At 37.3% G+C, this 112,653-nt stretch overlaps 5 protein-coding genes and 2 long non-coding RNA genes across 25 annotated transcripts; 3 read left to right on the top strand and 4 right to left on the bottom strand.

The window, feature by feature from the left end:
- Positions 1–1,050: 1,050 nt before the first annotated feature.
- LOC148779611 (uncharacterized) lies at positions 1,051–1,813 on the bottom strand. Of its 3 annotated transcripts, none has more exons than XR_016045172.1 (2): positions 1,625–1,813; positions 1,051–1,436 (listed from the first exon to the last, which is right to left on the bottom strand). It is a non-coding gene; the product is annotated as an uncharacterized LOC148779611 (long non-coding RNA). The 3 variants fall into 3 exon arrangements; XR_016045174.1 differs by having other exon boundaries at positions 1,051–1,355; XR_016045173.1 differs by having other exon boundaries at positions 1,630–1,813.
- A 10,065-nt stretch (positions 1,814–11,878) lies between these two features.
- Positions 11,879–19,081, top strand: LOC18435321 (uncharacterized). Of its 14 annotated transcripts, none has more exons than XR_016045917.1 (16): positions 11,879–12,040; positions 12,673–12,986; positions 13,122–13,198; positions 13,777–13,877; positions 14,203–14,325; positions 15,854–15,923; positions 16,059–16,145; positions 16,286–16,351; positions 16,523–16,615; positions 16,761–16,817; positions 16,964–17,092; positions 17,200–17,290; positions 17,431–17,519; positions 17,674–17,841; positions 18,176–18,369; positions 18,666–19,081. XR_016045917.1 is itself a non-coding variant. In XM_011625481.3 (15 exons), the coding sequence occupies exons 2-15, from the start codon at positions 12,743–12,745 to the stop codon at positions 18,796–18,798; spliced, it is 1,554 nt and encodes a 517-aa protein (XP_011623783.1). In that variant the 5' UTR covers positions 11,879–12,040; positions 12,673–12,742; the 3' UTR covers positions 18,799–19,081. The 14 variants fall into 14 exon arrangements, 8 of the variants coding, with proteins under 8 accessions (XP_011623783.1, XP_011623782.1, XP_088709970.1 ...); XR_002281149.2 differs by having other exon boundaries at positions 17,924–18,369; XR_016045916.1 differs by having other exon boundaries at positions 17,659–17,841.
- A 2,450-nt stretch (positions 19,082–21,531) lies between these two features.
- LOC18435320 (Pollen Ole e 1 allergen and extensin family protein) lies at positions 21,532–24,688 on the top strand. The gene is made up of 2 exons (XM_006845366.3): positions 21,532–21,770; positions 24,083–24,688. The coding sequence occupies exons 1-2, from the start codon at positions 21,605–21,607 to the stop codon at positions 24,427–24,429; spliced, it is 513 nt and encodes a 170-aa protein (XP_006845429.1). The 5' UTR covers positions 21,532–21,604; the 3' UTR covers positions 24,430–24,688.
- On the bottom strand, positions 23,885–27,182 carry LOC148779610 (uncharacterized). The gene is made up of 3 exons (XR_016045915.1): positions 26,012–27,182; positions 25,408–25,579; positions 23,885–24,388 (listed from the first exon to the last, which is right to left on the bottom strand). It is a non-coding gene; the product is annotated as an uncharacterized LOC148779610 (long non-coding RNA).
- A 1,862-nt stretch (positions 27,183–29,044) lies between these two features.
- VPS41 (vacuolar protein sorting 41) lies at positions 29,045–67,752 on the bottom strand. 4 transcript variants are annotated; one of them, XM_006845365.4, is made up of 19 exons: positions 66,978–67,752; positions 52,656–52,925; positions 52,400–52,579; positions 52,060–52,323; positions 50,018–50,150; positions 49,792–49,882; positions 44,785–44,887; positions 43,826–43,929; positions 43,651–43,744; positions 43,374–43,529; positions 43,213–43,275; positions 42,984–43,049; positions 39,839–40,036; positions 32,546–32,623; positions 32,341–32,460; positions 32,133–32,213; positions 31,961–32,046; positions 30,013–30,094; positions 29,045–29,895 (listed from the first exon to the last, which is right to left on the bottom strand). In XM_006845365.4, the coding sequence occupies exons 1-19, from the start codon at positions 67,245–67,247 to the stop codon at positions 29,479–29,481; spliced, it is 2,856 nt and encodes a 951-aa protein (XP_006845428.1). In that variant the 5' UTR covers positions 67,248–67,752; the 3' UTR covers positions 29,045–29,478. The 4 variants fall into 4 exon arrangements, with proteins under 4 accessions (XP_006845428.1, XP_020523646.1, XP_088709967.1 ...); XM_020667987.2 differs by having other exon boundaries at positions 52,087–52,323; XM_088853841.1 differs by lacking the exons at positions 52,656–52,925; positions 66,978–67,752 and having other exon boundaries at positions 52,060–52,121; positions 52,205–52,323; positions 52,400–52,542.
- Positions 67,753–82,217: 14,465 nt separating this feature from the next.
- LOC18435318 (ENTH/ANTH/VHS superfamily protein) lies at positions 82,218–101,284 on the top strand. The gene is made up of 16 exons (XM_006845364.4): positions 82,218–82,282; positions 86,659–86,780; positions 86,871–86,940; positions 87,468–87,565; positions 92,799–92,940; positions 93,051–93,151; positions 94,086–94,169; positions 94,250–94,300; positions 94,394–94,459; positions 94,545–94,610; positions 95,029–95,109; positions 95,301–95,378; positions 99,874–100,032; positions 100,155–100,230; positions 100,326–100,441; positions 100,538–101,284. The coding sequence occupies exons 2-16, from the start codon at positions 86,679–86,681 to the stop codon at positions 100,874–100,876; spliced, it is 1,629 nt and encodes a 542-aa protein (XP_006845427.1). The 5' UTR covers positions 82,218–82,282; positions 86,659–86,678; the 3' UTR covers positions 100,877–101,284.
- Positions 101,285–104,356: 3,072 nt separating this feature from the next.
- LOC18435317 (pentatricopeptide repeat-containing protein At2g22410, mitochondrial) lies at positions 104,357–106,605 on the bottom strand. Its single transcript, XM_011625608.3, has one exon. It carries the CDS (start codon positions 106,440–106,442, stop codon positions 104,604–104,606), a length of 1,839 nt encoding a protein of 612 aa, XP_011623910.2. The 5' UTR covers positions 106,443–106,605; the 3' UTR covers positions 104,357–104,603.
- Positions 106,606–112,653: the final 6,048 nt, after the last annotated feature.

Genomic DNA, 112,653 nt, shown 5'->3' with positions numbered 1-112,653 from the left:
GACACCATTATAATTGACTTTAGCTCAGCTCAACTGGCTAAATATTGTTGACAAGGCCTGAGAAAGACAACAAGGTATCATTGTTTCCATCTCTTACTAAACCACCAATACTCACCTTCTCTCTGTTCCTTCTAGAACTTCCATCAAAATTTAGCTTAACTCAACCTTGGAGTAGAGGTTGCCATCGGCTTAGGTTTTGGATCTTCATGACCAACGATTGATCTACTAATTAGAAATTAATAATGATATCTTCTTTTAAATTCTTTGCTGTCCATTGCCCAAAGGGCAATATTAGCTAACAAAGGAGTCAATTACACCCTCAAATGCTATTGTATTTTGCTAAATGTTTTATGTGAACCTTTACCGAGTGGAGAAAATTTTGGGGCCCCTACATTACCATGTAGTCTTTTTCTAAACCACGGATTTTGGATGTGAAATTTTATAAATAATTTCGACCACCACGATCATGAATTTGAAAAAAAAAAAGAAAAAGCATAATTATAAAAGAATCAAATAAATAGTCTGAAAATTATATAAAAACAAAGTTTATAAGTATCTATTTTAAGATTTAGTATTTATATATTTTTCAGGTTTACGATGATGGTGTTCAAGCTTATTGACACATTAAATTTTAAGTCAAAAAATATATCTCCTCGATAGATTTGTGAAGAAGCATGGAATAGTGTCAACTGATGTCCATAATTCCGTGCTAACTAAATATCAATCTTTGTTGTAAAAAGATTGAAATGTACTATCGATAATTTAGGGCATGTTTGTTTGTTGAAGTGGTGGCCTGCCAAAGCCCCATCTTCTACAAAATATGGAAGCCGGCCATCCATGCTTTTTAGTATGGAAGGGGTGGCTTCCATAACACACCATCAAAAAAAAAAAAAAAAAAAACTTTTTTACATGCTCATAAAAGTTGTGGATTTTGTCTTGCAACTTCCACGAGGGTTGCAACTAATATGAGTCTAACACATTAGATACTTGGCCACTTGCATACAATTGGCTTTCTAAATTAACCACAATGCATGAGAGTACACGATTGCCTTTTGTGATGAACCCGAGCTCCACTAAGAAATATGTACACAACATAGGTGGTTAGGACCATAATGTGTTACAATATGATATCTCGAGTTTTATTGCTACAACATTCCAAGATATCACATTAATAATAATAACAACAACAACAACAATGCTCTGCTCTCCTCATTGAGCTCCAACTCCCCAACACTCCTCCCATTCGCATTTTGGCCTCTCCTCTCTCATGTTACAGCTCCCCACAAACCCTCTTGGTTGCATGTTGCCCTCTCCTCTCTCAGCTCGCAGCTCCCAAAAACCCTAGCAGATGAAACCTAGCAAATTAAACCCTCTTAGTCGCATGTTGCCCTCTCCTCTCTCAGCTCGCAGCTCCCAAAAACCCTAGCAGATGAAACCTAGCAAATTAAAGAGCAGATCAGATTTCATGTAGCCTCTTTCAAGATCATATTTCTCTACCTAGTTTTACTATCTATTAGCATAACAGTGGATTAGCATAACATTAGTTCTCTCTTAAGTAGTCACGCTGATCAAATAATCTACCCAATAAAAAGCTCTATGGAGATAAAACAGATGGCAAGCGAACCTGACTTTTAGGGTTTGTATGAGACCTTCCCGATGGTGTTTTTCACCTCCTAGGGTTTTTTGAGGTGATTGTTGCCGATGCGTTTTTGGAGGTGATTGGCGCCCAAGAGTTGCATTTGGCATTTCGTAATAGAGCATCATTGGATAGGTGGTTTGCTTTCGTAATAGAGCATCATTGGATAGGTGGTTTGCTTGCTGATGCTAGTACTGAGAGGCCAGGCCTACCAGAGTTTGATGCAGAGGTCTCCTTGAAAAGAGGGACGACTAGAGGCCTCGCCTTCTTTGTTTGTAAAGTTCCAAGTCATGAAATCAAGCATATTGGGATCGGAACTTTTGGGATTTTAATGAAAAATTACACAACATAATCATAATAAAAAAATTTACATTACATAATCCTCATAAGAGATTACTAAAAGCTCAATTGAAATAAGATACATCTTTAGTCTCCTCCAATACCTCAAAATTTTCTACTCCAATATTACCAAACTTTCTAGCTGGCTAATCATATTTCTTTCCATTTTTTAACTTGTACCATAAAATATTATAAATTAATTTATTGTTTATTTGAAATTATATAGATAAACATACTTCTATAAAAAAATAAATAAAAATAAGGCTTACCACAATAAAAACGTGCTATTCCAATGACTTATCATGTTGAAACCAAAATCTAATCATGTTAATATACATGTAATCCCATATAAGTGCCAAAGGCATGCAAAATAAGTAGGAAATTGGGTGATGATGACTTTATAATGATACAAATTATTATTAGAAAATATTTTTGGAGTGGTGATGATGTTATTATTAGAAAATATTTTTGAAATGATGTGATGATGGCTTTAATTCCGCATTTCAGTAGAACTTTATGACAAAAAAGAAATAAATAATAGTTTATATGTAAATGGTAGTAAAATGTTGGTAATACATTTCCCATATTTCTTCCAGACATAGCCAAACAGTAGCAATGTATTTCCCATGTTGCATCTAAATACTACCCAAACAGTAACAATCCATTTGCAGATAATGTATTACGTCAGTAATATATTTCACAGACAATATATTTTCAGGTATCCAAACAACCCCTTAATGTATTTGCTTCTTATTAAACCAAAAACTAAATCTAGATAAAACATACACATCAAAATTACAATGATATAACAAAAACTCGAAAAAGCATATCACACATGTAATTATTTAATAAGCATGAAGAAAATATTAATCTAATAAAATAATTATATTTTATGAATAATTGACAAAATACATTACACATACAATTATTTAATAAGAAATTAAGAAATAAGTAATTGTTAAACTAACCAATAAAATAATAATCCAAATAGAAAATAAAATATCAAATATAGATTACAAAACATAAAAAAAAATACAAATAGTAAAAAATAACATTTTTAGACAATAGACATTAAGGGAAAAAAATACAAAATCTAATGAAAGCTATTGAAATATCTAACGGTTCTTGAAGTAGACTCGATTTTAGGTCAAACCGAAATATTTGGGATTCCAAATCTCCTCTTTTACAATCCCTATAAGCCTAAAAAAATTGGGGTTGAATATCATTTAATATCGTAATCATTTGAGAATTTTGAAAAAAAAATTAGATCTCAATGAAAATCTTCAAATCTAGTTTTTTTCAAGTTACTCATCACTCCAAAGTTTACTAAAATTATTTTTGGGGCAACAATGACCCCCAAAATCCTTATCCTCTTTTAATGGGGTAAAATGACTTTATCACTTTTTCGACTGCTTAATCGGCCGCCCGACTGCCTAGGCGGGTGCCTGGCGCCTAACAGTAACCTCCTTAAGAACGCCTAAGTATTTTCTCCATAAAGCTGCATTATCCATATGTGTGATTTGAAGAGGGAGCTCGAGATCACAGTGGCGAAATATCAGGAGAAACTAAAGGAAGAAATAAATAAATTTATTCACAACAAATTAAGAAATGCATAAGATCAACAACATACAGGCAGTTGAATTAAAATTGTGGATTTTCAATACATCCAAGACTGTTACTTCAGCCAAAGACCCTTGATACCAAGACTCTTGTATGCCAATGTTGACTCTCCTTGTTTGGTTCATGTTATATTTCAAAAACATACAGATCTTGTGTTTCTCTTTGCAGCTCCAACAAAATTCAGCTTGAGCAATTTGTTATTTTCATCATAGTTGGGGTGAATTCAATCTCTCTTGAGGATTGTGTCTCACACGGTGGGAGCCTGAAGATCAATTGTAATACATCAATTTTTGTCTTAGCTTGTTTGCTGACCTCAGTTAGGCATTATGAGGACTTTGATATTCTTTTTTCTGTGACATGTAACTAAGGGTACACAAAAATCGGTTAGTGAGTCTCTATGCGCCTTTACGGATTTAGACATTTGTCATTGTTCAACAAAATTGAGCTTGAGAAATTCATTATTTTCATCATGGTTGGGGGTGAACCCAATCTCTCTTGAGGCTTGTGTCTCACACTGTGGAAGCCTTGAGGATCTACAACGGTAATACATCAATTTTATCTTAGCTTGTTTCCTAACCCCAATTAGGCGTTGTGAGGCATTCAATATTCTTTTTTATATGACATGTTTTATAGAAAGAAAACACAAAAGCAATGGAAGGCAAGGTGTACAATGTTGAGGACGAGGAAGATGAGAGTTTGGCGGAAGTGAAAGTTGTGGGTAATGAGGCATGGGAGCCAAGGGTTTACCGAGTGGAGCCGCCATCTCTGGTCGCTCGGCCGAATGAAGAGGTTGTGGGAATAGAAGATCAAGAGTTTCTTTCTGTTTTGACTATCTCTATTAGGCATCTGCACAAGGCCGTTGAGGGAGGACAAGATGAAGGGGAAGATGTTGGGGTGCAGGAATGGCCTTTGATCATTCATCCAAAAGAGGTTGGCCAAGTACTTGATGCTATGAACATCAACTATGGTGAGTTGCTGGATGTCATTACTGAGGAATTACAAACAGCTCATGCAAAAGAGGTGGTGGCTCAGGTAGGTTGCAGTAGATCAAAGAAAGCCAAGAGAAAGGGTCAGGTTCAGCGGGAGTTTCACAATTTGGTAAGCAATCACCATCAACTATGATGAGAATGATAAGGGTAGCATAACTCATAGGGGGCTATTTCTGAGCATGTGTCTGGTGGTTCCTTCGAAACCACCAAACACAATAGGGGTTATCCTTTTTAATGAAAATTATGCACTGGAATGTTAGAAGGCCTCAATAGCATTTGGCGTAAGAATGATGTCTTCTTTTCTGCAAAAATGAGAGACCTGATGTCCTAATTTTGCAAGAAACTAAAATAGAGGGCCCAACATTAAACACAATTTAGCCTATTTGGGGTAGGAGGATGATGCAGTTTGTGGGTTATGATGCAAATGGTTTCTCTGGGTATTTATGGACTATCTAGGACCCTACTCATCGAAATGGTCAGGATTTTTTTATAAACCAAAGACATGTCTCTGTACATTTTTTTGGTCTTATGGATAACTTTCATTGGTGTCTTACTAATGTGTACGACCCAAATAGAGCATATGAGAGGGGTCTTTTCTTTGATTATTTGTGTGTTATTTCTTGTTATTATATTATGCCTTAGATTATTGGGGGTGACTTCAATGTCACTAGGTGTCCGGATGAATCATCCAATGCTATTTGATAGTTTCATTCAACAATTTGAGCTATGGATGGTCAGACTATGGGGGCTAAGTATACTTGGTCAAATAATTCTCTTGATTCTCTAGTGTTAACTCGGCTCTATAGATTCCTTGTCTCCTATTGTTTCTAGACCGTTTTCCAAACCTATCTCTTAAAGCTCTGCCCAGGATCTCTTTCGATTATGTTCCTTTGTTATTTCTATCCGAGGGGGTCCCTACTAGGCCTATTCCTTTTCGGTTTAAATTGGCGTGGTTTATCTAATATAGGTTTCATGAATTTGGTTAAGAATGTGTAGAAAAATTCTGAAGTCGAGAGCTGGGAAGGATATCAATTAACTACCAAGTTGAAAATGTTGAAAGAGAAGATTATCCAGTGGAAGCATAAATCTTGGGGAAGTTTGAATGTGAAAATTATGGAAAATAAATGAAGAATTGAGGAGATCGACAAACACATACTGGGGAAGTTTGAATGTGAAAATTATGGAAAATAAATGAAGAATTGAGGAGATCAACAAACACATACGTAAGGCAGATAAAGTCAAGGAAATTCACAAACACATACGTAAGGCAGATAAAGTCACAAACTAACATGCTAACTTCTTTTTTGTTCTTCTTTGTGGATTAAAAAATCCACCAGTTTTGGGCTAGAATTGTCTTCACCGAAAACCCAAAAATGACAGACTTGCTTTCAAATAAAAAAGCAAATAATTTTTTTGATTAAAAAAATTGAGGATTTAAGTCAGTTTGGATTCTTGATATTTTTTTTTTTTTTCTTTATTTATTATATTTTTAAACTTATTATCATTTTTCTTGTTTTATTGTCTTTATGCTTTCTTACTCTTTTTTTCTGCCTGAGTCCAGCGGAGCCCACTCGTAAACCTGATTAGTTGGCTCGGATTGGTGCGGACCAATTCGACTCAGTAGTTTGGTAGTTAAAACCCTGGTTAATATGGAAAGAAGAAAAAAGTTACATAATTTATCAAGGAAAAGCTTGATGTGATGTGAGTCAGTGGAAGCATGAGCCCACCGACTCACGAACATCAACCTTTAAGATGGATATTGGATAAAGTGCACCTAACGAAACGAAAATATCAAACAGATGGTGCAAAAGAAATACCCCAGAAAAAGCACATTTAAATATTTTAAAATTTTGTTTTTGTTCATATTCATGATTACCTAGGCCTAGTTCATAAATCCTTAAAATTTTGGATAGAAAAATCCATCTTTAAAATGTGTTTTAGAGGGGAAATGCACGTGTATATGTGACTCAAGTGACCCATATAAACCTCATGCTTTTATCAAACATCTAAACATCCACAAAAAAAAATAAATATTGACATCAAGTCAAGAATAATAGAAAATTGAAATCCTTCCAAATAATAGAATCAAAATAATCAATAATAATAAATTCTATGTGAAAGTATTAACTAAAAACACAATGCAACATAAAAAAAAATTTAAATTTATCTGAAATCTATGTTCTTAGGCATGATCATGGTAATCAACATATTATTGATATTTAAATTTTTTAGTCCCAGGTAAAACTCCCAATAAATTTTTGAAAGAAGGTGCATTTGATTATGTGCAAACAAAACCCTGACCAATAAATACTTAATAAATTTGTGCCAGTCATGTTAAACAAAAGTTAGTGCCATCTCTGAAAGGTAGGTAGGAATGATCAAGGCTGTGAATTATTGAATATTTAGTACCTGATCACAATCCATATGATGGAAGGAAAAGAAAACAACCATTATTTAGGTTAAAATAATCTGTGGAAGCATAATACATGGAAATCGAGGCTCCAAGTTACATTGGGGGAGACCACTAAAAACTCAAAAGTGGGAAAAAGATACAAGAAATGCATGTTCATATTTAAAGGCTAATAGAGTTCATTGAGACAAGTGCAAAGTTTTTAATAAATATAAGACTCAACTTAGAGTTGTAATCATAGTCACGCACATGGGATGTCTTTCAAAAAACCCTAGCTACTTTTCTAGGACACAAGTACTTTCTTTGCTTGATTTAAGTTGATGCGCGTGTACAGTGTACAGCCGCGGTTCTACACCATATTCTTCCTCCCTTGGGCTAGATACCTACTCGGGGGAAATTTTTTATCCTAAATTGTTGGATTCATTTAGGATAGCGGGATGAGTATTTTGAAAACAATGAACAAACACTTAAAATTTATGGGATTATATATTGTGAAATCATTTACCTATGATAAATTGTTTCATGCAGGCTAGATTGTTAGCCTGCATGAAACCTCCACCATCCAATTTGGTTGGAGATTGTAGGGATACGTTGGAATCTCCATCGTCCAACCCTGTCGGACGGTGGAGATTTTATACGGGCTATTGGGGTAGCCTGTAAAAAAATGGTATGCATACCTATAGTTTATAAGGAGGCCATTATCAATTCTAACTATTAAATATGAAATTTGATAACTTGTGATAAGTCACATGTCTCAAAAATCTTTCTTGTGGACTTTGGACCCTGTCGATGGTGGGCTCTGAGCCATAAATTCGATATTAAGTGGTCATTGTGAGCCCCTTGTACCAAAAATGAGTGGTCTTATTTCTATATTTCCAAAATTTTATTCAAAAAATTGAACAATCTCGGTACGACAATAGGATAACCATAGGATATGGGACACTTTTTAAGTGCATGATCTATGATTCCTTTTCTTTGAGGTTGGTCCCTAGGTTGAGTGGGTTAATCCCAAATTAGGGTCTTAAAGCCACTTTTGATTATGTCATAAGAACACCATTGGTAACACTGATTTATTACTTGATTAGACCACTAATAAAGTAGGGCAGATCATTTAAAAGGTCATTGGCTAATATGCTCTCTAAGTTTATATGTTAACAAATATTGAGAATGTTACTTGTTTTATAGTTCACATCGAATATGAAAAAGTTGTGCTTGTTTTTAGTGTGGGGTAAGGTTTGTATGCGTTTTTCTTCCCCATATCATCCCCTTTCTCTTTTGACTTTAGACCCCAATTTCATAGGTACCTTATCTCGAATTTCATTATCATGAATTATAAAAAGCATAAAAGTGACTTTAAAAGTCGTTATCAAAATTTTCGTCAGCTATCATTTAATTTTTTTACCAAAATCTGCATTATTTTTTAAGCTACAAATAGACGAGGATTTAAAATCAGAAATTTATTCCCGTTTTACCTAAATTCATGGAAATCCAGAATGGACTAGACTTAACCATTTGCGTGGTGCACGAATGGATCTGCGTTTAAACTAAACCATGTATTTGTTTCTAAAGAAAAATTTATCAAAAAATATATCTCGCTTTTCAACTGTTTAACATTTTACCTTTTTTCTACTGTTTTAAGTTTTTAACTCAAAATCATGCGCATTTTGATGAGCATTTTAAAACTAAATCAAAACATATGGTTAAAATGTTACATAGTAAATATCTTAGATCTATTTTGACAAATTTCCCATTTCGAAACAGAGCACTAAAACTTTCGATTAAATGGGCCAGATCTTTTTTAGTAAATCAAAGGGAAAATAATAGATATCCCCCCAATTTATACGATTTAGGCATCCTCCCTCCTCCCAACACTTTAGATACTACACTATTAACCACCTTCCAAGTAAATAAAGGTAAATTTTTTGGGCCACATTTTAATTCATGTTTGCAAACAAAAATGTGTTGGACACAAAAATATGCCAGAACAGCATAAGTTGAATATAGAGCCGGTCCGACACAAAAAATGCGCCAGTCCAACTTAGAGAGAAAGTAGGGAACATAGCCAAAGAATGATATTTTAGTTTAAAAAAAAAAAAAAATGTCAACTTTTGTACTTGGGGCTGATTTCCAAAAAAACTGCAATATTGAGGTTAATAGTGTGGACGCATGCCCAAAAAGTAAAGAATGAGGGTATCTATAATTTTCCTTAAAATGAACGAGTCATAATTTCCCGGAGTTCCCTTTAGAAATTTATTTTAAACATGAAAATACTTGACAAAAATAATTTTTCATAAATAAGATCTTTGCATTTATCAAAGAAAGAAAGAAAAAAATTCACAAGTTCCAAATTATGATGTAAAGCCTTGTGATCGATTCCGCAAAAGGTTCAGGCCTTTGTGTGGCCGGCAGCCAAGATAAGGTTCTGACTATATATAATCTTATCAAGAGAGGTAAAGTACTTCCAAATGTATGTCTAATGTGCAAAGGTGATAATGAAACTGCCTCTCTTCTATTTTTTCATTGCTCTTTCGTATGGAGGATTTGGTATTGGTTATCTTGAAAATGACGATAAGGATGGCTTTACCAGAATCAGTCAAAGGCTTAGTGCTGAACCTGTCTATGTCGCACTTGCCTCAAATTGGGAAAATAATCTGGGAGAATGTTAGAGGGGTGATTATTTGGGAAGTGTGGAAAGAGAGAAATAGAAAAACCTTCAAAAGGAATGTCCTACTTTTTGAGAGGATTTTTTATAAAATCATTCATACGATATGATTCTGGGTGTCGGGATCTAAAGAAGGTATGGTTATAACAGAAGTGGAAGTGGAGCTCAATCTTCCTAAAAATAGGCTTCATAAAGTGTAGGCCCAAAAATCATTGGATGCAGCCAATATAAGGTGCCTTAAAATTAAAATTTGATGGTAGCTTGATTGAGAATCCAGGATTAGCATGGTTTGGAGAAATAATTAGGAATTGAAATGGAAAGGCCGCTAGGTGAGACCACATCTAATTTCGCATAATTTTATGCCTTCCTTTACGGATTAAAACCTTTTTTTTTCTAAAAATCTTGGCTCCTATCCTTGTCTCTTGGAGGGGGGTTCCTTGAATATATTAAATGGTGCAAGAGGGAGTAGAAGGTGTCATGGGAGTTAAGATGGATGCTTCTTCATGGGCTGGATTTGGTAATTTCTCTCTCTTTCTCTTTTTTGCATGTTTTTATTTGAGACTTTCGTCTCATGTAATTTATTTCCAGTAATTCTTAATAAAGGTTGATAACTTCCATAAAAAAAAGATATCCAAAAAAAGGCCAACCCCGATAGTGCTTATTAAAAAGTCAGATGTTACACATGGCTAGTTAATCCTAACCGTACATTTATATTCTTAAAAAAGAAAACCTTTTATAAACCCAAAAAAGTTTATATAAAACAGGCGCTCTAAATAATCAAATTAGAGGCTACTTCAAAAACTTCAGTAAAAGAGGTTGTTTTGGGGCCCAAATGTCCTCAAATTGATCTCATCGACCTTTCAAGTTTTGGAAATACTACTTCTTATAATGTATTTTTTGACCGTCAATTTTCAAAAGGTCCAAGTTTTCATAGATCTATTCAATCTACACTAGTTTTTAAGCTTTAAATTTTATAATTAAATATGAAAAGATATTTTAAAAATACCAAAAAAAATTTCAATATTGAAACCACATTTTCGATACTATTTGAAGTTATGCTCTACTTTGATGGTTTAGAGCATCGGCTCTATACAACGGCACCCTTGCAAACGGCCCAAAAATTCTTTCATTTCACCTTTTTTTTCTTTAAAATAATATAATAATGATAATACAACTTTTTCCGGAAAATAGACGCGCCTATGCGTTGCTCAGGTGAGCCCACAAGTTTCTCACTTTGAAAGTCCAAATTTACCGACCACTATAATAGTCCCGCGGTGCCAAAGTGTGCATGAGAATTTTGCTTTACTAAGAGTTTAGAAACCCAATTCACCCATAGAAGAGTTTAGAAACCCTTCCGTTGGATCGGGAATTAGGGATGTGGATCCAAAATTGCTAATCCACATTAGGAATCAGTTTTAAATGGACCGGTTCTCAATTGGAAGTCAAGTCTGCTTCGGGCGGGCCACATCAAATTTTATTAGGGAATCAAGCAATCCAATAAGAGAAATAAGCAATTTGTCCAATTCGCCTGGTTCCTTAACATTGAATTTTATTTATTTATTTTATTGATTGATTCTCACATTGGAGAATTATTACTTGTGGGGTCCAGATTTTAAAACACTGGTTCCACATAGATCATGGCTAATTCAAATTTGTATATGTATCAAATAATTCTCGAGAAGGGAAATATTTTGAAACCTTTGGTTTAATCTTCCACCAAATGGATAGGCAAGAACCAATGTAGTTGGGAGGTTGATTTAAGCCATTTTTTAAGTTTTCTAGTCGATTTGGTCAGCTAAAATTTTAAACGAGAGGATTAAAAGTCATCTAGCCAACACAAAATCTCCCAAGCCAACGGGGTGGAGATTCCTGTCAAAGGAACCCGAGTTTACCCGATTCAGCTAGTTTTTTTTTCTCTATCGACACAGAAATCGCCTCATTCAACTTTAACTTTGCTCCTAGGCTACTAACAGCATGGTCCGATACCGGAATTGGAATAATCGGTTACACAGCCTCATAGTCCTCTGGATGTACGATTAAATAAACATTTTAGTACACCGGTACCACAAAGTCCTCTGCTGGTTTTTATTCCAGTTTTACCCTGGGCCCACCAATTCTTTTATTATTTGGTTAAAATAAAAAATCGCCGATTTTCACACATGGATCTTAACGGGACGCCTGGGTTCTTGGATTGTATGTGTTCGTACTTCTTATCGCTCTCTAATACGGAAAGAGAGTGAGACAGACGGGTCAAACCCTTTTGCTCTTTTTTATGTAATAATATTTCCTCCATTTAGTTTTACAGAGAGGACCAGGAACCCTGGCGATAATTTTCCCCACATTTTTACTTTGAATTCTGGGTATCCGGTTCCATTGATTCGAAGGTTAGATTTTCTTTCCAGGCTGATTGATTGTTGGATTTTTGGCCTTCTTCATTTAATTCTTGGTACGAAATTCTGCAGTTTTTTCCAATCAATATTGAGTTTTTCATTTTTTTTTGGATGAAAGCTTATAATTTATGTTTTTGGATTATTTATTTGCTTGTTTAGCCTGTAACTTTATAATTGAGAGACCCAACACACATAAAACCAGCAAATTTTGGATCTTGTGCTCTGTTTTTTTTTTTGCGAATATTAGAGTCTTCATGGTTCTGAAACATATTTTCTTGCTTAATTATGCCGCTGGATAAGAATTTTTGAAGTTTATTAAATAATTGACTTCTTTGTCTTTCAATTATTACATTTGTGGATTTCTTTTATTTTTGGGCTATTTTTCAATTACCGGGGTTACTGTGAAGGCATCAATCTCTTTTCAATTCTAAGAATATTTTGAGACAATTATGGAGTTCTACAGTTTAGTTTTTTTTCTCTTTTTTTTTTTCATATACTGGTGTCTCTGTCGAGCCAAGCTATGAATTATTCTTTCAGAATGAACCTTGTTGCGATTGAATTATGTGATTCTTCCTTTTCTTTGTGTTGATTTGATGCATAACACAATGATTTTGTATATTATGCAGCATTTTTTGCAGAAACCATACTGTTTGAATTGATTTTGAAGTTTTGTATTTGAGGAGAGCTAAGCCTGAGATGAGGGGTATTTTACGAGTAATTAGCCAGTCTAGGCATTCATCTAGGGCTCTACAAGGTGATGCTTTGGGGAATTCACTTAGGAGAAGTCATCATAGATGGACACTAGTTAGAGGGATAAGTGGTTCTGGTTTCATGTTGCCCTCTAATAATCTCCATCTTGATATGGATAATGGATTTTGCATGAAGTATTTGATGAATTCGAGGACATTGTTCTCATCTGTTGCCAAAGATACATCTGGGGGTACAATTTGCAATCTCTCTCTCTCTCTCTCTCTCTCTCTCTCTCTCTCTCTCTCTCACCCCAAACAAAAGAAAAACATAAATGCATAATATTGATTCTGATGGGTGAACTTCATAAAATCTTTTATGATTCCAGATGTGAGAATGGGGCCTCTTATGGAGTATGAGAGAAGAATCGCTTCTGGGGATCTCGTGGATGGTGATGCCTTCCAGGTTCATACACTGTTAAATGTTTTTGACTTTGCAACGATGTTTTCAGACTTAGCTGAGTTACTCGGACTCGCCCCCTTGGCAAGCTGAGTTACTCCGAGGCCCCTGTACAACTTACGGTAGATAAGAAAAATAGGAAAACATTGTTAAAGATATATAAATATATGAAATTGATGTATAAATTTTTTATTTTAAATTTTGATTTTTTTTTCTAAAGATTAGGGAGTTTTTCTTGTTATATCCCCTTTTTTTGTATTTCCCTCTTACTTGGGATTTTTTTAAATGTCCCCAACTATAAATCATTTTTTAAAATGCATATTTTAGGTACTTTCTTAAGCTTGTATGGACTTTTTGGGTTGTTTTAGGTTTCGTTTGAACTTTTTACTATTTTATTTTATTTTTCAATATTTCTTATTATCATTTGTTTTAATTTTTCAGAGGCTTTTGGGCCCTGTACCTGGCCTGAGGCGTGTCTGAAAACACTGATTTCCACTTATAAATGCAATCTTCCACCATGAGTTTAATGTATCTTTTTTCTTTCTTTACTTAAATCTAATTTGCTTTTGCTAATTGGGTGTCAGATTAATACTATCAAAGTTCTTCAGAGACTCTATGACGAGCTTGTACAACACGCTGATACATGTGGGCTCAGTCGAGTTACATCTTCTGAGAAACCTGGAAGGTGATTTTTGCCTTTCTCCTTTTCATATTTATTTTTTGAAAGAACGTATCTTCAACAGGGGGCATTCTTTTCTATTTGGTCTTAGAATTTTGTTTTAGCAAAACCAAAAATGAAGCCAGAATGAGTGGATTTTTCTGAGGGAGAGAATTGATGAAGGAAACTGAAATGTGGTCATTATTGTATAGAAAGTTTTGGAAACAAAGCCAAACATGAAAGCCAATGAGGGGATTTTTGGTGGTAGGGTGATATGTAGCGAAGACTGATGTCAGAGCTTTATACATATTCAGGATTGTATATCAATTTTGTTGGGTTCTTTAAGTTGCAGGGGAGGGTGGTTTTGGTCTCGTTTCATGCCACAATCTTCAGTTTCCCCTGTTAAAGGGTTATATTTATACGGTGGAGTGGGTACAGGCAAAACAATGCTGATGGACTTGTTTTACGATCAAGTGTGAGTCTGCTGCACAACATTTTTATATATTTCAAAGTATGGTTACCTTACAAAATGTTTTGATGCTTTCCTTATTTAATCATTTTCTGTTATAGATTCTTATATTGGGCAAAGATGGCTGAATACCTAGAAGAGCTTATATTCATTTCAATAACATTCTGCACTACCATTGTTTCCTTTTTTATGCTTAGCCATTACCATGGTGAAGAGGACTGTGCAATATCATGATGTGGTTTTAGCTGAATGACCAACAGATTCATCATTTTTTATACTGAGCTCATCTCACTTAATATACACGTGGCATAACATGAAATAGGGGAATTTAATTTCTGACTGTTGTTGCTGGTAATATTGAGAGGCAAGCGTCTTAAGAGACTACTTCAGATGAGAAAGACTTAGAAAGTTATCGGTGCATTTTAAATTGAAAGTGTGGGGTTCCTTTCACGCTTTAGTTCTAGAGTAGTGGGCAATATGTGATGTATGTGAGTTTCTATCTTGTTTGGATACTTTCTGTGGATCAGGTAAGCCGTTGGATTTACTTTTGTAATCTACGAAAGCAACCAAATAAGTTGCTCAAGACTTTGTTAGTGAGTCATTCAACCTCAAACCTTCCTGAGTTAAATTCTGTGCATTTACTAATCAGTGCAGTTTATCTAAGGCTACAATCTTACTTGTGGAAGTAAGGTTGCAGCGTCCATTTTAATTGGACAGTGTAGATTTGACTCATCGTTTAAGATGGTGTCAAAATCTGGCATGTCTCTTAAGATAGTGCCTAATCTACACCATCCATCTAAAATGGACAGTGTAGATTACTGCAACCTTACTCCTACAAGTAAGGTTACTGCCTTATATAAGCTTTTTTGTTTACTAATATATTTGTTTTCTCCCTTTTGTTTCTTCCTCAAGTACTATCTTCACCGGTATAGTTTACTTGTTTTGGTATTGGAAACATGTGCATTGTGACTAATTTTGGAGAATCAGAAAGTATCATATGTTTGCTGTCCTTTGGATCTTTGTGTTGGAAAGCTAGTTTTATGCCTAGTCATGATCATTTTCCTTGACACGATTTCTTATAAATATGGCTACAATTAGAACATAAAGTACTGCCAAAGGTTTGGTGCTGTTTTTTTCTTTGCTATTAGGGGTAGTAGTTGTCCAGATGATTTGGTTGGCTTTTTAATTTTACTGAGTGGAATGTGATTGGTGACATCTTGTGGACTATGATATTGCGAGGATGATTCTTTTTTTTACTGGTAAAATTCTCTGACATTTATATAGTGTGTAGATGCATCAGATATCTTCAATTTGAATGTTTTGGGACTGTAGTTTTACTTTTCCTCTCCTTATGTGGGCATTCGTTGTCCGATATGTATTAATAGGCCATGTTTTCCTAATTTGCATTCGGATGTGAAGTTTGTGTTTGTTCATTACTCAAACTCCAGGGAATCAAGTTCATTTGTTTATTCATCAGTTTCCCCATTTTCTATAGGTTTCTTTCTCAAACTTCCTTTCTTCTTTTCATTTGCAGTCCTGAATACTGGAAGAAACAGAGAATACATTTTCATGACTTCATGCTCAATGTTCACAGTCGCCTACAAGTAAGATCATTCACATATCTGCATCATTTTAAAGTGAAATGAATGAAATCCAAATATGTCTTACCTTTGTGAAAATGAATGCTTCCTGAAAGAGTACTTACTAGTCTGGGATTATCTTGGGTATTATGGATGCAGAAGCATAAAGGTGTTGAGGATCCACTTGATGTTGTTGCTGGTGAGATATCAGATGAGTCGGTTTTATTATGTCTTGATGAGTTCATGGTATGTTAAAAATTAGAAAAATTCGGATTTCTTTTGATGTGAATATGTGATGCCTATATAATGACTTTCTCCAGTGTAGTTTAAGCGCGTTCCCAGTGTATTTGCAAAGATCTATTGAAATTTAATGTGGATTTGAATAGGTGACTGATGTGGCTGATGCTTTGATTTTGAATCGTCTTTTCGGGCACCTTTTCAGGAAAGGCGTTGTGAGTATTTTGTCTTTTTCTATTCTCTCTTTTTAATTCTCTATATTCTACTTGCAATTACATTTGACAATACCATACAGACTTCCAATTATGTTGGTCTTGATTTGCATGATGTCGAGTTTTTACTTGCTTCTTTTGATAAGTAAAACTTGGAATGGACTTCGGATGCAGATGCTTGTTGCCACTTCAAATCGTGCTCCTGATAACCTTTATGAAGGTGGCTTACAGAGAGACCTTTTTCTACCCTTTATCTTCACTTTAAAGGTAATTCAAAGTTGTGAAACCATGTTTATGAGGTTTACTTGTGGAATATGTGGGGTACACAAGTATGCATGTTAAACGTAACCATTTTCATGAAATGATATGCCTACCTTGCTTGCATGATGCTTACTTGGTTTTCTTGGTGCAGGAAAGATGTGTTGTTCATGAAATTGGTTCTTCAACAGACTACCGGAAAATGACTTCAGTAAGATGTTTAAATTTGTGAAGTTACATATTGCCTATGAGAGATTTATAAGTTCACTTTTTAGCAAGTTCATATGTTCTTCTATCTTTTGTTTTTTTTCTTTCTGTAGTTCTCATGTTCATACTTAATTGTGATATCTTCTGTAGGCTAGGGAAGGATTCTGCTTTGTCGGTTTTGAGAAATCTGGACTTCTTAAGGAAAAATTTGAAGAATTGATAGGAGATCATGTGCCAGGTCCAAAAGAAGTGGAAGTCGTTATGGGACGCAAATTACAGGTTACTACTGATTTCTATAATTTGTGCTGCTATGTCATTGAATTTCTGTCATATTTTTACTACAAAACTTATGCCTCTAAAATGTATGTTTTCCTTCTCTTGCTCAGGTCCCTTTAGGAGCTAATGGGTGTGCATATTTTGCTTTTGAAGACCTTTGTGATAGGCCTTTGGGCGCTGCAGACTACTTTGGATTGTTCAGTTAGTAACATCTGTCGTTTTAAAACATTGCGACTTTCTAGATTATGATGAGCATTGGAGAAGACAGGATTTATGTGCTCGGTCTATGACTACCTGTGTTTTGTTCTCAACTGCGCTGAAAATGAATTTTTTTCTTGCAGAGCATTTCCACACGTTGGCTCTGGAAGGTGTACCTGTATTTGGACTCCACAATAGGACAGCTGCTTATCGCTTTGTTACCTTGGTTGATGTATGCCTCTTTCCTTCTTAATAGATCTTCCTGTGTGACTTGTCAAGTTATTATTTTTTAATGTCAACATATAGTTCTATACTTCTAATTTGAACTTATCCCATAAAAACTTAGTTTGAAATTTATCTATGCTGATTAGGATTGCATTCTTCAGAGAAAACCAAATGCTCACCTTTGATATCCCTCTATAGACACTAGTCACCAATGACAAAATAGCAAGGATTAGAATTCAGTTATTGTGGTGCTTTTTGGGAATGAAAGAGACTCATGGCATGTTGATCATCCAAGCCTTAGCCCTGTTAATTGGGATCAGCTACTCATGGTATGTTGATGATTGAAAATGATTTCACCAATGGGATGGGGTCATAAGTGATATCTAATCTATTTAGTTTTATGGATTTCAGGTTCCAGACAACTCTGTAGATATATGAAGAAAAACTGTATCTATAATAGAAGAAAACGATATTCACAATTCTTGAGAACTATCAATAGTGATACAAACAAGTGGCACAAAGTTCCCTGTTAAATTTGTACATCTTGTGAATAAATTTAGTTGATCTGTAAAGGAAATTTATTTGGAGAGAGAGAGAGAGAGAGAGAGAGTGAGTGAGAGACAGAGAGAGAGAGGAGTATGATACTTAATTTGTATTTTGCAGGTGATGTATGATAATAAGGCGCGACTATTATATACAGCCGAAGGTTCTCCAATGGATCTTTTTGAGAGAATTGTTACAGTGCCTGATGCCCAGAAGATGGCACCTAGAACATCTTCAAGATCACGGAAAAATGACGATCTTGACCTTTGTGTGGATAATGAACTAGGGTTTGCAAAGGACCGTACTATCAGCAGGTATATTGATATGATTAAATTGTTACTTTGATCCTTAAAACAAAACAAAAAACAGCTCAAGATGATCCTGAAAAGATATGTCCAGAGAAATAGTATAGCAGTTGACTATGGTTAGTTGGATGCCACAATGCACATGAACATCCTATTGGTGGATCCTACTCTCCATCACCTTCCATCATTAGATTGAATAGTTTTATCCCAATTTACTAATGGTTCTCGTATGCATTGGAGCACGATATGCTTTTCCTGCTGAAATGTTGCCCTCAATGACATGGACAGACTGTTATTTCTTGCAGGTTAACGGAGATAAATAGTAGGGAGTATTTGGAACAACATGCTGAGCTTTTGCAAGAGAAGTCGGAAAAAGAAGACCCTTCTAATCAACTTGGTGACTCCCTAAAGGAGAATTTCGACATTGTGCAGGCTTGAGAGAGAGAGAGAACATGCAAGCCAAATGGAGGGGAAGCTGAAGTAGCTGATTATTTCTAACATTAGGCTTAATCCACGATAATGTAGATTTGTGGTGCTAATAATGTTTGTGCATGGGTTAGGATGAGCCAAGATGTGCATGAGCGATAAGAACTTTTGTAAAGTTCTAAGTTCCCCCTGCCTTTGGCTTAGATGTGAGCTCTCCTGTGAAAATAATATTCATGAAAATAATATTCATAAAATATGATTAATTAATTTAAATAAAAAAATGTTTTGCAAGCAAGATTTATGATTACTGTGTTTTGAGTGTGGATGTTGGGGATGTTGCAATGGTAGAAAAATGTGAAGTATGATAAATGCTGCACAAATTTTGAGTTTGATCATAATAAATATATTTTATTGACCTACCCAAAAATATTTTTGATTGACTAGTGGCTTATAAAAGAAGAATGATAAATGATTCATGAAATGACGCACTAAATGAAACACCCAAAGGTACCAAACATTAACATGAAATTTTGTATGGTCTTGCATTGAGGGGAGCTTGCATGTACTTTTAGGGCGTGTATGGATGAGTGTGTATAATATGCTCCGGTGGGAGCATATACTATCCCAGGAGCATATACTATCTATATACTATCCATCTACTCCCTCTGGCGAACAACATATTTAAGAGAAATTTTGAGTCTAAAATTTTGGAAGGCACCTAAGAATCATTAGACAATTATTTTTGAAATGGAATGTGAATTTTAAGTTGGAAAATGTTTTGATAGTGCTGCAGCCCTATCAAAATAAGTAAACCATGTCTGAAAACTTATCGAAAATTACAATTCTGGTGTCAAAAAACCTTCAAATTGATCATCTCGGTCTTAATCATTATGACAGTGAAAAAAGATTAGGATTTCAAGCCTTAAAAGTAGTGCATATTGTAACGTATATATTTACACCGTTTATTTTGCCTTAAAATAAGTGTTTAAGGATTTACAAGATTTATTTTATTTTTTTCAAAGATGATATTGGAAATTGATTTTAGAGTCATTATGGAGATTTTTGATACCTAAAGTACTTTCGAGACGAGGACTCGACGTGAGGCTTTTACTTTGTTTCCATGAAGCCAAGGCATAATAGAAATTGCATCCTTTTATGTTTTCTAACTCTAAGATCTCACACTCAAAAGATTGGATGCTCTCAGATCAATCTTGACAATGTTAGACTATGGGTAGACAATGTTGCATCCTCAAAATTTAGCATCCTGAAATTACTTTAGATTTTACCTGAGAGAATAGAGGGACAGTATGCTCCCATGGGAGCTTGAAATATTTTAGCTTAATTTTATCTAAAATAGTATACTCTCGATAACATATGTTAATGGTTTAGTAGTATTTGTATTATATATAATGTCATTTACTTAATTAACTTTTTTTTTGTGATTTTTAGGCCAAAACATGTAATTAGTGACAAATTATTTTGAATGAAGTATAAACAGCTTTTTAAAAAGATAAATTTATATCTAAAACTGCATGTAAATTTATTTATTGTCAAACAATATATAATTCATTGTTACATGATTAATTTTATTGAAATAGTAAATTATCAGTTACAATGAGTGCATCTAAACATACGCCCTTAGCAATTTTATTTGGAGAGAGAGAGAGAGAGTGAGAGAGAGAGAGAGAGATATTGGATGTCAAATTTGGAACAAAGATGCGAGAAATAACAAAAATTTCTTTGGTAAAACCGCTTGAATAAATTTTGAAGAATATTCGGCTTCTAAATTCCAATAAAAGATTCGGAGAACATGATCACCTGTTGGGAAACATGGTGGTTTGTTTATATGGAAAGGTTTGCTTGTTAGCCATTTAATATTAGGTTTATGGGAAAAAAAATTAATTGGGTTTAAGTAATCCCAGCACTCTCACCAACTTTATGCTTTCCATGTTTTTTAGGAGAATGGTTTAAACTCTTTACAATATCAATAGGGGGGTCAAAAGATTACATATTACAATTGAGGGTGTTTTATATCAATCAGGTACATCCGTGATAAAAATCCGGATAATTAGAGGTACTTTGATAATTTTACTCTCAAAGAAGTCTTAACCGAATGATAAGATAATTGAGAGTAAAGTTATCAAAATAACCTTAATTAATGTGCCTTCCCAATACCAGGAGCAATTTGAAAAAATTTCAACAATTCTTTCTTTTTTTTTCTTTGAGGTTGTACCTGATTAATAAATAAATTTAAAAGTATATTCTCAAATGTAATTTATAGTCTTTTTTTTTTGCCCCCTTTTTTTATTACTATAAGACATCAGTTTTGAAAAAGGCTGATAATTCATGAGTAAAAAAGCCCAACCTTGGACACTGATCGGTTGTCTTCATTTGATTTGCATGCTTTCTCCCAACCCATAACCAATAAGGAATCATACAGTGTTTAAAGTTAATTTGCTTATTTTATAGATTCAGTTTAAGGATAGTATCTGACATATAAGTTGTGAGGATTTCAAATTCTATGGGTTGCTCAATGCACATGTAATGTAGGGACAATGTTTCTATGTGGGTATTGCCCTTATGAAACTATTAACCTTGAAGAAATGAGATTCTTGTAAATATTATTTTATCAGAGAAAAAATGGGACACCACGTTGCGACAACATTAATACACATGACTTTTTATAATTGGTGATCCCCTCTCAAGAGTGGGGTGCACGTCTAATATAACTCTTCCTCACGTACTCCCCATTGCATGTATATATATATATATGTATATAATTCCCTCTGCAAACTCCAAATTGAGAGAGAATTGAAGAATGGAGAGATTAGCAGTTGGTTGTATTGCGTTTGCAGTGTTGGTAATGGTGGTTGGTGGGTTGGGAGAAGAAGAGTGGGGAGTGGTGAGAGTTGGAGGGAAGGTTCTATGTCAGGACTGCACCCAAGGTTGGAACGAGTGGGTGCATGGAGCCAAACCTATCAAAGGTAACATTTCCATTTCTCACCACTTATTCATCCCTTTCATTTAAGGGTGCAGTTGACATACCAACGTTGCTGTAGAGGTAAGGTGCACCATCAAATTTTATCACGGTATATAATTTCGATGTAAAATGTTCTTAGGATTATCTCAATATCTATTTTTATATCTAATTATAAAATTTTAAATTTTAAAAAATGATTAAAATCAAGTAGATCTATAAACATATGAAAATATTGAAAATGGACGGTGTAGATAATATGTTGTAAAATGCACTATTTTTGAGACTTAAAATCTTTGTATTTTTCATGGTCATACATCTCGATGTCGAGATGATCAATCAAAAGGGTTTTTCAACATTAAAATTATCTTTCCCGATAGATTTTTGAGGTGCATCCGTAGCTATATAGGTAAGGTTGCAACCTTATATAAACTTTTCCCTTCGTTTAAAAGTCCTTTAATTAGTCCACAAGGGATTGGGCCGTTGGCCGAGGCATGTTATTTTGCCAATCGACCAAAATCCATTAGGTACATTAAAAAATAGGAAAATTTTGGAAAATAAAAAAGTAGTAAAGGTAAATAAATTCAAATTTAACTTTAAAAAGTTAAAATAAACTTAAAAAAATAGGAAAAAATGGATTAAAAAAGAAAATTGATTTACAGGACATCTTAAAAGCTCAAAAAATTTATAAAAATATGAGTTACAGAAAAAAACACTCCTCAAGATATCCAACTTATATATATTTCTTACAATTTTTATTTTTAAAAATTTATTTTATATACCCGACTTGTAAACACAATCGGGGTACACTAGCTCGCCCGAGACCGAGTGGACATGGGCGAGTCTCGTTATGCCGCTTTTTAATATTAACTTGGGACCTTATTATGGAGCATTAAATTGGTCATGAGGAAAACTGTAGTTTTGGGGCTGTTGGATTGATAGAGATAAGAGAGATTACAATTCGGTAACATGGCTATTGACCGAGCGATTATACCAATTGAAATGTTATAACCTACTTGTACTCGTTTTTGGCAAAACAAAACGATTCCATACTACCAACTTCAAGAAGGATAATGGGTGTGGTTTCTATAAGGTTGCAACTTTAAACAATCCAATTAAGACGAACCTCCAAATTTTACCATCATATGTAAGTTTTGGTATAAAAAATTCTTAGGATTATCTAAAAATCTATTTTCATATTTAATTATAAAATTTTAAACTCCAAAAATAGTTAAAATCAAGTAGATCTATAAACATATGAAAGTCTTGAAAATGGATGGTCTAGATAGTGTGTTGCAAGATACACTATTTCTGAGACTCAAAATCTCTTCTTCTTTTTCATATTCATACATCTTGATATCGAGATGATCAATTAGAGGGTTTTTCAACATTAAAACAACATTTTTTGATGGATTTTTGAGGTGCATCCTTATTTCTATATTTTAAAGTTGCAACCTTATATAAACTTTTTCCAAAATTGGTAACACATGCGTGAAATACACATCTTTACTTAGAGTCTATATCAATGTTCAAAATACAGGTTTTAGGAGGACTCGGCAGGGTGCCGAGTCGAAGTAGTTTATACAAACTCGGCCGAGTCCAGTATGTACTATAATACTAATTTTGTTGGAAGGAACCGGCCAAGTTTGGCCAATTCCTATTTGGCATTGGCACCTTGCCGATTCTGAGTAACTCGGGCCAGTGATTTTGCCAGAGTTTTAGAGCACTGGTCTATATACTATGGTACTTTTCATGACAAAAACTTCTTTCCAAACTGTCTGATGTCATCAATAGATCATTTGAGAGTATAACTCTCAGCTGCAATCAAACTTCCTAAAAATCTGTAAACTTGCAAACTTTCTCTGCAACATTGGATTGTTGCCGGAGCTACTTATATGCAAACAGGATAAAAAATTTATAATTTCCATCTGAAAAAACTAAATGCTCTAGTCCATCAATTCCACTTGAGTTATGAATTTGCCTGAACGGTATCGCAACAGTATAGTAGTATGAGATCCCTTGAATGTATATAATTCGTCAATTCCACTTAGGCTCGACTGGTTAAGGCCTTGATGATTGCAACAGTACAACCCCATTTCAAAACACACTAGCTTCTAGTTATTTGATAAATACGGTACCAAAATAAGAGATTTTATATCATGATTTGAACTTGGGACATTGTGTTTCATGACCTCCACCCATAGAATTTCAACCAAAACTTACATCTCTTGGGTGTGTGTGATACACTTTTTACGACAAGTATCGTACGTTTGGATGCATATGTTAAGCAGATTCACAATCAGTGAGCTGCTAATGCAGGCAGCAAGGTGGCAGTAACATGCATGGATGAACAAAAGAGAACAGTTTATTATGCAAGCGATGAGACTGATGAACAGGGAGAGTTTGAGATCCCATTGAAGAAAGAGTATGTGAAAGGGAAGAGCTTGAGCACCGTCGGGTGTCTTGTTCGGCTGGTTTCATCCCCCGACCCACTCTGCAACGTTCCAACGGACTTCGGCAGAGGCCACTCTGGGGTGACCCTCGAGTGGCCATCCATTGTTTACAAGGACCTTATCAAGCACATTGTTGGCCCTTTCTACTTCACCTCTTCCATGTGTGAGGAGCCTGATACCCAAGAGGAACATGATCAAGGAACTAACTATTAAGGACTCTGCAATAGTTTGGCATGTCAAAGAAACATTTGTAACTTTCGTGTATCTTTTGTTTTCCTTTCCCTTGTTCATTTATTTGTGCTACTTCATTTTGTGGCCTTCCTTGATTGATAATTGCTTGTATCCTCTTACTATAACTAATAAGACTACCATAAGAGTATGAAGAAGCACCTTTTACAAAAGGGTGCAGTTTGTATAAGGCCGAGGCTCTAAACAATCAAAGTAAAGCGCACTTTCAAATAGTGTTGAGAAATGTGGTTTCAATACTAGAAATCTTTGTGATAGCTTTAAAATATATTTTCATTTCTAATTACAAAATTTAAAACTTCAAAATAGCATAACAAAATCTTGAAAATTGACGGTTCAAAAATGCATCATAAGATGCATTATTTCCAAAACTTGAAATCTATTTTTTTCTCATGTCCATTCATCTTGAGGTCGAGATGATCAATTTCAGGATATTTGGGCATCAAAACAACCTCTTCTTCTAGTGAAATTTTCGAGATGCACCCTAATTTGATTGTTTAGAGCCTCACACTTATATAAACTTTTTCCTTTACGAATTCATAACAACTCAACATTTGGAAACTACCAAGGAATCTTTGGTTGAAGTTGATATCAGAGATATATGAGAATCCTTAGTAATGATCGCAAATAAAAATGCCTTGAATTATCAAGTAACCGGGTAATTTACACATTAAAAATGAAAACAAACACAGGTTTCTAATTTAAATCCATAGGCATATTTGAGTTAAAATAGTAGTGTGGCATAAATTAATTATTCAAGGGAAATCTATCAAACATTCCCAAGAGATACACTGTTTACCATTCACCTTCATTTCTTTTTGTTCCAATTCTGAAAAGCCTCAAAGGATGTGCCATAGTTTAACATTGTTGCAGAGAAAGTTTCAAGTTTTTTGCTTTTATCAATCAAATTTTTCGCCTTCATCAACCTAGGACCCTAATATGTACCTCGATGGGCTCTTTGACAGTAGGATAACAGGAATGGAGATATGTTCCGTAGTGGATCTTTTAGATGTGGTCTTATAAATCTCCCATAGTTTAGAATCAACATTGTTGCTTTTGCTGGTCGTGGTGGTCGCACCCCCCATACCTTTGTCGCACATCGTTCTCTTTAATCCGACTAACAGTTTCAAAAATATAAGCACAGTGTATCATTCACTCCAAAATTATTAGATGGAAAAAAAAATTAATTAGAACATCAGTCCCATCGAAACTGACATCCACCCTCATGTTCATTTTTCAATAGGATGAAGCATGATATAATGGCTTGTAAATAAAATGCTTGCGATGACACAAGGTGTCCAAGATGGTGACCCGGGGTAGAGCATCACCACCTTGGACACAAACATGGAGAAGAGATGTGGTGCCTATGATGCTCATAAGTCTTGTAGATGACCTCAAGGATTTAACTGGCTCCTTCTAGCCAGGTTTTTTGGTCCTACAAGGATTTATGCAATCCCACCTGTAGTCTAGACTCTCAAAGCATGAGAATTCAGGAGCCCAAGGTGTTGGAAGGCGTAAGGGAATCAAAGGTGTTTGAGGTTGCACATACCCATGAGGCAGATTATGTTGGCATATGTTCCATGCACTACATAGATACCAAATTTTGGTAATGGATGTGAGTTGAGGACATTTCAAGGCCCAAGTTGAGTGCTTGGGGGGCCTTAAAACAACAGCCAAAGGATGAGTTGTTACTCGGCAATGTGACTTGGGTGTCTCGCGAAGCATTCAGTAGAAGTCTGCATCACTCTCATGTTGGATATTAAGATAAAGATCGAGGACCGGTCTATTCATTTTTGTCCGCAAGCCGCAAGGTTGGGCTCAATCCAAGTTAAGGAGGCAAGGTGTATGAGACTTGCCTACAACTCTGGTGATGGTATAGCCCTCATGATAGATGGAGCTGAGAGGTGAGGATGGGCCTTGAATGTCTAACATTGAGAGTATGGGGTTAGATTTGAGAAGCAGGTGGCCAAGAGAAGAAGATGCCTGGAAGTTCTTAAGCTGCTTGAAATGCAAAGGTGAACATGTATGTGTGAGGGACCAGAACAACCCCTCAATGTGATTCATATATAATTTAAAGAGAGAAGGAATCCTAAATGCGCCAGAACAACCCCTCAATGTGATTCATATATAATTTAAAGAGAGAAGGAATCCTAAATGCGATCATACTCCTTGCAGCTATTAAACACACTACAACTGGTGAGGTTGGAGTTCAACCATCCTCTCAAGTGTTACATGAGGTGGCATGGGGCACGGTAGCAGCTGCGGAGGAAACCTCGCAACCGATGGGCACATGATGCCAGCAAAGGACCTGACCATGTGCATAAGAGATGTTACTTGGTGGCAATTACAGACCCGAGGACTATCGGAGGAGGCTTCATCCGAGCATACATAAACCTTGGGCTAAACCTTGACTTATGAGGACCTTGGGCCAGGACAAGTATCTGACAAGAGTCTCAGACTTAAGGTGGTAAGGCTTGGCAAACCCCCTTCTCAGCATCATATTGCAAGATATGAAAGAAATGCAGAACCTCCCATGACCAAATAATAAATCGGAAATACCTGCTAGTCCTAAATGGACTTGTGTTGGTTTGGGCTAACAATCTACCAGTCAGAAGTGTTTTGAGCCGAGAACTTATATGAGGGGGCTTGCCTAGTTTCAAGATATCACATCTTTGTGTTGCTGGGCCACAACAACCAAGCACACATGACCTGAACAGGATAGCAGCAAAGACCCTTGGTACGAGACCTTTGGCAATACAGTACAAAAAGATGGCCCCATGGTACAAATCGGATTAGGCCATTGAGGCCCTGGACTGCAAGCAACAAAGCCAAACAACCATGTACAAATCGGATGGACCACTAACAATCAATTGGGTTCAGACTGTATAACTGCCCAAAATAGGCCTATAAATTGTCCTAAGCTATGTGCCCTTCAGAAAAAATGGTCATAAACTATGTGAGTGTAAGTTGACCAAACTAATAAAACCCTAGTGGGCAGCAATAATTGGCGCAATTAATGGCCATGTAATCATGAGTTTTTTGGAGCATACTTTGGACTAAGTAATGATTGTGCAACTAATGGCCATGTAACCGCCAGTGTTTGAAAACACGGTTTCGATCAGAATCGGCCGGTCTAAATCAATTATCGATGGGAATCAATCCAGTTTGAGTCAGAAACCGGAATAAGAATGAACAGATTACCACCTTCTATACTCTGCCTTGTGCATTTGTCTCGCCAAACTTCTCTATGTACTTGTGAAAAGCTGTGTGTATAGGGTATCACTAGTACCCCACAAAGTCGGCCAATTTTGATAAGCAACTGGGTGATCCAACCCAGCCAAATTGCGCAGTTCTCACATTATTATTATTATCATTATTATTATTATTATTATAATTATTTATTTTTTTATTTTTATTTTCAATTTTTTCCATGTACAATGAACTAAGAACAAGCTAAGCTGATGACCACTTTCTATACTCTGCCTTGTCTCGCTACACTCCTTGTGTATGTACATCTGAAAATTTTACCTTACCCTAAACAGGTTTCCACTCCGACCAGGCGTTGGAGAATTTGAGTATGGTAAAAATCAGATCCATGACGACAACCATCTCGAACTTTGATCGAGAAAACACACCTTATACCAATCAGTTTGGAGCTTTGTAAGAGCTTCAAATTTCATTTTTATTTTAATGGAGTTGATAGTTAAATGTTTTATGATGCTTATTTATGATAGTTTGCAATTTTCTTTTTCTCAAAGAAAATGCATCTTTCCTAATTGCCCAACTTCTTTAACAACCAGTTTTTATAAGAACGGATAGAAGGGGTGGATCATCCATCCCTGATCCCAATCCGAATCGGCTTAGAACGACAATCCAAACCATTTTTATGATCATTGAACCAACAAATGAAATAAAATAAAATAAAATAGAAAGATAAGAAGTTTCTGACGTGGGGATTTTGATTTTTGGTGGGGGAAGGGGGGGGCAGTACGTTGGCGTTTTAAGTGGAATCTGAGCCGGATCCATACTAATCCAGAACTGATTTTGTCCCAACCGATTCTGTATCCAAATCGGCAATCCGAATTGGAAATCCCCAGGTTTTAAAGAACCAATCCCATATTTGTCTTGCCAACATGGCGAAAAATCACCCATTTGTAACTGTACAACCAATTGAGACATTATACGGTACAAATAACAATCATAGTTATTAGATTTATTAGATGCCAAATTGGACAGCTATACGTACAGTATGTGGCAACCTGATTTAACATCTAATATCTCAAACTCCTTGTTTGAAAGGTAAATGTATACGTACAGTATCTGTGGCAACCTGATTTAACATCTAATATCTCAAACTCCTTGTTTGAAAGGTAAATGGTTTCATGGTGTTTTTCCATTGATTAATAATTATCCAAATTCACCTATGTCCAATGCCCTGCAGCCTTAACACCCCATCATACGAGCAAAGTGCCCACACCCCACACAAGCGCCAAAACAATTTTCCACAATTTCAGCTCCTGTGAAATTCAATAGTTTCTGAAAATTCACTATTTCGGAAAATTCAATATTTCTGACAAAATAGTTTGTTGAAGTCTACCTACTCAAGCAATTTCCTTTGAATAAATATTACATGATCCACCTTTTCAAACTTCCCCTCAAGGATAATGAATAGGCTACATCTTCCATTGTCAGTAATTTACAAAGATATTGTAAGGAGCACCTTATTATCCCATAGCCACGATCATACAATCAACACTAAGATATATTAAGCTTATCTCCCTCATCTCAAATCAAATCCCCCTAATCCCGCATGATTAAAATGCAAAAAAGCCATCGAAGAAATAAATTGGGGCAGGTGACTTGGAAGGAGAGGGAGAGACTATCAAACACAAAGGGATATGCTACATGCCAAAACCAGAAAATGGCGTCAAAGAATGAAAAAAGGCGCACACAACGCAGAAAACTGAAAAAACCAAAGACAGCCACCGAAGCCCACAAAATACAATGCCACTGTACCTATAAAGAAGCTGTTGCTGCTGTAGTACAAAGGATACAACGCACGCCAGACTCGAAATCATCACCACCCTCTGAATCCGAATCTTGAAGCGAAACCAAAACAGCTCTTCCGGTCCCCGCAGTTAGAGAATCAGGCGAGCCAGTGAGGCAGGTAATGTGATAAGCATGGGAACAAAAGAAAACAACGATTGATACATTCTGAATGGAGAAAGGATCGAAACACATGCAACACCTTCCACCACCTCTTGTTTTAGATTTCGTTTCTGTTGTCCTGTTGCTAGTCTCTGTCTTCCCAATAATCAAATGTGTGTCCCTCTCCCTCTCTGAATTATGAAAAACATGGTCTTCTCTGGTGCCAATATAGACAGCATGCCGAGCTTCGTTGTAGTATTTAATCAAAAGATTAACGCAGTCGGCCTACCATTCATTTCACAGAACAATGAAGCCAAGAAAGAAACAGAATTACAACCATTTCTCACTCATGAGAGCAGATCATGAAATAAGAATGGAGAGAAGTGCCATAGGATACTGCACCTTGAGGATATCATTGCATCCATGCCTCAGAGAAGTTTCTGTCCGGTAATCAGTGATGATTTTGACAAGACGGTCTCTGAGCCTGAATGAAATGCATGAAAATGTCAAGAAACAAGAAGCAATCTAAATTCAACAGCATGGCACATTTATGCATGCAAAAGTGAATGGAACTGTCAGGACACAAAAGTCACAGGTGAAGGTGAGTGAGGCAATCGTTAAATGAGAAGCACAAAGGATGATCTTGTGTGTGCAGAGAGAGAGAGAGAGAGAGCTAGATGACTATGGGTTACACGTCTACGTGTTCAGAACATGGGATGGGTATGTGAGCACACATATAAGTGGATGCTATAAACACACACAGTACAAGTTGAGAGAGAGAACTGTGCATGTTCCTTTTTAGTGCATGAAACAACAAAAAGCTGTCTAACTTTAATGACTTGGAACATTTGTGCATTCAAAAGTGAAACGGGTTTTGTCAGGATATGAAGAGAAAATGACCCAACCATTATATGAGCAGCACAAAAATTGAAGCTTACTTGTGCGCATTCATTCGCACGCATGCGTACACTCACATACAGAGACTTGACAACTAGGGTTTACATTACATTTTCAGAGCATGACATAGTCATATGCATGCACATGCATTTACAGAGAGGTCATCCTGCATGTTCCTTGTCGTCACATGGACCATCATCAACTACATGTCTTAGGTGTTCACCAGTTGCAGAAGTATTTCTCAAGGAAAAAGATTATATAAGCGAACGGGTTTATATTGTAGTATAAGCCACCTTGAAAAGCAGGGGTTGGTTGGAAAAATTCACATGCTTAGATATCATCTATGTGAAAAAAGCGAGAAAGAAAAAAGAAAGAATCTGCACAAACATAATGGGGAGTGAGTTCGCCTTTTCTGCGAAAGATGGCCAACCATTTGGTGGATGGTGGATCTAAACCCTCAAGGACTCAAAATCAATTTCTTTTGAAATTGTTTGTTTTTCCGAATTAAAGATGTGTTTTCAGCCTAAACAAATCCCTCGAGCTATGTGTTTAGAGGCACAGCATATACAGTAGGTACAAGCCAGTTAGCTTATAGAAGAAGATTTTTGTGGATCAAAAGGTTTTTTATTTTTTCTTGAATGCTTTCTCCAAGGTTTATTTTTTACCAAAAAAAAAAAGGAAAAAAAATAAATTTGTAGATTTTTGTATTAAATAAGGCCAGTAACTCATGGAGAAACTTCACTAAGAGGCGTTCCTGCCACATGCAAGGCATGCAGTCCAGGTAAATAAAAATGAAATACAGATGAGGCACATGCTTCAAGGGGAACCTCAAAATAAATATCACTACCATTGCCAAAACAGACTTCATTTACTTAAAAAGATTCCGTCAAATACCATGTCAAAACAAAAAAGTATTATTTTACAGCACGCAGTGCGTTGTACTTCGGAAACCAGTTGCATCCAAAGCAAAGTTCCATAAAATATCCAAAAGAGCAAAAAGAGTAAAACCATCTCATAGATATCAGGGTAAAAGGCATTATAATGTAGGAACCTGTCATTGAAGAGCTCACAGGGGCAACAAAGAGTTTTCCCATTATGCATATTTGACACTCATGGGGCACTGAAACATGTTCACTAATTAAGCAATCCTTTTTTTTCTGTAAATGTAGTTAACACCGTACTAATAGAATGAGGTGTATATCACTAGCTAAGCAACCTAACATTTTATTCTCAACAGTCCCACAATGTTATTAAAGCACCTTCTCTACATCAAACTTGGAAAATTCATAACAAAATTGGATTTCCCTCCAAGCTCAAACTATGGAAATTCCAATAAATTATCAAATGACATCATAAAATAAGACAGTGAGGAAAAGGGAACTGTGGCACTAAAGAGACAAAAACAGTTCCATTAAAAACACAGTACCCATAGATAAGAAACATGATTACTGACCTCGGTATTGGCAAACCCTTTGGTACTAAATTTACAATATATAGCGGATCCAGATTACCAACGGTGTGCTCCAACAGTACTCCAACCTGTATCCCATCAAAAGAAATACTAAAAAATTAGATTGCTAAATTCATGAATATAATTAGAAATATTTGCACGCTATCTTTCATACCATTTGAGGCTTGCGAAGACTTTGTTGAATCAGCTCTTCCCAAAGTTCCTCATCATGTTGCAAGGCAACAAATTCTATAGCCTATGCAATTGCAGAAGACAGTTTAGCAAAGTTCATAGCTCACATACATCAAGCATGAATGATTGCTAAGTGCATAACAGAAGTAGAGCATGAAGAAAGGCAAACAGAATGGCTGCAGTGAGCTTACTTCCTCTATATCCTCTAACTCATTAATGATTACAGCCAGGGCTTGTCTTGTGTTTCCCATCCTACCAAGGATGAAGACTTGCTCCCTCACTAGGCCTCTGCTTACACAGATTTCCAATGCCTGGTCAAAACATTCAGCAGATTGATGAAACGATACACCATCATTTATAGAACTTCACTTAAGAAGTATTTAGTATCTTACAAACCTTGTCAAGTAAATAGTGCTGACTACTGCGAAGAAAAGGAAGCAACAATCGTGGCTCGTACTTTGCATATAGTTCAACCTGTACCACACACATAAACAAACCAAAGCAGTAACATATGAGAATGTTGGACATGCTTAAAATGTAACAAGCATGAATCTGAGTACCAAGATTGTTTACATATTCCTCATAGACTAAGATGCATGCTGGATACAATCACAAGCAATACTTTTCTACTTTCAAGTCATTAGGTCGTGACAGAAACATTTACAAAAATTTATGAATTTTGATTGTAAGTTTATTTCAATTTTCAAATTGAAGTTCAAAGACTTGACTCCAATATGTATCCTATGTACCAAATTATCAGGACATATACCAACCATACCACACTTGGGAACATACTCTAAATTTAATGAACATCTAAACACAGCCATTTGCTATATTGGATGCAAGCTCGATAAGTTCACTGGAATAGTTGCAACTATCAAAGTTGTCAAAGATTAATGCTTACAGCCGATATCAGTGTTGTCCAAAGTGCAAGGAGGATATGCCTCAAAACACATTTCAAACTTGAGAGGCAGAGTCAAAGTTTCAAAAGCAAACACAGTAGCATCTCTCGAAAGAAGGATCTGAAATCACAAGCCTCAGCTTCAAGCCTCTGAGGGGAAAAGACTTGTCTCTTGAATGTGTGCTGGACCTCCCATCTAGTCACAATTTTTATTTTGTTATTCCACTGTTATAGCTGGAAATAACTGTCCCTTAGGCTTTGGTCACTGGAAAGACTGACACAATGTTTGTACGATGCCAAGTGTGGATTGACCCTTAATTTTTCCCACCCATGTTGTTTTTCTTAAAAGATTTCAAATCATATACACCAAACCCTGAGAAAATACTCCAAAGACTTTATAATTACACAGGGCACATGGTTCCCAAACTAGTGCCCAAATATGAAAAGGACAAGTCCACTACTAAAACGTGATGGTGCTGACACTCTATAAGGTTTCATTTTCATCTCATGTTTGTCGTGGTAGGTAACTCTTTAATCATTCGTAGGGTTCAAGACCACCATCCTATCCTTAGCATCAATAGACCATGTGGGTAAGATTCTTGTATTGTGGGACTCCAGTTAGCATACTTCTAAGTGATGTTTATAGATGAGGAAATGATTTCCTAGATGCCCTGGCCAAAGAGGGAATACATCTTTACATATACATGATGGACCCGAAGCTAGGCCCACGACCCCTCTACACTTTCTTTTTATTCCCAATGGATCTCGTTGCCCTTTCCAAGTTTTCTCTTGTTCTTTCCCTTTCCTGTGATGTATACATCTCTATTCTTATACTTCCACAATCTATAAAATGGTTGCTAATTAAAAAACAATTACCAAAACCCCATTTTCTAGGAAATTTTGTTGATTTGCTTTGTTTATACATTCTGGGAGCTATTTTTTATTGGATATGTTTATCCAGAGCTGGTCTTACAAGCACTGATAATTAATTTTCAAGAAGATGAGGGCAACTGCCCAGGAGGTCGGGGTCCCAACCACCTGGGCAGTCACTGTGTAAAAGAAGAGAGAGAGAGAGAGAGAGAAGGACAGGGGACATATTAAAAATTTTCAATTTTACAATAAAAATTAGAAACATAGCTCAACATAAAGTAATATTTTCAAATTTGCATTACAAATTAGAAACAAAGACAAACATAGTCAAAAATATTTTATGAATTGTCAAATTTGCACTATAAATTAGAAACATAGCCAAAAATACATTGATTATAAAAAAAGAGCAAATGCTTAAAAAAAACTACTCATGAAGCCCAAACTTCAAAAATAAAAACAAGAAAATGAAAAAAAAATCATAACATAACACAATACTCACAAAAATAATAAACCCTAAACATAAACAATTAAACTTACTAACCTCTCGAAAAATAATCAAAGTAGGCTTTAATCGGTCACTTTCGGTTGTCAAAAGCTACCTTTTGCAACCACTTTAATTCCCAAAAAATCCCGGGTCGAATGCCTTTTGATTTTGCAAGAAATGGAAAACTTCAAATTCAAGTTCAAACTCATGCTTTAAAAAAAAAAAAATTTGATTTTGAGCTAAAAAGTAGTTTTTGGGGAACAAAGAGTTCCCCCTTTTTCTTTTTCTTTTTTCACAGGGGTGGAGGGAGGAGAAAGAATGCCACCCACATTCCATTTCAACCTTTTAAAGGGGGAAAATACATTTTTTGCTCTTTTACAAGGGCGATTTTCACCCTCACCATAAGGGGCTCTGGGCAGGCACCTGCCCAAATAGTGCCCTAGGCGAATAGTCGGCCATAGGGTCACCGCCCCGCTCTAAGTCACATGGGCCAAGTGCGAGGCGGTGAGGCCTCCCAACCCCCACCCAGGCAGGTGTGCGGCCGACTTTTTGGACTATGCTCATAATTCATTCAACCATCACATATAGAAGTAAAATGAGCATGAGCGTATTCCCACTGGTTCAGTTTCCAAATAGCATAGGATCCCTTGTGGTAATAACTATGCCTATACATTAAAAAAAAAGGACTCAAATGGTAAGTATACAATTTCAAAAAATATTAAAGGTTGCAAGCTGAGTCTTAAAACTGGACCCGGCTTGGCAGTTGGAGTCACTAAACTTTGATGGACTAGAAGCAGACTTATAGTTCTGCCAAAAGCTTAAGACATTGAAAAACAGGATAGTAAAATTAAAGAGACAAAAAAATTTAAAAAATATAAAACATAAATAACATGAAAATATCATAGAGTTGAGTTTTAGCCAGTATTGGAGATAATCCAGTCCATTGGTTATTAAAAAAAAATTCAAAAATAATTATAAATATTAATGGATATATGAGCAGTTATTCTTAAAATTAGTCAAATTTTAAAATTATTTAGATCAGGTACAGATGCAAGTTAGGTTCAATTAGGGGTAAGTTAAAAAGGTAATACTTAATTGGATAACAAAATTGTAAAAATCTGCAACATATGAAAGGTCCAACAATCCAAACAAGACACTTAAGTGTATAGAATCATACAGTTTGTAAGGACTAAAGGATGCCAAAAAACCAAAGGAAATTGCATATTGCAGCATTAGAAGTTAGTGAAATTATGTGCGAAAAGAGAACAAAAGTTTTCACAAAATATGTGATCGACAGCAACTGAAAAAATGTAGGTAAACATCATGGTGGAGACACTACAACATATAGATCTTGCCTATCTTCATGATTAAAACCCTAACATGTTTCCAAATTGTATAATAATTTCTCAAATCTTTCCCCCAAAAAAAGTAATTTTCTATACTTGAAGAGTCACGAGTTGTCAAGACTCAACAAGTCTTAATCAAAAACTAGCCGAGTTTTATTATAATTGGGGAAACATATATAAACTCTCACAAGTCTTTATTTTTCTTTTCTTTTCTTTTTTGGGTTTTTTGTTTATTTTGAGAATGTTAACTGTTGTATTGCTAAAAAGAAGAGGTGCATCGGTAAAAAAATAAAAGGATCCATAGAAAGGGCTCCAAGTATAAAAACCCCGAGGGTGCAAGAAACAGTGTCAATCCCCTGAAGGGATTCAAGAGATGCTATACACTTGAAACTTTGGAGCTTATAAGTAGAATGGCAATCTCTAAGGTGGCAAAAAAATTCCCCTAGGATGCACCCGACCAAGAAGTACCCTCCCTAGCAAGGGAGTAAGCAGCCGCATTTGCCTCCCTCCAGATGTGCCTCCAGAACATGGTAAGACCCTGGATATGTGGAAGATTTCATCAAGAATGTGCTCCAATCTCCATGGGCAAGGTGAGGCTGGAGGCCCAGGAGATGACATTCCTAGAATCACCCTCGATCACTAGGTTGGAGTTCCACAGGGGGCTGAAACGTCTGAGGCCTTTGAGTGGGGTTTGTGCCTCTGCTGTGTTAAAGTTGGCTTGACCAATAGAACGTGAGAAGGAGAAGAGGGTGGTGCCGGCTGGATCATGGTAAAGGTCACCAATTCCCACAAAGCCAGGGTTACCGAAAGAGCAACCATCAAAATTAAGCTTGATTTGGCCTTCTTGTGGTGGCCTCTAAAGGGACGATTGAGGAATATGGTGGCTATTGAGGTGAAGAAGGGCAGCCCAATCTTGGTAGAAATCAGAGAAAGAGCACTGTGAAAAAAATTTGTTTTTTTTTTTGCCTAAGTGATGATGAAAGACGAGGATTTGTCAATTAGTGTCTTGATCGAGTCCTGGGGGTTTCTTTCTGTCCACAAAACCCAGAGAATTGCGCCCACTGTTGACCCCCCAGAGAAGTATCCCTGATTTGTGCCACGGTTGTGAATGGAATGTGCGAAATAGATGGGGTATGGATTGGGGCGTATCCCAAGGCCAGTGGAATAATTTTAGGAAGTGGCCCTAAAGTGAAGAGGCAATCTCACAGTGCAAAAATAGATGCGCATTGGACTCTTCTGCTGAGGAGCACATGGCACATCGATTAATGACCTGTAGGCCTCTTTTTTGTAGCTGATCGATTGTGAGGGTCCTTTCGGATATAGCAATCCAGCTGAAAAATTGGATTTTGCTTGCCACGCTTTAGCAGCAGTAGATGTGGTATGTTGGAGCGAGTTGCCGGCGTTTTGAATGACCTTGTAGTAAAATGAGAGTGAAAAGGTCCCTGAGGGAGAGGGCGACCAGATTATCTTGTCTAGGCCGGAGAGCGGGAGAAAAATATGATCAGTAAGGGCTGCAAGGGATAGGAAACCAGGAACGGTTTTCTGTGGATCAGCCCCTGCCACGTGGCTCAGCAGGGCCCTGAGGTGAGCTGACTGGATGAGCCCCTAGTTGACTCACCAAGTTTTTGATCTCTGGTTGCAAGAGTAGAGTGTATTAACTAGTAGAGATGTGGCAAGAGATGATTCTCGAAAATGAATGGGCTGTTATCCAAGTAACAGTCAGGCCCAGATAATTGTAAACAACTGTATACAATCCCTCTCCCATGTGACAGAAGGTAATCATGGAACCATGGTAGTTTTTGTTTTTGGGTAGCTTAGCATCGGCATGTGATCCAAATAGAAAATAACACAACAAAAGGGGCCAAACCACAGAGGATCCCCTCATTGGTAGGGACAAGTAACGAATTTGTGAGATTAATCATTTATGTGCATCAACTGCAATAAGCTTGGACAAGTCTTTACCAAGGGCGTGAAAATCATGTAAACAGTGCATCGTCTTAAAACCCCCAGCACCCATGCAAACTTAAGAGGGAATACTGAAAATCATATAAACAGTATAATCTACAAAAGGTGACTTTCAAAAGAACTTGGAAATTGCAGCCACATTTTTTGCGTCAAACCCTCATTAAAACGATTATTCGGTCAAATTTAACAGGGTATATAGACAATAATTCTAAAAAAAAAGAAATAAGATATCTTGACAATAACTTTTTTTATTTCTCTTTTGGAATTTTTATCCTTGTCCTTTCAGAGAAGTTCTTTCTATTTATCCTATTCCTCAAGTGTTGCTCAACTGATTAACAAATCCATCATTTCGTCTTGGCATATAAATATCAAAGGTTAACTGAGAGCCATCTATTTTAGCTTGAAAATTCTTATTTTTTAGACTTCCTTCGGGTTAGAGCTGTGGAAGTGCCCTAAATATTCAAAAATTGATCTGGTTATCTGAACAAGGTTTAAAACATGGACTTGGGCTGGGACTCAGTAGTGTCCCGATCTGAGTCTACCTGAAGAGACACAGGAGAGTCCCCAAAAGGCACAGCCGAGTCATTTCAAAAATGAAATCTCAAACAATTGACTAGGGCAAGGGTGGGGGGATATCACGGTAAGTATAAACGTCAAGGCAGATGGCAGATTGCCTTGATTCCTGAATCCCTTCTTTTTGTTATTAACTCTAACATTACCAAAAATATAGCTCAATACAGTTCAGCAAAATTTGCTTTTGAACAAAATTTGTGAAATAAGATTGTGTTCTCTTTCCTCGGACAATTCACGAAAAGAGACAACTCTCTAGATGTTGCAGTTTCCACTGAAAATCAACGACCAATGAGAAAGAGAGGCAAGGTCTTATAGACACTTCATTGCCCTGTACAACACTTTGCAGTGAGTTGCATTGGTGCTTGCAGTTATTTTCTTTTGAGAAAGTGCTTACTGTTATTAATGACAAAATCCTGAATAATTCTGGACCCCACTGGAACTTACCAATTCAATGAGGTCATGCATTGTCAAATACAAAGAGTGCATATTTCATGAAATCTAATATTCCTGATGCATATCAGAGTTTTAGCTGCAAACATACAGACCTCAGAGAAAAAGATCAAAAAAATCTCGACAAACCAAATTGTATCAAGTTCACAAAATTCGTCCAATGAATCCAATAATCAAGAATTTGTATTTAGATAAACTCAATAAGCAGAACTATGTAATCACTCTATTCAAACGACACCTAAATTGAAACAAATAAATCTGAGCATAAGGTGGACATATGGTGCAACTATGGCACTGAAAAATTATAAAGCGGACGCCTCTGAATACTCACATGACACAATGAAAACAAGCCCAGAGGGTTCCACCCATTAGAGAAACTTTGAGCATACTTACTTGATCATTAGTTTATGAAGATGGTATATATATATATATATATATATATAGTTATCTCCAAGTGACAAAAAAAATAGCAAGATGAATGTTTTTGGGTGAAAAATAAGAAAGTGAAAAAACAAAAAAAAAAGATTTCTTGAAAGTCTGGATCTCCATTCACCAAATGGATAGCTTGCATTCACCAAAATTGGTAAGACTCATTTTCCCACATTGTTTTGTGCTTCTCTCTTTTTGATCGCCAAGATTAGATATACATGTTTGCATATTTTGAAGTCCAACAACCCATATTTTTCAAAGTGGCTAATACCACAGTATAAATCCATTGACTAAACTAGCAAGAGGATTTTTTTTTTTTTTTTTTTGGAAGATGTATAGCAAGAGGATCTTTATGGGCTAGAACTTTGCAAATATTTGATTCATAAAAAAACAATTTAAAAAAAAAGTCAATTTTGAATCCTTGAAGGCTTAGATCCAGCATCAATCAAATGGAACCAAAATTATGGACTCATTTCCCCCGTCTTTGTGTGAAATCATTAATTTTTTTGCTTTAATCTTTTATTTTGAGAGCCTCAATGAGACTAGCATGTGTCAAAAATTTGGTGCCTACACGAAAACACACACGCATTGAAAACTTTTGGCTTGCTGAAAAATTTTAGCATGCTATAGAACAGAATATCAAACTAAAAAGACGGTGAAAAATAGAGCACCTGAAGATCATGGAATTCTTTCCCTGCATTGGGATCCACTTCAAAAAGTGAATGTAGATATAAATGCAAGAAATATTTATGGTCACTCTCGCCCCCAGACATTAGTTGTGAAACTACTTCAGAGGGGGAAATTGTGACCTGGTTCTGAATCAATAAGCCAACTGCTCTTTTACAGTCCAGTTCCATTAGGTGTAAAACCTGTACCAAAAAAGACCAAAATAAGAGCATGATGGTGAAAGAAGAAAATGCATCTCACAAGGGAATAAATAATCGGGGCAAAAATATGATAGAAAGTACACTATTGAAGAAATGGACAACAGCCATAAACAAGAAGCCAGTGAAACTGGGAAATTGTGAGCACTATTCAATAGCAAGAGTTCATAAAATATTAGTAGAACCATTGTAAATAAATGAACTGGTAACAGATTAAATCAAGTTGGTTATGCTAAATTAAGAAACGGTAGTTGGTCTACACAAAACGACATTGCAATAACAGGAGTAACAAAGAGCAATCACAGCAATGTACCAACATGGAGATCCTCTATTAACCTTTATGCACCATTTTCCATGAGAAATTATGCCCAAGGAGATTATAAAGCAAAAATATATTTCACATTATGAGATGATACCATAATAATATTTCAATGTAGGAAAGGTGAGAGTTTTGTAGTAACCTAAATTTCTGAGAATTATATTTTGCAATCACATAATCACGAGAACTCGCCTCAAGGTTGGACAGAACAAGTTAAGGATTCAGGTGTTTCGACCTAGCCAAATAAACATTAACCTTCACATATCCTTCAAATAAAATATTTGCTAAGGGGAAGACAACGACGACCACCAGGCATTAATTTTGGATAAATTATCAGCTAAGTTTGTAATGGAAGGGTCGTATTTTGTATATAATAAGTATGTAATCATATGTTCTAAATGCATGGGGGCACTTCTATAGTTAGGTCAAAGTCATCCTCTTAGTCCTTTCCACATAGGAAAGGCATTTCAGGCCAATTTTTTAAAATCAAACTTAGCTTGGGACTTTGCCTGGCCCCAAACGGAGCCAAAACAGAGTCAACTTTGCCAAATTAGCAAAGATCCATCCAAATCTGTCCGAAATGTCCAGCATACTGGTGAGACTTGGCTGAGTTTTGTGAAACTCGCTGAAACTAATCAGGCTTCCGAGTCGAGTCATCTTAGGAGACCGAAGTAGACTCAACGAGTTTTAAAACACTTCCTGTCATTTTCCCATTATACAATAATTGTAGATAAGCCCTAGAGATTCACTATTTTGTTAATAGTTATTGTTTCCAAAAATTACCCGTTTAGTTTGAATTCTTCACTGCATTCTAAAAACATCATGGCATTCTCAAAGGTTTCAGCCAATAGCTTCTATGTTAAGCTGTTTTAGCCAAATTCAACTGATATTTTTTTAATCTGCTAACTATTGATAAGGGGATAAGAAATGTACAAGAAGCAAAAGACACTCCAAAAATTCAACTAATATTATATCATCATCATCATCATCATCCAAGCCTTATCCCAATTATTTGGGTAAGCTACATGAATCCTATTCCTCCAATAGGTTCAGGATTCATAATAAAATGTGGCAAAGTCTTACGTCGGGTGCCTACCTAACAGAACCCACCTCTTTTACCCGGGCTTAGAATAGGTTAGGGGAAAATTTAAGGTCCTCACCCTTATTAGACCAAAATTCAACTAATATTATAAACAATACTTAATTTGATTTATGCTTCCAAAGCAAAGGAAAAAGTTTTAGACATAGGATAAATGACCTTATATAAATCCAAAAAACCTAGTAAACCTAATAACCTTACCCCTATCCCAATACTCTCGAGTACGTGGAGTTCTTCTTCGTCTACCAAATTCATGCAAAACCATTTTACCTACCCTGTTTTTCTTTCTGGTAATTTCCATTTAGCCATCATATTACCAAGGCATTGGTTCCAAATAAACTTCCTTAACTCTTCCCTCCCACAAAAACAAAGTTTACAGGATCTTCTATCTAAGGTGAACTGCGTTCCAAGAGTGATATCCCATTCCCAACACATTCCCATTCCATTGAGAACACATTCCCGATCTTTTGGAAACTCGTTTCACTAATTTGTTAAGGCAGAGGTCCCTCACCTATGGCAAGAGCCCATTATTTTGAGTAGATCATTGGGAATACAGGCCCCTACCCATTTTTAGAAATAATTAGCGGCTTTCAAATGCATCGGTGGGAATGGAGACCTAGACCGGTAGCTGATGCTCAAGTGGTGTTACCACCACGACCTCAACCCCATCCCCAGGCAGGAGCCCATTATGGCAACTACAAACTGCATAACAAGGTAAACTTTGGCCTTTAAAGAGGAGGAACATTCTCATTACTAGGCCAAATTTGGTAGAGAACTTAAGCATCAAAATCCTTTCCCAGCCCAAATCCATTTTTAAACCCCATTGAAGTACAGCCTCAGATACATCATGGCAGTTTTCGGATAACCATTGCAGATTCTAACACATCATCTTAAGGATTCTTCTGATTGAGAGGCATATCAGAATCAGACACACAGATAACCATACAGACAAATTTTCTCTAATTTTCTAGAATTTTCATCTTGATTAAAGCACTGTTTATGTCTGGGTGTAAACTTAATATTGATCTTGTTTCTAGCAGGCATATTTTGAATGTTGTAAACCCATATCAATTCATACTTTGATGGTAAATAAGTCATATTTGTTTGTTTTCTGGAAATAAATGAGATTCATGTTTTCCTATTTGCATAAACAGTCCCATCTTTTCTTTTCTTTTTTCAATATTTTGACGTTAAACAGTCCCACCTTTCATATACACTCCATACAAACAGCCTTTAAACAGTTTGGCCACAAATAAGGAAAGGAGAATTGTGGCTGATTAAAAACTAAAAAAAAATGCAGTGTATAACAAATGTGACCTGGAAACTGAAACATGTCTCATTGATATATTCTTGAGAAAAAGATCATTAACATATATAATATTTTCCATGAATATATGGTTACAGGCAAGTAAATTGATCAGTCACAAGATTGGGAATGACGCACAATTAAAACACAGTCCATGTCCACATGTTATATTTTGATCAGATCAAAGAATGAACATAAACTTAAATACCTTATCATGGATGGCATCATGTAAGTTATGATCTTCAATAAAGTCAAACAATTCAGGCTTCCTCAACTGAAAAAGATGAGAAAAAACCATGTTAAATATAAGGACACAAAAATCTTTTTCACGATTTAAAAAAGCTTTGCACCCAATCAAATAATGGACCAGCATCATAAAAGAATAACATATATTTTGTTCCCTTTCGGTTAGGCACAAAAAAGATAGAGATCCTTACAACAGCATATAATGCAAGGGCTTTTTCATATTGCCCATCAATGACATACAACTCAGCTAATGCCTGTGATGGAAAGTGCTCCTCGTCAGATCCAAAATCAAATACCACATCAAAATGAAATGCAATAACTAAATGAATCAAATGTTGAAATTTCTTCCAACCTCCTTCAGTGTGTCAGTAGCTAAGGTAGAATTGAGCTGGGGTTCTATAGCAGAAATAACTGGCAATGCAGAATATATAGCTGGTGGCCAAGATTTAACTGTAGATAAAAGTTCTTTGTGGTAAGATGGATTTGTAGCTAAAGCGACAAGAGCAACCTGGAAAAAGATTAAAAAAAAATTATTCCAATAAAAAGCCATAAAAAATGGCATATCATAAAGCATTTCATAGTGTGTAAGGCACAACAATAGATGCTGTGCAGCCAAAAAATCCACAAACCTCATAGACAGTATCCCGCAGTCGTGGATTTTCAGTCGGCATGTATGGCACCAACACAGGAAGCTGGCGAAGATGTGCAAAGTGAAAAACCCATCTGAGAACAGATTTCAAGTTAGTCTAAGTAGTAGTAAACATAATATATGACACAACAAACATATGGACTAAAATTTTCTACCTCTCCCATGCTGAAGCAGATCCACGCAACAGCTTGGGACACAGAGATGCTGCTTCAGCATATTTCCTTTCCAGAATTAAGTGGTCAAGGTACCTTGATCCCACCTGTTACAATGTGAGCATAGATTCATAATCATTTTAAAAATAAAGCACACAAATTACGTTGGCTCTTCTTCGCTTAACTAATTGCCAAAATACTTATTATCATTCATAACTATAAGCATTAAAGATATTCTCAAAAAAAAACCTATAAGCATTAAAGATCCATCACCTTTTCCTCATAAAAAGCTATAGACGTTGGAGATAATCACAGTAAAATATGCAAAATAAAAACACAAGAAGGATGTGCAAAAAGGGGAGCAGAAACAAATCTTAATGTGATTAAAGAAATATAAGATACAGTCAAGAGATGAGGATGATGATAGGATACATTAAAAATTATACTCAAATTGAAAAGGATTCAATGTTCAGAAATTGTCGGTGAGGAATACATTGTGGGTGTTATAATGTTTCTTTTTAAAAGTGTTGTGGGTGGTATAATATTTAGTAATTGTCGAGCAAAATCCTTCCTTTGTAAGGTCATAGGCAAGGAAAGTATCATAGGGGCTTTCAGGAGGAGTGAAGCCAAGGTTAAACTGAAAGGCAAATGCTAGGAGGGGCACATTCTTGGATGGACTGGTACAAGTAGCACACATGTCACATGTCAGGAAGCAATTAGGCCCTAGGCCCAGTAGAGAAGGTTTTACTCTGGTGGGTTTTGCTCTTCTAAAGTACTTAACATTATACTTTCTTTTAAGAAAAGAAATTCAAATTCATGAATTGCAATCCAAAAAATCAAAGACAATGAAAAAGTGCAAATAAACAATTTTGGAATAACTACAGAGATTATACCCTACATATGAAGACTCACATTAAAATCATAAACAGTAATAAGGAAAAGGCAAGAGGAGCTCCAGTTACCTCATCAAGAAGTTCAGTTCGACCTTGGCCCGCCTCAACAGCAGCTAAAGCTTTTTCATGCCATCCATGCTGGAGAAGCCAAGAAATATGATCCTCAGCATCCCTATCAATTCAAAAATAAATAAACTTGAAAACATACCTATAAAAAAAAAAAAAAAAGAGGATGGCTACTAAACTGAAAAGAGAAAACGATAATTTGACTTCATTACAATTCTCATACATAAGAAAAGAAGACTAGAACAAAGTCATTGGAGAATATAGAGTATCACTAATACATAGCGAAATTTTAATAACTTCACTATCCATTACTTTGAAACATTTAGTAAGTGTCATGGCCATTGGACCCATACTCAAACCCAGGAAGGGAGCAAGAAAAGAAATGAATAATGCCATAATAAAATCAAAACAATAAACATCTCAAAATAGTTACCTAGAGGAGAGAAACCAAAGAGCAATCTTTCAGTAATTAACCAAAGATGCAACTCACATAGACACAATGTGCAAGACAACCTAATACGTGGAACTCAATGAACTAGCTTCTAACACATCCAAGTGGCCCATGATAGATCAGATGATGTAAACCACCCTAAAACCTCAAGAGGATCCATAAAGCCAGATTAACATGTGCATAGGGAGAAACTTTTGAGTGGGATTTTTTCGAACTTTAAACAAATAATATCGACATGATCACATCAACCTTGGTTAGCAAAACCTCACAATGATTTGCTCTCTGCTCTGGAGTAACTGACCTTTGTGTATCATCAAAAAGCTAAAGGGACAGAATGGGCTGGGGATAGGAACAATCCCCCTCTTCCCAATCAGTAGCATAGGAGAACCCTGGTCTGAAGATGCCACTCCCAAGCCAATTCCCCCAAATTTCACTTGTTACCTCAATAGGCATTAATGGGGTGGCTCCATGAAAGGTCAGCATAGATATAGGTGAAACACCATTGTACCTAAGCCTCTCAATCTTGTTATCCTAAAGAAGGAGCCTTCTCGACACATCTGCTGGATATTTGTATTTTGAACAAAGCTTTAAATATGGCTCCTATGTCTGCCTCACCACTTGAGATGCCTGGAATGGGGAAAATGTGTCTTAAGGATTCTAGCATCAACTACAATTAGAATCAGAAGCAATTATTCAGTTTCCCCTTCGAGAAGGAGCCCTTCTAGTACCAGAAATTGGAGTGGCCATGTTGGAGAAGGATGGTCAACAATATCCCCATAGGAAAACTTAGTCATCACTGAAATAGAACTGCCCAGAGGGACAATCTGGTCATCCCATAGATGACCGCTGAGGATAGCTATTCTCCATTTGATGTATGCCATCCTCACGAGGTGGCAGGCAACATAAGGCACACGTTAGATGCTTCTGGCTGGCTAGCCACTGTAGGTATTGTCTAAGCTTTTGTTTTGCTTTCTCAACCAACCAATCCACTCTCGTCATGGAATCTTCCACATTTTGCCATGTGTTTGTACTGGAACTGTGGCATGACTCTCTCAGTGCCCCATCTGGCATCCTGAAAGTTGAGCTTGAACTTGTAACAAGGATTAGGGTGTCATCCTCCTTTCGAGGTAATCCCATCGATCGGATATTCCTGATAACTGGTAATAGATCTAGAGCTGTTGGATTGGCCCCATTTAGCTTATCTATAATCCCACCCCCCCTCTCATCTGCTGAAGTATAAGATCCTCATGTGGCTACTAATACCTTCAGCCTCTCCCTGTACACGTGTTGACCTTTGCAAATTCAAATTTGAATTTGAATTTGAATTTGTATTTAATTTTACACCCTGCAGACCTGGAGCCAGTTATATTTATTTTTATCCCTTTTCAATTCTGCAACCCCTGATTTTCTGTGTCCACCGTGTTAATCCTTCCTCATCCAGATCCATTACCTTTTGCTGCATACCTATTCGATGATAAGTCAGCTGCCAGCTCATAACTTCTTCCCCAAGCTGTTGCAGAGGAGCTGCTCAACCCCTCCACCCACCCCCCTCCTGTTTGGTCGTGTGCCAGGCTCTAGCCACCTATCATCGTGTCCATTGGCCTGTGGTGTTCACTAGAGTGCACCTCAGGTTTTCTGGCAGTGCTCCTTTCCTTCTTCAATCTCTCCTCCCAAGCATATAAATAGGTACTCCCTGGCCTCAGCCACCATAATGATTCATTTGGGAAGTGTCCTTTTTCTTTAACCACAACCAGAAACCACATTGTCTGCCTACCCCCTCCTGCTATTGTTTCTCAGTCGAGTTGGATGAGCTGCCACAGGTCTTTGCAAGTTTGCAGAATACCTCATATGTTCATGCGTAATGGGAATGCTTCCAACTTGAACCCAGGTTTCTTAAGCTTCACCATTGAAGGACATAGCTCTGGGTGCCACCTTGACAATGTTAAGAGGGACACTTGAAACCTCCACTAGCCCCACCTTGACAATGTTAAGAGGGACACTTGAAACCTCGACTAGCTCTGGGCGACTCTCAGAGAGATGTTGCATACCACTTGTCATGCATCCCTGACCACAAACAACCCTTAAAACTCGAAGAAATATCTCATTCTTCTTTTTAGTTGCTTCAAGTGCAGCATCATTCCTCATCCTAGTATAAGAACATGGTTTACAAGTGCAGCATCATTCCTCATCCTAGTATAAGAACATGGTTTACAAGTGCAGCATCATTCCTCATCCTAGTATAAGAACATGGTTTATGGAGAAGGGGAGGCCAGCCATCAAACAATCTTTGTAAAGGAGCCTGTCTTCTGAAAGGGCCATGCCTCTTTTAACCTCTGCCTCCTCATTTGGCCATTTTTTTCAAGTTTAGGAAAGTTTGTCTCACCATCTATCCTAGCATGGGGCTGTGAGTTTCAGCAAACCACCTTTCCATTAGTCGCTCTATCAACTACTTCCCTTGCTTCTTCTATGACCGCCCAGTGCTTCATTCTCTGTCACATGGGGAACTGCTACCGAATCTCATCTGGTCTTATTGTAATGAACAACTTGTAGAAGCGTAAGCCCATAATTTTTGGTCATAGCATGTAAAGAGCTCAAAATGAAAACTACAGTTTGGAGTTTTACCCAACACCTAAAACCGAGAAAGAGAACATCGCAACATAATAACAATGAAATTTGACTATTCACTCAACGATTATAGCCCAAAATTGCGGGAAACAAAGTTTCATCCAAATCATTCAAGTGGATTCAGTATAGGAGCTTTAGGGACCAAAAACTGCCCAACAAAATGGTCTCATGTAAAGTGGACCACGTCAACTAAGGTAACATGCACAACACATCACCATTATTTGCCTCTTAAAGAAATCACAGCTCAAAGCTGCACCTTGAGATTCTCTTCCATAGCAGGTCAAAGGCTTGCAACTTAGCCTCATATACATCTCATCTCACCCCCATATTTGTCAACATGATATATAACCAGGGAGTCGCACCTTGGGCAGCTTACAACAAGAGGTGCACTCTTACAAGATTCTGACTATGAGAAAATACATTTTCTCCCACAATTACTGCCTCAAAAGTGAAAGCTGTAACAAATTAATGCACATTTAGCAGTGAAGATATATACATCCACACATGATTTTACGATTGAGTTGCATCTTCAAGTATGCATTAGACTACCTACAATCTGTGCCTCTCATCCTTAGCAAATAACAATAGCATGTAAGCACGTGTACCTACAAACATAATCATGTATGCATCTAGGTGTCTTCCTGCAATCCAGGTTCTTTTTTTTTTTTTTTTTTTTGGTTGGGGGGATGGGGGTGCATGTTATACAACCCGGGAACTCATGTAATTTTAAAAAGGATCACTCCCCCCAACACACACACACACACACACCCCCCTGGTTTTTAACTTTCTTGGGGGGGTTTTTCTCTCTTTTTTCTTCCTTTTTTTTTTTTTTGCTTTTCTTAAGGCCATTTTCGAGCTCACGCAAGACTCGCGTGAGTCCACTTGGACTCGACCGAGTAATTTAGCTAAGGCAAGAACCCAATCCCAAGCCCGAGACAAGTTCCTAAACATTAGTAATGATCGTTCTTGCCCAATTGAATGACATGGTTTTAAATGACCAATACAAAACTAGGTTAACAACCAGCACCTTTTAGCCCCTTGCAGGTCCATTTGGTTCCTCCGCCGTCATGGGAAGCACTTACCAAAATAAACTAAAATAATATCATTATCATCCGAGCCTTAACCCAACTATTTGGGGTCGGCCCACTTCTGCTCTATCAAGGGCCATACCCTTAGTCGGGCCATTAGTCAACATACCTCTTCTCACTGCTTCAATCCATGTCCTTTTGGGCATTCCTCTTGCCCTTTTAAAGCCTTCCAGTTAAGCCAAATCGCCCCTCCTAACCCGTGTAGTTCTAGGTCGACGCTGCACATGGCCAGACCACCTAAGTCTACTTTCCCGCACCTTATCGCCAGTGGAGCCACCCCTAAGTTCCCTTGGATGTATTCATTCAGAATTCTATCCTTCTGACACTCATTCATCTCAACATCCTCGTCTCAACTATACTTCTATAAATATGTTGTTTCTTGACCGCCCAACTTTCCTTCAGTTTCATTGGTATACGACAATCACTTAAGACTCAAAAAAATAGAATAACATAATATAATGAATGTAAAACTTCTCAAAAAATAGAATAAAATAATATAATGAAGTGGAACTTATGCAGGACCGAACAAAGCAAGAGTTAACAATACAGTACGGGATCAATCACGCTAGCCTGGTATATGGAGTGTTTCATCTCCACTACGAAGATTACTGTTCAAGTCATAAGCTCCACAAAGAAATAAATAAATTAGTCTACCTAAAGGCCATAACATGTGAATTAGCTAACAATAAACTCACTTGAATAAAGGAATGAAGGCGTGACCATACTTGTAAAGAAAAATATCAGAGAGAGAAATCAAGACCCCTCTACAGTTCATTTGAAACGCAACCAAAAGGCACAAATCATGATATCAGCAGCATTATCTTTATGTTTCTTTTAGTCATATACCTGGTCTTCGCAATAACAACATCCTTTGGGGATACTATGTAGTACAAAGGTTCATCCCCAGCAGCCCACTGGCCCCCGGCATAACTGCTTCCTACAATCACCCAAAATGTAAACAAACTACCACTACATCATAATAATTATTAGAGAACTATCAACAAAAGAGTAACAGAAAGCTTGTATGTCCACAAAATGACATTAGTAATTCAAATTTTTAAAGATCCATTACCTGTGAAAGGAGCATGGGCAAGGGCATAATCATTTGCTTTATAATGCTCAAAACCATGAATAGAAAGAGCATCAGTTGCAAGTTCGTCATTCTTCCATGTGACTATCCTTACTTCAGGCCGTTGTGCAGTACCCTAATCAGAAATATACAGATTTAATTTACAGTCAAACCACAAACTTGTATGGCGAACATACTCTCAGCAATAGAACCTCCTCAAAGCTCTCATTTTTAAATATTAATGAGTGGATGGCAGTCCCAGTGGACCTGGGTGTCCCAGGATGCAGATGACATCCAATCACAATGCATCAACATCATCATCATCATCCAAGACTCATCCCAATGATTTGGGGTTGGCTACATGAATCCAACCACAATGCATATAAGAGCCAAATAACCATTTCAGGTCCATAAAAGCTATTAAAAACACCAAATAACAATCAAGGGACTAAGATTCTTTGAGAAAATATAATATTGTGCTTTCAAGGCAAAACAAACCAAGAGTAATAAAGATGACCATAACTTTAATGCTAGTTTACCACGTGCACTAACCTAGTGAAGATCTCCATGGAACACTAAAAGAGGATGAAAAGAAAATCTTCAGGTATTCAGTTTGGCATAGGAGAACAACAGAGAAGAAGTTCATTAGGGAAGGAAGTAAAGAAAAAAATCACGTGGTGGAAGAGAACTGAAAGAAAGTAAATAGAGGTTTTTGAACCATCTCAGAGCTTTTTGTGTTTATGTTGTCTTTCAGGCATTTTATATTGGGAATCATTTACCATCGTCAACAGATTTGTATGTTCTTTTCAATCATAATCTCTCCCGTTTTTTCTTTTTTTTTCACTGTTGAGATCACCATGGGATCACTCTGAACACAAAATTTAATGGTTAATAATTTAGAAATAAACATCAGATTCTACGTTACTGGGAAGCAATGTTACTCCATCCTCAAAATGTTAATGAAATATACATCTTCCTGTTAACAATCACTAAAATCCATTTTGTTTTTTTTTTTTTTTTTGGAATAACAATCACACAATCATTTTCATATTCTTCCAAATCTTTAATTTCTAATTTTTTTTGCTTTTGATGATTAACAAAGAAGTAATAAATGAACATTTGTTGAATGACATGCTCAAGCAAAATCCTTAAACCAGTATAAGTACACCATCAATAACCAAGCTTACACTGTGCAGATAAGACAACATCAACAACAAAATTGGTACCTTGATAACAACTGGCCACCAATTTTTCTAATTTTCACTTGTGCAGGATTTCTAAACAAGTCCTTGACATTCGTCTCAAATATTTAAAATTAATTAATATTTTGTGTTCATTCATAATAGGGATCAACCAACTTTGAAACCGTCAAATAAGTTAAATTAAACACTAGTCAATTGTATAATTCCCAATACTGTAATACCAGTGACTGAACTATAATTACACATAGCCTCTGAAAGAGCCAAAAGAAATTTGGTATAAATAACTTGTGTCACAGCTGTCAACAGTCATTGTGAAGTATAACTGTCTTAATAGTAATAGTAAATGACTTCAAACATTAAGGCTGTATCTAGGAAGAGTATAAGTGCAATAGCCCTGTGATTTAAAGAAGTGTTGGGGATCAACACAGCACCATTTGCCAGCAATCTCTAAATAGGCTGGAATTTGAAAATGCTGCCCCCAGCCCATATTTTTACAATGCAAAAGAAAAGACCTCGACTTTGAGGTCTTTTCTTTTGTAATTTACTTTTTTCACAAACAAGGGCTGCTCCAGCAGTGTATGGATGGGGAATGGACTCTGCAAGCAAACAAAGCCTAGTCATGCCATCAAAATCCATTGATATGAAGAAAATCAAAGCTCCTTTCCTGCTCATCTACAAGTCAAAGCGTGATATGTTTCACATCCCCAGCAACCTATTGACTCTTTATGGAGAGAAGTGACAAAGGAGAAAATTCTTACTGAGTTCCGACAAAATGAAAATAAAATTGTTGCGCCCACTAATAAATTGACCAATAACATGTCTATCAAAAGAACATGAAGTTACCTGGCGAGAAGGTACAGTACTGCTAACCTCTTTCTCCGAACCCTCTTCTGCGGGAATATAAGCTAGAATAACCAAGGCATCACCATAAGGTGCAATTCCTGAAATAAAATAGCTGGTCTGGAAAGAAGCAACAATATCCACATGCCTTGAACATGGCAAATGTAAATCTTGCTTTGGCATTCCATTAGGCGCTCCATATGCCTTCGTTCTGATAGCAGCAATTTTTACACATGTTCCCCAGCCAATAACCAAGAGGGTGTCATCCTGATTTATTAGATGAAGAAGAGGATCAGCATGCAGTAGAAAGTCCAAAGTATAATACGTATCTTTACTCACTGACCTGCCACACCAAATGAGGAAGTAAGAGCTCAGGGCGTGGGCTGCCTTGTGGCCTCTCTATAAAAGTAATTCGTTGATCATTTTCCATGTCAAAAACCTTCACACCCGCATCATTAGCCCAAGCGATAAGAGTTGTCCTCCACTTCACTGTATGTATAGGACCCTCACCAGAGTGTAAAACCTGTAAGAGACGTGTGTTTAAGAAGGTCATCTGATTGTCATGATTCACCGATAACTAAGTCAACTGGGAGACAAACCTGGTCACGATAGCCCAGCCATTTCTTCGAGTTGAGAATTAGCTGACCTGCTAAGCCACCTGCTACAAATCTCCGTGAAGATTTTCTCGTGTAGTCAGGATCAAGAGCAATGGCCTTAACAGGTCGATGATACTCAAACTTCAGTCTTTCATCAGTGAAAAGGCTGCTTACAACAACATAGCCATCATCTGAACAGCTTCCAACATATTCACCTTCCATATCAAAGCTTAGGTCATTTACTGTAGCTGTGTGAGCAGAGAATTCCTTAACCTGTACAAAAGGACAGCAAATATAACACTTCAGCAGAAGACTGTCAAGTGACACCAAAAAATAAAGAATTCATTGGTTCGCTCCAATTAATGTTTCAAGTGTCCAAATTCACAGAAGTGACAAGAGTAAAAAACTGAGCTCAGATCTTCAACCCCCCAAACCCCAGGGCAAACAGTATATCTAATTTTATGTTAACTTAAATGGAGATTCTACAGTAGAGGTATTTATGTATTCTATTTTTCTTTATTATTGCTAAATATTATGATTCCCTTTGTTCCAGATTTGATACTGAAACTTTGATTTCTAGGTTCATGATTACTCCAGAAAGAACAATGGAACCTAAACATAAACCCCATGTAAATTCCCTTCTACATTTTTTGTTTGACATTGTAACACTAACTCCTCAGCCGTTATATCTTTTTTGGAACTGTTAACTGTTGAATTCTATTAAAGGTAAAGATACTAACAAGAATCCAAAAAAAAGGCTTTCTCACAAGTAGGGAGCTCTTTACAAAAAACCGGCTACCCACAGAGCAGGAGCTGTACAAAAAGTATAAAGGTTACCCACAACTCGGTGTCCCTGTACCAAAAAGGCCAAGGAGATTAAGGTGACACAAGATGCAAAAAAATCCCTTGTGCTAGGAGTCAAAATAAACCGCTAGAAGCTCCTTCTTTAGCAAGGATGTCAGCCTATGAGTTGGCCTCATACCAGATATGCCTCCATGAGACAACCATATCCCTGCAAATATGCGCAATTTCGTCAAAAATATTGATAAGCGACCTGGGACAGGGCGATGCAGCCGAGGCCTAACGGGTCACGTTCTTGGAATCACCCTCAATAAATTAAGGATGAACCCCACTGTGTATTGAACAACCTGAGACCCTCGAGCACAGCTAGGGCCTCCGCTCTTTGAAAAAGAGAGGAGGGAGTGACCTCCATGGTCTCTAAAAATTCCCCCAATGCCTGCAGTACCAGGATTGCCAAGGGAGCAACCGACAAAATTTAATTTGCTTTGTCCCAGGTTTGGGGTTCTCCATAAGCAAGGACGAGGGACCCGGGGTGGTGTGGAATAGAGCATTGCCTGCCAGTCTTGGAGAAAAGTCGATTAGGAGTATCCCTTGGACCTTTTGTGATTGACTGGCCAAAAATTCACCAAAGATTTAATCATGTCAAATAGATATCTCAGCGATAGTCTTTCCCCTTGGAAGATTCTATTGTTGATAGTCTTTCCCCTTGGAAGATTCTATTGTTTCTCTAAGTCCAAATGACCAAGAGAGTCGACGCACCCATGGCCTTCCATAAGATGATCCCAGATTTGGGCCAAGGGAAGGGATAAAGGGATTGAAATAGAGAGGCAATTGACTGGGGCATAACCCACTGCCAATTGAATAGCCAAAGGATAGCAACCGACAGATTCTTGGGCTAAAGGGCAAAGGATAAAGAGGTGGGCACTGCTTTCTTCATCCGACAGGCATATCACACATCTGTGAGGATGGCCAGTCCCCTTCTTTGCAGCTGGTCCACCGTGAGCACTCGTTCCAATAGAGTAGTCCAGTTGAACAATTGGAATCTCAAGGGAACAATGGATGACCAGGCCAAGGTAGCAATTGAAGAGGGGTTAAGTGGAAATGTAACAATCCTAAACTTTCAAATATATATATATATATATATATATATATATATATATATATATATATATATAATTCTTTATAGTGTGATGGTCTATATAAGTATTATGGTCCTTAGTGACCATCACCACTTTTGTTAACTTTTTCCTTTCCTTTACCACGTCCTTTAGTTGACGTGGGCCTTAAAGGCTTCACGTATAACATTATCCTCACACCTCATGTATGAGGTGGAGCTTAATAAAATAATATAATAATGTCTTAAGAATTTAAATTCGGAGAGGTTAGGACTCCCACCCTAGAAAACTTTTGTGATCTCTCTCTCTAGTCGAAACGCAGTGAGCTCTTTCTCTCTCTAGCCGAATTTTTATCGAAAGCTCCCTCTCAAATATTTTAGGTAAGTGACTTCATTATCATGAAAAATAATCCGTTCTTTTTAAAAATAAAATGAAATAATTACTTCTGCTTATTTTCATGAATTTTAGGCGCAATAAATTTTATGCGCAAGCGACCTCATTATTTTGAAAAATAATCTTTTTAATAAAATTGTGATATTTTATCTACGTTAGAAATTTTAAATGCTGTAAATTCTTAGAAATAAATTTACTTATTTTCTTGTCTATTGTTAGAAAATTTTAGATACTATAAAATTATAAGAAATAAATGTGATATTTCTGCTTTTTGTAAAATTGTGATATTTCTTTCTACTGTTTTTTAATATTTAGACATTGTAAATTTCATGTGCAAATGACTGCCTTATTATATGACAACTGATATTTTTGCAATTGCCTATAGCATTGTCTGTGAAATGTTTATTTGCGAATTGACATCCCATAAAATGTGATAATTCCGTATTCGTGAATTTCTATAAGAGTTTTTCTATACATATTAGATTGGCAATTATGCTAGAATGTCTTTACGAACTGCTACCTTTCTAAATTTGAGCCCAAAATATTTGACTGGTTATTTTTGAAATGTTATTGAAAGTGACTCTTATTAATGGTTTCAGTGAAATTCCTATTTTTAATTTCAATGATATGTTGAGTACATGATATTGCTGCTTTCGAATGTTTAAAGAGATTTAGAAATACTTTAAGTATGCAAGTGGACTCATCTGGTTCGCCGGTGAGGTATAAGTGGACCTATCCAGTATGCCGGTAGGGATTAAGTGGACTCATCTGGTACGCCGGTGAGGTATAAGTGGACCTGCAAGGATTAAGTGGACCTATTTGGGACGCAGATAGGGATTAAGTGGACCCATCAGGATGCTGATGGGGTATATAAGTGACCTACTTAGGACGCCAGTAGGGTAATTTATGAAATCCTTTGAATTATGCACTGCCGTTAAAATGTTATATGCATTTCAATTATTCGGATTATACTTAATTATGCATTTTGAAAGTGAAACTGTTAATGCATTTCTGTTAATAGATCTCCTTATTTAAAATATTGATATCTTTCAACATTATTATTTTTAGGATTATGAAGATCACTTACTGAGTAGCCAAACTCATCAAATTATGGTAAGCATTTTTTTTCAGGATAACAACTGTTTCACTTTGAGTGCTCGTCAGGATCAACTCTGGAAGATATTGTAGTTGTGCTTAAACTTTCTTTTGCTACTTTGTAAGAATTCGCCATTGTAATTTGTCCTAAAAAGAGATGTATATATGTTTTGACTGTCCCATCTCAGGAATATCAGTATTGTAAATTCTTGGGGCGTGACAATTATGGTATCAGAGCAATAGGTTTAAAATTCTTAGGAAATTTAAAAAGAATGTACTTAAAATCACATTTATTGCGTGTACTGGGACGAAGTCAAGATCCAGAATAGTTGAAGCTAATATGGAAGGAATTCACAAAGCCTTGGAAAATATGGTTGCACTCAAAAGAAATGGAATTTCTAGAATTAATCCAAAAAAACCGAACAGTAGCACAGTACGAGGCCAAGTTTACTGAATTGGCCAGGTTTGCACCACATATGATTAACAATGACGGCAATAAATGTGAAAAAATTTTAAAGGGGTCTCAGATCAGCTATTAGAACCAGAATATCAGTCTTAAAATTGAGAACTAATGCTGAAATAGTGGATCAAGCCCAAATTGTCGAAAAATATTTCGAAAATTACCAAAAGATGAAAAATCAGAAAAGTCAGGTTAAACCCACACTATCTAATCGACAACAGTTTGAAAGGGCAAACAAGAAGCCAAGGCCCTTGCCACTTCCAAGCCCAATAGAACCATGTAAAAAATATGGGAAAAAACATGGATGGAGCCCTTATTATTGGAATACTGGAACCTGTTTTAAATGTGAAAAATTGGGGCACCAGATTAGAGAATGTCCTAGCTTACAGATGCAACAGCTTCCAAAACAGGGAGAGATAGCTCAAAAGCCTCAGATGAAAGGAAGAGTATTTGCGATCACCAAACAAGACGCTCAGGCTTCAAAATCAGTGATCCAAGGTATTCTTATTATCTTCCAAAAAGTAGCTCATGTCTTGATTGATCCTGGATCTACTCATTCATTTGTGTCACCCCACTTTGCATGCCACTTAAAGGTAGAACCAGAACAATTAGAATACATTCTAGAGGTAGCCACACCGATGGGAAATTTAAGTGACACCAATATAGTGTACAAATCCTGTGTAATGAAGATAGAAGAAGAGGAATTGTTGGTTGATTTAATACTCCTAGAAATTCAAGATTTTGATGTAATCTTAGGCATGGATTGGCTTTCTGCATACCATGCAAGTATTGATTGTTACAAGAAAGTGGTTACCTTTAGTATTCCGAATCAACCAGTATTTTACTTATATGGTATTAAAGAAGACTCCCCATCATATTTAATCTCCTGTATTCGAGCTAATCGCCTCCTTCGAAAAGGGTGTCAAGGCTTTCTTGCCTATATCAAAGAAGATAGGAAAGAAGAGATAAATTTGGATACCACTCTGGTTATATGAGAATTTCCTGACGTTTTCCCTGAAGAATTGTCAGGATTATCGCCTGATAGGGAAATTGAATTCTCTATTGAATTATTGCCAAGGGTAGCCCCAATTTCTAATGCACCTTACAAAATGGCAACTGCAGAACTTAAGGAACTTAAACAACAATTGAAAGAATTATTAGATAAAGGTTTTATCAGACCCAGTGTGTCACCTTGGGGTGCTCTGGTATTGTTTGTTAAAAAGAAAGATGGAACCATGAGATTGTGTATCGATTATAGACAGTTGAACCAAGTGACAATGAAAAATAAGTATCCATTACCTAGAATTGATGATTTATTTGATCAATTACAAGGATCACAAGTGTTTTCAAAAATTGATCTTAGATCTGGATACCATCAGCTTAAGATTAAAAGTGAAGATGTTCCCAAGACAGCTTTCAGAAAAAGGTATGACCATTATGAATTTTTAATCATGCCTTTTGGATCAACCAATACACCAGTTGCATTTATGGATTTGATGAATCGGGTCTTTAAGCCCTTTTTGGATAAATTTATTGTGGTATTCATCGATGATATTCTAATTTATTCCAAGAATCAGAAGGAACATGAGCAGCATGTAAGAATGGTATTGCAAATATTAAGAGAAAAGAAATTGTATGCCAAACTTAGTAAATGTGAATTTTGGCTTGAACAAGTGACATTTTTAGGACATGTCATATCAAAGGAAGATCTATCAGTTGATCCTTCAAAGGTTAAAGCCGTTGTTAATTGGAAACAACCAAGTAATGTGACTGAAGTTCGAAGTTTTTTAGGATTGACAGGATATTACAAAAAATTTGTAGAAGGATTTTCTTGAATCGCAACCCCATTGACACGATTGATACAGAAAAATGTCAAAATTTGAAGGGACAAGTGAATGTGAGGAGAGTTTTTAAGAACTAAAAGTTCGATTAACTTCAGCACCTATTTTAACTATTCTTGAGGGGAGTGGGGGATTTGTGATTTATAGTGATGCTTCAAATAAAAGCTTGGGTTGTGTATTAATGCAATATGGGAAGGTAGTGGCATATGCATCCAGACAGTTGAAATAATATGAGAAAAAATATCCAATTCATGACTTGGAGCTGGCTGCAATAGTATTCGCTTTGAAAATGTGGAGGCATTATCTATATGGTGAGCAATTCGAAATACACAGATTATAAGAGCTTGAAATACCTCTTCTCTCAGAAGGATTTAAATATGCGACAGATAAGATGGATGGATTTCTTAAAAGATTATGATTGTACAATCCATTATCATTCAAGAAAAGCTAATGTTGTGGCCGACGCTCTAAGTAGAAAATCTACGGAGTCTTAGCTCATCTAATGATCCAAGAAATGAAATTGTTAGAGAAAATAGTGGATTGGAATCCAACTCCGTCCATTAATGGAGTGGTAAGTATGATTGTCAGCATTAAGGCAAAACCCCAATTAATCCAACAGATTCGATCGGCACAAAAGAAAGACCCTCAACTTATAACAATTGTAAAAGAGATGAAGCTGGGAAAGAGAGAAGAATTCTCTATATGTAGTGAGGATTTGCTAAGATTCAAAGGTCGGGTTTGTGTCCCAAATGATGAGAGTGTGAAGAAAGCTATCTTGGAAGAAGCACATCATTCTCGTTATACGATACATCCCGAAAATATTAAAATATATCAGGACCTGAAGAAAACCTTTTGGTGAAATAATATGAAGAAAAGAGGTAGCACTATTTGTGTCTAAGTGCCTAACATGCCAGCAAGTAAAAGCTAAGCATCAAAGGCCCGTTGGATTGTTACAGCCTTTACCCGTGCCAGAGTGGAAGTGGGAGCACATCTCTATGGATTTTGTCTCTGGCTTGCCTAGAACAAATTCAGGACATGATAGCATTTGGGTCATTGTGCACCGGCGACCAAAGCATTTTCTGCTGATTCGCACGACGTACACTTTGAATCGACTGGCCCAGTTGTACATTAAGGAAATAGTGCGGTTGCATAGAGTTCCGGTCAATATTGTATTGGACAGGGATACTCGGTTTACTTCTAAATTTTGGGCTAGGCTACAGTCAGTCATGGGGACGAGACTCACCTTTAGCACTGCCTTTCACCCCCAAACTGATGGACAATCGGAGAGGACCATCCAAACCTTGGAAGTTAAGCTGAGAGCCTGTGTCATTGACTTTACAGAAAGCTGGGATGCCCATTTACCCCTGATTGAGTTTGCTTATAATAATAGCTTTCAAGCCAGTATTCAGATGGCACCATATGAAGCCCTGTATAGAAGGAAATGCAGGTCACCCATTTGTTGGAACAAGGTTGGTGAAAGAAAGCTTTTGGGGTCAAAAATTGTCCAGGTAACCACAGATAAGATAAGCATTAATTCGAGAAAGGCTCAGGACAGCTCAGAATCGACAAAAGAGTTATGCCGATAACAGACAGAGAGATCTTGAATTTGAGGAACGTGATCGAGTTTTCCTAAAGATCTCACCAATAAAAGGCATTATGAGATTTGGTAAAAAAGGAAAGCTGAGCCCACGTTACATCAAACCATTTGAAATCCTGAAAAGAATCGAAGGTGTCGCTTATAGACTTGCCTTACCACCCGAATTGGCAAACGTCCATAATGTCTTCCATGTATCATCACTACGAAAATATCAGCCCGACCCATCCCATATCTTGAAATATGAACCTTCACCGATCAGGAAGGACCTATCCTTCATTGAGCAGCCAATTTTGATACTGGATAGCAGGGTATAAGTGTTGCGCAATAAGGAGATTCCTTTGGTCCGTATATTATGGCAGTACTATTCAAGAGAGGAGTCGACTTGAGAACGAAAAGACGATATCAGAGAAAAATATCCCTATCTTTTTCAGTAATCAGGTACACAAATTTAGAGGACTAAATTTCTTTAAGGGGGAAGAATGTAACAATCCTAAACTTTCAAAAAACAAAAAAAATAATATATATATATATATATAAATAATTCTTTATAGTGTGATGATCCATTTAAGTATTATGGTCCTTAGGGACCATCACCACTTTTGTTAACTTTTTCCTTTCCTTTACCACGTCCTTTAGTTGACGTGGGCCTTAAAGGCTTCATGTATAACATTATCGCCACACCTCATGTATGATGTGGAGCTTAATAAAATAGTATAATAATGTCTTAAAAATTTAAATTCGGAGAGGTGAGGACTCCCACTCTAGAAAACTTTTGAGATCTTTCTCTCTCTAGTCGAAACGCAGTGAGCTTTTTCTCTCTCTAACCGAATTTTATCGGAAGCTCCCTCTCAAATATTTTAGGTAAGTGACTTCACTATCTTGAAAAATAATCCGTTCTTTTTAAAAATGAAATGAAATAATTACTTCTGCTTATTTTCATGAATTTTAGGCGCAATAAATTTTATGCGCAAGCGACCTCATTATTTTGAAAAATAATCTTTTTAATAAACTTGTGACATTTTATCTATGTTAGAAATTTTAAATGCTGTAAATTCTTAGAAATAAATTTACTTATTTTTCTTGTCTATTGTTAGAAAATTTTAGATACTGTAAAATTATTAGAAATAAATGTGATATTCTGCTTTTCGTAAAATTGTGATATTTCTTTCTACTGTTTTTTAATATTTAGACATTGTAAATTTCATGTGCAAATGACTGCCTTATTATTTGAAAACTGATATTTTTGCAATTGACTATAGCATTGTCTGTGAAATGTTTATTTGCGAATTGACATCCCATAAATTGTGATAATTCCGTATTCTTGAATTTCTATAAGAATTTTTCTATACATATTAGATTGGCAATTATGCTAGAATGTCTTTACGAACTGCTACCTTTCTAAATTTGAGCCCAAAATATTTGACTAGTTACTTTTGAAATGTTATTGAAAGTGACTCTTATTAATGGTTTCAGTGAAAGTTATATTAATAATTTCAGTGATATGTTGAGTACATGATATTGCTGCTTTCGAATGTTTAAAGAGATTTAGAAATACTTTAAGTATGCAAGTGGACTCATCCGCTTCGCCGGTGAGGTATAAGTGGACTTATCCGGTACGCCGCTAGGGATTAAGTGGACTCATCCAGTACGCCGGTGAGGTATAAGTGGACCTACAGGGATTAAGTGGACCTATCTGGGACACCGATAGGGATTAAGTGGACCCATCAGGATGCTGATGGGGTATATAGGTGACCTATTTGGGACGTCAGTAGGGTAATTTGTGAAATCTTTTGAATTATGCACTGCCGTTAAAATGGTATATGCATTTCAATTATTCGGATTATACTTAATTATGCATTTTGAAAGTGAAACTGTTACTGCATTTCTGTTAATAGATTTTCTTTTTTAAAGTATTGATATCTTTCAACCATGATTATTTTTAAGATTATGAAGATCACTTACTGAGCAGCCAAACTCATCAAATTATGGTAAACACTTTTTTTCAGGATAACTGCGTTTCATTTTGAGTGCTCGTCAGGATCAACTCTGGAAGATATTGTAGTTGTGCTTAAACTTTCTTTTGTTACTTTGTAAGAATTCACCATTGTAAATTTGTCCTAAAAAGAGATGTATATATGTTTTGACAGTCACATCTCAGGAATATCAGTATTGTAAATTCTAGGGGCGTGACAGGAAAGGTGGGTGGTTGAAGAAGTTTATGGAAAACGAATGAGACCAAGAAGGTCCCTTTGGGTGAAAGGCACCAAAGGATGTAGTCAGGTTCCTGGATAGCAATGAAAGTAGAATGGAGAATGGAGGACAGATGGATGAAATCCATCATTTCCAGGTCTGTAAGAGACCTACAAAATGAGGGATTCCAGTTTCGAGAGGATCCAGAAACTACCATTTCATCGACCACACTAGCTGACTGATTTAGGGTGAGGCTAAAAAGGGATGGGAAGAAGTCTTTTAAGGGGGTGTGCTCGATCCGAACATCCGACCAGAATTTAACTCATCGCCCTTCCCTGGGGTGGAATCAAAAAACGTTTTTTGAACAAAGACCAGGAGGAGAGATGGATTTCCAAGCCCCTGAGGCCCTACTATTTGCTCTACAGTGCGGCACCCAGTCGGACTGGTTGAGGCGATATTTTTGGCCTATGACCTAGATCCATAACTGGTTCTCAAGGGTAGTAAGGTGCCACCAACACTTTCCAAGTAGGGCTATGTTATGCTTGCTCAAATCCCGTACACTGAGGCCACCAAGTCTTTTAGGCTCGCACACGTTCACCCAAGAGATAATGTGGAACTTTCGGCTGGTAACATCTTTGGACCATAGGAAATGCTTCATGAGTTGCTCGAGACTTTGCTTCACAGCTGCTGGCATACAAAATAATGACATTTGGTACACTGGGATGTTGGATAGTGTAGCCTTTATGAGGGTGGTCCTTCCTACCTGTTAGAGGTATCTTCCCTTCCACCCTACCAGTCTCCGATCTACTTTGTCTATAATATGGGACCATTGTCTCTCCTTCGGTTTGCCCACACTGAGGGGCAGGCCCAAATATGTGGAAGGGAGGGTTTCTACTTGGCATCCCCAGGAATTCGCAAACTGTTGAGTAGTTTGGAGGTCTAAGGCCACCCCAATCATCTTAGATTTGGATAGGTTGACCTTGAACTCCATGGCCAATTCAAAACACATGAGGAAAAGGAGGAGGACATCAATTCCTGATGGGAGGCTCCACAGAAGACAAGAGTGTCATCTACATATTGCAAGTGGGTGACCTCAGGGGACTGAGGTCCACACTTGAATCCTTTCAACCAACCCATCTGGAACAAGCAGGAAATGGACCTCCTAAATACCTTAGCGACGATGGCAAACAGAAAGGGGGACAGGGAGTCTCCATGTCTGAGACCCCTAGAGGAAGGAAAGAATCCTTTCAGGGATCTATTTATAAGGATGAAGAAATGGGGGTTGGAATAGCAGCCTCTCATCCAAGATCTCCAACGCTCCCCGAACCCCAGTCGACATGGTCATAAGCTTTCTCCCAATCGGGCTTGATGATAATATCAGGGGATTTGGAGAGGTGTCTTGAATGTATGCATTCATGAGCAATGAGCAACTAGGACCCGTCCAAAATCTGGTGGTCCTTGACAAAGGGCCCTTGTGACGAGGAGATCACCCAAGACAAGACCTCACTGAGGCGGGTGGCCAGGGCCTTGGATAAAATCTTATAAGAAGAGTTAATAAGACTAATAGGGTCGTAGTCCTTCAGCTCCTCATCCCTTTCTACTCTGGGTGCAAGGGTGATGAAGTGGCATTCATAGTTTTGTAGATACTGCCCCTCAAATAGAATTCTTCAAAGAGAGAAAAAAAGTTATGTCTAAAAGTCGGCCAGAAGGCCTTGAATGGGGCCACCAGGAAACCATCAGGCCCAGTGCATGATCAGAGCTGAGGTTATTGATAGTGGAGATGATTTCTTCTTCCGGGAAGGGTCACTCCAGCCATTGAGGGGACAGTAAGAAAGGAAAGGTCCGCCATCCTCAGTCTAGGGCCAGAGGTAGCAAAAAGAGTTGTCTGAAATACGAAAGAATAGCGTCCTCTACTTCGGCTGGCTGGTTGTAAAATCTCTCTCTGATCTTAATGCATGAAATCCTGATATCCCGACACCTGCAGACTGCAGTTGGCTATCTCATGAAAATATGTCATGTTTAGGTCCCCAAGTTGAAGCCACTTCATCCTAGACTTTAGGTGCCAAAAAATGTCTTTTTTTTTAGGTGCTTGGTACTGAAGTTTCAATTGTGAGCTCTGAAGTTTCTCAGTGTCCAACAAGGGTCTTACTTCCTTGGCATCATCTATACTTTTGATAGAGAGGAGAGTGGATGACTTTAGGGTGTTGAAGTTTCCTGGTAGCTGGCGATTCCAATCTTTAAGAGAGAGTTTAAGGAGTTGTAGTTTGCATTGTAGCCTGTAACCAGCCCTATCAAAGACTATAGGGGAGAAGGAATTCCACCAGGACAAGATTAAGGAATTCAGGATCGATTCCTCCATCCAAGACATTTCGAAGCAAATAGGTTTGGGACCTCTAGAGGCAATGTGGGTATCCAAGAGGAGGGGGCAGTGATCCGAGGTAGGTTTAGGAAGGGCAAACGCATGGGACCCCGGAAAAACAGAGTCCCAATCAAGGCCAAGAAGGAAGCGGTCAAGTTTGGAAAGAGAGGGGTTGGTTGAGTGATTGGACTAAGTAAAGTGAGCACCTTGCAAAGGAATATCTAAAAGATTATTCCTGGCTATGAAATTGGAGAATCTAGCATCCCTTGGGAAATGGTGCAATAGGAATTGCGTTCAATGGACCAACGGGTGACAAAGTCACCACCTAAGCACCAAGCAAGGTGTGGGAGGGAGGCCACATGGTCCACTTTTTCCCATAATTGAGGTCTTGAAGATTCAGAATTAGGGCCTTAAATCACAGACAACTTCCATTGGAGACCATCTGAGACCCTAGCAAGGGCCACCTTGACGGAGAAGACTTTTGTATAGGCAAAGATGAGAGAGTGGCCAATTGGGTCCCACATGACCCAAATCGCTCCTGAAGCCCCCACTGCCGGGAAAGCTTCCCATTGGCAGGGCTTGCGCCCCCAAATTTGGTGCACTTGTTGAAGAGAAGAGAAGGGAAGGGAAGTTTAGTTTCAGTAAGCGCCAAGATAGTTGGGCGCAACGTAAGGCAGAGATCTCGTACTGCATTATGTTTGTTGGGGTGACCCAAACTCCTAATATTCCAAGACAAGATTGACATGGAGTAGGGTGGGGTGGAGACGTGTCTGGTAGAGCGTCTAAGAGTGGTGCCATTATTCGGGAAATAAACCACAGTGGGGTCAGCTGCAACTAAAGCCAAATTCAAGATTTCTCTCTTGCCTCTCTGTCTTTTACTCATCTCACCTAGGCATCGGCCTGTTAAAAAGCATGGAAGAGTCCCTCTGGTCCATCCTAGACCTCAGCCATTATATTTTGGTATCAATTTTTCTCATAAGCCATGATTACCTTAAAGTATCAAAAATAACTAAAAAGGTTTCTCTCAACCAGATGACAAAACAAGAAAGAGTGGTCCAAAAAGCTGAACTACAAATTATAGCATATTTGTTCAAGTCAATATGGGAAAACTCTGTGAGTCCTACTTGAAGGTGTCCAATATATTGAGTCTGGACTTGGACAAACAAATCCAGAAGCAAACCATGTGAAGCAGCCTGAGTCTGGCTAGCCCCAATATTTTTTTATTGGACACAGCCACGTCTCCAGCAGACTCTGACCTACTCACGTTCAGAACCCTAGCAAGTCCAACCTAAGTCCTTGTTTTAAAACACTGATTCAATTAGCTGATTTCGTGTTCATCAAGGTGAGCCCCTCTCCCTCTTCCTGCTCATCCTAGTATAAGAATAACCAGGCAGAAGCTTTATTTTTTTCATAGGTAATGTTGCCATTAGGCTGATGCATATTGTTTGAATGCCAAATTCTTACGATAGGATGAGCATCACTTAATGGATTGCAAGATATTGAAGACAGAGGAACACCACAAGCATATCAGCTACACACAATACAGAATAGACAAAGTTATGCCAACTAGAGAAGAAGTTTAGCACCAGAATGTTCAACTCGGTGCGTCAAAAATCGCTGAGCTGACTTGGGACTTGCCCGAGTCAGCTGTGCCAGAGACTTAGGCGAGTCCTAAGCACAAAACCAGAGACTCATATCAATTTCTCCTTGTTTTGAATCTTTTTGCCAGTCTTGGTCCGGCATGACACGATGACTTAGGCTCTGGACCCTAGTGAGTCCGAGCCTTAGTCCTTGTTTTAAACCACCAGTTAAATTAGATACAATTCGTTTCATCATCAATAGACACTGGAGGGCATGCCACTAAAATAAATAGCAGGATGGTTCAAAATAGGTGAACCCAAACATACCATGATTCGGCCAATACCAACAATATCCACCACTTCTATATCCACATAAAAAAATGGAACTGCTGACATTAAGGACCTCGCAGTCCTGCGTTCTCTTTTTTTCCTTTTTCTTTAAACAAAGGGACACTAGATATATTGGGAGGTTATCAGTTATCTACAACACTTTCAGGAGTTCAGGAGTTCAGTGATGGAATTGAGTACAGAGCCCCAAGCCATGTAACAAGTCGAACAAATAAGATAGGGAAAATCAACCACAGCTAAACAGCCGCATTATTGCCTTCTCTCAAACCAATCGCTCGATTTATGCACACAAAAACTAGAGATTTTTACAAAATCATCATCCAACCCCAACAAAAGCAGGCAGCTACACACCATTCAAGAAATTGGCAAGCCTCTTCAATGATGATGCAGATATCAAGAGATAATCGTGCTGATAATTACAAAGGCAGAGATAGAAAGACGACCCCAGTTGCTCTGGAATCACTTATTTCTTTCAATTGACAGATATAAAGGATTGAAAATACAAAGAAATCAATGGGAGAGGAGAGGAGAGGAATTGAAGAAAACCTGGTTGCCCTGATAGTCAAGTATATGCACCGTCCCATCGTGTGTGCCGAGGGCGATCATACGCTCAGAGATGGCAATGGAGGATGCCGCATCACTCGATAACAGAGATGGGATACTCCCCCCCAACCTCTGGTATTTAAGCCTCGGCTCATCTTCTTCCTCCTCCTCCTCTTCCTCCTCCTCTTCTTCTTCTTCATCTCTCTCGTCATCTCCATCAGCGCCGTTAGCATTAGGTATGGAAAGGAGATGCACGCCACCATTCTCCGCCATTACAGTAGCCGGTGCTCCTCTCCTAACCAGAAATAACGGAACGGAACCCCTTTTCCCTTGAATTTTCTTATATCCAAAACAATCATAGATTGGTTTCCTTTGATTTTCTTCTCGCCTCTGAAACTTGCAGAGATGGATTTTCCCTTGACTCGCTCTCCGTACCTTCAAAACTCGGACGGATTACGAGAATGGATCCCTTCTCTTTGCTTCTATTCGCAAGCTCTCTGATTTTGCTCACTTTGCAGTTTACGTTATTCTTAACCTTTTTCATTTGGAATTTCTCGATGAGCTTCATGCTCCCGCGGGAGTTTGTCCTTCATTTGCTACTCCCCCACCATGATTGTTTTTTAAGAGTACAGAATCGTTCCCAGTCTTGCTCAATACAAAAGTTGAACATTCTCAAATTTTAGGAGGTGAGTTTTTCAAACTCTACCAAAAAAAATTTGCGAGACTGTGAATGGAGACTATCTACTTTAAGACAATTTAAGCGTTCATCATCATCATCAAATGGTTTTCTTAGACAATTTGAACAATAAAAACTTAAAATGTAAAGCTTTTTAAATATGATTGTATATTGTAAGACCATTCACTTTTGATGTAGAACTCATAATTACACTTAAATAAATACTTCAATCGATTTTATTTCGAGCTTTATACCAACTCAAGAGATACCCACTTCTACCTGATTTCACATAAAATGGTTGATAATAATTATGATTTTTTTATATCAAAAATAGATCATTTTTTATTTCATTATATACTTTATTTTCAAATAATCATATGTAGAAGTCAAGTGGAGGATTGTAAGTTCCACCCAAAACGGTATTATACAATGTACTCTCGCGGGAACATGCTATAAACGTCCCTTTCTTTGCTTTACCTGTGAAGTGCCCTGCACCTATTGATTAACGCCGCGACAAAGGAATGAAAGCAATTTATGAAATGACACCCCGCGTTGGCACCTGCTACACGGCCAAAACTCAGATCAAAGCTTTTTCGCATAGACATTGAGACCACTAAAACCTTTTGTAAACATTTTGTAAAATATTTACAAAATGTTCTTATTTTTGTGATCGATGGCCCACTTTTAAAAAGTAAGCTGTGTTTTAAATTGGTGGATGAAAAAGTTTATATATGGTGCACATTAAAAATCTTCCAAAAGAGAGTTTTTTTATCTTGGAGAACCTTTCAATTGATGCATTTTTTTTTTTAAAAAAAAAATCTATGTAGAAAAAAAGAAATTTCAGGTCTTCAAAATCATGCATATTGTAACAAGTTATTTGTACGGTTTATTTCAAGATTTTCAAGTATATATAGATATGCTTATATGTTGTTATTTTAAAAATTTTAAATTCCATAACTAATGATAAAAATAAATTATCAAGCTATCATAAGATTTCCGACACCAAAACTGCATCTCCAAGCAAATTTTGGAGGTACACCCTACTTTTATGGTATAAGGGGGGCTCCTCATACAAATCTCACTATAATTTTGTCAAAAAAAAAAAAAAAAATGGGACTGCTTTATATGTGACCCCACCCACATATAAATACATGTGAACCCACTTCTTAGTTGAATGGACGACTCGGATTGCTTATGTTACACCAAATACTGTTTGATTTTTTATTTCTTTTAATAAAACATTGTCGAGTGAAATTTGGGGTGTCTCATCTTCATATGAGACACACCTAGCAAAAATAAAATAAAATAAAATATTTATCATAAAAATAGCCAACAAAAATATCCCTAGAAGTTTTGGGGGTATTCTTGTATTTTTTATTATTTCTATCAAGTGCACCCCGATGCATGCATAGCCCAAATTTCACAGCAAAATGATTTATAGAATAAAAATTAAAAATATAACATTATGAGCTATCGAATCAAGATTTAAAGCTCAAGTGCCAACTTGTGTCATTGTGATTGAAGCCATCTCATATATACAGTCAAATATGATGATTAAGAGCAAAGTTTATATATATATATATGTGGGTGAGGTCACATGTAAAGCTTTTCCTTAATAAATACCCCATCCACTTATTATAAAAAAGTAAATCAGGGTTCAACTTACACTCAGATCGAATCACTGCCTTCTAAAACCTCCAATTTCTAAGGCCCCCTAACTTGCTAGAGGGCCTACTGTAACATGAATGGTTGGCTTTGAGGGTCCCACAATCTAAATAAAGTCTCATAAGGCTCTTTGACTCCAACAAAAAAAAAAATGGGGCAAAAATCTAACCCCTTTTTCCACTTCCCTACAAGTGAAAGCTTCATAGATCATGATATTTTGCATTTAGGGCAAGTTTGTTTTGCATGAAAATGTTTCTCGATAAATATTTTTATGTGAAAAAATTCTCTCATATGGCTAAATGTGGGAATATTTTCACATCAATTAACTGCCAATTAATGTGAAAAATGCCATGGGATTAATTGGTGTTTCACACCTAACCACATGAGATAATTCTTTCACGTAAAAATATTTCTCATGAGAAACAAGTGTGCCCTTAAAAGTCTGAAAATTTGTGTCATGTAATTACGTTGTCAAAATACAACATAACCCTCATATTGGGCATTTGGGTTTAAAAAAAATAAAAACTTGTGATTTAAATCATAGTCCATTTGTAGTATATTAACAACATTGATGGTTTGTATCACCCATATATAGTTTGAAATTGGTATCATATATCATGTTTCAATTAATTGTATTATTTATTGGTGAATTGGTTCTCTAATGAAATACTTTCTCAAATGCTCACTTAATATAAAGACAATAGTATGCATTTTTCTTATAAATTCAAAATCATACACCTTGCTAATACAAGTTTCTCATTTTATTTCAATCATACGACTTGGTAATACAATTTATTCACTTCAATTCGTACAATTTGGTAGAATTTATCTAATAGATGTGATCTTAATTCAAATAAGGTTGCGGTTTGTATAAGGCCGGGGCCCTAAAGAATCAAACTAAGGCACATATTCAAATAGTGTTCAAAGATGTTTGAATACCAAAAATTTCTATGATAGCTTGGAAATTTATTTTCATCTCTAATTATAAAATCGGATTGTATACAATGAGACCATTTATCTTTGATGCAAGGTAGTCACAATTCCTTACAACCATTTAGTGTGAAATTTGATAGCTTGGATGTGTCATAAAGTTCGAGAAAATTTATTTTGATGTTTGAGATTGTTCAATAGAATAATTACATCCACCCAATTTTACATCCAATGGTCAAGATTAATGTAACTACCTTGTATCAAAAGAAAATGGTCTCATTCTATACTTTCCTTTATAAAATTTAAAGCTTAAAAAATAGTGTAGATCAATTAGATTAATGAACACTTTAAAATCTTGAAAATTGATCTAAATAATGTATTACAAGATGCACTATTTTCCGAACTTGAAATTCAAATAATAGTTTTTCATGGTTACACGAATTAGGATTGGAGACCCCAATTCATATAATGGGCATAGCTGATGGAATCGACACCAACTAGCATAAATGTGATCAATGTAATCCCAACTCACATAATGAATGGCCCGGCGCAACTTATGGGCACATTCCACATCATATATGTTATAGGTAATATATGAGTTCTTCACAATTCAACCGCATACGATCTTAAGTACGGGGTCTAGGCATGAGTGATTAGCTGCTTACATGGACCAAAGCTACATCTCAAGTTTGATTCCTACTGCTGAACTCCCAAAAAAAACCACTTGTAATCCCACCGCTTCATTGTACAGTGGACTTGCAAAGAAAGTATGATTAATTAGGGTGAAGAAAGAGAATGACCAATTAGGGACACCAAGTAACGGTGTTCCTTGATGCGCCAGGAATCTGTTACAGTAGTAGATCCTTTCTTTTGTCCAAACTCAATTTCTTTCTCACACTTCATAAAGCAAAACATATGAATTTTGTATGTGTAATTGAAAACAAGCCTAAGGTGCCAAACTGACATGATCCCACATGTCATAAAAGGACCCAACCAAATATTTTATTAAATATACATACAATTTATTATATCATCAGCAATGATCTAAAGCAATTGTTGTATCATAGTATAATGCAACGACATTTTTAAAAAATCATGTTTGTGGTATTTGTATGATCTCAAATTTTGCACACACACTCTCTTCATCTCAATAATCAATCTCCCCAAAAAAAAAGTTCAATTTGGACCCTAGATATAGTCAAAATGAGTCCCCTCCAAAATGAATCTAGACCATTCATTTTGTGAATTTCAAGATCTTTGCCTTTAGAAACTCAAAATCATTTTTTTATTCTATAATATTGTTTGTCTAATGATAATAAAGCCATCCAAAAAAAATAGAAATGAAAAACTCCTTATAGGCCTAGATCTAAGCATCTCACCAATTTTTTATTTTTTTGTGATTATTCATTAGACTGAAAAGAATGTATATTTCAAATTTTGGATCAAACAAATAGCCATAAGATGGTTTTTAAAGGTTGTTGCATCATATTACTATACAACAGTTGCATGAAATCATTTCCCATCATTAGCAATACATACGATCTATTTTTAGTCGACCCCAAATAGTTGGGAAACAAGCTCAGATAACGATGATGATACATACAATCTATTTTAACTATATAAATAATCACAATTTAGTAATCCTAGTAATTAAGTAGGTTTTTTTATGTGAGAGAGAGGCCAAGTTCCATACACAAAACATAAAACGTATCCCGTGGAAAGAACAATGACTAAGAAAGATAACAACAAATAAATAAATAAAAATATTTTTATTTGGTAAATGTTTTTTTGGCAACTAAATTATTTTTAATTGGAAAAGACAAACCAAAATATGCATTTCAATGTGTAAAATTCCCCTTAACATAAAAATTGCAGAGTTACGTAAGAACAAATATAATTTTACTTTGTTAATCTCTGTAAAATATAGAGACATAAAATACTTCATAAATCTATTCTAGGAATCACAAAAATTAATATAAAAAAAATGCTCAATATTCGGCAACAATGAATTTTCTTAAGTGGGTTCTGATGAGATCTCTGAAACATTAGACCCAACTTATTTAAATGCAGAAATTCAACCAAAATCTGAAAATTGATGGCTCATTGACTCAATGCCATTGCTATAATATGACCTTTACAGTTTTTTTCACTACCCCAATAGGCAAGATAGAGTGATGTGGGAGATGGAGGTAGGAGGCAATTTCACTGTTAAATCCCTATATTAATGCCTCATAAAGGGTCGGTTTCTCCCTCAAAAACCTTTGTCTTGGAAGTGGATGACACCGCAAAGGGTAAAGACCTTCCTATGGCTATTAAGTCAAGACAGAGTTATTACTGTCAAACAGTTGAGTAAAAGATGAGTCATCATAACAAGTGTATGCATCTTTTGCAAAAGAGATGTTCAAACTAATTCCCACCTATTTTTGCCGTGTCTAATAGTTGCAAGCCTTTGGCAATGGATTTTAGAGAAGAGTCATGGGTACTGGGTAATGCTAGGAGACATTATAAATCTTTTTAATTAAGGGTAGTCCCCTCTCCCAAAAATTGTGGAGAATGATAATTGCAGCAGTCCTTTGGAATATATAAAAGGAAAGGAACTATAGGACCTTTGAGGGTAAGGTAAGAGAAACTGAACAATTATGCATGGCCATACTTGCATCGATAACCTTTTGGCACAAAGCTCCACCGGCTTTCATGACTGTGCCAAAGGCGTTTTTATTCGGAACAACCTAAGGGAGCTCCTAACTTTTCAGAAGAATAAGCTTTTAAGGTCAGGCTGTTTGGTTCCTTCTTATGAATGATGGGTTCAGTTGAATTTTGATGGCAGTGGTCAAGAAATGGATGGCTAGCAGGTTATGGAGGGCTCCTACAAGATAGTGATGGATCAGTGTTATGGACATGTCAAGGATGTCTCCACACCTTTTCGGTCAATGAGGCAGTGCTATGAGCTCTTCACTTAGGGGTTGGCAGATTGAATCCGGTACATGCTCTAGTGGTGATTGAAGGAGATTCGTCCAATGTCATCCAATTATGTAAATCCCCATGAACGGTTCTTTGGCAATAGACCCAAATCATGGATTAAGTTATCTATAAGCTCCAAGGCCTAGAAGTTTTTTTCACCCACATCACCTTAGGATCAGTTCCTTGGCAATGGACCCATATCAAGGATTAAATTATCTATAAGCTCCGAGGCCGAAAAGTTATTTTCAACCACATCAATAGGGAAGGGAATTCTGATGCAGATTTCTTGGCCAAATTAGCTACGGCTTCAATGATATCAAGTCCTTCAACATCTCTGTTTCTCGTTTCCTTTTCGCGGTCCTTCCCCTCTCTCCCTCTTATTCTCTTGTTCTTTTTCTTTTCTTTTCCTTTTTGCTTTTTCTTCCTTTCTCCACCTTGTACATTTCATTCACTCAATGAAAACTCGTTAACATTATAAATATAAATAAAAATTTGAAGCTCCCCATATTTTAGGGTGATAGCTTTTTCTCTTTTTTTTTTTTTTTCTTTTTAAATAACATAACAACCAACGTTTTTTAACTTTTTAAAACGAAATCAAGAACCCCAACTGTCTAGCATGACCCATACAAAACAATTAATGGGTAATATAGATCATTAGATCCCTTGACATAATAAACAATTTGATTGACTTATTGATGTTATGTTTTTCTAGTAGTGGATTAACATGACCACTTACTAGAAATATTATGGTCATATATGAGTTTTTTTTTATGTTAGTCCTCTAAGAATTGGGTTTACGGCTCAAATAAATAATTATTAATGTACAACAGACTGGGTTTTAACTGATGTTAAGCCTTGTGCTTTGAAATTCTTTGTCATTTTATATTGCAGGGTTATAAGATCTCACCATGACTAATTATTCGTGAATAATAAGCCCAACCTTGAATATTGACTGGTTCTTTTCATTGGACTAGGGTGGGTTACAAGGTCTCACTATGACTAATTATTCGAGAATAAATGAGCCCAACCTTGAATATTGATTGGTTCTTTTCATTGGACTAGGGTATGTAAGTTTCTTACGAACCCCTATCCAATAAAGAGTCATATATAGTGTTTACAAATATTTTGACTTTTAATAGGATTAAATTTGTAAATTGTAATGGATTTTCGATTTTATGAATAGTTGTATTAATAAGTCACAATTTTTTTTTCTTTTTTTTTCTATTTCTTTAATTATATATCGTACGAATATAAATTCTAGTCAACTTTGACATTCTCTTTTGAAAATGTGACTCTTGGCTCCATTCTCTCTTTGATAATGTGACTCTTGGTCCCTCCTGACAAAATTTCCAATATTGGCACAAATGGCAAGCTTGAACCACGCCCCTAGGAATTTTTATTCATTCTCTTTTTTTTTTTTTTTTTGGGTAATTGGGGAAGATGGGCCCCGACTCATTTTTTCAAATCGTTTAGGAGTTACTTTTTTTAAGGGGCTAGTGTGGTGGTGTTGAAAGAAGGAGTTGTGTGATCCAACCGGAGTATATATTCTTTTCTTTTTTTTCCTTATTTTTCTATTTTCTTATTTTAATCAATTTCATATAAAATAAAAGAAATAAATCGAGGATCTTAAAACTTGATGCCACTCAAAATCTTTATTTAAAAATTAAAAAAAGACACAACTATTCTTAGGAATAATAAAAGACACAATAAGTAAATATGACAATAAGCAATAAAGAAAATATCGAAGATTATCTCAACAAGGCTTCTTACACCCCACACAAAGTCATCACCTTCCGATGACACGGGATTTTCAACCTTCAATCTCAATCATGGGAAAGCAATTTAGGCCAAAACCCTACAAATGGAACAATAACTCATTTTTTAATAAAAAATCAAGCTTAGGTATAACCCATTGATGACCTAATTCGGAGAGATAACATCTCATCTATTGCACCCTAAACTCTTAGCTTCATATCACAAGATGGGAACTCATTTTTCAATCAAAACTCAAGCTTAGATAGAACCCATTGATAACCTAGTTGAAAGAGATCATATCTCATTTAGCACACCCTAAACTTTTAGCTTCATATCACAAGATGGGAGAGAGAGATCCCAGAGACTAAGAGTGGTGTGTGCCCCTTTGTTTAGTAAAGGGAGAGAGTGAAAGTTTCCAAGAGAGAGATAGAGGTTTTCTAAAGAGAGGCATCCCCCTATGTGAGCTTATGAGAGAGAGTTTTTCATAAGAGAGAGAAGATATATGATGTAGAGAATATTGGGTAGGGTACATTTATTTTTTATAGTGCTTAAGGGGTTTTAGGGTTCTTAGGATTTTCCATGGGTTGTCACTTCTTGTGAAATTGAATATGCAACATTGATCTTTGGTTACTTGTGGGGTTAGAGATATAAAACCTTCATTCCATAGATACAACTTCGATCTTTGATGACTTGTGGGGTTAGAGCATCCATTCCATAGATAGGGCATCAAGATGGTGACTTGTGGGGTTAGAGATATAAGCCTTCAATTACATAAATAGACCATCAAGATCATATAGAAGGTATTATAATAATTATTTTCCATTTCTTATACCATTTTTTCATCAATTACTTTAAATAAAAAATAAGATATGACAATATTGTGCTTTCTTATTTTATACATAAGCCTTCTCACATATACCAAAAAAATTGATTCAAAGTTTCTGTACTAGCTTTCTAAAACACAATATATATTTCCATCAAGTCATGCGTTTGAGCTTATAAAATTATAAAGCTCATCAAGGTAGGGTGTGCCACCCGAGGTGGCACTCTATGGCCCCACCCAATTGGCAAGTTGGGCCCATTTATCTTATTGGGCCTCCCATGCAATATAAATTTATTAAAAATAATATTATAATTTTTTAAAATTTATAAAATTATATTTGAATAATTAAATCAATGTAAAATCAATATCGTTGTTTTACAAATCCAAATTTGATAAATAAAATATCCAAATATTTAGAAAAATCCAAATGACAATTCTAAAAAATCATATAATATCAAAACAAACATAATTAAATAATTAGATGGGAAAATGATCCATATGATATAGTAATAAATATACACTGAGGCATTCCACCTTCTATTGTGGACTATAGTCAACACATACTTTCTCAAATCAACTCAATGTTGCCCATGATCCATAGTCCATACAAGAGCGGATTAGTGGGTCACCAAAGTCTAGCTAATGAGTAGTGGGTCGTAGTCACAGTTTATGGATTTTAGGTTCTCCCCTAAAGACAAAATCAATGTCACATAGACCTGATGCAATCCATTACTCTATGATGCATAGGGGTTATCTCTCACACATGCACAAGCTTTACTTTAAGAGGTGGTTCACTTTCCAAAAAACGGCTATCATTGTGTATGTCGTGTGATGGTATGCGGATGAGGTTTTGGCGCCGTCTCTAAAAGCATCCATCGCACACAAAAGTCTCACAGTCCCTCGGCTCACTCTTCCAAGCATACTCCAACATCATCAAGGGATGACCCAACCTAACTCTAATCGACTTATTCTCTATGTCCAGATAAAATGGGTTTTACCCAACCAGATTGACCTAGCTTGTAAAGCTTAGTCCGATTTCAGCAAACATCGTTTGCTTAGTATGTCCCACACAGGACCACACTACCATTGAGTTCATGTTCCATTATATCAATAAATTTATGTACAAACATTCATAAGACATTTAATGGCCACACACACCCAATAGGTGTTAGTGGAAATAAAAATCGCAACATAGTAACTACAGTGTAGGGGTGCTACCACCACGACCCCAATCCCCTTTCCCATTATAACAAAATATTCATTTCACGTCGACCAAACATGAGGCTATTTAAACCAATGTAACAAAATAGGAATTCGTGGTAGGGGTTGGCTCCAAGTTTGGACCCAAACATTGGACCTGATAGATTGGATTCGCATCTATTTGACCTGGACTGGCCTGGGTTCATTCAATACCATATTGGGGTTGGATTGGGTATGGGTCGAGACGACCTAGTATTTATGAACATAATACACTGACAACAAGAGTTCTATGTTATAAAATCTATTATAAAATTTATATGCATATTTATTGAGACCTGGACCAACCTGGCGGGTTGGGCCAAATCAAATGACTTAGAACTGACTAGGATCTATGTCGAGACAAGGTCAAACTAGGGCCCGATCAGGTATGCGCCGACTTAAACCTTACCTAACCCGACCCAACCCTTTTACGCTCTTAATATTTGGTGAATAGATTGTTATTTCCATAAAAATAGACAAACATTAATGGCACGTATAGTTCAACTTTGCTTTGACTCAAATGCCTTTAAGCCGCTTACTTGCCGGGGGAAGGTTGAAACTAGAGAAACTTACATTCATGTGTCCTAAGGCTGCGATGTTACATAATTCCAATTATATTTTGTATTTTAAATTTATACCTATTTTTTACTTATTTTATTTTTCAATAAATACCCTTTGTTTAGACCTTGAATATCCTTAATGCTCTCTAGGACCAAAGAGCAATTTGAACATTCAAGGTTTAAAATTTATTCACTTCATAACTTGAAAGTCCAAATTCTATTCACTTTAAGCATTAAAGGTTGAAAGTTACGAGATTCCGACCTTAAAAGTCCAAAGTCACAAAATTCTAGATTTTAATCTAAAGCCATGGTGCTTATTGTAAAAATCCAAAGTCCGGATATTTAAAAAAAATAAAAAAAATAAAAATAATGTAAAGACAAATATTGGAAGGGATTTTTTATAATAACTGTAATTCAATGGGACATGAGTGTAAAATTTTCGTGAATATAAGTGAACCACTCCCCACATTGAATTGAATACTTTTGGTAAGAGTTTGAGTTAATTACATAAGGACCTTAAATTAGTTACGAAAATACAATTTGTTCCTCTTATACTCCGGAATTACAACCAAGGTCGGTAAGCACATTTTAATTTTTTTATTTTTTATTTTCCATTGGTAAGGCTGCGTCTGAAGGTTTGAGGCACTTCCCAAGCGGTCCAAGGTTTAAATCCTTAAACCGTTTTTCTTTCTTTAAAAAAATGTACTGCTAGGGCGGTCCAAGGTCCCCATCCTCGGACAACTGTTTCTTTTAGCATTTTGGCCGGAAGATGGGGCACCTCAGACCGCTCTCTAGATTTTTTTTTAAAATTAACTACCAGGGAAGTCTGAGGTCCGTATCCTCAAGCCGCTATTTCTTTTAAAAATTCGGTTGGAGGATGGAGACCTCGTGTCGCTCTTAGGATTAAAAAAAATGAACTGTCAGGGCTGTTCGAGGTCCCCATCCTCAGTTTGCTATTTCTTTTGAAATTTCAGTCTAAGGATGGGGACCTCGGACAACCTGGGAAGTGCCCCAAACCTTTAGCCCCCCCCCCCCCCTACCAATGATTTTGTTTTTTCTTGGACCGAGGGGTAATTTTGTTAAAAAGAAAAAAAAGTCAAGTTGATCAACTTTGATTGTAATATTCGCATATAATAGGAGCATACCATATTTTTCCTACTTATATAGAGCGTATACGTAATTAACTCTAAAAATTTCAAAACCACCTCCAACAAATTCATTATGTAACAAAAGTACCCCTTTGATAATACAAAATAAAGAAACATCTTCATGTTGCATTCGAAATTATATAATACATATAATTTAGGATGTGGTTGCTATGTAGGCATGCCCACATACACCCCAAGAGCTACCTACATCCAAGTTAGTTTCTGACATAAGTTGGATGGCAAGTAGCTTAAGTTCATATACAGGCTCCCCCCTAACTCATCCGATATATATATATATATATATATATATATATATATAAAGGTTTATATGCAAACTTTTTTTTATAATTTATACTATAAGTTTAAAAAATAATTCTATATACAATTTGGTTTATATATTTTGATTGTACATTTAAAGATGAACTAATGGATATCAGCAAATCTACCAAATAGCCAAAGCAATGTTTTCAGCCAAAACACATAATCTTCTAAAGCAAATGTGATAATATTGGTACCCTTGGGTTGATTGGGAACTGGTAATATGAAAAATCGGGCTAGATCAGTGAATTGTTTATCCGGATCAACAAATTGGGTTAATTATGCCGTGTGAATCAAAAGGAACCAGACAATTCATGGTTCCAATGAGGAACTTGGTCTCTGGACCATTTTCTGATCTAGATCAATGATTCCCAATCAAAACAACCGATTTTTAAAATTCTGATTCCTACATTTGAACAAATCCCTTTACCAGAACGCCCAAACAGGCTCTCCGGTGTTAAAAGATTGGTCAGCATCTGTCCCATAAAATGTAGCATGAATAATGTTTATTGAGGAACACGCCTCTCTATCTCTCTCTCTCTCTCATTCAAACAAACCTTCTATTTTTGGATCTGGGGTTCCTAGATTGGGAACTTAATTCCAGTAATTGTCCTTGTGGTACGGATGTAAAAAGCAATAATCTAGACCCTATTTTAGAAGCAAATGGCATCTCGAGGACAGAATAATAATTTTCAAATAATAACATAAAAACATCTTATAAAGTTGCAATTATTCCCATTAAAAAAATGGAACAACATGCTCTACAGTATGAACAACAGAATAGTTGTCATCTAATAAAAAATTAGTACTTACCCAAAAAAATAATAAAAATTTAGAAATGAAAACATAATTTCTCAATGCCCGATATTATTGAGAGTGTATACTGTGCTCTAATGGGAATATATTGTACACTTACTGCGACGTATATAAGACTTACTTGGGAAGATTTTTGTGATATGCAACTATAGAAACCACCTAAAATCACTAGATTATTTTCAAAAGAAAAAATGGATTTTGACTTTTCGAATACTTGCATAAAAAATCAACTGTCTCTAATCAATGCGGAGACATCTTTATTCCAAGCCCATATATAGTGTGATTCATAATTTTTGTATTTTTTTTATCAAGCTAGTGCATCCCAAAAATTTGAGGTCCAATAAATACTAAGTTGGGTTTTACTTGAAAGAGTAAATAGACAGTATACTCCTAAACGAGCATGAAATCTTTTGGCATAGTTGTTAGTTAATTTTCCCTCTAATTAATTCAATAAATTCCTTCCCAGCACTAAATGATTTTCACAAAAAGTAGATTGTTGTACGGGCAACTTGCATGATGCAAGGACCCTACACATGAATATAGACCCACTTTTATTTATCCACATACATGTGCTCTGTTTGCATGCATGGAGTGTAGCTTGGCCATGAAAAAATAAATGGCAACACCATATTTTATTTTTATTTCTTGAATTAATAAGCTGGGAAATGCTGGCACAAACCATCAAGAAATGTCTTCATTTAAAGAATTAAAATGCTCTTAGATTATTCTCCTATTAGTTTAGAGGCAAAATTATTTATGGAGTTGTATCATTGATGTTGGTATGTCCTTAAAATACTAAACAATGATGCATTGAAATTAAAAGGTGTGAGATTCAATTAACATTAAAAAATAAAATTAAAGAGAAGAGTTGAGATAGAGAAGTAAAGAGGGCATAGAGGGACATGGGGAAATAATTATTTGTGCCTATGTATAATATTTCTGGTAGATCTTTGTGAAATGAAAAAGCATTACATTTGCAGCTAGATAGGAGATATATTAACAGGCGAGAATAAATGGGGGTGTGGGATTTGAATTATTTATGTAATTTATCTTACTTTTCATTTTTTAAGTTAATTTTTATAAAATAATAATTCTTAAAATATTTATCCTTCTATTATGATTTATACAAAAAGAACTACTTGAAATATGATATCAATTGCTCCATTCAACTTAAAAAATAAAGGATGAAGTTTTTATAAGAGCTAGGCTTTATGAAAACAAAATAAAGCCTCACCTGAAATCCATGTCTTGAAAGCATTTTCGGCAACCGAGATCTCCATGAGGGCTCTAAAATTAGTTTTTAACACTGACAATAAATTTTGAAACTCAAAAAATGGTACAAATATTGTAAATATGTGAACACTTATTTTTAGGGCATAATGGACAATCTAGATAATTTATTACAATATATATTATTTTTAGAGCTTGAAATCCTTTTTTTTTTTTTTACAACCATAATATTCCAAGCCGAGATGATCAATGTAAAGGTTATTCAATACTTGAATTGCAAATTTCAATTAGGTACAAGATAAGGCTTACCTATTTTAATTGAGCTGCAGTCCTATCAAACCATTTTCAAAACATAAATTGTTGTCCTAATAAGAATTTGAATTCAAACAAATAGAAATATATCTCAATAAGGAATGGGATCAAGACTAGACAGTAAGGATGGTGGAGCACTACAATACGATGTTTTGAGTTCAATCGTAAGTAGGGGACCCCTTCCTCACTGAACTAGGCAAAAAAAATAAAAAAAATAAGAAGAAAAAGGTATGGACAAATGATATGAAAATTGTCCACTACAAGTAATAAAACTAAAAAATAACAAACTCAATATCACTAACAAAAAAAGTAACAAGCCTAAACATTAGCTAGAAATATATAAAAAATGATAGTAATATTTCATCTTTCGTTGCAATTAATTTTTTCTAAAATTGGTTTTTCATTTAATTTCTCTGGAGGAGTATGCACATGAGACATTAGCTTATTTCCACTATTTTCCAATTAAAAAGGATTGATTATAAAAAGCTGAAGAGAGAAGGCCTTCCAAAACCAAATTAAAAAAAAAAGAAAAAGAAAACCGCAATTCAAGCTGAAATGTCCAATTTAATTGGCACCGACACTCACCCATAAAACAATGCCTCAAGGACAATACAGTAATTAATCTCAAATATAGGGGCAATTCCAGTCATTCGTTAAGGGTATTTTGGCGATTCTTCTAAGTCGTTGTCCAGCCGGGTTGTCACGCTAATCACCTAGGGTTAGCTTAACTGAGCTCCAGTCAAATCGCGGTTACCGGCGCCACGATATATAGTAAAGACCAGTTATTTTCCATTTTCCCTTTATTTTTCGGAGCCATTTTTTCAGGGAAGAGAGATCCTTCTTCTCTAACTGGATTTCTAAGGATCTCTGCAAAGGTACTTAACACTTAAAATCAGGGTTTTTACTCTGCTTTTGAGGTGTATAATCCCTGTTTTGATGTTTTGATCTTGAGGTGCTCCCACTCTAGTGATTTTCTATGTTTTATGGTCCATTTTTGGGGCGATTACGTTGTGAAATGCTGGTTGTTGGGGATGGAATGTGTTGATTTCGAAATTGATTTTTGAAGTTCGAAATTTATTTCTTGAATTATGACTGGTCTGGAAAGATTGTTGTTTTGTTTGAATGAGATTGTGGAATTGGGGTTTTGAATGTGATTTTGGGGTGGACTGTATTGAATTGTGGTTCATCCAAGAGTGATTTTAATTTTGTGTGGTTGTGATTACGATTGATTAATTGTTTGTGGGTTTGTTTTTTAAAAATCGAATTGAAGTTTGAATTGGGTTCGAATATCTGTTAAATTGTATTTGCCAGAAGCGATTCAGATGTTATCTTGTTCCAATTAGGGTTGATTTTTTTGGGTTTTCTTATGAAAAATGGGATTTAAGTTGAAATTCAGTTCAGAGGCACTTAAAATTCTTCATAATAATTGTAATTTAGAAGAAGAATCCACATGCTTATTTATTGGGTTTGGGCTGATACTGGAAGGCATCATGATCTGGTGTATCTTACATGCCATAAGGCGGGGTGCTTCTTTTTTAAATGATTTGTTGAAAATTTGTATTCTTCTCTTTTTATATTATTTATTGAAAAATTTTTATACTTGGCAATTGAAATTGTAACTTGGTATTGAAATATTGATTATGAAGTTGAACTTCCATGTAGAACAGTTGTACTCTTGGAGATAATGCTTTGGGCTTGTTTGTTCAAGATTAAATTAATGGACTTTGGCTGATGGGTTCTAATAGGGTTGGATTCAAGCAGATGGTGCCCGTCCTGACTAGTATATTGAAATAGATAACTAATTATTTACCATAGTGTATTCTAGTTTGGTTTACTATTGTTCCTTTCAAAGAAAAAATAGTCCCATTATTTGATGGGTTCAGGTGCATGATGGAGATCAGTGAATATAAACTAGTTTTTCTTTGGAAAAACCTGCCTGAGTCACATTGACTCTGTCACTGTGCAAGTTCTATAAATAAACTCTTGGGATGTGGCTGAGTTTTCTGATGGGTGTGTGTGTGCTCTCGCATACGTGTGCATGTGACTTTTTTTTTCTTTTTTTGCCTCTAGATGGGCATTTTCAATGCGGTAGAATTTGTAATATGACTTAGGTGATGACGTGGAATCAATTCCCATTACAGGAACTTTACTTTTAAAGTTCTTCACAGGAAATCTTGAAAAAATCACTGAGTTTTTTCAAGTTAACTATTATATTTATCCTTTTCTGCCTTGATCAGACAATGAGTTTGAGTTAATGAATGCTAATGGAGATAATGGTTGGGGTGGAATTGGCTTGCTAGAAGGTTCCCCTTAATTTTATACTCTTGCTTTCATGTACATATGATCATTCTCAGTGTTTCCTAAGGTACTTTGCGAATACAGAAATTCAAGCCTTGTTTATTCTAGCATTGGTAGCATGCATATTCATTAGTGACGAATTGTTTAGTTCTCCTACGTGTTCTTTCCCTTTCACTGAGACGTATGGATTGATAGACAGCAAATTGTTTAGGTTCTACTACAACTCTTGACTTGAATAAGTCCATGTATCTCGAGGTAATTAAGCTTGCCCAGTGTTCCAAGACCCACATTCGTTGATTGGCCTGTTTATTGAAAAACTGACTTTACTCGCTGAGTTAATCAATCAACTTTAAATATTTGATAAATTTTTCAAACTCCTTTCCCTAAAAACTTAAAAGAAAAAAGGAAAAAGTGTAGTATGTATAACGGCATTGAATCCAGTTTGTAGCACACTGGGAATACCTTTTATATGCCGAAAAAATGCAGAATATTATATATAAGCAATATCAAGCAAGTTATTGGACTTGCAGTGAGTCCTTAATGAATGCTTTCCCATTTTCAATAATGCTTCATGACCTCATATAGTGCAAAAGGTATTTACATCCTACCGCCTACCTGTTTTTCTCTATGAGATGTTCTGTAGGTTTTTATTGGAAATTTATAGGAGTTATATTTGGTGATCATAAAGACTTGTTTAGTAATTTGAAGCTTTAAACCTTCACATGGAATTGTCTGCTATGATTTGCATATACTTCTGAATGGATGTGGTGTCCATGTTGGATACTTTAGAAATACATTTCAAGTTACACAACTGATGCTAGAGTTGAGTCCACAGCCTTATACATGCATCATACATTGTCCTGAATGCAGGTCTATGCATGCCTTGAAAACCTTTGCCACATCTCTATCATAAATTTTGATCCAATAATTGGTGGAACAGGATTCGTGTAGCCGACCCTAAATAGTTGGAATAAGGATGGGATGATAATCTTCATCAACTTTAGTGTCGATTATGTGGACTATTATTCTTCCAAATATTGATGCAATTATGTTTTGAAGTTTGTTGATAAAAATTGTTGATGCCATGAATTCTTCAAGGAACGCATCCGCTTCTTCCCCAGGGACGGGTCCAGCATTCGCTTATGGGCTGGATCCTTGGCTTGTTCCCTTTCCCCTTTCGGCTCGTTTCCCATCCCTCTTCCGTCTAACCCGGGATCCGTCCGCTTCTATTCTTTCTCTCTCTCTTCCCCATCGACGACAATCCTAGGACTTGAAATCTTGACTTTTGTCGGTCTTTGCGTGATACTGAACTCCCAGAATTTCAGGAGCTCTCTCTTCGCATCGCCTGATCTCCTTTGCTTAGGAGGGGAGAGGACCACATTATTTGGTCAGCCTCCCATTCTGGGAGGTTCTCGGTGGCCTCCCTCTATTGCTCCATCTCCTACCTAGTTCTGGGTACCCTACCGTGTCATCCGGCCACTCCCAAAGCATGAATTATCGTCATCCCCTCCAGAATCCAGTTCTTCATTTGGTTGGCTCTGTGGGAAAGGGTGCTCACGGTAGATCTCCTTCCAGCGAGAGGCCTACCCATACCCAATCGATACGCAATGTGCTTGGAGGCAGAGGAAAGCAACGCCCATCTTTTCCTCCACTGTCCAATTGCTGCAGCAATTTGGCAATCCAACCTCTCTCTTTTCGGCTGGTCCTGGGTCACTCCTGTGAACGTTCCCAACCTCGCCTCCACCTTGTCTTTCCTGCCCTGGCCGAAAGCTAGGGCTCTACTTTGGAAAGCCACAATAGGGGCCACCCTGTGGATTATATGGATTATGGAAGGAACGCAATAATCGCATTTTCCAAGGGGAGATTGCAACTCTATTCAAACTGATTGACTCCATTAGGGGTTCGGTAATTTTCTGGGCTACAACCACAAACATTTCAAAGGCATCCCTGGGTCTAACTTTCTGTCCAACTGGACTCATATCCTCAACCACAGGCCCACCTCGGTGCCTCGGTCCGCGCTCTGGAGACCCCTGGAGAGTGGTGGGGTCAAACTCAATTTCGATGGCTCATCTTTGGGCAATCCTGGGCCGGCAGGCATTGGAGGAGTCTTTAGGGACGACCAGGGGGTTACCCTTCTCTCCTACTCCTTCTCTATTTGGGTAGTAGACTCCACTGAGGCGAAGGCTAGGGCTCTCCTCGAAGGCCTTCAAGGCTTCGCTCCTGGGGCCTCCCCCTTTGGGTGGAAGGGGACTCCCAAAATATCATCTCATGGGCATCTGGCGAAGCCCAACCCCTGTGGAGGCTTAGGAACATCTTTGACACTATCCTTGATCTTTGCAAGGCTACGCCGGTCTTCTGGACTCATATCTGGTGGGAGGCCGACCAGATCGCAGATGGTCTAGCAAAACAGGGAGCTGCCTCCATTCTACTTCCGGGCTAAACACATCTTTTGCCCATTACGTGGGCCTATCCTATTTTTGGTTTTCTGCCTCCACTTTGCTGGGTGACTTTTGTTTTCTTGGTCAGTTGTAATGATGGGGCTCTGACCCCTTTTTCTGGTTCTCTTTTGTCACTCCCCTTGGTGACATTTTGTGTTGTATCTCTTTCATCATCAATGCAATGTTAACATTTTCAAAAACACAAAGGGTTATTTGTCCTCAAGGAAAATGACTTTTCATGTTTTGATACTAGATGAACTGGCAGGCTATCTTTCTTCCTTTTTCTTTAATGGTTTAATAGAATGGAACTTTTCTGCAATAGGCATGCAAGGCATTTTGTCCCCATATAAGGTTATGCTTAATAATTGGATTTCATGGAGACATCCTATCCATGTTTCTTTTTTTGAAAATGCCATCCTATTCATGTTGAGATGACAATATTGAATGGTGCCCAATTATTTTGTTTTGCTTTATTGTTGAATTATGTCTGACTGCATGCCAATAACCTTTTTCAGGTTGCCACACAGATAGCATCATGGCTGGCGTTGGAGGTACTCAACAGAGCTTGAGAAGATATCTAGGAGCTCTAAAGGACTCAACAACTGTTGGATTGGCAATGGTTAACAGTGACTACAAGGTCATTAAAGTTGTGAAACTTCGATCTTCATGTGTTCTTTGGTGATACTTTCTTGGACTCGCTAGTGAGTTTTGCTTTACGGTTTTCCAGGATCTAGATGTTGCGATTGTCAAGGCGACAAACCATGTGGAGCAATTGGCGAAGGAAAAACACATCCAAAGTAAGGCCCAGCCTATTCAAACAATGTCTTAGAGACTGTTAAAAGAGACTTTTAGAATCTATTTGTTTAATAGTCACTGTTTAAAAAATCAGCGACTTGAGCCCAGACTCGCCCGAGTCACTTGGACCTTGCAGGGTGCCAGGTCTGGATGAAGAAGACTAACACGAGTTGCTTAGACCTTGCAGGGTGTGGTTGGGATGAGGAACCCTAAGATTTGGGTCGAGTCTGACCTGATTGATGAATTTTTTTTTATACCCTTTTATAGAAACTTGGTTGAGTCAGCCCTGGCTTGAGCTTGGGACCATGGTGAGTCCAGGCACGAGTCTGGGTAATCACTGTTCAATACTACAGTATGTTTTAATCCCTTTTTTCACAATCACTGATGCTGTCTTTTGAAAATTTGGTGATGCGAGCTTCTAGAGGGAAAATTAACAGTATTTTCTCCTCCTAATTTTCAACTGATGCAAACTTTAGAAAGGTTGGTGGCTTTGAAATCATATGCCTTATGATTGTAATTATTCTGGCAGTTATATTTTCTGCAACTTCAGTTGCGAGACCTCGGGCTGATGTGGCATATTGCATACATGCTCTTGCCAGGCGTCTTGTGAAGACACACAACTGGGCGGTATGTACCGTATATGTCTCTTTGCTGTGCTCATCATATATTCATTATGCATATTGTTCCTTGCTTCATTTGTAACAGGATCTGTGATTCTGTGTGATGCCTTTGAATGTTATGTGCCTATCATCATGGAAGGATATACAAATATGTCCCTTTGAGTTCATTAGAAAATAGAAATACTGCCCTGATGTGCTTGCAAATGTTGTTAGTATTACAGTTACCTCTCCAGAAACATTTTAATAATTGTTTTTGGCCTTAGTTTGAATTTGATGCCCAAATACTATTGATTGTATATGACCTAGATGCTTTCTTGAGTTTTATTTAATCGGTTCTTATTGAAATGAAGAGCATTATTTTCCTGAAGCATTTGGCTAAGTATATAGGAACCAAATCTCATGCTTAGTGAAATGGTCCTTAAATTATTTGAGATGAAGTGATCCTTTTCAAATCATCATGTATTGTTTAATATAGAAATGTTGTGTTTCCTTTAGTTTCTTAACTTAGTTTTTAAATTTGGTGACTGAGGAAAGATATTTCAATGTTTTGGCTTGTTCAGAAAGCTTTGGAAGTGGACATTTGAAAAATAATAACAGAATACTGCTAGTACTTTCAACCTCTACTGAACTGTGGAGTTTGTTGAGCATTGTTTAGAATATTGTAGTACTGTAACAGGAGATAAAGCATTGGGAACTCCCACCCTTATCCTATCACGACCATCCAACATTGTCCATCCAATGTTGGATGGTGGATGTGGTCTAGTGGGCATTCTTCAATATGCCATAGGAGCGTGCAATATTCTCACAAAATAAGCACATGTATTTTTTTCAAAAAGTTGTTGACGTTAGTTTTAACAGTGAGAAAAGGTACAAAATGAAGGTAAGGCATTCCTCAGTCTGGGTGCTAAGTACAAAAGATGAGATTGGGGGCAAAAAAGGCAGCCATAGATGCAGCAAGAAAGATAAGAAAGCTTGCAGGACTGAGGGCTCAAAAAGGTGAAAGGGTCTCCATGGCGCTGTTAGAGATTGCTCCTTCTTTAGTGAGGCTGTCATCTACTGAGTTGTTCTTATGCCACGTAGATCGCCATAAGATGCGCATAGGCCTGCATACGTCGAAAATTTCGTCGTAAATGTTGTCCAGTTTCCATGGGCACGGTGAGGCTCTTTTGGAGTCCCCCTTGAGGACCAAAATGGAGTTCCAATCTGGGTTGAAGCATTTAAGGCCCTCAAAGGGCCTCCGCTGTTGTGGAATCCATGTGACCGATGTATTTGGAGAAGGAAGAAAGAGTGCAGTTGTCCTTTTCTCTGAAGATACCCCCTATGCCAGCTGCACCGGGGTCGCCGAGGGGGCAACTATCGAAAGTGAGTTTGGTTTGTCCTCGCTCTGGTGTTTTCCAAAGGGAGGTGGGTTGGAATATGAGAGGGCCTTGTTAAGCATGGCTTGCAAAGAGTTTAAGGTGCATTGCCCAAAAAAATTACCATAGTTCTAATGTGGTCCTTTAGTGTGCAGATGGTGGACTTCCCTCCATGGAAGATCCTATGGTTTCTTTAGGTCCATATCACTGAGAGGGTGGCTGCAATGGAGGACCTGCAAGAAAAATATCCGACTTCGACCGAAGGGTGGGGGGAGATTGAGGGAGCTAAAAAGTTGGGGGACAGATTTGGGAGTCGCCCATGTCGAGTGGAAGAGTTGCATCAGATTCCTCCACATGGCCTGTGCCAGGTCGCAGTGGATGAAGAGATGTGCATTTGTTTCTTCTGCTGATTTGCACATGGCTCATCTGCTAGGGGGATCGGCAACCCACTTTTTTTAGCTGGTCCATCATCAAAGCCCTCTCGGATATAGCATTCCAGCTGAATAGCTGGATCTTTGGTTGGAATGGAGGGGAGCCAGGCTCTTGCGGCAAGTGAAGGGGGAGGAAGAGGGAAAATTGAGGGCTGTTGCAGTTTCCGCTAGAAAGAGGATACTGAAAAAGTGCCCAAGGTGGCCGGTTTCCATATGATCTTGTCGACACCACTAGAGGAGAGGAAGGTCGAGTACAAGAGAGAAGAAAGGAACTCGAAGTCAGCAAATTCGTGGTGCGATCGGGGCCATCTGAATTTAGGATTTCAAATCCTTGAGTTCCCGAAAGTATTGTATTGGTTGGCCATAGTAGCCAGTTGATCCAGAGCCAAGCGAAACTGATTGTGGAACCGCTCCTGTAGGGTGGGATTCCTTATCCAAAGGTGTCTCCAGAACTTGATTCTATTGTGTACCCTCGGCTGAAAGCAGTTGCTGTCTTTGAAAAGGTGGTAGATAATTAGTAAACAACGCCAAAACCCTGAAGACACTGTTAGCCATGCCTCTGGGTAGTCAAACAGAATTCTTGCAGTGGTATTTGTTGTGAATAACCTCTTGCCATAAGTTTTTTTCCTGTTCAAAGTGCCACCACCACTTGTTGAGGAGGGCCAAATTGTTTCCTCTAAGGCTGCTGATGCCTAGGTCACCCTGCTATCTCGGCAAACAGATCTTGTCCCTTGCAATAAGATGAAATTTCTTCTTCCCCTCTCCAGACCACTGAAAATTTTCCTCATCAACTGTTTGAGACGAGCCACCACTGAAGCTAGCATGTGGAACAGTGACATCTGGTAGATAGGGAGATTTGAGAGGGTGGCGTTTATTAGGGTGATTCTACCTGCTGAAGAGAGGAACCTTCCTTTCAAACCCTCAAGCTTGTGGTCAAATTTTCCTATGATGTTTCCCCATTGTTGCGATTTCGGTTTGCCAACGCAAAGGGGCAGGCCCAGGTAAGTGGAAGTCAATTTTTCAGCTCCACATTCCCATTGACTAGTGAGGTCCTGAATCACATGGGATGTTATATATTTACTATTGTTTTCATTTTATATATTTTGACTAAAAAATTGTTCTATGCCTGTATATGTATTATTGTTAATTCAGTTCAAGCTTGATGCCTTAGCATTGTGAATTTAGCTTCCAGTTTGGACTTTTATGTTTAGTTGGGGGCAATGTTAAAAAAAACGGATTCGGGCGCCTAGGCAGTTTGGGTGCCTGGCCCCCTAGGCAGGCACCCAAGGACAGGGTGCCCCCACCCCCACCCCCACCCCCACCCCCACCCCCACCCCTCACCCCTCACCCCTCACCCCAAACATAAAAAACAAGGGAGTACTTAAATGAATATGTAAGACATTTTAAGACTTTCGTTTCACTTTCACATAAGACTTAACCCATTAAGATTTCACATAATCAATTATTTATCAAATAAACTAAAGCAAAAAAAAAATAGAATATCAAAATAAGACACATTGTACAAAAAAGGAATCAATTATTCATAAAAGAATATGATATCGTCCAAGTGAGAAAGAAATCAATAAATCACCAAATAAACTAAAGCAAAAAAAAAATAGAATATCAAAATAAGACACATTGTACAAAAAAGGAATCAATTATTCATGAAAGAATATGATATCGTCCAAGAGAGAAAGAAATCAATAAATCACCAAAAAAATCAACCTTTTAACTACAAACATGTAAATATACCTCAAAAGAAAAAAAAAGTAAAAGAAAAAACACATGAGTCTTAGCATAATAGGTTGTAGCAAAATAAAATCAAACCCTCTTTCAAATATGATAATACTTTAAAAATATCAAAATCAAATTGATGTTGGTGCAAACCTCGTTTATTGGGTTGTCAAAAGTTCCCAAAATCAACTACTAGAAGCTCCAAATCCACCCACAAACTATTGCCGTCATTTTGGGAAGAAATCGAAAAAATAAAAAATTTATCGATCTTTCGATAAATCACAAAAGAGTGGTTTTTCTCACCCTAAAGGCCACGGATTTTCTATTGGGGGTTTAGAATACCCCCTAAAACCTCTTTCCCCCCTTTTTAGGTGGAAAAAATTACAATTTTTACGCTCACTGAGGGCTTTTTTTCAGCCCGCCCGCAAGTTGTCATGGGGCGGCGCTTAGGTGGGCGCCCAGACAATAGCACTTAAGAGGCGCCTTGATCGCCGAGGCGGGCGCCCAGAATCAAAACACCCCCGCCCAGACTGCGCCTAGGCGGTCGGGCGGCTGAATTTTCGAACATTGGTTGGGGGTTACTTGGAAAAGAGTGTCGACTGAATTGGGGGTCATTAGGTTTCTGTTTCTTACTGAAGTGAAGCTCTTGGGTAGTCTAGAGTGAAGTTTAAAAGCTTGTACCTATCTCGGAGATCTGTTGGGTCTTGAGCTGCCGACTCGCTAAGTCCTGAGTGGACTTGCAGAGTTTTAGTTTGTAAGGATCAGATATTTGTTCAAAGTATTTCGTTGATTTATAAAGGAGATGGATAAGAATGACTCCCTGGAGTCCTATAAAAGGCTTGGTGTATCTTTATTAAAATCTCCTGTTTTTGACAATCTGCACTCTTCCCATTTTCTAGCATTCTCTCCTCACTATCATCGCCAAGGGATATGCATAAATGCGAAGTCATTTTAAACTTGTTGCATTATGAGCGCTTTTAGCTATTGATTGTGGAATGTGAACATGTCGTAATTTCTATGGGTATCTGAGCAGTTGATCACTAAGCTCTTGTAGCATTATTAAGTGTTTAGGGCCTGGAAGCTACCTTGAAGCATTCGACAGTTGTAGTTATGGTCCCACAAGCTGTCAATGCTTTCCAAGAAATGATCTTGGGATGCCACTCAATAGGTATGTTTTGAACCAGCTGATTTGTACAAAAGCAGTCCTTTTTGCTAGTGGTATGAAAACAGAAAATACGTGTTTTCATCCCACATGCAAAGTTGCTTTTTGCAAGTTAGCACACCGGTGATGGGGTCACAAACATTCTGCTTTCTAACTGGTCCTTAACTTTGCTGTATAAAGTGGATTCACCTATGTATTGTGTTTTTCCCTGCATTAGTATGCTCTAGTTCACTGAAATTATACTTAACTGTCTCTCTCTCACAAAAAAAATAAAATAAAATTACAATGCCCCTTTTAAATATGACACTCTTACCCATGATCCCTTTCAAATCGCGATGGTTTACTGGGCTTTATGGGATGTATTTGCTTTTGATTTTCTGTAGTTCACAAGTTTCATGCAATTCATTGCTTTGATACGTTTTAGATTACTTGAAAGGATTTAGCATCATATTTAGTTAAAAATTTTATTTGTATCGACTGCTTATGTCTGTTTCTTTTTAAGGCCCTTGTTGGTTGCTGTATTTGAGCTTATGCAGATCTTTTTAATTTAATCTGTAGGTTGCGCTGAAAACACTGATTGTCATACATCGTGCTTTGAGGGAGGTTGATCCTACTTTCCGGGAAGAGCTAATCAATTATGGTAGGAGCAGAGGACATATGCTGAACTTGTCACACTTCAAGGATGACTCAAGTCCAAATGGTACTCATGGTTTCCATTATCTTTTCTCTTTTATTACATTATTTCAATTTCTTTTATTAATGCTGCAATGCGCTACGAGAAGGTAATTTTTTTGCTATATTGGTGTTAAGCATGGGATTATTCTGCTTGGGTGCGTATGTATGCCCTGTATCTTGAGGAGCGGCTGGAATGTTTCCGTGTACTGAAGTATGATGTTGAGACGGAGCGCTCAGTAAGTAGTATATTACACTGAAGTATTCCTGTGCATTATTCTGTTTAAATGTCTTTCCTTGTTTTGCATCACTTGAATTTTGGACTGCCTTTGATACAATGTTTTGGAGGCTGCCAGATGCAGAGATGGAATTGTTTGCTTGATCTGGTTGGACTAGATAACATGAAAAGAAATTGAAGAATTTAAACAAAAATTAGTTAAAGGTTTTCTTGGTCTGTTTGGTCCTGCAGCTCATGCTTACATTGATAATATGTGGGTTTTTGTAGTCATAGTTGAATGTTTCATGACCACGTCATCTGTTTCTATACTGTAGCATATAATGCAAAGAGCAAGTATACTATGCTCCTTGGGGAGCATACTGTACACTTACTCCCTTGGGCAGAAGACTAACTTGGGAAGATTGTTATGATCTGAAAATGTGGGAACCACCTAAAAGCCTTTATATGAATATATTCAAAAGAAAAAGTTCAGATTTTGAGTTCTGTAGCACGTAGGTCTCACCCTTCAAAAATTGGATGGTTTTGAGTCAATCTTGAGGCATTTTATTTTTCAGCCTATATAAAATGCAGTTTGGAAATTTTTTTCTTTTAATATAGCATATGGGTTGAAGAGATTACGTCCCCAACATTTTGGGTCCTAAAAATACTCCTAGATTGGTTTTTGCCTGAGGGAGTAAATGGATAGTATGCTCCCTAGGGAGCATATAATCTTTGGGTAATGGAAATTTAGCCTTCATCCTATCAAATTGGCACCAGAAATTTTTGGTCCTATTGAATGGAAACATACTTTACTGACCAATGGAGAAATAAAAATCTATCTAGTTTTAACTCATTAAGGAGCTATATCAATTTGTATTTATGTTAGAGAGAGGTTTTAGATTTTCTACTTAAAGACTACCAAATTATAATGTTTGCTGATGAAACATGCTTTTCAGAGAACCAGGGAATTGGACACACCAGACTTGCTTGAGCAGTTGCCAGCTTTGCAACAACTTCTCCACCGACTTCTTGCTTGCCAGGTTTTGGAATGATACATATTGCGTTTTTTCATTAATTCATGGTCTTTGTCAATTTTTTTAACAGTATACTACTTTTGCAGCCAGAGGGAGCAGCTGTGTATAACTATGTGATCCAATATGCACTTTCAATGGTAAGATGCCTGCTGAATATGTTCAGTCAGGCTGGTTCAATAAAAGTTAGCATTTGAAGTTTGAACTTGCTTCTTATAATCTTCCATGTACAGGTTGCAGGAGAAAGCATTAAACTCTATAATGCCATCAATGATGGAACTCTCAATTTGGTTGACAAGGTGCATTTCTAGATATTTTTATTTCTTTTCCTTTTTTCTTTTGGATTAACTGTGGATGGATTGTGATTATCTGCTGTAATGACAGTTCTTTGAGATGCAACGGCATGATGCTCTTAGGGCTCTTGAGATTTACCGAAAGGCAGGAATCCAGGTATATATCTGTTTAGGGGTTGCATATTGTGAGACCATTTATCCATGGTACAAGGAGGTCACAACTACCTAGAACAATCTGCTGTGAAATCTGACAGCTTGAGTGTGTTGCAAAGTTCGAAAAAATTTCTTTGGAACTTTGCGACTGGTCAATGGAACAAATGCAGCTACCCCATCTCGTATCCAATGGTCAAGATTAATTTTGACCTCTATGTACCCAAATATAAATGGTCTCATTCTCCATTTATTTAAATGTTGTGATCATTAACCTTATTGTTGTAAAAGGAAGTGGTAGTTGTGGAATATAGTACTTTTAGTCGTTAAAGTGTAAATTGTCTTAGAAGTTACATGCTAGAAATTTGTTTCACTCTTCAATTTTGCATTTACACATATTCTGGTATTCCTTCTGTGTCCCTCAGGCAGAGAGATTATCTGAGCTTTATGAAGTTTGTAAGGGCCTTGATCTTGGGAGGGGGCAGAAGTTCTCCAAAATCGAACAGGTATGGAAACTTTTGATTTATGTGTTTGTTGCCCACTTGCTTTACTCACAATATCAAATTTGATTGTTCCTGATTTTGACTTCTTTTAATTTTGAAGCACTATAAGAGCAAAATAGAGAAAGGAATCTTTATTTATAATTGTTCATCTTCGCGCCTAGATTTCTCATAGACTATTTTTAACTTGATTGCAGCCCCCTGCATCATTTATCACTGCCATGGAAGAGTATGTGAAGGAGGCTCCGCGAATGTCATCAGTTAACCATGACATGGTATGAAATTCTCTCACTCATTACATGTGAATAATTTTCTGCTAGATTTGCCTTACTGCCATGGATTTCATTTCTATGTATTGGGTTAGAAGTTCAACTTGGTTATTAGCAAGGTGATCTGTTTTTTCATCAGATTGAGAGGGAACAAGGCCAGTGGTTCTTCTAGTTAGTTCTTGATATTCTCTGATGAAAAGGGGGATTTGAGACATACTATGACCAAAAAAGGGATTAGAGCCAAGTTAATAAGCCAAAACAGGCTAATGGGTGCATTTCATACATTCAACCCCTCACTGGCCTGTCTAGGAGTAATTTTAGGAGTCAAAATTTTGGGGATCTAACCTCCCGAACCTTGAGGCCAACGTCAATAATAATAGTAATAATTAAAAATTAAAATCATACGCACTCTATATGCCTGAAAAATAATATCCTAAGATTAATTAGAGACTGTCTAATTTTTGGAAGGCGGATCCAATTGTTTAGAAAGTCATAATCCTTTTTATTGCCCCGAAAGTACTCATCTAGTGGTTCTAAAGTAGATCCCAAATTTTCAACTAGAAAAACTCCTCTTAAGTAGGCCTTATGCCTGAGGAATAAGTCAGTCGTTTGCTTTTGCTGGAGTATGCCATACAGCCGCAACTATCAAAGCCCAAGCTACTTTCTCGCCCATGGAAGAGTTTGCTCTGCACTAAAAATGGCAAGCCTTGCATATATTGTCCACTAGTTGCTGAACATATTGGTAGATTCTCTATATTGTCACATTTCACTTCCTTTAGTAAGGCATCCTCAATGGTCGGCTACTCCTACCGTGTCATTATTATGTCAGGAATGTCTCCATATTCGTAGTCATAGAAGAATATCCCTGTCTCCGCCTCTTCTCTTTCCCATTGCTTCCCTCTCCCATCTCTCCTCCCCTTTAGACTCTGCCCTCTTTCTTCCCTTACCCACCCCCCCAACAAACAATACTCATGGCCTTCCTCCTCTAGTTGACCTCTCCTCGCAGAGCATATCCCCTCGTCTTCGGACAACGGCCGTTTGTCGGTGCTTGACCCACACACACCACCCTCCCCCCCAGCTGGCCCTTCACCTGGCAGAGTCTCCCCCCTCGCCTAGCTTTCCTGCCACCTCTAACCAGATGGATTACTGAAATACACACCCTCCAGTCAGCCACCCACCCCAACCCCCCCAGATGGCCCCTCGCCTGGCAGAGTCTCCCCCCTCGCCTAGCTCTCTTGCCACCTCTAACCAGATGGATTACTGGAATACACCCTCCAGTCAGCCCCCCTTCCCTCCCTCTGCTTGGCCTACCTCAATCGATGCAAGCTGAAGATTTGGCACCTCTAACCAGATGGATTACTGGAATACACCCAGTCAGCCCCCCTTCCCTCCCTCTGCTCGCCCTACCTCAATTGATGCAAGCTGAAGATTTGGCACTCCTACTGCTCAACACTCACTCCCTTATAGGTTTTGTCTCCCCCCTTCCAACCTCATCACCCCCCAGATTCCTGAGGGTATTCCTCCTATAACCTTCCCAGGTCATTTCCCCTTCCCAAGGGGATTTCGTCAAAGACTTAGGAATTCTTGATCGGGTGCTAGTGGCTCTTGAGTGCATTCACCCTAGGCACCTGTCCAAAATACCAAACTTGGTCATCGAACTTGATTGGGAGAAAGCCTACGACCACGTAGACTGGGGTATTCTAGATGAGACCTTATCTAGGATGGGATTTGGTGTTCGTTGGAGATCGTTATTCCAACCCCTACTTCTCCATCCTAATCAATGGATGCCCTAAGGGATACTTTCCCGCCTCTAGGGGTCTCAAGCAGGGAGACCCTTTCTCCCCTTTCCTGTTTGTTGCCGAGGTCTCTAGTCAATCCATTTTCCGAATGTTATCCTCAGGGAGGATACATGGTTTCAAGGGTGGACCTCGGTGCCCAGTTACGACCCACTTACGATATGCTAATGACATGCTTATTTTTTGTGGAGCGTCTCAGCAGGAAGTTGTCTCCCTCCTCTTCCTTAATGGCGTGTTTGATAAGTGGAAGTTTCTGGAAGTGGGAGTCAAGTGTCCCACTTTCATGTTTGATAGTACTGTATGGAAGCTGTAAAGTGGAAGGGCGACCTTCCATGCAGCTTTTTTTTAGTGTTAAAATGGGTTCAATTTTGGAAGACCTCCCTTCCATCAAAAATGATGGAAGAGCAGTCTTCCATAATCTGTGGGAGAGTCCTTTCCACTTTCAAAAACTCCATGTGTCAAACACACCCTAAATGCTTCAAATTTGCCACGGGGTTTAGGGTCAACTGGACCAAATCTAAGATGATTGGCCTTGCATTGGATCTCCAAGCTACACAGGCCTTTGCAGCCAGTTGGGGTTTCCAGGCGGAATCCCTACCGTCCAAGTACTTGGGATTACCCCTCTGTATTGGCAAACCAAAGAAAAGGCTGTGGTCCCACACTAGCAGGATGGAAGGGTCGCTTCCTCTCACCGGCTGTAAGAATCATGCCATTCTCGCCAATATACTGGTATACCAAATGTCACTCTTTCACTTGCCCGCAGCAGTAACCAATCGCCTCGAGCAACTTGTGAGAAGATTTCTTTGGTCGGGTGAAGCATCTGCACATAAGTTACACCTCATTTCATGGGAGAAACTGTACCAGCCTAAGTGGCTCGGGGGCCTTGGTATCTGGAATTTGAGGAAGCACAACACAACTTCACTGGGCAAATGGTGGTGGCATCTCGCTACCAAGGTGAACAATTCTGGACACAAGTTCTCCGGCATAAATACCGACTGCCCCTTCTGTTTGGGTGCCAGAATGCAGGCCTAATAGTAGATCATCTGGGGCTTGGAAATCCATGCTCTCCTCCTTCAACATTTTTAAAAACTTCATCCACATCCACCCTAGAGAGGGGTGCCGCATTAGTTTCTGGTCTGACCTCTGGATAGGGCACACCCCCCTCAAAGATCTCTACCCCTCCCTCTTTAACCTGGTTCATAACCAATTTCCTTGGCACTCTCTCGAACCTGGATCCCGACCTTCAGGCAACCTCTCACTGACTTAGAGATAGCCGACTTCTGTTCTCTTTCCGCCACCCTCCGCAATACTTTCCTCACTCCCATGGGTAACAACCTTCTCATCTGGTGCTCATCTCCCTTCGGGGTATTCACAACTGCCAACATATCCCCTCGCCCCCACTTCTATCACAGCCCAAGCTTGGTCTTCCATTGCCCCCCCCAAAAATACAAGTCTTCAATTGGATAGTCTTGTCCGAAAGGGCGTTAACAGTTGGATCAACTCCAAAAGAGAGGTCTACTGCCTGGCTCATGAAGAGAGTAGTGCTCACCGGTTCGTTCTCTGCCCTCTGGCCCAGGAAATTTGGGGGCTCTCCTTCAACCATTTAAATGGCAATGGGTCACCCCCATGTCAATACCCTCTCTTTATGGAAGGCTTTTCCATGGCCCAAAGCTGGAATAATTCTATGGAAGGCTTCGGTGACTGCAGCCCTCTGGATCATTTGGACTGAGAGAAACAATAGGATCTCCCGTGGAGATAGGTCCATGCTGGCCTCAATGTTTGAGAAGATCAAGTCCATGATTATTTTCTGGACAACAAACCACAAACACTTTAAATGCCTCCCCCATTGCGCATTCTTTCAAGATTGGGAAGCCATTTGCTCCTGACAGGTTTGCATTCCTCGGACCTCCCATTGGAAACCAACAATCCCAGGGCAGACCAACCTAAACTTTGACCATGGTTGCTTCCTAGTAACCCGGATCCCTTAGGGATCGGCGGTTTATTCAGGGACCATGAAGGTTACATACTGGCCTCCTCCAAAAGTATTGGACATTCCGATTCACATGTGGCAGAGGCCCTCGCTCTTCTTGAGGGCATCAGATTGTTCAACTCCCAGTGGAGCCTTTTGTTAGTGAGGGGGATTCCAAGAATGTAATACGGTGGGTTTCTGGCTCTTCTCCTTGCCCTTGGTCTTTGGTTCACATTTTTGATGAAACCTCACACATTTGAAGGGATATTTTATGTCTCTTGGTAGCATATTTGGCGCGAGACCAACCAAGAAGCTGATTCTTTCGCTAAGGAAGCAGCCTTGATAGCTCAGCAAAGCCATCCCCTATGTCCTTAGGCCTTACCATTGAGAATTGTTTGTACTTGGATTGATTTATCTCACTCGAGTAGTGGCTTTCTGTACAGGGCTCCTCCTCTAGGGGTAGCCTTTATGCTTTTGCATAGTGCTTCTGTCCTGTGGGAATTTTTTGTATAGAGCTCCTGGTATGTGGGAGGCCTAGTTTTTGGAAGATATGTATCAGTCTATACTCAATTGAATATAAGTGTTAACATTTTCAAAAAAAAGAAAAAAGACAAGGTATTTGGATATTGGTAAACTATACTCTGTACTGTTATACTGTAAGTCACTCGTCTAGTAATTCTAGCTTCCAGTTTCTGCTCCTTTTACCCATTGATTCTCATTTTGACCACTTCATCAGGCTAATGGTGCTCCCAAGGTGGTCCTGGCAATCGAGTACAAAAAAACAGTTGAAGAGAAACCAGAGCCACCTCCACAAGAGAAACCGGAGCTCCCTCCAGTTCCACCTGAACCAGTCAAAACCAAGGCTCCAGTACCAGAGCCAGTTGGTGATCTTTTGGTATGATGGTTATCGTCTGGGGATTCTTTGTGTGTATAATGTGATTTTTTGATACTGTTTCGAATGATAATTGTGTTTTGAAAGTCTTTCATCGGTAATTATGTATTTTATATGTTTAACAGGGCTTGGATGAAATTAGCCAAAGTGCGTCAGAATTAGATGAGAAAAATGCTATGGCACTAGCCATTGTCCCAGTTGGTAAATTTCTTATGGGGAAATTTATTAAGAAATCTTCGGTTAGTTGCATATTTATTGTCTCATCTGGTGATGATATATTTTTTGTGACTGTATAGATACTCCGTCAACTACTGCCAGTGGTTTGGATCTTTCGAGTGGCACAACTGGCTGGGAGCTGGCGCTGGTGACTGCGCCAAGTTCTAATGAAAGTGCTGCAGCAGAGAGCAAACTGGTACTAATATCTCAACTCTTCCCCCCAGTTGAATAGTCCATTATTTTGAATCTCTCTCTCTCTCTCTCTCTCTGACATCTTGCCAATCTGGCTCAGGCTGGGGGGCTCGACAAGCTCACACTTGACGGCTTGTATGATGATGCAATCTCACGGCAAGCAAACCCGAACGGAAGCTACCACATGGGGCAGGTGGTCCCTAACCACTTCGAGTCTTCCCAAATGATGCATGATCCCTTCTTTGCTTCCAATACTGTCCCCCCCCCTGCAGCTGTTCAAATGGCCGCCATGGCTCAGCATCAACAAGCTTTCATGGCTCAGCAACAGCAACAGATGATGATGATGGGGCAACAACCTCCAAACCCCTTTGGAAACCCCTATGGAGCTATGGGTATGCACCCCTATCAACCCCATAATCCTTATAGTGGATATAGTTAGAGGGAGGAGAGAGATAGTAGAGAAGGAAAATGGATGAGTTGATTGCAGTTCAGGTGCTATACCACTGTAGATATAGTCGGGGTGTTCGGAGAGACGGAGAATGTGTGTCTGGGCCTTTGGTGACTTCAAGTGCTTAGAGAGGTTTGAGGGTCCTGATGCTGTGAGTTGTTGTAGAAATGTGTATCATATGTGATTGTTGTCACTGTAGTTGCATTGGTTTGTTGAGGGGTTGATGTCGGAGTGAGGAGGAAATCATGGGTAGGTGTTTGTTATATTTTCTTTGTTTTTTTGTTCTTTTCAATTGGTTTTGTTCTACCCAATTGAAGATTGTTTGATTGAAAAGAGAGATGATTAGTGAGATGGAAACCGCATAATTTTGAGTTGTACGAGGCATGTGGAGTTCACCAATGGGCATCTGTTTTTTCTTTCTCTCTCTCTCACTCATTAGGCATCTGTTCTCTCTCTCTCTCTCTGTGACACGCTCGCACACAGCCTGCGGCTGCCAAGGAATTTTTTTTGTAATTTAAGGAACAGTTGTGACAAAATCCAATAAGAAGGGTGCGGTTTGTATAAACAACAGTGTCGCGGTAAGATGTATCACGTCCAAATTGTGTTGAAAGATGCACTTCCGATGTAAAAAAGTTCTTGTGGTGACTTGAAAATCTGTTTGCACTCCTAATTATTAATTTAAAGCTCCAAACATAGTGCATGTCAACTATCGAGTAGATTTAGACACTTGCGAATTTTTTAAAATGGAGAATGTGCCATAAGATCAATTATTTTTAGGACTAGAGATTCCTTTTTCTAATATTTAAAAACCTTGCGGTCGAGATGATCAATTAGGTGATTTTTATTTGGAAGATGTTAACCTTAAATTAATCGGAAAGATGGGCAATCCACACCTCAGATGCTCCACAGAAAGGGTGTAGCCAAAGAAACCACAAAAGTGTTTACACAAAAAAGGTTTCAGGCAAAGACAGAAACAAGCCTTCTAAGCGAAGGGTTACACGTAAAAGGCCTTTCAGCGTTCTAGTTCTGCGAGATTGGAAGAGGCACCAAGGTTGCCTTCCTTCCATGTGTGCTTCCAGGTCACAATCATCTCCCTGCAAATGTAGTTGATCTCATCAAACAGATGAGCCAACTGCCATGGGGGAGGAGAAGGGGTTGAAGCCCAACCGATGATATTCCTTGAGTCTCCCCCTAATAATGAGTGATTCGACACCCAAAGGAACGGCAAGCTTGAGACCTGCCAGCAACGTGATGGCTTCTGCTTCCATGGAGTCACAGTGGCCTATGAACTTGGAAAGGGTGGCTATAGGAGTGCCCACCACCTGAGAAGAGCGCCAGCACTCGAGGCCCCTGGGTTGCCCAGGGAGCACCCATCAAAGTTGAGCTTAAAAGACCCCTACCGGGGGAATCTCCAAATTGCAGCCATGGATGTACGCTTACTATTGTGATTGAGGGTAGCTTCCCAATTCTGTTCGAAGGCCGTGGGGGGCAGACCCTTGAAGTACTTATGGTTGGTTGCCCATAAAATCAGCGTAGACTTGAGTTTGCTAAAGGTTTTGTATCAAGAGGAGTGCTCTCCCCGGAAGATGCGATTGTTCCGTTCAATCCAAATGGCCCAGATGGTGCCTGCCATCACTGATTTCCATAACCAAATACCGGCCTTGGCTCAGGGGTAAGGCTGAATGGCAGAAATGAGATTGGGAACCTATTGCCGGTAGTACCCATTGAACATTGAAGAGATTGAGGATTTCTCCCCACATATTAAAGGCGAAAGGGCAATGGATGAGCAAATGAGCGTTAGTCTCCTCATCGTTCGTGCACAGGGCACAACGATTGGGGATGGGAATACCCCCTTCTTTGCAATTGGTCCACCGTGAGTGCTCTCATAGAGTGAGCAATCCACATTAAAATCTTCAATTTGTGGGTTTTTAAGGTTCACTTCTATAATATAAAAGTTGACATTGTACACTTTAAAAAAAAAAAAAGAATGATCAAACAAGCTAGCATCATGTAGTCCAAGAATGCGAGTATATACCAGGATCACAAAGAATACTGCATATGGATACCACTTATCTCATTGTTGCGGACCACTTATCCGATTGTTGCTTAGCAGTTTTTGGATATCAAACGAACCACCCCAGATTTTCCTTCAATTGGACATGAGTTAAAAAAATATTGGGACATTTTGAGTAGAGTGGGACCTAAATGTTGGCTAGATAAGCGTTTTGTAGTAATAGTAGTAGTTATGAATCCGATAGATCATCCCTATAGGGATGGTGAAGGGAGGGCTTCAATTGGTAGAAAAAAACCCAGGACCCCTAAGGGTTATCCCATGCTCAAAAGAAGTAGGACAAGTCAGGCAAAGTCTTTCACCTCAAATTATTAAAAAAAAAGGTAAAAAAAAAAAGAGAAAAAAAAAACAAAAGAGTTATTAGCAGTGGCGCGTTCACTTTAAAAAAAAATAGAAGGAAATTTATTCCTCCAAATGAGAGCCGGCGGTAGCAACAGACGAGATATTCAAGGAGAGAGTTGTAGGAGATAGGGATCAGCTTTTAGTGAGGATCCAGGAAACACTTAAATAATGGTGCAAGTACTCATAATGAATTAATTAACAACAAATGGAAAAAGATATTATGCTCCTGAGGAAGCATATTGTCCATTTACTCCCTCCAGTAATCTAGGTATATTTTGAGGACCCTAAATTTTAGGGATGTGACCTCTTCAACGACAATGCTATACTCAATAAAATCTATGGGCTTGAAAAAAATAATCTTTTAAAATTTTTTAATGGTGAGATCAAGGGGTTAAAAAACTCGAAGTTCAATATATTTATTTTGAATATAATTATCTAGTGAGTCTTAGGTGGTTCCAAAATTTAAGATAAAAAAACTCTTCCCAAGTTAGTCTTCTACCCGAGGGCTATAAAATATGCTCTTGCGGGAGCATAGCATATTTGCTAATGACTGAAAAACCAATCACAAGTGGAGCAACTAATGAATTTTTAATCCGATAGAGGTGGCAGTTGGGAATGTGTTGGAGAGATTCATGTAAGACTTCGATGATAGTCTTGTAAAGTTGTAATCAATTCCACGGAAATCTTTTTAGGGACCTTTTTTTTAGGGGTGGTACACAATGAAATCCTATGTTTGTTACAAAGGAGTTCATGGCACATTTTAAGTCTGATGAAAAATAAGGATTTCTAGAGGTGTGCCATTGACCAAGCTTAACGTTCAATAAAAATTTTATAATTATAAAATAATCTTTTGAAACATTGTAACATACTTCAAAAAATTGATTTTACATTTGATGACTAAAAGTTATTGTTGCTAACTATGAAGTCATACATTGCACAATCCCTTTTCTTGATACTTAAAAAGGCAGAAGCAACTAAATCAAGGGTATACTGAACGAGCCTGTATACACGTCTTAAATCTTGGGAATCGCACGTTCTATGAGCCACTTCTTCCATCATTTCCACAAATTATAGAAGATCGCCTTCCATTATTTCTTTTATTGATGATCAGTGTTCCAAAAAAGGATCACCATTTATGTTAAAAAAGTGCTGCATAGAAAGCCGCACTTCCAGCAGCAGTTGCTACAAAGCGAAATCAAACATGGAAGTGGAACTATGAACTCCCACTTCTAAAACCTCCTTGAAATCAAACACGCCCTTAACGACCCGTAAACACCGATAAATAATGTATTTACACAATTTCTCTTAAACCCTAAAACTACAACCAGGGGTCTTCCCAGTTCTTCTCTCATCAATTAAGTTCCTCACCCTCTCAGCATCAGCCCACCTCCCCTTGCTGGCATACAAATTTGCCATAACCACATAATCTCCACCATATCCAGGTCCAATCTTTGATATTTCCATAATGACACTCTCGGCCATCTCTACATCACCATGCATGACACATGCACCAAGAAGTGTGCGCCATATACACGCATCGCCCTTTAATGGCATGGCCTTAACAAGCCCATGGGCTTTCTCAAGAAGCCCAGCTCGACCCAATAGGTCCACCATGCACCCATAATGCTTAACCGTGGGGCTTATACCATAGACCTGGTTCATGAGCTCATAGCACTCCAGGCCCTCGCTAACGAGCCCAGTGTGGCTACAAGCCGAGAGGACCCCAATAAAGGTGGGTCCATTGGGTTTAACATGGGCCTGACGCATTTTTGAGAACAAGTCCAAAGCCTCTTGGCCCAAACCATTATTTGCATAACCTGAAATCATTGAATTCCATGAAATAACATTCTTTTGAGCCATTTTATCAAAGACTGTGAGAGCTTCACTCACGCACCCGCACTTCGAGTACATGTCAATTAGTGCATTGCCTAAGGGGACTATATTTTTATACCTGTTTTCGCTACCAATCCTATCGACCCAAGTGTGTATAAACCTGCCAAACTCGAATGATCCAGTATTAGCACACGATGATAAAATGGTCAAGAGGGCAATTTCATCGGGCTTTTGGCCAGATGCGAGCATATGTTCAAATAGCTTTGATGCCTCGTCAGAGTTTCCCATTCGAATGTAACCAGAGATTATTGAGGTCCAAGATATTATATCTCTGTCAGGCATTCTTTCGAAAAGGTGACGAGCCATTTCAATCATCCCACTGTTTATATAACCATCAATGAGGATATTCCATGATACTAGATTTCTAGCTGGCATTTCATCAAAGAGGCGCCTTGCATGCCCTAAATCACCACATTTTACATAGAGATCAATGAGAGAATTCATCAAACTAATGCTCAATTCAGGTTGGTTTTGCCTGAATCTAGTTTCAATCTTCCTTCCAATGCTAACTTCACCCAAAACCGAACACACAGAGAGAACTATCAGAGCAGTCGTCTCGTTGGGTTCTAATGGCATTATCAGAAATAGATCTAAAGCTTGTCTTTGCAAATGATTCCTGGCATAGCCAGCTAACACTGAATTCCATGAAACAACATCTCTCTGACCCATTTCATCAAACACCTGGCGCGCACGCTCCATACTATCACAACAAGAATAACCATGAATCAGAGAATTCATGGTTGATAGGTCATGAAACCCCATTTTCACCACATGGGTATGCACCATTTTAGCAGAAACCAAATGGTTATTCAGCATTTCAACAGACAAGACTGAATTCATAAAATGGGCATCTCCCATTTTCTTTTCCGATTGAAAACTGGAGCAAGCTTTGAGAAGAAAGGGGAATGTAAATGTATCAGGCTTGCAACCAGAGTACAGCATTCTCCTATACAAGGAGATGGCATGGCAGGGATGAACGGCTCTGATCGCAAATCCACGGATGACCGTATTGAAGAGGAAGGTCGTGGGCCATTTGATTCGATCAAAAAGTATGAGAGCATAGTCCAAGCATCCATGGTGCGATAATGCACAAAATTCTATCAATTTGGTTATGGAGAACAGGGAACTTTGCAAGCCAATGGTGGTGGTGATTGAGGCTTGGATTTGCTTGAGTTGCTTTATACTGTTACATCGTTGGAGCTTGAGAATAAGTTTTTTAATTATATTCTCGTGCATTAGTGATCCAGCCATGGTACTTAAAACCCATTGGAAATGGCTCAAATATTACAAGAGGGGTGTGGGGTTTCAAAAAGATTGCAACCTTAATCGTTTAGATACTTCGAAATATATTGTGTGTGAAATATGGTACTTGGTTAATGCATTACTGCATAATACATTATCCGTAAATGGATTGTTACTGGGGTAGTATTTAGATACAACTTGAAAAATATATTGTTGTTGTTTGACTATCTCTGGAAAAAAATATAGAAAATATATTACCAACAGTTTACCAGCACATGCTTATAAACTATCATTTCTTTCTTTTTTATCACAAAATTCTACTAAAGTACATAATTATCATTTCTTTCTTTTTTGTCACAAAATTTTACTGAAATACTGAATTAAAATCATCATCACACCATTCCAAAAAGATTTCTAAAAATAACATTATCACCATTCAAATTTTTTTTTCTAATAATAACTTGTACCACTTTACAGTCATGACACTATATCCTACTTATTTTAAGTGCCTTTGGCACTTATATGCACTCACATATTTTCTAACATGGCATTGGTTTCAACATGATAAGTCATTGGAACAATATGATTGGAATAACATGATTTTATTTTTATGATAAGCCTTATTTTTTTTATTTTATATAGAAGTCTTTCAAATGTCTCTCTATATAATCAAATAAACAATAAATTTATGATACTAAATTCAAAATATGTGGGATACAAGTTAAAAAATGGCAACAATAAATTTATGATACTAAATTCAAAATATGTGGGATACGAGTTAAAAAATGGGAAGAAGTTTGATTAGTACACTAAAAGGTTTGGTAATTGCAGTATAAAATTTTGAGGTATTGGAGGAGACTAAAGATGTATGTTATTTCAATTGAGATTTTAGTAATCTCTTATGAAGATTATGTTGTATGAAATTTTTTATTATGATTGTATTGTGTAATTTATCATTGATTACTGATTTTTATTTTTATTATTTTTGTTTTTATATAACACTGATGCTTTCGGATGAGGGGACGAGCTTAAAAAGGGAGAGATCACATTATGTTGTGTGAAATTTTTTATTACGATTATGTTGTGTAATTTCTCATTGATTATTGATTTTTATTTTTATTTTTATTATTTTTTATTTTATATGACAGTTGATGTCTTTAAATAAGGGACTAGCTTAAAAAGGGAGGGATCACCTAATTATAGTGTAAGGAAACAATGATTTTAGAGATCACCGGGCGTTAATCTCTTTCCATTTTCTTACAATTAAGTGTAAGGAAATAATGATTCTTGGGGAAATCTAGCCTAATATCTTTCCATTTCAATTAAGTGTAAGGAAAAAACGGAAAGGCCATATTTCCTTTGTGAATTGTAAAGAAACAATGGAAATGCCATATTTCCTTGTGAATTGTAAAGAAACAATGGAAATGCCATATTTCATTATAATGTATTGTCATGTAATAGATTTCCAGGTACCTAAACGGTCCCTTACGGTGCACCTCTAAATTTTATCATAAATATAGTTTTAGTATAAAAAATTCGGTTTGATAATCTATTTTAAACTCTAAAAATAATTCAAATCAAGTTGATCTATAAACATGAAAATCTTGAAAATGGACAATTTAGATAATGTATTGCAAGATACATTATTTCTTGGACTCGAATTCTTTTTTTCTTTTCATATTCATATATCTTGTCGAGATGATCATTAAAGGGTTTCCAACATCAAAATAACCATGGATTTTTGTGGTGCACCTTCAATCCTACATTTTAAGTTTGCAACCTTAGATAAACTTTTTCCATATAAAAAAGCTTAAAATGCAATTTATTTGTTCTTTTTGTGACTGTTTGTTCGATATCGTTAAGATGAGGCTTTAAATAAGGGGGATTGGACACTATTAGATCATCTACCTTTCATTTTCGGAGGTCACAATTATTCCTAACTATTAGATGAGAAGTCCGATGTGAAACGTGTTATAAAGTTCAAACTTTTTTTTTGTTTGGGTTTAAGTCCTACCGCCAGATGAGAAATCCGATAGCTAGAGCGTCCCACAAACTTTAGTAAAATATCTTTTGGGTTTAAGCCCAATTAATAGTACAACCTCAGCTGCCCAATTTCTTATCCCATAACGAACAATGATTGTAACCTCTTTGTATTAAAAATAAATGTTTGTATTGCATACGTTTCTTCTAGTACAATGCTTGGAAAGGGGAAAATGTTTGTCTTTCTTCTATGCACAATTTTTTTGCTATTTAAAAATTGTTGAGCTCGATTAGAACTGCTTGAGCCCGCTGTACTAGTTAAAGTTAAAAAATCCTTATTTTACTCGGTTCCCACGGATCTAGCTTTTAACATGTGGGTGACTCGTTTGACTCACGAATCTAGCTTTTAAAAAACTATTTTTATCCGTTAAAAAAAAAAAAACTATTTTTATCCTATTTAAGTCTAGATGTAGGTTATGCTCTCACTAAATTCCGCTATTAGTAATATATAAGCAATATTAATTTCAAAGATGAAAATGGTTTAGAAAAATATTTTCACGTTCTCAAGCTTGTCAATATGAGTGGAGAAGCGATAAATTTCAATAATAGATGGTTGTGATTGCATGTGGTCAGGTTGCCACACGATATTTTGATATTTTGAATTTCATTCCTACTAGGGGTAGAAAATCCTTTCCTCCTGGACTACCAAAAAAAATAAAAAAATAAAAGAAATAGTGCAATAGGAAACAAATTACCAACACATGGAAAGATATATATTTTTTGAGTTTTAGAGCTTTATTGCTCTAGAGAGGCAAGGTAAAGGAGGATAGTTTGGACTGAAGAATATGCCGATAAATTTTGGCAGTAACATCATTTACATCTTTATAATGTTAATTTAATTTTGTGCAGCCTATAGAAATTCATATATTTGTAAAATAGTACACTAGTACATTTTGACAGATATGCATGAAAAGGAAATTTACCAATACACATGTCACTTATTAATTGTTTAACATTCTACCCATTTTCAAGTTTCAACTATACCAACTTTTGAATGACTTTTGATATTCATCAAAATAATGAATAAAATGCTAAGTGGATCATCTCTTACATAAGTTGTGATAGAGGGTGCTGAAAGAAAGATTAATATATATTATTTTATTTTTTTTCTTTTTACCCTTTTTCTTTTCATTTTCTTTTCTTTTGGCAAATATCACTTACAAGTAGTCTTATTACAATAACTCTTGCTTCAAAGAAAATAAAACTAACAAAGAAAATATTTACAATTCTTAACAAACAAAAAGAGAACGTTGGAGATTACTTCAACCGGGCTTAGTACATCCCACACTGAGTCTCTTCTTTCGATGGTTCTCGAGATCTATGATCGATTACTTGATTCTCTTTCATATGGCAAAACCCTCTCAATGGCATATAGATCTCGATCTAGAATCAACTACGTAAGGCTTCAATGCCTTAGTTTTACTCATGCCCCATTAACTTGATCTTTTGAGAAATGAGAGATAGATCAAAGAGAGATGGTGAGATCTACTAGCAAGCGGATACTTCCCTTTGCTACCCAAAAATCAAACCACCACAACCTAACCTTAGCTTCGGTGTGCCGTCTAGAAACAATGAGAGAAAGATGATTTGGGGTACCCTATTAGAAAAAACTTGAGAGAGATAGAAGATAAAACTTGGGGTGTGCCCCAATAAACTTGAGAAAGATAGAAAAAAAAACTTGGGGCATGCCTCAAAATTGGGGTATGCTTCCCCTTTGGTAATCCAGAGAGATAACTAAATTTTTGTAGAGAGAGAATTCTTAAAGAGAGAGGAGATAATATGTACTTCATTTTATGGAGGGAGAGACCTCATTTTATAGATTTTTTATATCTTTGGGTTTGCTTCAATTCGTAAGGTTAAATCTTGACCATCGATCTAAAGAGACTTGTGGGGTGAGAGATTTGAGTCATCTATCTGTTTGATCCACCATCAAGATTCAAAGAGATGAGCTAGAGTTTTATCATCCATTTACTGCGTCTATTCCCATCAAATCTTTAAATAAAGAAAATATATATCTTATTTTCTATTTTAGTATATGTGATCTTTATTTATTGGATCAAGCAATCTTGATTCAAAGATTTATTAAATACTTCAAATATTGAACTAAATTGGCTATCCCCAAAAGATAAGCCAACAAACAAGGAATAAACATTCTTCCTAAGAAGAATATGTGAACGGTGGGGCGTGCCACACTTTTGGTGGCCGCGTGTGGCCCACCTAATCGACATGTTTTTAAATTTATTGCCCCATATATTTTATGGAGGTCCAATATATTTTAGAAACTATTTTATTTCATATTTAGAATTTGTAAATCGTATATTTTATTTAAAACATTGAAAAATTAATTTTTCTTAATTTATAAATCCAAATGACAAAAATAAAATATCAGAAGATTAACAAAAATTCAAATAAACATTCGAAAAAAGCATATATCATAAAATTAATTAAAACTAATTAATTTTTGATGGGAATCGGATCCGTTAGATCTAATAATTTATTAATATATGAGAGTACTTCACCTTCAATTGCAGACCACGATCCACCTAGCTTTTTCAAACTGACCCAACAGTTCCCATGACCAACAGCTCATGATTGGACCACCAAAGTCAGCGAATAGACTAGGAGACGCAATCCTAGTTTATAGATTTCAGGTTCTCCCCTAGAGACAAAAAAATCATGGTCCTCCAGATCATGATGCAACCATGACTCTATAGTGCATAGGGGTAATATCTCGCACATGTACACGCTTCATCCTCATTGGCAAATGTTAAAACGACTATCTATATATATGCCATGTGATGAAATAACATGATGTTTTAACATTGTCTATAAAGGCTATTAATCACATGCAAGGGCCACGCAGTCCCTTGGCTCTTATTTGGAGCTAACCCATTAAAATCTTTTCGATAGATCCCTATGCCCAGGTACTTTGGGTTTTTTCAAACTCGGCAGGCCTAGCACGTCGAGCCTAGCCCGAGTATCAGTAAATCGTATTTGCTTAGTACGGTCCACAAGAGGGCCACACGCCCACTGAGTTTATGTTTCACTATATAAAATGACCATACAAGCTCTCATAAAGCCTTTAAAGGCCACTTAAACCCAACATGTGCAACCTTAAACAAAGTAAAACATACCTCCAAACACTACAAGTGATGTAGTTTTGGTGCCAAAAACCCTTACAATGGTCTGGAAATCTATTTCCATCTCTATTTATGAAATTTAAAGCTATAAAAGTAATACAGATCGAGCAGACTTATAAATACTTTAAACATCTTGAAGATGGATGGTATAGATAGTACATTATAAGCTGCACCATTTTTAGGACTTGTTTAAAAAAATGGTGACTTGGATTAGAATCACTCAATTCAGATCAAGAATCATTTGGGTTCGAATCAATTCATGCTAAATATCAAGAACTAGCTTGGCCCCTCATGAAAGTTCTAGATGGTTGTCACAAAATCGGTCAACACTTGCCTCACTTTTTCTTTTATTTTTTAATGTCTGGTTCTCTAATCCGAATCATCGACCAGATCACATACCCCTAAACTGAATAAGAAATCCAGATGGGCGAACCGGATCAACTTAAAATCTTTGTTGAGAAGATCAATAGGAAGATTGACGCTTTTTTTTTTGGGTAATTATGCGGGGAAGATACGCCCCTACCTGTTTTTTCAATAGATTGAAGAGTTACATTTTAAAAGTATTAATTGGTTTTTTTAATAGATTGAGGAGTCATATTTTAAAAGTGTATTAAATTGAAAATATCAACGGTAAGAATGGATACCTCAATGGGCAATTGGGTGTGTGGGGATGCTATCACCACAACCCCACCCCACCAGCCCCTGTCCTATAGGGAGATCGGTCCTTGAAGTGGTTTTTGTGCCGTGCTCGTAAGCACGTGTCACAAACACAACCACATGATGCAATGCTCTCTCTCTCTCTCCCTCCTTTGAGCCATAAATTCTAGGACCCTAAAGTCGATTTCATGAAATGTCGACACATCAAATGTCCTTGGGTGTGTCATATCGATAATGAGAAATGTCGTATCAAAATCTAAGCTTTTAAGTGCTTTGAACATGATCTTAAATTGTTTCTCTGTCTCTTAATAGAGGGGATGTGATGAGCTTATTTCAAAGCAAATAAGTAAAGACCAAACATTGCCTAAATTAAGTTCCCCTTT

The sequence above is a fragment of the Amborella trichopoda genome, chromosome 12, assembly GCF_054954075.1.
Source record: "Amborella trichopoda isolate Santa Cruz 75 chromosome 12, AtrichopodaSantaCruz75HAP2 v2.0, whole genome shotgun sequence".
NCBI lineage: Eukaryota > Viridiplantae > Streptophyta > Magnoliopsida > Amborellales > Amborellaceae > Amborella > Amborella trichopoda.
This window is presented reverse-complemented; position numbering and strand designations above follow the sequence as displayed.

What these genes read in the sequence shown, in the direction of transcription:
- VPS41 (XM_006845365.4), bottom strand. Translation starts at nt 67,247, where the DNA reads ATGGCGGAGAATGGTGGCGTGCATCTCCTTTCCATACCTAATGCTAAC. An exon ending in TTGACTATCAGGGCAACCAG is followed by an intron (nt 52,926 to 66,977) that starts GTTTTCTTCAAT and finishes CCTTTTGTACAG; the next exon opens with GTTAAGGAATTCTCTGCTCA. An exon ending in ATGATGCCATCCATGATAAG is followed by an intron (nt 40,037 to 42,983) that starts GTATTTAAGTTT and finishes TTTTTGGTACAG; the next exon opens with GTTTTACACCTAATGGAACT.
- LOC18435318 (XM_006845364.4), top strand. Translation starts at nt 86,679, where the DNA reads ATGGCTGGCGTTGGAGGTACTCAACAGAGCTTGAGAAGATATCTAGGA. An exon ending in TGGTTAACAGTGACTACAAG is followed by an intron (nt 86,781 to 86,870) that starts GTCATTAAAGTT and finishes ACGGTTTTCCAG; the next exon opens with GATCTAGATGTTGCGATTGT. An exon ending in TCCAATATGCACTTTCAATG is followed by an intron (nt 94,301 to 94,393) that starts GTAAGATGCCTG and finishes TTCCATGTACAG; the next exon opens with GTTGCAGGAGAAAGCATTAA.
- LOC18435317 (XM_011625608.3), bottom strand. Translation starts at nt 106,442, where the DNA reads ATGGCTGGATCACTAATGCACGAGAATATAATTAAAAAACTTATTCTC.
- LOC18435321 (XM_011625481.3), top strand. Translation starts at nt 12,743, where the DNA reads ATGAGGGGTATTTTACGAGTAATTAGCCAGTCTAGGCATTCATCTAGG. An exon ending in TGCCAAAGATACATCTGGGG is followed by an intron (nt 12,987 to 13,121) that starts GTACAATTTGCA and finishes TTATGATTCCAG; the next exon opens with ATGTGAGAATGGGGCCTCTT. An exon ending in GACTTGTTTTACGATCAAGT is followed by an intron (nt 14,326 to 15,853) that starts GTGAGTCTGCTG and finishes TTTCATTTGCAG; the next exon opens with TCCTGAATACTGGAAGAAAC.
- LOC18435320 (XM_006845366.3), top strand. Translation starts at nt 21,605, where the DNA reads ATGGAGAGATTAGCAGTTGGTTGTATTGCGTTTGCAGTGTTGGTAATG. An exon ending in TGGAGCCAAACCTATCAAAG is followed by an intron (nt 21,771 to 24,082) that starts GTAACATTTCCA and finishes CTGCTAATGCAG; the next exon opens with GCAGCAAGGTGGCAGTAACA.